The sequence below is a fragment of the Calonectris borealis genome, chromosome 2, assembly GCF_964195595.1.
Source record: "Calonectris borealis chromosome 2, bCalBor7.hap1.2, whole genome shotgun sequence".
Taxonomy (NCBI): domain Eukaryota; kingdom Metazoa; phylum Chordata; class Aves; order Procellariiformes; family Procellariidae; genus Calonectris; species Calonectris borealis.
In genome coordinates this window covers 139,538,068-139,682,246 of record NC_134313.1, presented here as the reverse complement: position 1 = coordinate 139,682,246, position 144,179 = coordinate 139,538,068, and the positions used below count along the sequence as shown (strand labels likewise).

Here is a 144,179-nt window from a genome sequence, read left to right as displayed (position 1 = left end):
AACGTTTCAGCTAAATGCCATCCTTGGTGTTTTGTGGCAATGCTAAGCTTGGATGGGACTACAGTAATTAGGTGTCTTTCCAGCTGTTCTAATAGTAAATTCACCAGGAAGATGTCCTTTTTTCCCCCTGTTTTAGTCCCATGCCCCCAGGTAGCTAGAATGCTGGTGTATCTTTATTGAAAATGTAAAAGGATCAGAATTAATAGATTTAAGAGAAATGGGATGATACTCAGAAAGAAAAGCTAAAGCTGAATATACAGGATGGGAGAGGAATAATTCCAAACTACAGAATTAGAATAGCCTTTAGAGACATTGTTTAGAATAGCCTTTAGAGACATTTGGTGACTTAACATAGGTAGTTCAAATACTAGAAAACATACTGAATATATCAGGCAAGACAGACAGAGTCTTTTCTACCCCAAACTTGAATATTGGTGCCTGTGTTGAATTGATTTCTGAGTCTGTCCCTGAATGATGTACTAGTCACAGGCTTGCTTACATCACTTTTCAAAATTAAGTAGATAACACTGTCTTCTGTCACGGTCTTATTAGAAGCTAGCTAAACTTCCTAATTACTGGAAAGCTGATACTAAATATTACCAAATCAGAAACAGTCTAAATACATACGATTAAGATGTCATCTAATAACTACTATGCTTGCTCTTTGGGTCAGTTGATTATATAATAAGGAGCTTTATTTACAAGCATAGGGTGCTTAGGAAAATGAAGACCATGGTTTCCATCCAGCCTCTTGAAAACTAATATTATGTATATCAGACAAATTTCATAGGCTCAAATCTGGCTGTCTTTAAGGCCAGTCTTCAAGCCAATAGTCCTCACATGGCTTGCTGAAGCAGAATTTCATAGTTTTTATTTGCAACGCAGTTCTCAAAAATGTAGCTAGGTCTTAGGACAACATCAGTGTTTGTGTCTTGTAGGAACACACAGAAACAAGGTTGGGTTCCCCATTTCTGTTTCTTCTTTGATAAACTCAAAACTGGGAGAAGGGGAAGTCCCTGTTAAAACACAAAAGAGTTTTCATAGAGAGAGAGACCTTCAGTATGGAGAAATTAGTTCTTATAATCGGAGAACTGATGTTTAGACAATATCATGTACTATAACCTCTCTTTACTGTTTATGTTAACAAAGCACAGGTATGGTATAGCAAGTATAACTTTGCTTTTTCTTTGTCAAGCCATTGCACTGTGTCTTACATTGAATGTAGAAAGGAAATTATGCAGCTTATACTCATCCAATCTGGCCCAAATAAACATAACATATTCAACACGAGATTTATGCGGAGGACCTGTCTTTCCTATGATGTAAATAACATTAATTTATTTTTCTTTATTCCTTTGGATTTTTTAGTATTTATTTCCCTGATGTTTTGAGACATCTCTGCTGACAGGGAAACTAACCTGTAAGCTTGAATCAGTGATCAAAATGATACTGACATAATATCTTCAAAACATAAACAATAGACATATTTAGTGCTAAAATAAATATACAAACAAACTTACCATCACATACATAAAGCTTTCCCTAGGCTTCAGAGATTTCAAATATAATGTTCAATGGTGATCTACCTTGATCAAGATACAAGGCACCATTTTCTCCCTTTTCAGCCCAGTGTCAATCTAAACTGTATATACTTGCCAACTTGCTATTGCAGGGCTACTTTTGGAGTAAGTGGAACTCCCAGTTATTGTTCTTACTGTCACAATCTGCTTCGAAGGGCTCAGACTCACACATCAGCTTGTCCGTGAGAAGGTTCAGTGCTAGTCCTGCCAGCCCACAGCAAAGGGAAGGTGACAAAATTGTAGTTTAAATCTTTTCCAGATAATCTTCTCCTGCTCCTGCCTAAAAGAAAGGTACTGTTGAGCCCTTAGTGTTACAGCAGTCCAAAGCCCTTTGCTTCCTCTGGGTTATGAGTCCTCACTGGAAGGGCTGGAATCGCCACTCATGCCTGCTGAAGGGTGCCCAGCTAGCTTTGATTTATTTCAAGGCTTTCAAAAAGCATGTTAAAATTCGCCTGCTGAATGTTCAGCTTCTTTTCTTGTTGAAAAGCAGAAGCTGTAATCATAAATAATAGTACCTTAATCTATGAGTGGCCTTACTAACAGTTGCATAGAACACTTAATAATAAAATAACATTTCAAGCTATAAATACTAAATCAAGATGCAAACAGATTGTCTTATACCTCAATATAAATTGCAGATACAATACCACCTAAAATTCAAGCTGAGATTTAAGATGATTCCCAGATACTTAAATTCCAAGACATAATTTAATATGGGTTTAGCTAAAGTACTAATGTTTAATTGCTCCTTACAAGAGCTTTTTCAACAGAAGACTTGATTATGCCTAAACCAGGCCGGAATGATATTAAAATCATGCTGCAGAGCAATATAAATTTGACCTATCACTGATGCAGTTCCATAAAGAATGGAACCATCTTCATAGAGAGCCATTTATTTATATTTTGTGCAAACTTGATAGCTATTGAAAAAGTCTGCAAGGAAATAAGCTCTCAGAAAAAGCAGCTGATATACTGAAAACCTCTGAATTTGGTTAATCAATGTATTTCTTTTGTAATTAGATAACATGAAACTGAGCAACCTTAAATATCTGTTAATATAGATAGTCCCTTTTAACAAAACCCTGTAACATTCGGTTATATTTTGGTATATTCAAGCTGGGGCAAGACAGTAATCACAGTTAGCAAAAAGCAGGGCCTGAGGGAATCTCAGGAGGTCACTGAGTGCCCTCCGCTCCCTTGTAGAGGGAAGCCCTTGTACCTTCATCATTCCCAAGGGGTGAGCATTAACCCACTATCACTGCATCTCCAGGAAACCTGTGTGGACTTCACTGTCCTTACTGGACACTTAGAAAAACCTGTTTAAACTAAGTCTTTCTTGTTGAGATTTAAACCTACCTCTCATCCCATCCTCCCTAAGGATAAATTTTTTTTTTCCCTGAATTAATTTGAAAATTTTCACCATGGTCCCCTTCTCCCCAGGCTTCCCTAGACTGAAGAACTCAATTTTTTCACTCTTTTGTTCCCAACTTCTAACCAGCTTGTCTGAACTCATTTGGACTCCCTCTCGTTTGAATCCTATTATCTGAAACTGTACATGGGTAAAGCTGAAGCTCTGTCTGAAGCTAAAGTTCCAACCATGGTGGAGAGTTCATTTCACATATTTTGCATATCAGGGGCAACTCAACATACAGCCTAGTGTGTTATTTTCCTTTTTTCAACAAAATGATACTGTTGACTAATGCTGGGTTTGTTGTTCCCAAGTCTTTTTCTGAACTGTTACTGAACAAGTTCCTCATCCTCTGTTTGCACGATTGATTATTTTTGCCCAAGGGCAATACCTGGCAGTTGTTTCTGACGAATTTCTTGTGTTTTGCTTTTTCAAGCTGCCTCTCTGTTTGTCAAGATCGCTTTGGTTTCTAAACCTCTACTTCAGTACACTTACTGCTACACATTATGGTATCATGAGCAAAGGTCAAAAGTAAGCTCTGGTCCTTTATCCAGGACATTAATGAAAACACTGACACAATCATAACCAAGACAGACCTTTGAGGAACAAATTCATTACATATCTTCACAACCTTTGACGACTACTCTCTTGGTGTATTTATCACTTAGTTTTACAACCGTTCTCTAGTAATTAAATCAAGACTATGATCTCTTGTCTAAATAATATACAAGACAATGTCAAAAAACCTTACCAAAGTTAACTACTGTCATTCTCTATTTGTGTAGCCCATTACCACAATGGTGAATATAGGAATTATAAAAAAAAAAATTTGAAGATACTGTGAAATATCACAAGTCAAATATTTACAATACGCAATTGTCTCTTTTTCTCCCCCCCCCCACCCTCTGTTGCTGGCTATTTTACAAGGCAATTTCACTTTTCTTTTTTTTTTTTTTAATATTGCTACTGCCCTAAAACTATAAAATTTCTTCTACATCACAACAGGTCAGGAAGAGGCCTAAGGAGGTAGTAGTTTTCCCTGGTTCATGACAGCAACTTTGACTGAACTCAGTGTCTAGGGGAATACACGAGTGGCACAAGTAGGAGATACCAAGTGTACTTAAAACTGTTCTCTAATACTATGCTGTGTACAGCCATTTTGGATTTTCTAGGGCTAGAGGACCTTGCTGAAATACAGGAGAACACAAATTGTCCATAAGAAAACTAATTTATTTAGGTGGCAATACGCTTCCTGAGCCTACTCCCAGTGGCCTTCCAGTCATGAGCAATTAGGATCCTTAGGCTTTCTGGTCATAAAATGAGGACCTTTTTTACATCATGACCCCCACTTGGTCTTGAACATGAATAACTGAGACAGATTCTGCAACCAGAGGCTATTACGTCTTTATGTACACAACCGGCTGCATGTCTCCCAGAGGATGGATGAAGGCATCCATCACCCAGTCAAGCAGTGAGATGGGGACTACAATATACAGCTTTCAAAGACTTCTAGATATAGAGCATCTTTCATTCTCCTCCTCCCATGGAAAAGAGACTGTTTTGCCAGGTATGGAAGGCAATGAAGAGGACAGCATAAGAGAGGTCCTATAAGAATCCACATGCCTCAGAAAGGGACAAAATTCAAGGATACTAACAGAATATGCTTAGGAAGTTCCCCCTTCAGAGAGTGGATAAGACTTGATTTTTTCCACTAGTTGATTAGCATTTTTCAGAGGCTTATTCAGCTCTTCTGCCTCATATCATAGTGAGCTCACAGCTTGAGAGAGAAGTTCCCTTATAGGCAAGAGACTAGACTCAGTTATTTTGACTGCTAGACTGGAGACAAAGTCATGCTTTTGAACTGGTTTCAAAATCCTAACCTAAACATCATGGTATTTCCTCAGGCAACCAGAATCTATTAGTGTTATCAATTATCATGCCACTGTAGCTGTTATCCACAATACTTATTTAGAATTGATGCCACCAGTAAAACGTCCCATTACTAACCATCTGGAACCAAGGTAAGAACCTGAAATCTTAATCAACAGCCATACACAAAAGGGCCCAAATGACACAAGTAATCAGTCCATAGTGGAATTCTGCCTAAGGAGAAGTTTTAGGCTCCAGAAAGTAGAACTTTACACAAGCTTTCCCAGGTGTGGTAGGTTTTTAAAAAAAATTGAATAGCAGATTTTGAAATTACTATTTAACTCTGCTGTGTAATGCTACAGTATAAAAGAAAAAAAAATGGGATGGGCTATATCTCCCAACACAGGAAGTTGTTTAATAACCTTCCAATTTATTATAAATATTAAGAAAAGTATCAAATCAAATGGATTTTTTTTCCCTAGACAGGTATCATTTGGAGGAACATTCTGCAGATAAACAGGCTGTGACTTCTGACCTCAATCCAGCAGCAAATCAGCAAGTCCATAAAGACGAACCTGGACACACCTAGTCTGAGAACAAGATCAAAGTCAGGGCTGGAGAGTTAGTTTCTTAATTAAGGCAATTTGAGTAAAAATAATGAAGGCGGAAGTCACATTTCTGTAAAAGCAATTTGGCAGAAGGGCTAGCCCTCTGCTTTATAGTACTTCAGATGAAAAAGGAAGACGCTATTAGTTGCTTTCTTTGTTAAGTGTTTGAATTAAAACCTTGGTGCCACTCGTTTACTATTTGCCAGTAGCGCTGAGTGAGTAATTCTCTGCCTGTAATTTCTTTGACTAAATTAGCCTCTTTTTCTTCTCATGGAATATCTATCAGCAGATCATGATTTTCTCATTTAAATGTACTCAACAAATATATCTGAATTTTTACCCTGTGAACTGATTGAAAATATTTGAAATTCAAGCTGCATTTCCTATTTTGGATTGGTAAATCAGGTCACACTGTTTGTTCTCTCTGACTGAACAAGTGTGAGAAACACTACTGCCCGTGCACACAGTTGTGTGTTCCCCCTCAAAATCAGTCTTCCATAAATGCTCTTGTGAAACAAAATTTGCATTATTGCTTTTTATAAACCTCTCTGCTAAAAGTAAAATTCAATTGATTGTTCTTTCACCGAGAAGTAAATATGAATGGGTTCTGTGTTACTATGGGCAAAGAGAATTCATTTAAGAGCTTTAATGATTACTTGTGGACATTTTTTATATGATTCATGCCATGCTTGTTTATAGACAAAGAATGAATTAGATAAAAAATGCCCTCAATCCACATAACATCCTTACAAAAGACAAGAAAAGGACCAAAATAAGAAAAAGATAAAAAATAAATATATCCAATATTCAAAGGGGGCAATGCTGAATCGCACAGCAAATTTAGCAAAAGCAGAAAAACAGAAAAATTCAATCCTTCTATTGTGTACCATTTATCAAACACTGCACTTTAACAAGCCAGGAATAAGCTCCAATCTACAGTTTTTGTTTTCTTTCCACAGAGCAACAGGATTCTGGTTAAGGGGGTTCTTTGTGGACCGTAATTGTTATGCTGTTTGCAAATGTTGATATAATTTGGAAGTGTAAAATTATTCTCACATGATGGCTCCATGGATTCAGCTAGTCCACTGTTGAACGGAGAACAAGCAAAAAAAAAAAAAAGAATATTCCCGAATGTGGTCATTTATTTTTACAGGGGTTTAATTATTATAAACATAAGCATGCATTTTCTCTCTAAGTATTTTGATAGTTTGGAGAAACAAATAGATTTTCTGTGAGAGCAATGAGAAGGAAAGGAGTGATTATATGCAGGTAGTGAATAGCATCATGGAAAAACTCATAAATAAATAAAATAAGCACAAACTCACACAGGGCAGCTGTCCTAGTTCCCAGCTTCTTAGATGTCTCTTCCCTACAGGCCCTCTCTTCCTCTTTGTCCCTCCTGACCTAGGTCAGCTCCTTCCCTTACCTTTAAATCAGGCATTGCTTAGCCATCTGACAGAGCAGCCTAACCAAGTCTGTAATTAAGCGCGGGCTAACGCCTGCCTCAGTGGCTTGCCCCAGAGCCTGGGCTCTGGCCCGCCATTGCCCAGGTTGTACGCTGTGTTTCCTGCAGAGCTCTGCCCCCTCGGCCCCCGAGAGGCTGTGGCACACACGCTGGTGTCCTCAGAGGCAGAGGCATGGGCCAGCACTGCAGAGTCGTTCGGTTAATCCATGAGTCTGTGTATAATGAGCATCCCTACATCTCTCCCTTATAGCCTCAGGGGCAGACAGCCACTCCAGTAATTGTGCTAGGCACATAAAACCCATATAGGATATGTACTTTTCAAGATGACAGCCATAAGGAACATTCAGTTTGCTCTACCAAAATGCTGACCTGACATAGAATCCGAAGGTAAAATAGTGTGTCCCCAGGGTATGCATTTCAGCATCTTTCACATTGAATTCCATGGGGCCAAAAAACACTCTAGTAAAGAATTATAGCTTTTAATTCTTTTTTAGGGACAAAATCTGCCTCATCCCTCAGACACTAGCAATCTCTGGCTTGCTGATGCCATTTAGGCTCTGTGCACCTTAAGCCACTCATCTAGGCACAGACCATTGCACGACCTTTGTCTTTCAGTATTTTTATTAAAATCCTTGCTACTTATCTGTTGACACCAATTATATTTCAAAATTGTCCCATTCTGAATCCCAGCTCTGGAAGCATCAACACAGATATCGAACAAAACCCACACCTATTCAACACCAAAGCAATTATCTAAGCTTAAGTACTTAAATGAGTGCTTTCCTAAACCAGGCTCAGAAGAGCATATAGGTTAATAAAAATTTAAAAAAAAACCAAACCCATAATATTTGTTGCAAGTTATCTTAATAGCACAGTTTTTTTCCTAAAGAAAAAGTGAAATCGCAGGTTTCTATCTGCCTGTAGTGGTAAAAAGAATTACCCATGGAAATGCAAATAAAAACACAGAAAGTCACAATGGAAACATTTTTTTTTATATATCAGCATCTCTGGCTTTCACATGTTTTTGCATAATGATAGGGCTAATATAACATAACAAATCCTAAACTGTTTTCACAAGGAGTGGAAAAAAGATGTGTAAAAGTATGCTCTGTCTTGCTTCCTTCTGTTCACAATGTATCTAAATACAACAAATGGTGTTCTTGCTCTTTCTGTCTGTTTCTCAATCTGTTTGGAAAGTAGCCATCATTCTGCAGCCAACCATAATATTTGACACTTCCTGACATCATGAAAGCCACCATCTGTCTATCATTGAAGCCCTGTACTTTTTAAAGACTGCTTGGCCCTGATATCTTTAATGAAGCTTCACTATGAAGCACATATCAGTTTAGATAGAAAACTGGGGACGTCTGACAAAAGGAATCTGTGCAAAATCACATTTTATTTAGATTCAGCCACAAAACAAAAGGAAATATCAAGACCTTCTTGCAAGCAGCAAAGAAAAAGTTTAGAGCTCTTTCAATTAGACCGAGATCCAAATTCATCGTGGAAAGTTTGGAAGGTGAAACTGAATTCAGAAAAAGAGATGAAACTCAAATTAAGCGGAAAGTGTTTTTTCTTCCCTCTCCTAACTACTGTTTTGAAAGATAAATATAGACACGCTTCCAGTGTTTGTAAGAGGTATAGAGTTTGCTGTTCACTGGAAATTATCACAAGATTTCATATTTTGGGATTATAACTACTTTCAAACACCCAAAAATCAGTTTTTCTATGGTTTTGGCTTGTTTTATAAATTTTCAAGACTCTTAAAGACAAAAAGGTAAAAATCTTGGTCTATTTTGTAAATATATCCTAGAAGGAAAGCATAAGCTTTTTTGCCCAAGAAGTATCTTAACAGGGACAGGTATTCCCTGTAATATTTTAAGGCATGTGTTGCTAACATGATTTTTGCACAAAGCAGTGACTCAAGCTGTAAAGGCTTTACTTGGTTCACTTAGAACAGATTTGGATGCAAACCTTTAGAAACCTGACTTGGAAAATCATCACTTTTGAATACCCCATGCTCCATTTCCTTCGTCTACAAATTAATTCAAGTGTCTTCTCATGGCTACAGAGGCAGAGCACTCCTTGCAGCCTTCAAGTCCACTATATTCCTGCCGGCTATAAACCAATTTAAAAATGGAAAGCCAGGACCCTCATCCCCTTTGGCCACCACGTCTCCTTTCCTCCTCCTTTATCAGCCTGCGCCCCTCCACTGGTGACGAGAATGGAGATGAAGCATTTCCTGTGCTTTTCTCAACGCGGCACCGCTAGATGTGGCTGGCCCTTCATCAGACAATTCAGGTCAGGAGAGAGCCCCGTGCACAGGCTGTGCTGTGGGTTGTGCAGGGGCCAAGCATCCTGCGACTCACAACGAACCTCACAGGGTGACAGCGAAGGAGCAGCGTGCATCAGGCCAGGAAGCTGCTTGAGGTCTCAGAAAGAGCTTCTAGAAAAGAGCTGCATCTCACTTCTCACCTCTACTACCTCTGCAAAGCATCGCTGTTAAAGATGCAATTAATGGGCTTGAGGGCATGAAAGGGAAATGCCTTTCTTACTGACAATAGATGGCAATAATAATAATAATAATTTTCACTTAGGTAATTATCTCAGAGCTAGCCATAATAATTCCCGAAGCAAAAATTGAAGTGTGGTCCTGCATTTTGTGGTAAGAACAAATAAGGAGCCGCACGGTCTGAGTCCCTGTCCAAATCCCATCTTCAGTCCTATGCCTCCTACTTTGGGCACCCTCCCACCCTACACCACAGTGCCTGGAAGTTGTCCCCCCATCCCCTATCAATCTTATTCAGTCTGTATTACCTGTCATACCTTACCAAGCCACAGCTGCAGGATTCAGTCTGCAGGACAGTAGCTGTTACGTGTGCCTTCAGAACAGGATTAGGCAATAGGAAATAGGATCCAGGAAATTACTTTTATCAGTTTTGTGTGGAAAGTATAGCCTTTTCAGTATTTGGAGGCCAATTTATGTATGGTATACTGAATGCCCTGAAAACCCCCAAACCTGCAGACACAAGACCATTTGTATCTGAGGCAGGCTTTGCACGAGAGCCTCTCTGTTGCTCGTTCGTAGTACACGGCCACCAGGACTCTCTCTTTCACTCCCTCCCTCTCCTTCTCTTCTTTCCCCATCACCATGACACCTGAATATCTCACAGTCTTTCATTAATTTAGCCAAATAATATTCCTGTGAGGCTGGGAAGTGCCGTTGCCCCCATCTCCTGCTATTATAACTGATGGCAGAGAGACAGCTTGCCCAGCACCGTGTCAACTCTTGGTAGCAGAGCAGGGAGCTGAGTCCAGCTTTCCCAAGTCCTAGGCTAATTGCCCCACCGCTAGTTCTGTTGAGTCTTCCTGTTCACACAAGTCTTCCTCTTTATTGCTTTACCACCATCTTCAAATCTACTGCTTTAAAGAACTATCTTCTATAACTTTAATGATCCATTTTTCCCATAGGCATTTTTATCTTTTCACAGCTTTTTCTGCTACGTATGTTCAGGTCTATAAAAAATGGCAGCTTCTAAAAATAGTCTCTGGTTTGCCACAAAAATATAGAGCAATGGAAGTTGATTTGGTTGATTGGAAGACTTCGCTAAAAGCATAAGTGGAGTTGGTTTAGAGCACAACAGGCAGCAGAGTGATCATGTGTCGTAAACTAAATATCATATGGCACATAGGGACAACCACACAGTGTACAGCAGAGATAGCTTTATACTGCCCAGAATGGTGTTGATGTAATCATGGTACCATTACCTTCAGTTCTATGGAAAGTGCCTCTTCAAGCCCAAAATGACATTCAAGGAACCTCTTCAGGAACTCTTTACATGTAAACCTGAGGACAGGGCCATATACAGCAGCTTGATCCAAATCCTGTACCCAGGGAACTTTCTCCCTATGTGCTGTATGGTGTAGAGCAGACACAAAACACAATCTGGCTTTTTACCTTTCCCTTGTCAAACACGCTTAGGTATGATGTGTAACAGCATTTATCTATCACTGAAATACAAGAGAGAAAAGTAGCAGCCATTTGCAGTGTCTCTTCATGGTAGAAAAAGGAGAAATACAAGATAACAATCTCTAGCTGACATTGCAAAGCAATAACAACATGTCCTTGGCATGTTTTTCTCTCTTTGGGAATGTTACTGGATTCTAAATTAGCAGCAGTGATACCCCCTCAATAACACTAAGTTCAAAACGATCCATACCTTGTCTCATTACTGGGTAAGAGAGAAGGGTGCCATCTACTGCAAATACCAGCATCAGACACTTTAAAAGACCTTCATGGCTCTAGACTAGGTGTAGTGAAGTGCAGGAAAAAAAGGGCAGGTGTGCAATCCTGCAATTCCAAACAAAAAGAGAGAGGGAAAGAGGACCTAGAAGGAACAAAAGTAAATGGGACTATGTAAGCAAGCAAATAAGTCATCCAACTACATACATAATAAGTACTGTCATCCTCTATATGTGCTTCATTCCTATTACTCAGCAAAACAACATTTAGTTGTTTCTAGGTTTTCACTTACAAATCAAAAGTGAGATGTTATTTTATATAGTACTTCCATTTACTATGGAATTAAGATTAATGCATTTAAATATAGGTATTACAACTTTTAGAACAGAAAGCTGCATGGAAAAATGATGCATATTTGTTAAATAAAGAATAAATTATTCGGAGCAGCTGTTCTGGTTTGAAGAATTTTTTTCAATATTGATTACAACCTCTTAGTTTGTTTTGTGTGCCCCAAACCAGAGCAGACTAATCAGTATCAGTCAAAGACTATTTTGTGTGAAAAATTATGAGAACTAACAAAGTTAGTCATGGCCACGAACAGCTAGGATACCTATAACATATATTTTGGTTATGCCCTTGACCACCAAGTTATTCAGATTTATTCTCTCATGCACTCTAACAAAAAAAAAAAAAAGCCAAGCAACCTTTGCTGCAAGTGAGGGTTGAAAGACTGATGTATTCAGCCTTTGCATCTGGAGGCCACTAAAAATTACTGTCAGTCAGTAATGGATGCCATTCTTTCATTTTTAAGGAATTCTGAAGAAAATTCAGAATATAGCTCTGTTGAAATCATGTTGTGTTCCAGCAGTGACAGCAAACCTTCTTGTGTAAAGATCTACGTCCTCAGCCTACTACCAGATGCAGCACAGGACTTTTCTGCTGGCATATTTTTCAGATGACGTGAATAATTATAGAGCTGGATTGGATGGAAAGTCAGGAGATCTGGTTTAAATCCTGCAGCTGCCACCTATTTCTGCATGGCCATGTGCTGAATCCTCAAAATCTCCATGCCTTGCCTTCCTTTCTCTCAGATGGGGATGCTGATATTTCTTCTTCTCTCTTTCTTTGACTATTTTGTTTCCTTAGAGCATAAAACCCTCACGACAAGGACTGTATCATCAATTCAATGCTTGCATCCTTAGTAGGATATGTTACGCACGTTTGTAAGATAGATAATCATGTTCCAGTTCCTAACTCAGCATTACCTATATCATAACAATCTAGGAAATCTTAGCTACTTCTTGACAAGATTAATTTGAATGGACTATGAGAAAAGTTAAAATGACAGCACGGTCACCTTTTAGGTGTGTGTTGTCTTTAATGTCTGTCACTACATCTCTCATTAGGTGCTGAAAAGATCTGTAACATGAAAAGATGCATCTGGCACTATCTTCATTTATACTTAAAGTTTTCAGCTCTAGAGCTCTTTCCTGAAAAACTGTGAATCGGGGGAAGGAAAGTAAAAGAAGAAAGGAAGAAAGGAGGACCTACTGAAAGGTACTTATGCTAATGTCTGTGTTCCTTCTGGAGTTCGTCCAGTCACAAACTATTGCTCTTCAATTCAGTCCTGCAGTTCTACTTCACTGTGGTTAGACCGTGGATCAATTTCTATGCTCTTTTTGTCCATTGTCTGTTTTTCTTCCTTTATCTATGTAATTAAGCATCTGAAAGGCTCTAATCACTCCATAGACTGGACTTAAAAAGTTGTTGACCTGATCCACAAAAGCAGAAATTGTAAGGAAATTCTACAGATAACACAGCTATCTTCATTTTGCCCACACATTCAGTGGGAGCTGGAGATGCTGACAGCCTGGTGCTTCAAATGATGAGGCCCATAAAATGCTCAGTAGTTTGTATTTATGCAACAGAAGTTACATCCTGAGCTAGCTAATCTGCTGTATTCCCTATGGAGACATCCCAGCATCAGCTACGTTTGCTATCTCTATTCCTGTTTAAAGGTGTCAGCCTAAATTCAAGCAGCTGTCAGCTACCTAGTGGGCTTGGCTCTTTTCTAGTAGTTAATTGTGCAGACACCATTGATTGGGGGTATAGGCCACTTGCGCAGTCTCTGCTTTGCAGGAAAACAAAGAGGAAGAAAGAGAGGAAAATAAACCCATTCATTATATATAAGCCAGACATAACGATATAACCTCAAAGCTATTTGTAAAATTAGCCAAGCATACATGCTTAATGTGCAGATTATTTTCCATATCTTGATTGTGTTATGGCCAAGATAGGCAGCAGAAACAGAAATGAGAAGTAAGCAGTTTCTTTTCAAACTTGTTTCTGATTCCAGTTAGTTTATTTTATAAATAATGTTCTGAGGAGACCAAAACCTTTCAGAGAAAATCAGATTCATAAAGTTTGATGGCCAGAAGGGAGCATTAGTCTGACCTCTGTAAATCACAAGCCATTACATTTCATCCAGTTAATCCTGTACCGAGCTCAATAATGTGTGTTAATGTCTGATCATGGCAACCATTCCAGAAAGACATCTAGTCATACTTTCAAAATTGGAAAATGGGTAGCGTACAACATAATTAGCAGAGAGTGAGAAGAAATTTAGGCTTATTCTGAAACTTTCTAAATAGAATTAAGTTCTCATCAAGGTATAAGACGACTGTAGAATTTTTCCCTATTGATGTAGATGTGTGAGACATATTCTCCTTTTCTATGTCACATGTGAAAGACTTCTGTCTGGAGATGAGGGATCCCTCATCCTCTTTGCTGAAGTTGTAACTGGAATATCTTTACAGACTGGCCATTTGGGGTTCTGCTTTCATGTTCTGGCACAGATTTGAGTGAAGACTAAATGCTAAGGCTTAAGGCTCTGGAGTTTTAAGGGTGTTGTTCTGTTAAAGTACAGTGCAAACTTTTCCACATTTATTCTAAAAGGCATACCACAGAAACAAGTTCTTTTTTTTTTCTTTGCCCACTGTAAAATAAGTATGTACAGACATGTATGTGTCTGTGTGCAAACCAAATCCCAACTTAAAATGCTCAGCCTGAAGAATCACATTTCTTGCACTCAGTGTGAAAAGTATAACATACACACTGGACAAAAATTCAACTTTCATCAACAGTGTGACACTGAGAAAGACCTACACTCCCTCAGATTTCAGCAGTGACACACGTGTGACACAAGCAGTGGACGTGACAGCACACATCCAGGCCCTGGCAGATGTGCTCCTGCGAAGCAGTGGCACCCCTTCAAAAGTCACTGGCCCTCTGTGGGATGTCACTCTTCCCTCAGCAGTGACCGGTTAGTCAAACGCACCTGACCTGCTTTGGGGACTTAAATCCAATAATACTGAACTGGATAAGGCAGTGATGTGGATGGCGACTTGATGAATGGTGGTTTTGTTAAATTGATCAAACTCAGCAACAAGATTCATCTAACTCTGCCTCCCCCCACTTTTACCAGTGTTAACTTTACTACCCTTTCTTCTCCAGGGCCCCTGAACATGTGTTGGGTTGTGATGCCTCCAGCAGAGCCTTAACCTGTGTGATTTCCCACGGCCATCATCCACGTGTTTCCCACAGAAAAGCATTTCTGATACAAATTTATCGATATCCAGACATCTAATATCAGAGTATGGTACTCTCTTGCTTCTAGAAAGACGACTTTGGATGTCCACAAAACTTTAATAAACTGAAATTTCCTATCCTTAAAAGCTGACTAAGCCAAAAGAAAAAGGTGAAACAAGCTTAAGTGATCTGAGAATCATATTCCTCTCCTCCACCATCCCAGTTCTTTTTTATTTCTCCGGGAGAGGAATATGGGCATTTGTTTTGGTACACACAGAGTCTTTTTGCAAATCTGACTGATTGCATATTGAGCCTTGTGTGCAACCACTTTGATTTGAAAGAAACTGCATTTTCCAAAATAAAGCAAGGAGAGCTGAGAAGAGAGAGACACAGCTGTATGAATCTCCATGTCCCAGCAGTGGGTGTGGTGGGTTCCCCCCCCTTCAGATACTTGTTTCTTGGCTTTTATGCCTTCAGCAGTTTCCTAATTGTTTCTTTTTAAAAGTAGGGGCAACTTTGGGGGAGTTTCTACCTTATGGTTGCTGACTCTGCCTAGCAACATTTTTAAGGATTTTTTTTTTCTGTCTGGAATTTTGTCTATGAATCATTTCAAAGACCATATTTCTGGCGATACTCGCTATAAGGCAGAATTAGCAAAATTCTGCCTGGTGCAGACAAAAACTGTTTGAACTAGTTTGTGGCATCAGAAAGGACACCCACAAAGAAAGTGTCACTTTTTGTATTCTCTAAACTATTCTTTTAAATCTATAGGCAATTGGCACCTAGGTCTCTTGAGAATGGCATCCCACCTTCGCGGTGGGCACAATGCCATCCTAGCAGATGGGCATGAGTGTTGGCATGCTGAGAATCAGTATGTGCATCACGTTTGAGTACAATAGGTCAGCCTCTCATCCAAGTATGTGGGAACGAGAGTGTCTGTGCTGAGCGTCTGTGCCAATGGTTAAAGGAATATACCATCATTAAGAGCTGAAAGAGAAGATTCATTTTTTTAAATTAAGCCGTGTTTCCTATAGCTACCTGGGAACACCGTTTCTTCTGCAATGTTGTGATTCCTGGATCACTGATAGAAGGTAGAATACATATATGTATACATACACACATATAGCCCAGCTAGGGAGACACCATCTTGTTTCAACAAAGATGTGTTTTTGCCCTATTTGGTCTCCCTGCTGAATAGCTCATCTAGGTACAAAAGCCAGATCCGTAGAAGCCAGCGTATAATTTCAGCTGAATAGATCCCTAAGAGCATTACAGTATTTGGCATGAAATTTGCAATGGAGCCCTTGAAGGGGCTTTCCCATCCTGGAACCAACAGAGGCTAATTTTGATTCAGTAACAAGAAAATGCACCTTGCTGACATAACAGAACGGACTTTTTCAAGCTCTTTTTTCCAATCACATGTGGAAAGTTACTGACGACATTAGGCATGCTCTCTACATTATCTTCTACCAAAATGGTCAAAATGCTTCCCAAGCAGTATGGAGGCTCAGGGCATTTGGACTGAATAGATTGTCTTAACACAACCTCTTTCAGTATAAAATGTGGGTAGCAAGTAAGATTGTCATTGTCAGTCAATGGCTTCTCTAGCAGAGGGCATAAACTAACAGCAAGCCAGCAGCATTTAGTTCTCTAGAGAGATGATGACCACTCAGACTTATTGATGTTCTTTGGCCTTATGCATTTGAAACTACATCACAAGGTGCACTGTAATTCATCAAATTTCTTCCCTATCACTGAATATTCTGATTGTGCTTTAAAATGTCACTCCAATTGGAAAAGCAGAAAGTTTAGCCCAAACTGAATAGTTACTCCTGCTGTCATCAATTTTAAGTAGAGCTATTGAAGAGATTTTTTTACTGGGTGGTGGACAAAAACACCTATTTTTTTACCTCATGTATAATCATGGCATGATATTTTTAAATTACCTTTATGACACAGTTATGAAGAATAATTCTGAAAATTTTTCACTACCATTCTAGTTATTCTTGAGAAAATGAAAGACTGACTATAATGAATAAATGAGCAATTGACATGGAAGAACCAGAGTCATACTTGAAATTATTTGAATTATAAAAATAATAATAATCATCATCAGCTGAAATCAGGCAAATGCAGAGGAAGGACTCAAGTCTATGTCCAACATCTAAGCCACCAGAATTTGAGCTCTATGAATACAGACCTGCTCCCTGGAGGCAGCTCTGTTAATGAAAATTATCAAAATATTTTAGGTTGGGAAGAAGTATATTCTGGATTAAAGCCAATAATAATCAGGTCTCATAACATCATGGCAATTATGTTTTACATAGGTAAATCAGTTGTTCTTATATCGTCAAAAGATTACTGAACTTTAATGGTATGATTTTCAAATCTACCTGTGAGATTTCAGTAGATAATTTAAGTTGTTCTCATCTTACTTCTGAAAATCTCCCCAATATCCTAGCTAGTAGCCTACACCTATAATACAGTTACCAACAATAACTAAGAATGACAAGGAATGACTGGTCCCACCATGTCTGCTCAGAGCAATAGGAAACAGAATTCCTAAGTGGCCTCCCGTATCTCTCATAAGAAAGGAGAGAAGAAAGCATGAGAGACTAGTCACCATTAACCCCTACATTTATTCATCTCTATGGTCTAACAATTTCATTAATAAAAGCTGGAGAGGGATTCACAGGGAACGAGATGTTTCTGAGTACATCATGCCTGCATTTAATGGCACGGAAATAATTATATGAAAGAAGAAGCAGCAATTACATTTTAAAAAAACTTCAGAATTTCAGTTAGTGTTTATAATAATACTCTATATACAACATATGTATATAATTTATAACAATATATAATGATATAATGTAATAATATAGTAATATATTAATATATTAATATAATAAATAATGTATACTACCATATAATAATTATAATGCTAATGCATACTAAATGTTCTGTATTATAACTTGTAAAACTAACAAATTCTTCTTGATTCAAAACCATACTATAACACTGAAACATCAAATCCTTGTTGAGAAGAGAATGTCTTTTTGTGTGTTAATTATGCAGTGGGCAGATTAGCAGAATGAAAATTAATAAGCTTTTACTGTATCATTTACTTAAGTCTTTGTATTTCAGATTTTATTCAAGTGAAGAGCTCCATCTGGCCCTTATAGTTTTAGTAGCGCTAACCATGCAATAATTGTTTCTTCATTTAAAAAAAGAGAAAAAGTAGAGTTAGAAGTACCACTACATTGTATGATATCAGTGGTTTGTCCTTAGTCCTTCAAAAGATGACTGAATCTTAATTCATTTTTAAATAATTAAAATTGTTATTACAATGATTTTTTTTAAAGTATCTGCACTAGTTCAATACACAGCTTGAGTTGTTTTCTTCTCTTTTTTTACTATCTTCCCAATGCCCTTGCAAATAGTTGTTTTGTTACTTACAATAACCCAATAGAGCAAGAGATGACTAGTCCTACCATGTCTGCTTGGGACAGTAAGAAACACGCCTCTATGTGGTCTCCTATGTCTCGAGAAAGGAAAGGAGAGGAAGATAGATTCATATGCCTGGATCTTCACCTTACAAATTATGGCAGAGGCTGGAAAAATGGGAGCAGTTCTGACAATCATTACCTCTTTAGTGCCCACAACAGGATGGTGGAGGAAACATCTTGCTGAGGTGAGAACACTCCTTGCCTTTTTCTCATCTCCTGGGAAAAGAGGTAGGATAGGTAATTTGAGATGTTTCGGATCACAGTTCTCATCTCTGTTCCTCCGCCACTGTTATGCCTGAAACAGACACATTTATAAAACACTTTGAAAACTGTTAGAAAGGCGAATCTTACACCTAAAAGGAAATCATGCAACAGAACTGCTTATTTTACAGGATAACAACGAGGATCCTGGAGCTTCTGAGTCATAAGAACCATTCCCAAAGATGACCATGGCCGTGGTATACTCTCCATAACCAGAAAGAAGAATTCATCCCTGTATCAGTTTTCTATTCATCATCTTATTTTATTATTTTGCAAAGAACCTCTGGATTGAGTGAGCCGGGCCTTTTTTGCTGTCATTGGGAACCAAAAGAAAGATATGAAAATAAAACCATTTTTAAGGTGAGAGTGTAAAACTTGAAATTTAGCAATGATAGATGGGTTTCCTTTATTTTCACAGAGAAAACTCTTATTGCTACTTCATATATTAACCTAAGTTATAGAATCTCTCTTCCACATCTGCTTAGGAAATATGTAAATCAAGTTCCTATGTCAAGGAACATAACAGTCAACTTCAGTTATGTTTACCTTTCTTTGAGAGTTATCTACCCTCCATCGTTCCCTAGAAATGAACACCTTTCCTGCTAGGCAGTCCTCCAAAGATTTGAAACAGTTGGGACAGGGACAAGATAGTAGAATGTATTAACAGAAAATATAACTGACTTCATTAGTAAATTTTTAATTAATATATTTGTGTCTATGGCTAATTTCCTTTTTTTTTTTCCTCAATAAAGGTGATATCATACAACCTTCAGTTAAGCACATGACCACTGCCAATGTTTTTTTGTCATACTAAGTTCTGTAGATGCTAAAATTAATTGCACCCCTGGGCTATCACATTATGCATGAATAGGCATCCAAATGAATGACAGTGTTTGAGAGAGAAAGAAAGAAAGGAGATTTAGATGTATTCCCAATGATTGCTGCCAGTAACATGATAACTGACATGATACCCAGCTACAGGATTTCTAATCAAGGATACCAAAGAGTCGGCATTTTTTGTCTGTCAAGCTTTTCTTACATTTTTCTGCTTCTGAAAGTTCTTCCATGGTAAAAAAGGTTCTCTTTCAAAGTATTTTTCATAAGAGTAGCTGGGCCAGCATCAGAAAAGGTGATCTGAAATTTGAATTTTTTAATCAGAAATGTTATTACAAAAATAGTCATTCATGATTCATCTTATCTGCTGTTCAAGACTGAATTAGTTAAGTCTGTGGAGGATTCCACAATTAAGCATGTCGTGCTGCAAACATCAGACTGATATAGAGATACCTTTATGTAGCTTAAGCCAATCTGGCTCAAACACCAGGTAAACTAGGCAAGGTAAATTAGCATAAACTTATTATGGGCTACACCATTTCCAGCAGCAAGATGAAATATTATTCTAGGGCTTAGCTTCCTAGACCCGAACTGAAATGTAGAGGTAGCTTCAGGTTTAACACCAAGTGATACCCAAGACCACAATAATAAATAAAATGTAGGCATCCCGCTGGCTAAGAGGATGCCCCCTCACCCCCGGAGGGTAAGCCAGAGCACATATGCAGATGCCCAGCACCCTGTATCGTTTCTGAAGACAGGCAGGTGGTTTACAAGGCAGGGGACTATGCTCCTGCAAACTCAGTAGGGAACCAAGACCTGGGTGCAAGGGTATGGCTCAAACTTTCTAAGTTTTATTTCTGAACCTTTCAAGATCAAGAGGCCAGGCCCTGCTGAGTTACAGCAGCCCTTAGAACTGCCCTTCTGGTTAATACGAAATTACAGAGAAGCCTGTCCCTTCTCACAGCACAGTGCATCGTTTTCATCACGTTTCGTTCATTATACATCAATGAAATTCTGTTTCAGCTCCCTCATTAGTCTTTGGGGGGGTTCAGATGTAGATCTTCACCTCCAAAAGGGAGACATGCAGAACAGAAGAGTCCCAAAGGTGCTGGGACCCCCCACAGCAGCTGTGCTTCCCCGCTGAGGGCAGGCAGCCCTTCAGTAGCCGCAGGGCTGGACGAGCAGTCCTGCTCTGCAGGGCAGTGGTGGTCCTCGGTAGTCTCTGATGGTGCCTATCCGAGCAGAAGACCAGGGCCTGCTCTTAGGGTCTGGTCTCATTTGTCTGTTTGTTTATTTACCCAGACCATTGAATGTAACAAGCCATAAACAGTCCAGTGAACACAGATCAAAATCCAGATCTCGCACGCACCGTGCCGGTGTCCTTAATCAATATGCTAAAGATTTGCTGTCCCACTTATCTGTTTTCATTCTGGCCATCAGAGTTAGGCAGTGATGGAAAGTAGACTCTCTGACTCCCTCTTTTGAATTTAGATATCTACATTTTATCAGATGAAGTGGCCTTGTCTGTACAAATGTCATTAACTGTCCCCATTCATTGGGAGCTATGATTTCCATATATGCCAATGATGCAACCTAGCATCCCTGAAAATTCAGTCTGGCTGGTGGGGACTTCTAGATCTGCCTGGCTCCAGGTGCAGGCAAGAGCAATTCTAACTTCCAAGTGCAAGATCATTTAAATGGAAAGAGTGAGGAATGAAAATCCGCTGGGATTTTGTAGTTAATGCTCCTACTTCTGTGAAAGTATCATGGGATTTATTCAAGTGACCAAGTCTGTTTTATTTTATATATATGCTTTGTCTAAAGGAAAATATTCCTTTCTCCAGTACTTTTACAGTATTTTATTTATGTCTTCCTCATAAATACATTAACTTTATGATAAAGACTGGAACACAAAGAAATAATGGTAGCAAACTGAACTATCTGCTGTAGTATAGGTCTGATTTAGACCTCATCTGATCAGTATGTATTAGAAGTAACTCCTCGGAAGTCCAGGAAGTCACATTGGCATAAAACTGCTGGAGTTTCTTTACACGTGAAATTACAGTTTTGGTCCTCTGCCTGGTTTACATAAGTGCTGTGTATTAAGGAGAGGTCAGAAATTTATGAAGTCGGTGACTGCCACGTAAAGAATTGTCAGGGTAAGAACAACCTGACACTGTCTAATAATACAGCTAAAAGTTCCCTGTATCTTAATGTCCTCTTCCTGAGTCCTTTGAAAAGAGTCATATTTTATCAGATCCGATGTAATAAAGTGGAGGCAGAGAGCACGACCCAGGGCTAGAATCTGTTGCTCCTGTTCAGGCTATTGCTAGCACCAGGCACCTCTAACCCCTCAACTGGAGTCCCGAGACCTACGTTAGATGCCTAAACTCTCAGAGCCATTTAGGTGAAAAATTAGGCACCTCCAGAAGATGCTCCCAAAAAATTCATATAGTGGAGAGACGCTTCCTCAGGAGCTGGGATCTCCTATGCCTAGCTAATAGGAAATGCCAATCATGTCTGCAATCCCTTCTCTCCTCTGGATTTTCAATTCCCAGGTCCGGGCTGTGAGCAGACAGACACTCCCTTTCCATGCAGGACCCTCAGCCCCAAATCCTCTCCTGAGGGAAGCTTTAGCAATTGCTCTTTGAGCAGACCTCATTGTTTTATTTCAAAAATAAATCCAAAGGAGGAACCACATGTAATAGCTTAGCGGTTAGAGGCGCTCCCCTAGGAAAGTGAAGAGGGACCATGCCCTCCTCAGCCTGAGGGGGCATCAAATTAGCAGCTCCAGGAGCTGCTCCAGCCACCGAGCCCGAGGGGTGCCTGCTTCCTGCCGCCCCCCTCGATGCCACGCACAGCTGCGCAGCGTGAGGCCGAGGGCAAAGCAAACACAGCTTTTACAGCCAACGCTGAACAGCGGGCTGTTTAATCTGACTGTAACCAGCAAAGTGGTGACTGGCCACAATTTGTGCTACCTTCTTATTCCAACTTCCTCAGGAGGAGAAATTACAATACAACAACATCATAGTCCTACCTGTTATACTGCAGCAAGGATCCCCATAAATATATTTCTTACAGCAACAGTCAAATCTGATTCATCCAGCAGCATTGTGAAGGAAAACATGGAAATATTAACATCTCCAAAACTGACAGATGACATCTGAACAGTAGCACCTAGCTGCTGCTAATCATTGTTACTGTGCCGGTACCATCTTCTGTCTAATATTGACTGTTCTTTTTACTTTTTGCCAAAATTATTTTTGCCCTTCAATGTTCTTAACTTTTGTAAGAGTTCTTTTAAGGTGCATCAGCACCTGACATACTTCTCATACGATGCTTAAATAGAGAGGAAAAATAGTGCCCCACTCTATTGTAAAACAATTGGCATTTTTTTCAGCAATAAACTAAATGAACCAAACTAGCTAGGAAAGCAAACCTCACTGGTTTGTCAATAACAGCATCTAGTGGTTTGCAATTAAATTGATATTAGTACTTTTTTAGAAAAAGGTAGCTATCTCTCAAGATTCCTCATATAATTCTTTTTATTTATGTGCTGTATATCTGAGCACTCCAAAGACCAATCTAACTACATTTCATCACATTCTCTATATTCATTCACTATGCATTATGTCACATCAAAGGTCAGAATAACTTTTTTTGCTACTCAAGAACAGTAGATTCTAATATCAAATATCTGTTCAAAGAAAAAGCAGATAATTAGTGGATAGGATAAGCAGAAGATTTTATCTCCAGAGAATTCACTCCTCACAGATCTCTAATTAAACCAGAAGAAATTGCATGATGTGCATATGCTGTTAAGCGTTAGCACAAGCAAACCTTGAAGAGGGCTGGTACAAAGTGATATAGGATATTTTATTTGCTTGTTTCTCAACACTTCATGCAGACAAGACCTCTACTTTCGCTTCAGCTGCTAATCAGCTTGTCTGGTAACAGGATGTTTTTTTCTTGGCATTATTAGTAATTATTTGCATTGCCTTCGTACTTAGGAGACCTATTTACAAACTGAAGCTATGCTACTCCTGCCAAAAAAGCAGGCTCTGTTTCAGCGAGGTTACAATTTAAGGACCTGTCTATACTGTACATGAGACTACTGCTCATGATCATACCATTTCATTTAAAGTTATTTCAGGTATTTTGTCTTCATTCTGCAGCTAGCTTTCTAAATATTATGGAGACATATCTGAAGCGTATGATAAGAGACAACAGATACATGCCGACATACAGGGGAATACAAGGAAAAAATGGGACAATATTGGTCACTAAGATTGATAGGGGTCAAAGCCCATTCACATCATAATTGTTGTCAGCTGTTTGCTAAGATTTACACCCCCAAAGTTTTTGAGGAGGGAGTGAAAGGAGGTTGATAAAGTAGCTGTGTATGTAGTTACAGGGAGCTTTTCCCCAGCATGAAGAGCAGAGGGAGAGAAAACACAAAGATTGAAGATACAAGAAGTGAATAGTGAAGACCCAGATGTGAATAGGGAGGACATGGAGGGGTGGAGACAGGCTCTGGAGAACCTTAAGGGTGAGGGCAAGCAGTGCAGACCTCACACAACAAGCATGGGAAAAGATGCAGAGAAAGGAGCAATTTGATCATCTGAAGGATTGAAGAAATGAGTTAAGAAAATTATCTTAACAGCATTTTATATTAAGTGAGATCACACTGTGTTGTCAAATTTGGACTAAGACATGCTGTCATTAAAGTCTTAGATGACTAGTGCTTGGTATGCAAGTGTGAGGAGTGGGCAGCATGCAGAGATATTATCTGCTGCTTGTCTAGGACAACTGAACTTTCCTACTGTATGTCATTGTTTGTGGTTATTAAATATCCACAGGAGTTAGATTCACAATGACCTTAAAGTTATATTAAGCCAGTGGATGAAGCTTCTTCTACAGATAGAGAAGAGTGAGATTGGCAGCTCAAAACGATAATTCTTCTCCTCTAAGAGAGCTGATGTGAATCTCCTTTCTACTAATAGACACAACCAAAATCTTTCTAAGCACGTTTTCGAATGACTGTGTTGAGTTCCATTTTTTTATTCAATTTTTTTATGCACTGTCTCTGTTACATCCAGGCTTCCTGTCTCTTCCTGTTCTCTAAAGGTTATGAAGTTAATTTATCAAAGTGGTTTTAAACATGAAGTGGTAATGAATATTTACACACGCTATGTCTCTCTTTGATGAGATAAAATGTGAGGATTTATTAAACAATTTTCCAATTAAAGATAGTCTGCAAAGAACAAAAAATACATCATTGGGCAGAGTACAGCAGGACACGTAGTGATGTTAAAAGCTTGTGAATTTAGGAAGTATTGACCTGCAATAATACACTATCCCTGAAAAACCCAGCACTATTTTTTCAGATACTATTAACTTTTGATATGACTTGCCCTTTCTGTGAGTCTTGGTGGGTTTGTATCCTGTGGTGCAAATTTCTTAGGATGCTTCCAGCTGAACATCTGTTGTAACCTGCGGATGGTTTTTTACAGGAAAATGTCCTTTCTTGCTGATCTAGAAAGTATAGCATGCAACAGAAGGACAAGCAGAAAAATGGTATTACTTTACCTGTGAAATTCTTCGTGTTTGAGAGGAAGGATGTTTTCTTTTGCTGGTGGTCAAGATGTTAAGAGCTGCATACACAGTTTAAATGCAAAACAACTTGTTTCACTGGCCATACAAAATCTGGGAAATGGTATTGTGAAGTCCTACATTATGTCTGGTTTTTAATTGAGCAAAATATTTATGCACACACAAATATATAGGACTCTTGGGTCATTCCACTTCTTATAAGGAAATTTGAGTAATGTCAGTATTCCAGAAAACCAGTGGGCAATTTCACAGAACCACTATTTGCCCAATCTTTTCCTTCTGTTATTCCACATATCCTGAATATGGAGGGTCTGTCATTTCCAGTTTACAGTAACATTCAGCTCAGCTGCTGGTAGGAAGAGGGGAATGGAGAGTCCACGTTCCTCTCTTTGAGCTCCAAATTACGCTCATGTTCAAGAAATTTTTCAACTTACCCAATTATCAGATTTAACCAGCATTAAAGCATTTTTGTACCTATTTAACAGATGGTGAAAAAATAATTTTTCTTTGTCCTTTTTCATATCCAACACTATACTTCTTATTACTGAAAGGGCTGCAATTGCTAGTTCACATTCCTGAGCCATTAAAATAAATCAGGCAAGTACGGTGAAAATTAGTTATTTGTCAAACATCACTAACAAATACATACAGGTCCAAAAAACATCTGTCTATTTTAATTTTTGAAAAAAAAGACACCCAATTACTGATCATGTACAATAAACAGTAAATATAATCAGACTAGTTTCAAATAGTCCAACTTATCTGTAGGCACTTTAAGCAACAAAGCATGTTACCTCATACTGTAGCCTTCTTGCTGATGGGTAAGCTACCGCCCACATATGAAGGCATAAGAATATACATAGCTGAGAAGTTATTAGGCATTGCCAATGTATTGCACATTGCTTCTCTAACTCAACTGTAAAGCAGTATTTTAGTTTTTATACTTTAATATCAATTTCAAGACATGCTGTGTCTTCTCAAAAGATGATATGACATGTCAAAAAGAAGTCAAGATCAACTGTCTTGCAAATGGAGCAAGAATTTTCTTCAGCAAAACGAATACCATCCAATTAGTAGTTTTCTAAAATCTACTGGGTTTTTTTTTTTCCTTTTTTTTCACCTGTCTGTTTTCAGTCAGGAAAGGCAAAATCTCAGTGTCAGCTTCGCACATACTGTTTGAAGCTGATGCAAATGAAACTAGTTATTAGCTTGAGATAAAGGAAATATGTTTTGACAAATAAGGTTTTTTGTCAACTGTGTATAAAACCTTTGACTGATATATATTTACAACTGAGCTTGAGTCTAGGTGCACTTTTCTCCTTAAGCACAGGTGGTAGAGCACAAAATGAGGTTATAATTTTTAAGGGGTAATTTATAGCAGAATGAACAATTGATGTGATTCTACCTTCCAAAATATGAGGGTGATATCAGACATTTAACTTAATCTGGTCAAAAGAATTAAGAAAGATTCTTTCAATTACTCTTGCCAATGAGAAGCCAGTTGTCAGCCTACGTTTGCATTAATGTAGTTACTAGTGCATAGATCCTAGCATGAATTTCTGCATTCAGAAAGTTCATATTGAGCAGGATTGATCCTTGCAGTAGTTTGAATACAAGAAAATATATGTTAAACTGTGATTCAGACTGTATCATTCTAATGTTTCAGACTGAACACGTCCAGCTTGGTGAAATCTCAACTAGGGCTTAGAGCCTGGTACATAGTGATAGAGGTTGCTAGTGTTTTGTATCAGGCAACCCTCTGAAATCTGTTACATGACAGCTTTTCAGCTGTGGGGTAATTTCAGCTTGAATCTATCATTTCAAGTTTCTACAGTATCTTTAAGAGGCAGATGGGCGGCTTCTATTTGAATGATATGTGGGCCTCAAAAGGTTTCACTGCCACTTTCTTTAATAAACTGCCTTTAATACATGAATACACTTACAAAATAATAAATATAAACATTATCTAACATAATTAATGCTAATTAATTAATTAATTAAGTCACAAACAGATAGAATAGTAAAAATGTGATTAATGCAGAGTATACCTACTGGTAAGTACTTTGTAGTTTTTCATAAATATTAAACAAATCAGAATCAACACATTTTAGCAAAAAAAAAATTGGCAAGTAAGTTCGAGAAGGGATTGCCTGCAACTTTACTCACTTCTGGCATTTTGGAAATTATCTCTACTAATTATGTCACAATCTCTCAGGTTCTCCATGGAGATCCTAGCTGGCAGCAGAAAGATAAATATGTACCAGATAATATTAGTCTAAATTAAACCCACTGTCATTGTAATTGAAGGCAATGTGAACATAGGCAAATTCAGCTCCCTGAAATTTAGAGCTATCACCTATTCAAGTCAATGGGTCAGCATTAATTTTAATTTAGGCTTGTATTGCAATAGATAATGAAATTTTTAAAAGCAGCAGAGAAAAAGATTATATGGTTAAAGTTATAAATCCCAACAGGTATATACATCAAGTCCAATCTCACATCATCCCAGCTCCCCCTTCCAACTCTGTCCATGTTGTCTTAGAAGCAGGTACTCACTTTTTGTTACCTCCAGTGCCAATACCCCGGCAACTGGCTGGTCTTTGCACATAATCCCTTCCCAGATGCATCTGCACCCCAGTTCAGGCCAGTCCATAGGAACTGCTGGCATGACACGATCCCAGGAGTTCCTGAACAGAAGCTGACATCCCACAGCACCTTGAAGGAAGTGAACGATAATCTCTTTTCCACCCTCAGGACTACTTTTTGTATTTACAGGCTCCCGTTCAGCTTCACACACACCTTCCACTCTCACTTTAAGAAAAAAAAAAGTAATAATCAGTTCAGTTAACCTTAAATTGATTGTTTGTGAGACCTGATGTTGAAAAAATATTAACAGTCCTAGTCACCACACTGGTTCAGAAAATCCTTCTCATACTTGAAAACAGTACGAGCAGGATCAATTCAAAACTTGGCCCAAACAGAATGGGAAAAATGCTGCTTGGTGAACCTATGCACACAAATGTGTGATTTGCGGAGGAGGGGGTTCATTTCTTAGCCCACAACAAGGATCCTTAGCCAACCTAAAGCTATTCCTGAAGAACAAGAATAAGGCTCCAGTCATCTTGATAGAGCACTATTTTACCCCTGATTTCTAGCTCAGCCACAGACCCCCAGTGGAAGTGTGGAAAAATTCACAGCCCAAACTCTGTCTCAGTAGCCTGGTTTTAGACCAGAGGCTGTGCTTCCTTGCATCTGAAGGAGTAAATCATTTGCAGCCATGCTATAGCTGAAGGAGAGCTGGATTAGATAGACATCCCTCATTTACTTTGCAGAGCAAAATAAATTAGCCAGGATGCAACTTGAAGCTATTGCAGCTGGACTGCTCTTAATTCCTCCTTTAAAGGTAGCTCAATTTTCTCTAAATTGTGCTTTATATTCACAGACATTGCTACAGAGGCTGGTGAAAAACATCAGACCTACTCTCCTACTAACAGCTTATCTCTGTCTGGCTGTTTGCTTTTTTCCAGCATACATGACGCCCATGTGTTTACATTGGTTCAGAGAGGACTGACCCCCAAGCAGCAACAGTGCAGTCAAATCCAATGAGTTCAATGGAAATATTGCTGTTCAGGTCAGTGAATGTAGGGTCAGACTCTCTTATGTTCAAATAAACAATTAACAGGCAAAGAATAAACTGACACATGTTCCTGAAGGCTTCAAGAAGAATGAGAAGGAAGCACCTTTTACAGCTCAATTATCAAAGTTTAAAACCTTAGGACATCTGATTGCAGGACTTTTAAACCTCATTGACCTAGGACATACCTGCACCCTAAGCAATGAGAAATCTTTTAATTGATCATCCCGATTAGACATGAAATGTAGGGTTGAGACAGCTAGGCATTGAGCTCTGCCCAGGCTGAAAATCAGATGTCTAATTTAACTGTTTTTTTTTCCTACTGCATTTTACTTTCATATTCTGTGTTTATCCCTATCTGCCAAAAGTCTTAGCTCCTCTGCACAGTAACAGCTAGATCTTAACATCTGTCATTCCAAACTCAGACAATGCAAAATCAATTTTGCTTCCAATGTTTGCCAAGCCCACAGACTATGTTTGTGTCAGCTTTTTAAGTCATCTGACTTTTTTCCCCATTGCCCTGTTTGCAACAGTGAGGGGCTCAGCATTTTTTTTTTAGGCAGGATTTCTTTTCGTTGTGCTAGTACTCTTTGACGCAGACATCTTCAAATGCTTTACAACTGTGCAGTTGCCTTATTGCATGACAAGGGGGGTTTGTATATTTTCTGTCTATATAGCTACATTTATACATATTATATATAATCCATATAGCATGTGCATGTGTATCCACTTATGCAAAATATTACAAGTATTAGTATACTTTTATATACAGCTAGACATACATAATCTTTCAAGGAAGTTATAGAGCAAGATAAATGTATGGTTGTAAAATATGGGAACACTTCTGAGTCAAAAATCCTGTATATACAAAATTATCATCATTGTCCCTACTCATATCTGGATAAACTATAGCACATAGTAATTTTCTTAAGATCATCAAATCATGAGCTCAGTTGGGAATAGGCGAACCTAACCATGAGATACACTTTATTTTCAGTGCTGTATATTGAGAGACAGAAGGCGTTAGAGAGGGTACTGATATACCAGTGTCAAACAAGTCTGTTTCTTTCTTCCCCTGATTTCCTCATTTTTTGGCAGAAGCACTTTTTTTTTGAACGTTTATATTCCCCTTGTAATATAGTGCTTCAAAACAAGCGTGTTGGAAAGTTAAAGTGCAGGAAGATCAATGAAGCTTTTTAAATGGTTTCTAAAAATGTGATAAATCTTTCTTCTAGTTTCTTCTATAATAAGCACAATGTTTAGCAAAGTAGTTAAAGCAATTTTGGGCTCCTGTAAATCTGACTTAAGCTGTTCTAGCATTAATATGGAGAGGAACATTAAAGAATTAGAAGCATATGTCTTAACAACTTTGACTCTATAGCTGAATTATTCTCAGCCAATAAGCATATTCTAAGGCACTCAAGGTATTTCTTTTTCTGATTAAACCGCAGTTAAGAAAACAGATAGTTAAAACAATTGTAGCCTGTGATTCGTAATCAATGTTTAGTAAGGTAGCATAGAGATTTCTAATGGTAAGTCAGGTACACATAATGCTTTCTTAACAGAATGTTAGTGCACATTTTAAAAAAAAGTGTTATCATAAGTTGGCAGCTAGGGATTCACTGATCTTCTGCATTACCTGCGCTTCACTATGTTAATACCACAGTTTTGCAGCTGTTCCAGCTATCTTTTGGTCGCTGCGTGCACAGATGCTATTAAATATAGTTAAATTAACACTACTTTGCAGTCTATGTCACATGGTCTCCATAACATCAAATCACGTAAGTAGTATGAATTGGTTAACATATTTTATGACTGAGCCACGTTAATGAATATTAAACATATTTTAATAACATAAAAAAAACCACCTCAACATGTTAGATTTAATAGGTAACTGTTGGAAAACTAAAACACTTTTCTGTACTTGAAAACAGAGTCATCTGCTTGTTTGTTACTGTGTGAATATGAATATTCTGATGAAACTGGTGTAGCTGTTGCTTTCTGTTGCTCTCTGTTACTCAGTGTTTTCGGAGCCTGGGAACAGATGGTGCACCACCTGACTCTGCACACTCTAATGTAAGATTCATTGTGCTTCACAGGAAATCAAAGATCAAGCAACATTGCAGAAGGTGAAGCAGCACCTCAGCAACCAGCAACACAGTATGATACAGTCAAGTGGTGGAGCGAGAAAGTAGGGAGAGAGAAGGGGAGAAAGAGAAAGAGAGAAAGAATAGAAGCCGGAAAGACTGAGCTTGGTTTCTGAGGTTTATTTTGCTTTCTTCTTTCTCCTTTTATTTTCTGCTTTTTCTTTTCCTTTTTTTTTTTTTTTTTTTCCTTCCCAGCTCAAGTCTATTCTCTATTCTTTGGGAAATGGATCAGCTGGTTCCAAAGAAGAAACTTCAATCCTTAGGTTGTCAAAAGTTCAGACCTGCCAACCAAAATCTGAATGTTTAGAACAAGAAAGTTCTTTGATTTGTTTGTTTTCTTCAATTTCACTGTAACAAATGCCTGTTTGTAACATTAACGGCTTTACAAATATTTAAAAGTTCTTTCCAAATTTCAGATGGTTTTATAGCTGTAAAGAATTACAGTTATTAGTCACCTGCCTCTCTCCGCTTGCTAGCCACTCAGAGTATGTTACCCATCCTTCCCTTCCTTTGCCCTGACTTTCTCTGCCTGGACAGCACACTTAGGCCTGGGCCACTCCTTTAAGGAAATCCAGAGTTCACAGATATATTGTTACCTGCAAAAAAGCCAATCCTCCCCCCTAGCCCTAGGCTATATAAAACCAGCAGAGGAATTAAGCACTGGTTTGAAGGGCCTTCCTTCAAAACACTTGCCATCCCTAAGTCTTTTGGATGAAAGCTGGGAGTTCTTGTCTTGGGCACCTCCACTGATGTCAAATGATACAATTTCATGTGAAACTGAGTGTCATCCTGACGCACTGTACATACACATATTCAAGAACTAAAAACACCACCTAGCCCAGCTGGCATTTTCAGGTACCCAGTACAGCACCACACATCACTTATAAGAGGCAGGTAACTATCCGAAAGGATCATCCCCTACTTTGTCATTACTCAAATGCAGGAATTTGCATAACTCTATATCCTTAAAATATATGTGCCCTTCGCTGGCATCTAGGCCTGACCTAAACCTAAATGAAATCAATAGGAAAACTGCTTTTTGCTCAATTTGAAGTTCATCAGAACAGTCCTTGCAGTAAAATACCTTAGGGCTGTCTGTTTGAAGTGTGTAAACTTCAAACTGCAGCATAACACATAGCTGAAGACTGTACCATAGCGAAGAAAGTAAGGAAAGGCAGGGATCACTTGAAAGGGATGCCCAGCAGAGGGTACTCAGCAAAGGAAACATGCACTCAGTCCTCAAACCTATTTGTGTGCCCAGTCTGCATCTAGGTATGTAATGCTCAATGAATTCAAAGTGAGGTGGCATATAAATGCCTTCGAGGATCTGGCCAAGAAGACTAGCAGGTCAGCAAAATTATCAAAGGCATCAAGAAATACAAAATAGGTGTTATTATTACAGAACTCTGATGCTATAAAGAAGATCAGATCTAGGCATAAAACTACAGCAACAGGCTGGAGCAGCCATGACTCCACTGCCTCTTTTGCTTATGCTGAGTCCCAAGAAAACCAGGCTTGTACCTGCCACTTAGCAAGAGTTTGGAGCGTATGGGTTGTGACTTCTGGAGGTGAGAGATCCCCAAGAAGTACAAGTCCCAACCCTGTCCTCTTATACATCACAAGCAGCCAGCCTGTGATTTTCCATAGCCTATCTTGTTACTTTCCCCTTTGGTCCTTCTAGCAGGAGAGTCCTGAACTTTGTCAGCTCCCTGCTCCTCATCCTTGGCACAACCAAGGAAGGAGATAAATATTAATTTTGTTTATGAAGGTTTAAGACAGGTCTACCTAAGACTTATGATGTCTGGACACTGGTATGAAGAAGTGCATAGCTAAAGAAAAAAAAATATTGTCCCATAGAGAGGAAATGCATGTGAAGCTCAGTATATTGCAGTACGACACAAACAGAAATTACACTAATCTTCTTAAAGACAGTTTAACATCACGGAAGACAAAGAGCACAGAACAACTCATCATGTGTTGCATCAGTGTTTCACCGTACTGCATGGAGAGGTGATGAGAGGACCAAATCTTATACTCCTCCTATGGCATTCACTTTTGAAACAGCCCAATTGTCCCTACAGATATGCTTTCCAGTTGCATGTATCACCTTTACTGCATACTCCTCTTTCACATTTTTAACAGATCCTGTATTTACAGGAATGATGCATAAAGTAGTGTTTCTCCTCCAGCTATAGCAGTGCAGCACTTGTACAGGATTGAGCACAACTGATGTGCTGTCAGCTTCAGTTCACTGCAGGTAGGTTGTACCTGAGGGGGTTACGATGGTATAGCTAGAGAGATTAGTGTAATTATTCTACTTGTTTTCCGTATATGAATAAGGTGGTACATAGTCCCCTTGGTCAGGCACACAGTGAACAGCTTGGATGATTAAGCCCCAGGATTTATAAAGTATCTGGTAATACAAGGGGATGCAAAGACAGCTGTGCTATCGGTATGCTAATCATAATAAAAAATGTCATTGGTTTCATTGGTTCAAAATGGCCTCTTTACCTCTAAGCATAATAATAATAATGGAAGTTACAAATTTTATTTTTGTTATCAGTTTTTGGATGAAATATTTACATACAAGACAGCTTAAAACAAATGTTTATTTGCAGATGGATTATTGCTCTTTGACATACAGGAACTGAAAAAATATTTTTTTGCTGCAAAGACAGCAGGCTTGACACTCTGCATGTAGAATCAAAAGTATACATTACCTTACTGTAAGCTTTTTTTTCTCTTCCTTTTTTTTTTTACTTCAGGCAATTATAGTATAAGCTTTTCAAGTAATCCTTCACAAATCACTGCCCATGTAGGGCTCTACATTGAAAAGTGATGTAGCTGAAAAAATGATGTTTCTATAAAGAAATAACAGGTGGGAAAAAAAATTTGGAATATACATGGCACAAGGGAAGAGATATGTAAATTTCTTCTGACAAAATCCAAAACAGCTGAAACAGCAAATTCAACAATCATTTCAAACTCCTTCATTTTTATATTCTTACAATGTTTGCTCACTTACATTAATAACATAATTTGTTACTTCTGAAGTCACTGCAGTAACTTAGTTTGACTCTTGTAGCAGAGCATGACATGGAATGAGAGAAAATACTTTAGCTTCAATTTGTCCATGATTTATGAAGAAAAATACTTAACCTCTTACAATAAAAACCTAAGGGTATTAACCAAAGAAGATAGTAAGTTTGGATAGGAAAGACCTAGCTATCAATATGATTGCCATTGTTATTTATACTGTGTTCTAACCTACCCTGCAATTACAATAGACTGTTTTTAAAATTCAGTAAAGATACTTGAATATTTGCCTTCCTTAGATGCCAGAGGCACTTGGTGGAGTGAGAGAGGAATCAGCTCTTCATCAACACGTACCATGATGAGAATAATCTGTACCTCATCTTTTTCCATAGTATTTCAGTTCTCCCCGTTATGTCAAAAGTATGGGACTGTTAAGTCATACTCAGACACACACTACCACAGTCCTGTCTCCCCCTCATCTCTGCCCTGGCCATACTGTTTCACTCCCTCCTTCTCGCCTATGCTGGTGTTTCTGTGATCTGACAGTGCGCTAGTTCACGGAGCTGAGCCAGCAGAAAATCTCTTTCTTTTTAAAGGCTGGGGGAGAGATAGGCAGGCCTGCAGCCTTGGCGTGCTGTACACTGCTGTGAAACAACACCCTGAGCGATGGGTAAATACATGCTCACACCAAAGCTTTTGAGTCTACTTGTGAGTTCCCAGGGACTCATTGTACATGTTAGTGTACAGCCTGCTGCTTCAGTGACAGATATAAAGGGGAATGGGAGGAGCACTTTCAGAAACTCAGAAGTTAAATTTAAAATTTACTTAAATATTTTCATTCTTGGAGGTATTCAAAAGCCGTCTGGACACAATCCTGGGCAACTGGCTCTAGGTGGTCCCACTTAAGCAGGGGGGTTGAACCAAATGACCTCTGGGAGGTCCCTTCCAACCTCAGCCATTCTGATTCTGTGAGAATTACCCATACTCTGATATCGATCTGTTTTCCAAATGTGGTGCTCATAGCACCTTGTTTCATTCCAGCTATACATCTGAGCTCATGCCTATTGGGATGTCTTATGAATCAGTACAAGCTCCTTAACCAGGCTCATTAAAAACCTAGGGATACAGTATCTCAAAGATTGAATCATGGGTTCTGAATCACCTTCCTAGAAGCAATAGAATTTAGAAAGTTACTGTATAAGCCTGCACTGTTGATCACCAACCTCAACTTTCAGAGGAAATTCATTTACTTTTTCCCCTTTTACCAGGAATATATTTATTACCACTGCAAAGCAATGTGCACATATCAGCTTTGAAATTAATACAGAGAGGACTGGGCTTGCCAGGAAAAAGCTGGGCAATTGTCACAAGCAGGGCTATGTATTCAGACCAGAGCAGTCCTTCCGTATCACCTTTCTTTGTACAAATAGTAAAGCTGAAGCACAGGGTTAATAGATTCCACTTTTTAAAAATCTAAACTGTACATTGACAATAAGATAAAAACCCCAATATAACTAAAGTGGTTCTTTCTTGCCACAGGTATATAGTAAATATTTCCTCTAACCTTGGTGCCAGAGAACTGACTTTCTTTGGTTTTACAGTTCTTTCTTAAGGTACCTCTGTATAGGATGAAGCTATCAAACTAATGAAGAATTGACAACAAGAGAATTTCAGAAGTTTTAGTAAGGAATAGTTTCTGGTTCTCCTAATCTAGAAATATTACGTCCTCTCTAGAACAACATTACTAAAACCCAGTATAAGAATGAGTGTATCAAAAAACAGACTTTCTGTATTTCCCAGAGTCTTCAAAAAATGACATTTCTTTGGAATAGGAATGTGAAAATTCATCTCTAAATGGCTTCTCTGGGAAAAAAAAAAAAACCAAACATTATTGGAGTCATGTCTATCTTTTTATCGAATAATTTGCAGGAAGATAGCTTGATCAGCCACAACAATGCCTTCCTTCTCTGGCCACTATTACCTTTTTATTCCCAATGGAGTTAAAAATACTGGAAACTCCTGAATCTTCACATTTCCTTCCCTGTAAAGACTTCCACTTGCCCTCTTCCCTCCCACTATTTTATCTTCTCTGTCCTCCCAACTGTCAACTGGTAACTGCCTTTCTTCCACTTTCCCTGGCCTACCCACCTGTCCTGCATGACTTACACAGATTTCCTATCTTCTTTCATACGTAACTCATCATCCACACCCTATTTGTCTTTCTCAGACAAATATTATCTCACTCCAAATATTTGTCTTTCACTCTATCAAGACCAAATAGCCTTTCTCTATCCTGGCCAAACCCAGACAACAACCACTACTCTCATTCACAGACTGGGTTGAGCTCTGTAGGTGTCCACCCCTGCTTCGTGTCACCATCCAGGTTAGCTCTGCAGTCCACACCAGATCTGCTCCCGTCAGGTTTATCAGGTCCTTGTAGCCATTGCTTCTTCATTCCCAAAACACCAACCAAAGAGAGGACACACAGCTTCAGGAGTGATTTTACATCAGTCCCCCAAGAGATTTGGTGCCACCTAGGCATTATCAGTGAGGACCCTCTGCCTCCTTGGAGGAACCTGTGATCCTGAGCACTCCTGATTGTGATTATTTGTGTTGGTCTTCATATTAAATTGCCAAATGAGTGAAACCTTGTTGCCAAATATAGGTGGGGCATATCCATCATTCATGGCTCACATAGTCTTTATTGCTTGAACCAGGACAGAGGAAGGTGAGGATTTCAGAAGACTGTTCTGTGCATTTTATTTATTTATTTATCCATTCATTTTGCAGATGGTACTGTCTCTCTTCCACATTTTCCCTCCCAGGAAGAAATTACGGTAATTGAATATAGGGGCTGTCTGCCAGCAACAAGCAGACCAATGTTTCAGGAGCCACTGGAATATACCTAATGTAGCTACATATGAATGTATACAGAATGAGACCTCAAAACCAGAAGACAGTAAACGTGGAGGAGTTGCCAGTTTTTCTGACTGGAGATTTCTCAACAGACAGCTTGGAAGCTCTGTCTTTGTGAAGGTGGGGAGAGTGAGGGGCTGAATTTTATCCAAAGAGAATTAATAGCAATCACAATGCCAAAAAAGTAAAGAAATTAATACGCTCACCTCCTTGAGAAACAGGAGCTTCTTCAGGATATATCCAGATGTTAGATTCTTGTTCCAGCTTCTTCTCTTTCTGACATCTCAACAGCTTTTGCAACTTTCTATTAATCAAGAAAAAAATTGTTCGACAAAGAACTTCTGCTTCGTGAACTCCAAGATGTGGCAGTACTACAAGTCTGACTTGTGTTCAGAATTCAGACAGATTGTTTGAGCTATAAGGAATGGATATTGTAACACAAGTTTATAGGTCATGGCAACTTGTTGGTGTTGTTGCTGTTATTTCATAAGTCATTTTCATACTGTCCTTGAAAGTTACAAACAGAAAATACTGACCAAGACGGCATTTTGCTGGGAGCTTTTGTGCTCTGAAAATCACGATTTAAGCCTTGACTTTTCTTGTTATGTTGTCACTCTGTTCTCAGAGCAGAGTGGTGACTTGCCAACTTTTCTTCTTCGAGAATAATGAAGTAAAGCAGCTGAACATCAGAAACAGAGCTCATGATGAGCTTGTCATTTGAGTTTAACAGCAGGGGCCCTGCACTTGGTAATCATTACTACTGCCTAATCTACTGCATGTTTTCTTAGTCAGTAGAGATTAGAGCAATGGTGCTTCAGACATCTATTGGGAATAGAGCTAAAAAGGCATCATGAAAATTATGTGTAAAAATAAGAATGTGTAATATACACATGTTAATGTTTCTTTGCTGAATGTGGTTGGCCTAGTAAAAATGCTGCTTGCTGCTATGCTGGAGTCTCACCTTTGGGAGCTAACTGTAGACTCTAACAACAAAACATAGAGACTGTGGGCTTTTGAGGCTTCTATAAATTTAGAAACTCATTGAGAACACTTGTCCACACAAGGGGAAGTTTTCTAAGTTATGTGCTTGGGATTAGGCTGCGTGATTGCCAACAATGTTAATGGGAGTTATTCTTGCCTCTGAAAATATCAGCCTAACTCTGTAATAAAGTAAGTTCCTCCACTATTGGTTTAAGCACTTCATGCCAAATTTCTGACTTCAGTTACTTATTTGAAATCCAAGGTTGTTTTTTAGATTGGGTTGTAATGAATCAGTGCCTGCAGGCAAGAGAAACAATTGCTCAATAACATTCAAAGACAACCAGCACGTCTAGGACTAATATTGTCTGCTTCTAATACATATTTTTGTACCACTATACTCCACGAATAAACCACCAGTAGGGGACATTGCATGCATTATAAATAGAAAGCCTGGGAAATAACTTCACAGACAAAAAAAGAAGTATCAGCTGAGGGAACTGCCAGATGAATCAATCCAATGGTTAATCAAAGTTAGTTTCTGGCCCTTCTCCTTGGGGCTGGCAGAGCTGTTCAGTGCAATGTACAAGAAGGAGGCTAAAATGACAAATGCCAGCTTTGCATTCCAGAAAGTCCAGTATCTCTTGGGACATTGTGGCTTACCACTGCATTGCAGTGAACCAGACACGGGCCCACCACAGCAATCCAAATGGGCTGTGGGAGGCCGTTTTGCTGCTTTAGAAAATATTCACTAAGATGCAATGGCTCTGACAGACCAGGAAGAAAGGTTTTGAGAGCTAAGTAAGAGTGGGGAGATGCTATATAGGCAATAGTTATATGTCAACATTTATCATCATTCCAAATTGGGGTGACAACTTGAAACAGAACTACTCATACAGTATAGTGCAAAAAAATTTCTTTCATGGTACTAAAGGTGAAGTTATTTACTTCTGGTCATTTCAGCATCAAACTTAATTTCATTATGATACTTCATTATAGCTAGTAGAAGTGAAGCTGGCAGACATTTTTTTTTCTATGAAGCTGTCTGTCTAGTTTGATTATGTCTCACAGAGCCATGTGATACTGTTCCACTCTTTCTGGATTTCCAAAGATGCTGTAAGCAGCTGGGATAAGTGGAATTCCACTTTCCAATATGGACAAGACAATGCTCTAAACCACCCAGGCCATGTAAAAGTGAGTTGTTTGAACTATCATTCCTATAAAGCTAAAACAGAAACTGCCATTTAATATTAAAGAAAATAAATTAATTTGATTTAATTTAACAAAATAACATTTTATTAAGAGTTTATAAAAGTTATCATACCATAATGATATATGTAGTTTTGATTCATTTTCCTCCTGCAAAATAATTACTCTTTGTTTTGTGATATCTGCATTTTTCAACAGAATTAACATGTTAATAGCGTGACTAGATCTAGTTTAAATGCCATAAGCGCTTTGGGTTTGCATGGTGCTGAGCATCTTGGATTTGGTCCAGTAAAGCACATAAGTATATTTAACTTTAAACACAAGAACAATCCAGCATGTATACTGCACCTGCATAGTTCACAATTCACTGTGGTCTCCAGCTGACCCTTTCCCACCACTGGAAACACACTCAGTGGGCCACTACACATCCGGGTCTCCTGAGTATTTACACCAAAGGAACCTGTTGGAGTCACAGATGCTCTGTTATTGCCTGTATATCAGTATTTCTTTACAAAGAAAACAAGGGACCACGCCTGCATCCCATCCCGACATGTAGTCAGAAGTATGTTGACTAAGGCAGATGCTTAGGAAGGAGTACAGTTTGCACCTCAGAGAATGTTCACATCATAGGATAACACATCTACAACGTAAAGAAATCTTACGACCATCTTTAGCATGGCTGTGTGGTAAACTACACTATCATAGGTGTCCTTTTTGATTAGGAGAAGCAATAACGGAGATTGTCCCTGCTGCAGTTTGGCGCATTCTAACAAAGGTCACCCAGGTGCTCTTGCAAAGGCCGGGAGGAAAAAAAAAAGAAGGGAAAAAAGAAAAAAGACAAAAAAACAGGCTGTCCTAGTCATAATGTTACAACCAAAACTCCCAGGTAAGAGCAGCACAGCAGATGCTGTGCCCACCACAGCATAGCAGTGGAAGGGACAGAGATGGGCTTTTAGGCAATGCAGCAGACATACTGCAGCCACTAGTTCCATTGCAGTGCTGGATTGTCACTGGTTTTAAAGTGTTGCTTCACTTCTACTAAGCTTTTGCAGCAGAGACTTATACAAAAAAAGTTCATTTTTCCCAACAAAGTGATTTTCAGTCTTTCTCTGTCTGTATGTGTGTGTGCATATCTATGTGTCCTTTTCATCTCTCTTCACAAACCTAGAAGACCAGATCAAGAAAGGCAGTGAGACTCAGATGAGGAGGCAGAGATGTGTGCACCGAAGAGAAGAAACGGTTAAAGGTGTCGTGTGGATTTTAGATCAGACAGGAGAGATTGTTGTGGTGTTCACAGTCGCTGGGAATGGAAAGAAGGTCCCATATTTATTATGCTGTTCAGCAAAATGTCAATCTGAGAAAATTAGAGAATTGGCAAGAATCAGAGTTAGTAGCAAGTTAGCAATACTAAATTTGTCTGCTGGGAAATTTGCCTTCTGTCAGTTTCCCAACTAAAAACTGTGAAAATGCAAGTTGACTAGATTGAGCAAAGAAATACCAGCATTTCCAAAGGGGGATGTTGCCTTATATCTGCTGATGAAAGACTAGATCTTTGGTCTTCAGTCTTTTTACAGTATGTTATTTATGGTGTTCTCTCATGTCAGTCCTTTTATCTCATCAGGTTTCACATGAATTATTCACTGAAGCTCTGGCTATATGATTTGATTGCTCTTCTAGAATGTATGTTAAATTTAGTTATGCTGCACTTTTCTTAGTGAAGCCTTATTACTGAAACTCACAGTTTAGCAGGATACAATCCCCTCCTCCCACCTTCCAACTGCGGTTTTTGTTGTGGGTTGGTTTTTTTTAACAGAATGCCAACAGCATAGTGCTAGACAGATCCTCCATTTATACTCTGAGGCTGCATTTTCATCTAGGTTTTCACCTCTCAGAAAGGTCTTGAATGTCTTGAACTGTGTTCTATTCAAGTGTATTTCTTGTAGGATGCCAGCTGCTTTCCTGGCATTAGGCATGAACGTCGCTGCTAAATTATGCTCTCTAACACTGTTGCTGACATCTTGAATGCAATCTTTATAACCCTGACCCCCCGACTGAATTGAAAGACATGTTGTGGATTATTCCTGTTCTGGCCCATTCTTTCTCGCTTTCACTTGTATTGTGTTATATAACTGAACTAATTGCTGTGACTCAAAAATGTCACAACTTTGCATGTAGGGGCTTGCTATCTTCCTCCCAGACAAGCGACATCATGAATAATGTTATATCAGCAAGGTTTTGAAATAAGGATGATTTTAAAATATTCTTTCTAACAGTGAAACAAGAAGGTTATTTGGAAGATACCTCTTCTATTGTCTGCTAATGAAAATTTTATATTGGCATATAAACCTTGCGTATCTCTTACTGCCGATCTTATCAGGATTGCAAGCCAAGGTCTGAAAAATCTGCTCTGTGGAATCAGAAAAGGTTTTTTGCATAACCACCCGTTGAAATGAGGGTGGTCAATAAATCTTTTTTGTGTAGATACTGATTTAGTCAAGTGTCCTCACCTCTGAGATTAGCTGTGTTCTGCATACCCAAATTCTCTATGCAGGCGTAGCTCCGAGCTTCCCTTTCTGACCTGAGCGGTGTGGAGACCATGGCTTTTTACAACGCCCTCAGATGGGAGTGACTTGGAAGAGTACAGAATATGACATAGAAAGGAACTGAATGATTCGTGTTAATTGCATAAATGCTTCAACATTTTGATGAGGCTTGAGTGTGAATGTTTAGACTGTCCAAGATTAGCATTATGAAGAAATATATAATGTTCATATCAGGAAAGCCATCTGCAACTAACTTTCTTTTAAATGATTTAATACTACTTTCTTTTGTTTATAATTCCAGTTTAAAATCAAGAACATCTACAACCCCAAGCATCAATGCTCTTCAATATCTAATTTCACAGTTTTCTTAACACATATCTCATGTTATTTATTATAGTCAGTGTCATCCCAACACCTTTGTCTATTCTTGTTACATTTTAAATGGTTTAGCTGGCAAGCCATCAATCATAAATCATGAGACATATTTTAACTTCAAGTAAGATCAGTTTAGAAAGAAAACAAGTCTTGTATGGCCTAATTGGGTACATTACTCACATCTATAAGTGATAAATGCCTGTTCTGGAAAAGAAAACTCTTTTTTTCAGAGTTTTGGTATATATCTATAGACAGAAACAAAATTTTCAGTTTCTTTATGGCCTGGAGCAACATAGTTATTGATAAATCCAGAGCTTTTAATGGGAGAAAGTCTCCTCAGAACTAAGTTTCAGTGTTCAGAAATACATGCATAGTTTCATTAAACACATTTTTTTCCAGTTATATTTCAGTCACTAGGTAAATGGAGGAATGATATAATTTTAGCAATAACTGAATTTCCTCTTCTAGGGACATAAAGAAGCCAGAATCAACATTTTTATTTACTCAGTGTATTTTAAAGCTTCGCCTCCTGTAAGTTATCATATACAGACTGGTTCTTCAATTGTTCTTCTCTAACTTCTGATCCTATACAAAAACAAACATTTTTTTAAAATAAGAACCCATATGTGAATTGATCATGTGTTTTTCTCTGCCTGGTGTTAAAGAACAACATTACAGCAATAACAAACTCACAATAGAAAATTATGAAAAAAAAAAAACATTCAGTTTTATAGTGCAAAGCAAACAAGTATTTGGGAAAGATGGCAATCATTTCTATAATGCAATTTTAATTCAAAAGAAAATAGATAATTTTACTTATTCCATCAGGTCAATTGTACTAGCCACATTAACCAGGTGATGCTCATTTCATTTTACAGGTAATTTATTGCAACTGCAACACTGACTCAGACAGTTCACAAAAATAATTTACCTTAAGTAAACACCATTTGCCACTAATGATGGGGCAAAACAAACTTGCAGAGCATTTATGAACAGTAACATCTCTCTCTTTCAGTACACATTTGCAAACTGATCTCTGTTGTTTGCAGATGAATTAAGCATGGCTTGAAAAATCATTAAAGCCATCTGCTTTGATGAGAAAAAAAACTGCTGTGATCATTTTATTGCACTGACAGAGGCTAGGGACCATTTTACAATATTTTTTAGCATCATTTACCCTAAATTTGACATCCTATCTAAAAAATGAGGAGTATTATCAGTTCTTGTTGTGCCTATTTAGAACTACATTTACAGAGAAAGCAGCTTATACAGGTAACTCAAGGTATTTGTTTTGCTGGTCTCCAGCAGATGGATGCGCCTGTTTTTCAACCATTAAAATCTGTAGTTACAACAAACTAAATGTTTATGGGTTCTGTGGAAAGCTTAATCTTCGCCTGAAACAAGGGGAGCCTAATAAGTATAAAAATATCATTAGTGTTTTAGTTACAAATTAGTTCCCATGGTCCATTTAAAAATAATTTCTTTTTTTTTCCCAGAATGCTCTACAGTTATTCAAAGTGTAATAAACCGGTAGGTTAATATTGCTGGGTTTTTTACTTTCCAAATACATATTTTTGAGACCAAATCCATCTCATTTAGCTAGCAGCAACTTCTGAAAACTTTCAGAATCTCAATACTTCTTTTTTAAAATCCTATTTGAACTCCTGTAATTTCAGCAGATTTTTGTCTCAAGTAGCTTTCAGCAGTATTTCACTGACTGGATTCCACCATGACTGACTCACCTGAAAAACGATACATCATGCACAATTGCAGCATTCCTCCAGCATTAACAACACTGTCCTACTCTGTACTCAGCTTTTGTACAACTAAATCTACTGCATATATGGAAGTTAGTAGAATTTGCTGATGATAAAGCCAAAAGCCTTCTAATATTAAATGAGTCATATTATGGTGCTTTTTTCAATTTCACAAGGAGAGTGGTGGATGCACCACCTAGAAAATGTCACTTATTACATCAGCATCCTAAATAGATACTATGGGCCACATAGGACCAGAGCTAGGAACCAAGGAACAAGAACCAACGGGCAGTTCAAGGCACTAGCTGCTGCCTAGAACCACATAAAGTATTTATAGATGCTAATCATATGCCCTTTTGCTGTAACCACTGTACTCATTCGAGTCTTCTGGCACATAACAGACTCTCCAGTCCTATGATCAATCTAGAAAAAACAGGCCCTGAGTATTCCTTTCTGTGCATCCATCATAGTTACAGGTCCTTTTGGGAGTACATAACCAACACAGCACAACACAGCAACGGGACTGATGGTTTTCAGTTTCTGATGGTGATAACTTCTTTGATCCAGTCTAGAATCACACTTGCTTTTTCATGACCACATCACATCCTCCTGCAGTAGTATTTCTGTGTACAAACCACTGCAAAGCTAGATGATTCAGAAAGAAATTATTAATAAGGAGTCCTCGTTCATGTATATCTGCCTCTCTCACTTATGACTCTCCAATTCTCTTCTCTCCATTCTTAGTTTTTTCTAGATATTCTCCTAACCTCTATTCCTTCTCCAACAACCCTTATTCTTCCTATGGCTTTAGTCACAGAATGATCCTTTCCTCCTTTTCTTTACTTTCCCTCCACTCCACTTTCTTTTTCCCTTTGTTTCCCCCTTGATAATCTCTAAGGAAGTATGCATGTTCCGCTGTTCACCCCCTACTTGCCAGTCCTCTGCCTTTCCCTTATGGTCATACACTTACATGTGTCCTATGGATGTCAACAACCAGGCTCCAAAAATCAGTTAACAGCTTAATAAAAGTTATTGAGTTTTCAGTACTTCTTGGATGCTTAGGTGCTCTCCCTTGAGCCCCTCTGGAGCCATTTCTGGAAAACCTTAGTCTTCATAGAAGGCTGTATAATCAATTGCTATGCTTAATAATAATATTCTTCATTTGGGAATAACAAATCAATGCAATTGCTCCCATTTTGCAGAGAACTTAAGCATGGAGAAATTGATATGATGGCCATCCCTGTAGAGTAGGTCAGGTAAAGATCAGAATGAAAAGACAGGTCTCTGGGCACACAGCACTGTGGCTCGTTCATTTTTCCTAGCTGTCTGTAGTTCATATGACAAATATTTGACAACATATTTGAAGCATACTTTCACCTGATAAACATTAAAGAAAAGTCACCTATCTAAATTCTTTCATACCAAGTTGAAAATATATAATCTAGGGACCAATTCCGCAGTGCATCATTGATAACATCATGCAACCAATGGAGTTAAACTGACAAGGAACACAGCAAAACAACCATACGTGCTCATGTTTCTGGGTTAAGAATTGAGCCCTTGGGCTCATTCATTTCTCATCTTTTCTCAGATGGTTGACCTGTAATTACCATCACTCTACCTTCCTGCCAGAGAAATACATCTGCTGATATACACACAGATCTTTGCAAGGTCCTACAACCACAATCCTAACAGTGCAGAGGGACTAGAAGGAGATCGCTAGGGATTTCTTTGATGCTGTACAATATCACATGAAATGTTTGATGACTGCATAAGAAAAGATTTGACCATCTATCTCAGACATGCAATAGTAGCTGTATCTATGCAGTATCGACTATACAACCACAGCAACTCATTACCTAGCTCTCTAGGTAATACCTATTCCAAGTTAATCTAAGAATAAAACATCATATTTGCATGGGAATATTTTCTCAGTTATTCAACATTGTTTTTAAAGGCAGAGTTGGAAGTTAAATAGTGATATTTTTAAAACAGTAGAATGCATATTGTATGAAACAGTCACATAGCAGAGCTGGGTGAGATAACCCATGTGCAGTATTTTTCTGTCTCTAACGTTATTTATAAGCTTCTGCGATCAAGCTTCTGCACTCCTTGAGTGACAGAATTATGCAGCTGATCCCTGAACATCTTAACCTGACTTTTAAGATCCACTATTTTAATTAGGTGAAGCGCTTTGGATCTGATTGTTTTTATCCTAAAATGTCAGCATTGTTCTCACATTGCATTTTCCTTTTAAAAACTTCTCGGGTTGTGTCATATATATATACACATACACAAAACAACAACACAGGCTTTCAAAATTAACTCTGAGGCAGAATGTTCTCATGCATGGTTGGGAATGGTTTGTATGGGAAAAACCTCATCACTTCAATACTCTTCTACTGTTCAGCTAGAGTCTTTTAAATGAATTTATCCTTCCATTCCCCAAAAAAGCTGCTGAAGAAAAGACGAAAATTGGACTATAACGAAAGCGCTACCACCACCTTACATCAGAAATCAAGATTCATGTGCTTGGAGGAGATAGTAGTTTTTCCCTGTGTACAAGATGCAAAATATAGAATATACAACATATTGTATATAAAGAATTTTTTTATGTATATCAGCTGATCTTATAATTTCTTTTCATCTTTAAACAATTAGCTAATATATTTTCTTTTTTATTGTGCTATCCTGCTTCTGCTAGAATTCTGCTATTCTGTATCCAAGCTTAGAGACAGAGCCAACTTTTTCCAGCTGGTTAAGAGTTTAAGGAGCACTGCCAATACTTACTGATTCACAAAGTCGTGTTACTCATTCTCTCTTTGTCTGTCTTCCACATTTTCTCTACTCTTTTGTCTACTTTTCTGATCAGTATTTTACAAAAGAAGCAGTCTTTTCTTTGTTTGCGTATTTGTTATAGAAAAAATAGTGTTGATGGTTCTGATAATGGCCAGAGTATGATTTGTCTCGAAATATTCCAGATTTGTATTTCAGTAAAAATAAGACACTTTTTTTCCGTCCACCCTCACATCTTCAATGTTCTATACAAACAAGCAACTAAATGAAGGTTTATTTGATTTATTTTGAATAGAAGCCATCTTTATTTCTTAAGAATCACCCAACATTTTCTATCTTCTCATTTCTTTGCTCTTTACTTTTCCCAACACTTAAGCAATTCAGCTTTCCTTGTGTGAATATGCAGGGAGAGTTACAAATAAAAGTTACAAACTAGAAAAAGTTAGAAGCTACAACTGGAGGTTCCACGGTAAAACTCAGTATTTGCAAAGTACATTACATCACTGCTATTTTTAGGGCAGCAGCAGTAAGAAACAGATTCCAGACCCCACTTCACAAAATACTGCGTGAATATACAGTAAAAGAAAGCTTTTACTCCAGAAATCTTATTAACTCAGATCAACCTACTATGGACATCAGCGGAAATAGTCTTTATTAATTTTATTTTCCTCCATGTTGATTTGGGCTTAATCTGTAATTTGCATTATAATGGCTGCAACTCACATATACACCTCCAGAAAATTCAAAAGGCTTTTGTGAGCACTGTTACGACAAAACAAAAAATAAAGCAGCAGAGAATATTTTCCCTATCTGACTTTGGGCAACTAATTTAGGCTTGTGCATTGTCAGTGCTGCTTCTAAAAGCCAAATCAGAACAGCAAAGATAAGAGAATTGCACTACCTGTTGGCTCTGTGGCAAAACCTCAGTTCTGTTCCAGGCCTATAATAAGATACATGAAGTAAGAAGGCGAGAATTACAACTACAGGAGGAATGGAAGTAGAAGAGAATATGACATCTGGACTGGCACGTAGCAGGGATACAGGGCTCAGCACTTCATGGCACGCACCATGAGTACATTCATGACTGAATGGTGGCACCTGCAGCAGCCAAGCAATTCCAGCAGTTACTACTGACTCAGGGATGGGGCATCACCTACTGCAGTCATGAGAAACCACAAATGTACTACTTACTGTTTGAAGCAGCTGCGACAACGAGTGCCTCAGTTCCGCTGGAGCAGATGTTTCACTGCAGCCCAACAGAGCTGGCACCTGATGGTAGGTTGGATGTGGACTTAGAAACAAAGGATTTCCTCATCTTACGGAAAAGCCCAATAGAAGTGAACAGAAATTTTCTGACACACCCTTTGAAAATTACTATAGTTATCCTATTACAGAAAAGAAGGTTTTTTAAAATCTTTACATAATATTTCATGCTCCATTACATTCAAACTTTTTTATATTACATTAAAGTCAATAGAAACCTAATGGTTTCAACACTGCTAAATTCTACAGGAGTTTTCCATATGGAGAACTACTATCGTGTTGATAGTACTATCATTGATCTACGATAAACCTTTAGGAATATTATAGTCATTTGACCATGCCTACATATAAGGCACAAAAACACACACTCTCCTCAGTGCTTTTTTTGTCCAAATTTGAAAAAGTTAACTAGCTAAACATTTCTCTGTGAATTCAAGCCTCTTGGCTTCACCAAAGGCAAGTCCTGCCTGACCAACCTAGTGACCTTCTATGATGGAGTGACTACATCAGAGGGCATGGGAAGGGCTACAGATGTCATCTATCTGGACCTCTGTACAGCCTTTGACATGGTCCCCCACTACATTCTTCTCTTTAAATCGGAGTGGTATGGATTTGATGGGTGGACTGTCCAGTGGGTAAGGAATTGGTTGGATGGACACATCCAGAGGGTAGTGGTCAATGGTTCAATATCCAGATGGAGATCGGTGATGAGTGGTGTCCCTCAGGGGTCCGTACTGGGACCAGTACTGTTTGATATCTTCATCGACCACATAGACAGTGGGATCGAGTGCACTCTCAGCAAGTTTGCAGACAACACCAAGCTGAGTGGTGCGGTTGACACGCCTGAGGGACAGGATGCCATCCAGAGGGACCTGGACAAGCTCGAGAAGTGGGCCCGTGTGAACCTCATGAGGTTCAACAAGGCCAAGTGCAGGGTCCTGCACCTGGGTTGGGGTAACCCCCAGTATCAATACAGGCTGGGGGATGAAGGAATTGAGAGCAGCCCTGCCGAGAAGGACTTGGGGGTACTGGTGAATGAAAAGCCGGACATGAGCCGGCAATGTGCGCTCGCAGCCCAGAAGGCCAACCGTGTCCTGGGCTGCATGAAAAGAAGCGTGGCCAGCAGGTCTGGGGAGGTGATTCTGCCCCTCTACCCTGCTCTGGTGAGACCCCACCTGGAGTACTGCGTCCAGCTCCGGAGCCCTCAACACAAGAAAGACATGGACCTGTTGGAGCGGGTCCAGAAGAGGGCCACTAAAATGATCAGGGGGATGGAACACCTCTCCTATGAAGAACGGCTGAGAGAGTTGGGCTTATTCAGCCTGGAGAAGAGAAGGCTTCGGGGAGTCCTTATTGCAGCCTTTCAGTACTTAAAGGGGGCTTATAAGAAAGACAGGGACAAACTTTTTAGCAGGGCCTGTTGTGACAGGGTAACGGTTTTAAAGTAAAAGAGGGTAGATTCAGACTAGATATACGGAAGAAATTTTTTACAATGAGGGTGGTGAAACACAGGAACAGGTTGCCCAGAGAGGTGGTAGATGCCCCAACCTTGGAAACAGTCAAGGTCAGGTTGGATGGGGCTCTGAGCAACGTGATCTAGTTGAAGATGTCCCTGCCCATGGCGGGGGGTTTGGACTAGATGACCTTTAAAGGTCCCTTTCAATCCAAACTATTCTATGAATTTTTACCTCAGTAAACGATAGAGGCATGAAATTTCTGAGTAAAGAAACAAAAGAAAAAACTCTAAGAACAATTTTCTATCCAATGACTCCAATGATTACAATTAACAGCTTTCACATTTTCATGAGTTTAAGAATTTGACCTTCTTAACAAAGAATCAGAAACTGAGTACTCTTTCTCTTAATCTCTCTCTGAAGCTGAGCTAATTAATTCCTGGATGGCACTGATTTCTTTGCTATTACATGAGTGCAGAATTTGACCTTATAACTTATAAAAACTGGTTTTCAGTGTAACTGCATTGGAGATGTTTTTATACAGTATTAATTGACGCTTATTGGATGCTGAAGGGCTGATCATTTAAAGTTGTGGTATCAGACATGTCTTGCTTGTGGGCCTTTGCGACACGACAGCAAGTACAAAGACTATTAAAATCTCTTTGTGAAAACACAAAAAAATCAATCCTCTTCCACAAGGAGGTGCCCTCCAGCACAATCAATATAAACTGGTACAACAATATCTTATGACACTTGTCAGCTGCTTTAAACCTTTTTGCTCAGTAAAGATCACAAAGTGCTGCTGCCTTTCATCTCTGCTGCATTGTGCCAAATGAAGATGTATTTCTAAATGTGTTGCAGGGGCAAATGCTGCCATCACTTACCCCCCCTGCAAATGGCTTTAAATTCTGCAAGTTTGTGGAGGACTGGATTCAACTTGGATTTCATCCAGTAGCGTTAAAGAAGATGAATTTGTTTACAGCTTTGAGACTTTTCTTTCCTCTACTTTAGTTATATTAGAGGTTCTTGATGGAAATTTTTGTTCTACATTTTGATTGTTGCATGCTAGAGAGCCCAAAATACCAAAGGAATCCGAGTAATGACGATCAACTGGTTCTTTTACCTTTCTTCTATTATTAATCAATGTTATTAGCTCTAATTACAAATCAGCTGTTAGAAACTAACTTCTTGAAGAGCTGTGTGCCTTGATCAAGTGCATATCTATCAACTACTTTAACTTTGTTTTGTCTCGGTGGGGTTGTTGTGTACCTGTCACCACACTTTTAACATATGGCTGTGGAAAACTTCTGCAGTAACTTTCTAGCAATCAAATATTTTTCTCGGATAACTATGAACTCAGGACCTGACAAGTGGAACTATTTGGTTCTTACTGTCTATTATCTAATTCAATCAGTTTTATCTTCTGCTTGAAAATAAGCACCACAAAGACCACAGTGATAAAAAGCTCTAGGTTAACATAATGTTGCTAAGCTTTATACATGGGAAAATACTCCACTAGCCCAGGACAACATACCTACACACACATTTAATAGAAAAAGATACTTGATAGGTTTGTTTAGTGAAAAATTAAACAGTATTCTCCAGCCTTGTGCTGTATTTCTTTATGCAGTGAGACATCAAACACCATGACTGAAACCAAATCCCATAAAATCTTGTCCAAACAAGCCCAGTCAAATCAAAATCCCTTTTACGGAAATTAACCTTCTGTGAGAAGAAAAGAAAACTCAACCAAATAGGCAGCTGCATGACACTAAATTAGTACATTAGCCTTTCAGCCTTAGGAGAACAGAGTTTAAGTTCTGGCATTAGGTGCAAAAGCAAACAAATTTTGAGGTCTCATATGAGCCATGCTCATGCTGTACTTTTGATAGCTCATGTTCAAAGAAAGGTCATTGTGATTTGGATGGATCACATAGCAGATCTTTAGTCCCTGTTTTTATTAACTACTGAATTAATTTATTAAAAGTAAGAGTGAAAACAAAGAACTGTCCTGAATTCCCCTCCTTTATGAATAAAAACAATGCAAATGTGACAGATCCTGATTTGTGAGCCAGGGAATGGTAGTAAAAATGTTACTTATTCAGTATTGCTTCATCATTCCTTCGACTCTACAAAATACCTTAGGGATAGGTAGAATCGTACGAGGACAGAACCACCTCCTACTAAATGCAGAGTATGTCTGATGTGCAAGCATTCTGCTTGATCTTTTCTCTTATTAAGATTACAAAGCCTCCAAAAACATCAACTTGCTTCTATCCTTTTCAGTTGAGTGGAGCTGCCATTATGGGTCCTGGTTAGCAGGAGATGCCTGTCCTGACAGCACTCCTGCAGAAATCAGGGATTGGCCCATATGTCAGATGCCAAGACATCTTGTGGGAATTTCAAATAGGAGTAGGACCAAAACATGAGAGTGGAGTACTTGGCTCCCCAAACTCCTTGCATCACACAGTGGCGTGAAACTGCTGCTCAGCCAAAACACAGCACTGAGCTTTCCACAGACCTGTATCTGTCCCTTCCCATTGAACTCCTGACAGCTATCTTGACCTCCAGTCTAGGAAAGAACTGCAGTCTGGGAAACCACTTCTGCAGAGCTGCTAAATTCCGCAGCAGATGACCAAGGTGGGTTTGGGATTCAGTGCAGGATCTTTGCCTGAATGCACTGCTTCTTATGAGGGTCACATAGCCCCCATCAGAAGAATTCTGTGTGTGGAGAAGTAAGAAAATGCATCCAGCACACAGCCACTGAATTGGATGCAGCTGGATTCAGCTCCAGATCAAATGAATCCTTGTGGGACCTTCCTCACCCATATCTCCATATCTCAATATGTACTTATAAAGCAGGAAATACACTTTCTGATCCCATAATATTGTGAGGAAAAATTGTATAGCACTCAGTGCGGTTAGGAAGCTCATAACTGCTTAGGAATATGGACAACCTCAGGTAATTGCTTATCTGTTTCATGAGGCTGTATCTCCAAGGTACACAGGTGACCTCAATTCAACTGAGGTTGACTGACTTTTAGTGAGGTAACGTCCTCTAAAATAGCTTTGTACCTGGCCAAAAGCTAATCATGTGCTGAAACACATGCTAGGAAAGGAAACATCTTTTTCCACTATCTCTGATCCAAACATATTTTTATACTTCTCTTGTAATCTTTATAACGTATTATTCACAAAATATATACTTAATATTTCTTTTGGGAGCTGCTCCCCAATAATACTTCAGGTGTGAGCAGGACATACTTCAATGAAGAACACTGTTATGACTCTATCAATAGGTAAGAAAAATGTGAGTTAAGTGAGGCTCAGTAAAACTATTCACTTATATAAACTATATATCTTCAATTCCTCTCAAAGGCCATTGCAGGTGGCTTGATATCCCCAAAATTCTGAGACCTGAAATACAATTTTAGTTTTAGATCTTTTAGGTTTTCTTGTTTTAAGAAGAAACCTGCGATCCAAAGGTATTAGACAGGTCTGAAAATTTGCAAGTTGAACATCAAAGTCTGATATAACCAGCCAGTGGCATTAATTCTTAGCTGCCACAGAGTATTTCTATCTGCAGATGTCAAAGCATTTTACAAAGGCAAGAGAATCCTGTTTGTCACAAGGGGTAACAGAAAAATAAGGAGCTTTGCAATAGGGCACCAGCAGTGCTGTAAACACAACCCAGGCTGCCTGGGTCACAAATCAATGACGAACATCCTTCCTCTCAATCTGGCAAACTGAGTAAGGGTTTGAAATGGTACTGTCCATATGTTTCAGCAAGGAACCTGTATGTAATAGTGCATAATATCCTTGTGTAGACTTTATGCTCAAATAGAAGACTCACTTTATGTGAGTCTTTATGCTCAAATATTTCACATGCTAAGACTAAATATTGTAGATACTTGCATTTTGTATTGTTTCTCTGCAACAGTACTCTCTGAAAGGTACGTTAACCTATCTGAATAAGTTGATATGTCTGCCTTAGCTTCCTGAAAAGGGGATTTTCACAATGAAAGAGTGTAAAACATTGAAGAAGAACCCAAGCCAAGTGAAGTACATAGGATAAAAAGAAAAAAGGATTTTTCTCATCTGAAGAGAAGAAACAGCAGATTACAGTGTTCTGGTGGTGACAGAGATACAGAATAAAAATGAGTAATAGCCTGTTACAGCTCAAAAAACACCACAGAGGAAGAAAAACTCTTGGATTTGCATGAAGAAGACAGCAAACAACTGGATGCCACAGCCCAGTTCTTTACTTTTTAACTTCATTTGCATTTGTGCTGATTGGTTTGACCTTGCTCGATTCACACCCTCTATACAAGAATAAATGTATAAAGAAAGGGCAGAGGCAGAATGAATCAGTGTCCTCATAGCAAGTAAACACAAAAAAAACCAATAAGGCATACAAGATTAGCTTCATCCATATGATAATGAGGTAAAGAAGGCATATCTTGGGCCCAGTCCTCTTGAATTCAACAGACTTCGGGGTTCTTGTTTTATCTAAACTGTACAGAAAAATTCATAGCACGACTGTGAAATGCTGGAGGTCTTACCAAGCCATTAAGTGGAGTTCTGTTGCCAGCAAACGTTGACAAAAACTGATGCTTCAGATTGTGTTTGGCCGTTAATCTCTGTCCCTTCACAGTTCAGGCTTCCACCTGCCCAGAGAATGTTCACACATTCAGGAAACCGTACATCACATATGGGTATAAAAAAGGCAGAAAGACATCAAGTCTATAGCCCTTAAGGCAGATTCAGAGAAAGCATTTGAACTGTGTACATTAAAACATTGTGACTAAATATTCTTCTCTCTAACTTCTTTTGATGGAGTCGATTATACTTGCAATGCTAAAGTCTCTGGTACCTGTCGTAATTATTATATTTAACCTTAAACTCACTAATTATTATTCTTTTTCTTGAAGTCTTGTGAAGACATTCTGTTTTACAATTCTCAGGGGAAGCTGAAAATTTTTCTATTGTTATGCAGAAACTTGCAGCAAATATATGGATTATCTTATGGCAGTAACAGGAATCTGTTAAATGTTCTTCCCCTCAGAACTGCTTCTCAGTCTTTTTCTAATTTCCACATCCATTTTGGAACTGGACAAAGGAGAAACAAAAAGTTTCCTATTTTTTACTCTGAATATATTATGTATCGGTGCAGTTCTTCCTCTAGTCTCTTCCTAGAGATCTGACTGTTGTCAGTTTATTTTAAGTCCTCCTTGATCCACTTCCATATCTTTTCTACCTGCCTCACTGAAAGTCAGCCTATGTGCTCCTTTTCCAGGGCAATGAGACTGGCTGCTTCTGAAATATCATACAGTTTTATTAGTAGATTTTATGTACTGGGAAGAATTTACTCCAGCTTTTTTGTCTAATTCTGACAGACTGGAAAAAATGTCTTCTGGAGATCACGCTCAGTTGTATCTTACAGCTTCAGGACGGCAGGATCATTAATGACATCTCTTAATAGAAGCACTTATATATTAATAATGTATACATTAATTACATGGCTATTATATAAAGTGCCTATAGAGTCTATGTACATGAATAGTATCCATGTAGTAAATCACAAAGCTATATGTCAACTGGAATTATCCATGCATTTTTAATTTCCTTTTTCCTGCTCCATTGGGCAACCTCACATTCCAGCACCCTGGAAAACTTAATCTTCCTTTCTTTTCTTTTCTGATAAAGTTTCCCTCCTTTTCCCACAAAATCTGGAGTTTCCTTCCAAAATTAAAACGGACTAAAGATTACAATAGACTAATTTGGTTAAAGCTGAGATCCTTGTTAAAACTAGTTTTCTACATCTAGAAAACCATTCAGAACGTGATAACTGACATCTTAGTAAGCTTTTAGACCCTGAGGTTTTCACATAGGGAAAACACAATTTTAAGTCCTCAAAGCCTACATTCTCAAGGCATTTTTAGAGCTTCCTTCAGCCTTATCATGATAAATTTATAACATGAGGTGGTTATTTCTGAGTCTTTCCACAGAAAATAGTTTATGACCGTACAATATAAAAAAGTTTCAAAAGCCCCATTTTTTGCAGGTGGAAGGTTTCTTCCTCCCTATTGCCATTCTCTCCATTTCCACAGCCACAACACAACTGCAAAAGGTTTGGACAGGCCGACTGCTGAGGAACCTCTAGTTTTCCTCAGAAAACTTGGGCCCAGAGAAACCCGTGACAAGAGACATCCAAAATAATTTTCATTGTTTCAACAAAACAGAGCAAGAAAACAACTTGAGATAGATTCAACCACATCATTAACTCAGCTTCTAGAAGTAGTTTAGGCAAGACAGGAACCATCAACTTCTATCTTATAAATGTCTGAAACCATTGATAACTTATCTTGAAAGAAGAATACACTTTGAATATGTGTGTGAGTGCACAAATATTAGCTAACAAACACATCTGTGCTGCTTCTCTAAGACACTATACCTTGATCTCACTTTCAAATCCTTTGTCAGGACTTGAGACTTTCTATCACAGTCATTAACTTCATAGGCAGACAAATGATGAAGCCTGTGCCATTATTCAAAAATTTCTAAACATTCAAAGAAGAGTTTTCTCTCTTTTTTTTTTCAGCATATGAGGCTCAGAGAAAATAAAAGATGCTTGGGAATGTTGCTATAAAAGCCTTTTTTATTTTGGGGGCAGGAGCTGTAAAACGTACTTCTGCCTTCACAAATAAACAGCATGGAAATAACAAGCAGTTCGGGCATGATAATACATCTCCTTCACATTCATGTCAATAAAAACATTATACCACATTGTTCCATGATCTATTCTATAATTATGGCATAGCAGCAACTGCATTCAGTAAAGACTGGGTTACAGGCTTCAGCTTTAAATCTGAATTTCATCTTTCATCGATAAGAATGACGAAAAAGATTAGGAAGTTTGATAGCTATTAAATTTTTAAAGGGAATCTTATTTTTCCCTCATAAAGCAGGGTCATGCAAAAAAACCACCCCACACCCAAATAAACATTAAAAACCTGAGACATTGGACTGGCTTGCTTTTCTTGGTGTCTATTTTGCTATGTATAGAAGCCCCTCTGGATCCTTTTCTTTAGCAATAATGTTGCTGTCTATGTACTGATTCCCATTTTTTAATCTTATCTATATAGAGGTGCCTTTTTTTAATGTGGTGACTTTAACACATCTGGCTGAACATTCCAGATGGACTTTTTCTTAGCAAATTTGAGACCACTTCATATAGTGCAAAAATCCATTGGCTTGAGTTACTTACACCTCTAGATAGAAGGGGGACCCTGGGTGTGCAGTCCAACAGAAGCTGAACTCATCTGATGCCCCAGAATTAAAGGTCTCTGAGCAAGTCATTCTAAGCTAATTTTTACTTCTCGTGAGTCACAATTTACAACTTGCAGTTGCCAATTTGCAGCAAGACTGAGAGCTATAATCTTCTTTTCTTATGCTTAATGGTCTCAGGATTCTTTCTTTGCTCTTCCCTGCTGGATACAGCCATATGTGACACTCTGTCCTCCTAATGTATGGAACTGCTGTCTGTCCCATTTAGGGCTTGTAGGAGAATTCAGCTCACACTCGCAATGATATTTTAGACTGATACCATTTTGGGACAATGAGTCAGCAGGTCACGCTTTTATGGCTAGATCCTCTTACATAAATTTTCAGAAATACTGACTTCCCATTACAGTTTATGCACAGGGTCATCCCTAAGTAACACAAATCAGCCAAATAAACCAGCCTTTTGTCTTCCAAAAATATTACTAACTGAAGACACCACTTACACAGTATTTCCAGAGCTTTTTCTATTATTTTACACGGGAGATTTGGGTCTCTTGCTGTCTGTGTTTGTCACAGCCATCCCATCATAATCCAAACCATCTTGTCATGAGAAATCTCTTTTGTGGTTCCGCACCTGCTTTCAGAGAGTCAGATGCACTGGTCTGTTGATACAATTGATATAAGTGCATGAAGTCACCTAAGGTTTTAAGCAAGAGTCCAAGTCTGATGAAATTAGGATATGTACTGCTTAACGTTATCTGTTGAGGATGGAACTTAGAGCATTATGGAATATGTTATTGATAGAGTTAGAGGCAATATGAGAAGGGAAAGACATTAATTAGTGTGGTTTTCTCTCTCTCTCCTTATTTTTGGGGGTTATAACTTCTGAGTCTTGCTTCAACGCTATATGTTACTAAATAGCCTTAGCTTGCTATATGCAAAAATGTCACACAGAGAGAAAACATCATGGTGAAATGTTAGGTGTTAAGTGGCAGTTATATAAAATGGGCATTTTACTCACTAATTGGTCAAATTTTTTTCTTGGTTTTTTGTTTGTTTGTTTCTTCTTTTTCAAAAGACATGCAGTTCCCAGTTAAACACAAATGCAGCAATGTTTCTCTTCTCCCTTTAAAAATAACTCCGACCCAAATGTCAGCAGCTTAGTAATCACGTGCAAGTCGACAATAGCTCTTTGTAAAGGGTGTGTTTGTTAGCAAGGAAAACAAATCCTACAGGCAAAGGATTCCAGGTTCAAATTTACAGATTTAGTGTAAAAACACCCAAACTACTTAAGCCAGTTGTGTACATCCTTTTTAGTTCAATCACAGGACCCAAACAAAATGCAGGTTACAGAACACTACCTTGTGCCTCCAGAACTTTGTGCCTTCATTTCAAATAATACTCACTTCCAGGAGATACCAAGTCACCTGTAGCCAAAAGTCCATCCATCCCAGGATAGACCAGCATCAGCATTTAGAAAAAGAGTATGGGAAGAGGGTGATTCTGGCATGTCCTCTGAAGGTCTGACAGTCTCTCTATTCGGGACTTCCTGATTCGGAGGGTTCAACTTCATCATCATAGTTGAGAATCGCTGTTGGCCATTTCTTCCATGAATTTATCTAAGCAATATTTCTTAATTCGTTTAAGACTTGTGCCACCCAAAACAGCTTACGTCAATAAATTTCACAAATTAATGGTTGTGCTGTGTGATAAAGTACTTCCTTAATGTTCTTTAAATGCCTCAACTGCTTTTTTTTCTATTGGTCCCCCAATAAATTCTTGTTGAGACTCAGTACATTTTGATTCCCTATTCTTCTCCAAACAATTCATGATGTTATAGACCTTGATTTTATTCCTTCTCCACTATCTCTCCCAAGTTGAATCCTTTTAAGTTTCTGTTAATACAAAAGCCATTTATAAGCCTTGTTTATTCTTATGATGTCTCTCAGTACCTTTCTAGGTCTCCAATAACCGTAGATGTGAGGATCAGAACTGCAGAAGTGGTCAGAGGGGCAAGAGAAGGTTACATAATGTGCGGAGCTGCTTTCCTGGCACTTAGCTAACATAAAGCATTAATAAGCCAAGTTGAGGTTCAAGGACTGGTTTTGCCACAGCCAAGCTATGTCACTTGCCCAAGGCTAGATCATGATTGTAGAAACTACTCAGTTTAATGGGTTGCACAGTTCCAGGAATTGACCTTTCCTTATGTGGCAGTGCTTCTTCCGTCATTAAGGCTAGATCCACAAAGACACTTTGCGTACTATAAAGCAGAGCATTACAGTGTCTAAAAGATAACTTGTTACTGAGCAGAATATTCCCCTACGTATTAGGAAGAATTAAACACCAAAAAACAAATTCATGAAAGCTTGACTGCTGAGCAGGCATATGCATGCACTGCATAAAGCTAACAGTCCTTTTCTGGGTATAGGCATCTATTCTGGGCTCCAAGGAAACATTTGACTGCCTCAGCTCCTATGAACTCCCTCCTGCAGTGTCACACTGAAACTCTGAAATAATAATACGAAGGTGTTCTTCATTTTATTACTCTGTAGATGCAGATCTAGGTCTTCACTCATTTCGTCTCTCCCACATTTCATTCCTGCAGGAAGCCGAGAAGCCGTGGTCAGCTGACCAGCTTTTGAAAGATTTTGTGGAGGCCCATAGATATCCTAAATACTTATGGCTGGGCTCACAGAGCCTTGTAATATGGAGCAGAGCAGTGGCTGAAATTCCTTTGCAAGTCTAGCCTTTGTAGCTAAATCTGCAATGTACCTGAAATTTGCTAGTCCCGAAAATGGCTGGAAGCTTAGTGCACTCCTTAAGATTTCTAAATGTCCATATGATCTTCATGAACAGCTGGGAAGGCAGCCTGGTCTACAAATCCCAGCCACCTTTGCAGAGACCAATGCTGAGCCACTTGTAGCAGGGACTCCAGCACATACAGTGCCAGTATTGGTCACAGAAGACCACTGTAAGAATTAAAGGGATGTATAGAGCTCCAGCAGAGAGCTTTATACAGAAATGAGTTGGCTACGTCACTAGAATTCAGAACACATGCATTTTTGTTTAATTTCATCTTTTATTATTGATCTCATGCTACGCCCTAGGTCTTGATCATTTGTATATCTTTCTGAAAAATGTAACAAGTAAAAGCGTCCTGTGTATATACCACACTAGAGAGGCATACACATTATTAAAAACAGGCCACAGACTCTGTTAGCCTAAAACTACTTAGCTGACTTCAAGGAAACCAAGCTGATTTACACCAACCCGCAATCTGACCCATTATCCTGTAAGGTATTCTTTCTTTTTTTTTTTTTTTTTAATATAGTGGGACAATAAAATCACTACATTTATAGCCTAGAACACTCTCTGCATATTCCAATATCTTGTTTGCTCTTTTAACAGCTACCAAACACTGTGCAGATGGTTTCACTAAATTGTCAACAGTCACTCCAAAGTCAGTTCTGATATTCCTGTCCTTAGGGATATACTGCTGGGGCCAAACACAACCCTGGTGCAGCTCTGTTAGCCTAACACATTTGGCCCACTGACCACAAAGTGCACTGCCTCCAATTACCTTCTCTCTCTTGCTCTTATCTCAGTTTACTGACTCTGTACTTATCTTAGTCCCTTCCTTATCTAAAACACTGCAATCTTCCAGGTCCCCTAATGCAGCTCATGATTTGACTCCTGTTGTTCTCATCTAATATTATTGTCCTTTTCTGTGTTTTACTTTCTCTCTTCCTTTTCCTGAAGCACTCCCACAAGCACTGGGGTCTTAAAAATCGCTGCTGTTTACAGAGTTTATTACTTTCCATAATTTCTTATGATTCTCCTGCAGCATGTCTTTCAAATAATTATCTCTGTGATTTACTATATTGGTCATATAACCTCCTCCTTCCTGTACTAATCACCTCTGGATTAGCTAGTTAGTAGGGCCAGATTGCCCCCGACAGACTTTTTCCCCATCTCTGTGCCTCACCCAGGCATGCTGGGACCACGCTCTCTGGCTTTCTGCATGCACACAGAGCTCCTCACCAGGTCTTCCAGGGCAGGCTCACCCCAGCCGGCCAGGAGCAGCCTTAACTGCATATTTCAGCAAACGTCTCAAGCTCTGAGGAGCTGGCGTCCCTGCCTCTATTTAGGTCGTGTAGCCATATGCCACTCCCCATGCAAGGCTTTGTCTGAAAGTCACCATAGAGAGCCCTTTGCAGTACATCTAAAACACTCAACTCCCTGTACCTGAGCTTCTATAAAGTGCCACTGAACTAACGAACAAGCACACTGTTCACTAAAATATCATGGGTAAGTGAAGAATTGGTTTAAACTATCTTCAGGTAGATCAGCTGGGTCCTATCACTGAGGGGAGGGGGAAAGAAAACAGTGAAATCACCTCTACTCTTTCCTTTTTAGGGCAGCAGCAAGGAACTGCCATAGCCTGTACTGTGGATTACACAGCAAAAATGCTATTTTGGACCCCAAGTATCTACCTGTTTATCTGGAGTGTAGAAGGAGATACATAGACATTTCTTCTGAAACAAAACAAATCATAGTTACTCATAAACGAACAAAAAAAACCCCAAAACCTAACCAATGGCTGTAATTACCTCTCTACCATGCAACTAAAAAGCATCACCATGGGCAGAAATGCCCACAGAGCTTTGCAAGAGCAAAGACACAGAATTATAGCTTACCAGATCCAAATGCCTGATTGTGACCCTGCCTCAGGGGTACCCTCCTGTAACCTCTATTAACACCAGGAAGCTCATTTCCCAAAAAAACTTCAGGGTATGCTGTGTATTTTTGAGGTCAGTCCAATGAAGGTACATAATAAGGATAATACTGCAGCAGCATTAAAGAGATGATACCTTTCTAGGGTAAACAATGCTATAGTTTTGGAGAACACGATGTATGGATACTTCTTGGGGTTTATTTACCCCTTCTTCTGGTGATGTTTGTTGTGTCATTTTCACACAAAAATAGTTCTTTGGGAAAATGTCAACGAGACTCTTCATAGGCATTTTCAGACTATTACATAAGAAGATGGCACAGATATTTCCTTCCCACAGAATTGGTGTTCCAAGGGGGAAACCAATACTTCAACCTCCTGAAGTAAAAGATGAAGTTAACTTTACCTACCTACACAGTCACGAAAGCTGGGTGGTGAGGTACAGCACTTTGCATTTATGTTTCTTAGGGATCTGACAGACATCCTCTGGGTAACTTTGTAGTTCTGAAATGCTACTGCCCCTAGCTTTCCATCCCCCTGCTCTGCCAGAGCGTACCACTCCTGTAGCAGAAGCAGCAGAAGACAATGCACTGTAGTTCCATCTTCCTTAAGAGAACAAGGAGGACAGGGCTCAGTCATGTATTGCAGATGCTTCAGTTCTCAGCCTGGTATCTTAGCAAAACACAGGGGACTTTGAACTGGAGTTTCTGAGGCATAGGCACCTGCTCCCAGCTGCTACCTTGTTTCCAAGCAGAGTAGCTTCTGATAAAAAAAAGCAAACAAAAAACCCCACACACAACAAAAAAAACCCCAACCAACCAGTGAAGAGAACTGAGAAATTAATCTCCTAGGCTCTTACAGCTAGATCCAAGTGGGGTATTTCAGAGTGATGATTCTTAGGATGTAAGATACCATATTAATTAAGACTCCCAAAGCATCTTTGAAGGAGATTATTTGGAAAAGTCCTCAGTGCTATTAATGTGAGCACTGAACAGGGCTGTTCATGGGTGCTATTACCTGTAGTACATGAACTGAAGCTCATGCTCTTCAAAGGAGAAAGTACAGCCATTAACAATTCAAAGATTTCCTCATAATACCTTTTGCACACATTGATCTATTTTCTGCTGTTAAAAAACAAACAAAAAACCACAACCAAGGCAAAAATATTTACTAGATGATATCGTCCTGTGAAGATGGACTTGCAGCCCAAACCAGTCAGATGTCAAGGGCAATAAAACTCTAAGCACTAATCCCTGGGGAATAGTCCCAGGCACCAGAGAATCCCAAAGATGAAAAGATTCTGAGCAAAGGGCTCTTCACAGGGAATTACTGGAGAAAACGATCCTTAATGTTCCTGTATCCCAATTTTCCCCTAGTTACCACAGCAGCCAACAGTAAGTAAAGCAGGCAGATTTGGTCTGACCAGCATATGAAATTCATGCTTTCAGAGAATATAATGTTAAGATTTGCACCGTAGTTGGTGTGTGGGAAAGTTAGACTGGTGTGACCTTGGAGAGAAAAGGTTTAGGCTCTCTGCCATGGAAAGCCATATCCCTAAAGCAAAATTTGTGTGTTGCCCTAAACCTGTAATCTTAACTCTCCCAAAGGGATTCTCTGGGCAGCAAAAAGACACACAAGCAAACACGCACAAGCTAACTCCATTACAGCTCCTCCTAAAAACAGAGGTGAAGCCTGCGTTTTCCCTCCACTTGTGGCACAGCTCGAAAACAAAACAAAACAAAACCCAACCAACTAAACAAAAACCCAGCACACCCACCCCAGCCCCAAACACCCCACATTCCAATTCAGTAGGGTATTAAAATGCTCTGTGAAAATGTCTAGGTGTTCTTAGTTGGAATCAATCTTTCTCTAAATTTACATAGACCATCCTCTGCCCTTTTGTCAGTCAAATACGATGCTTTGGCAATCTAACTCCCGGCTATAACTTATATACACGTGAGTTGTGCATACTCCTCACTTCTCTTTTTTTTTTTTTTGGTTACATTTTGCAGGAAGCCATTCTAGGCACCAGGAACAGACCATCATCTCCTCTTCCAAAAGAAGAACCTTACTGCAGGGACCTCTCCAGTCCAAATGGTTAGGAATCCAATACACAACAATCTTGCAGAAATCAGCTGCCAGATTTATTATTCTACCTGAAAACCCCAAACAAACAAAAAAAAAAAACCCCAAACAAACAAAAAAGTGGAATAAAAACAGACTTTAAATAAACCTCTTAGGTACATTTTAAAAAGGGTTAATCAGTTCAGTGAAAGACTTTTATATCTTCTGCTGAGAGATCATGTAATGTTGGTCTGATTGCTTGTTTTGTTCAGTGAGTCACTACCATATACAGATATATATATATATTTTTCTTCTTAAATATTACACATTTGATGCATTTTTTTCCTCTTTTTTTTTTTTTCTTTTTTTTTCCTTTTTTGTCCAACCCCTTTCCCAAATACCCACATCCTGCCACAGGCAAGAGGCGCTCCGTGCTGACATTAAAGAACCAAAACCAATCCAAGGACTTTTCATCAAAGCATGTTTCATTTGAACCTTATTTCAATGGAAACCACATTTTTTTAAACAATCTTACTCAACCTTTTCCCTCTCCTTTTTGCTAATTCTGCAATCTTAGACTTCTGATTCTGGGTTGATCACCAAAAATTTAAGTGCCATTGAGACTTAAGGATGACAGAATTAGGTGACACATTAAGGCATATATACACTCCCATAAAATATGTTGTCTTATGGATCTGAGTAAATTAAATACCTGCCCAAATGTTTTTTATGCACCTGTGGTTTCTAGTGACCGCTACTTCTTTACTTTTGATTAATTGCATATTAAAATATTCATAGCTTAACTAGTGTCTTAACTGACAGAGGATGGAAAATTAACCCACCACCTAGGATTGTCTTTGAAATCCATCCATTATGATGAAAATTATTCCTGTTGTTTTATGGTTATGCATTCATTTTCCTCCGCTTCTCGGGAATATAGGAAAATGAGGTACTCCATATAACACCTATTTAAATTTCACTGGGCAAAAAAAGAAATCTGGATTTTACCCCCTCTCCCTCCTTTCAAACTAGGAAATATTATATTTCAGAAAAGGTGCTCATAAATATGTAAAACTTTTGGGTTTTTATCAGGGCTTTTTTTTTTTTGTTTTACATACAGAATAGCGTGTGTGGCTTGTGTTCAAGATTACCCCTCTCAAAAAATAAAACAATTTGAAAAAATAACAACAAAAAAAAAACCCTCAAAATTTAAATTGTCTTCTGAACATATCTGATCACATTTACATTTAGTGTCCAAAACAAGTTGATTGGTAACATCAGTGCCAGCACTACAACGTCATACAGCGACTTCATGATATTCTTTGACAGTTCATCTAAGCCTCTATTCCACCGAAAATTACAAAAGGTTCTGCAGAGCTTTCCTTAGCAAGCTGAAGCTTACTAGTCATTTGTGGATGCGCATAAAAGCTGCTTATAGCACGCTATGGCGTAAGCTATTTTCTAAGCAATAAATGGTTCAAGTCATCTATTTTGTCCTGAAATGCTACCTGTAGTTACAGCATTGCTTATAAATGGTCATAGTAAATTCAGCATCAAAGAGAATATTACAGAAAAAGACAGCAGCAGAAGCATTAGCATTATCTAGTATTTATATATGTTATCAACATAACACAGCAGTAAAAGGTTTAAATGCATATTAATGGGTACCGTGTCTAAAAATTACTAAAGTACCTATTTAGTGTATTGGATATTTTTCTCAAGGAGTGCTTGCTGTGTCTAAACAGCATAATTAGATATGTGACTTAGTACAGTTAATTCCTATTGATTAAATAACTTATTTATGTACCAAAGGAAATGGAAGGATACAAAATGTTTTCTCCCTCCTGATCATGGTCCTGTATTTAATACTGACATGATCATCAGAAAGCCTCCCACATGTAATTACTACCCTCAAATGGATCTTGAAAGGTCTAAGCCATAGCATGGGCCATATATGTATAGCAACGTGGCACCAGATACAGCATGCAGCTCACAGTTTGAAATCAGGGATTTTGCTTGGTCACTGTATTTATGGCCACTCTATCATCAAACAGGACTTTTTTTGAGGCCATACCAAAACAAAAAAGAAAAAAAAAAAAAGGAAAAAAACTCTTGCGATATCTGGTTGTTTTCAGAGGCAAGATGCAAGGTCTGCCACTGCAAGCTTCTAAATTAAATGCTGTGGTATACGCTTTGCTTCTCTTTTATAACTGCAGAAAGACAATTAAGAATGGCAAGAAACAAATGCCCTAGGCATGCTGTGCTGATATCATCATCAAGTGGTTATTTTGCACAATGAGAATTAACTGTACTACGGTTACCCAGAGAAAATGTACAATATCTTATGCTGATATGAAACAAAACAGACATGATATAGCTTTTTTGTACTTAAAACCTGTATGTTCCCTTCCCAAACTTAAGTAAAAAGCAAACCCACCCTTTTCCTCCTGTTACACAGAATAACGTTTAAGTTCCAACCCTCCCCTTCCAAATAAAGTGCGCTGTCCATGGCAGACCATCGGAGTAATGCAACAGGAAAAGCCCCTTTTAGTGTACTATTTAAAAAACAAACTGAAGTCGATTCAGCTTTCCTCTGGGTCTTGTGAAAGAGGAGAAGCCTACGGGAGGGGCGAAACATCCCCTTCACTGTCACTGTTGTTAATAGACATAGCCTTCGTTATAGGGGTGGGTGTTGCAGCAGCCACCGTCCTGCATGTAGACCATGCTCTCATCAAAGTGGGACAGAGGTACAGTGTCCTCCTCATTGATGTGGCGCTCCATGTCAGTCTTCAGTAAGGGGCGCTGGTTGTCTGGAAAAGCCATGGAGAAAAGCGCTTCAGGGTCGCAAACAAACTTGTAGACGTATCTTTCTCCAGCCACCTTAGGACAACAGAAGGGACAAAAAGGTACAGCATAAGACCTTGTGGTTTTGCAACTCCAAGTTCAACAGTGAAGAACTCACCTTCGTTACACAATTAATAATGCAGCAGCAGAACTGGTAAGGCAATGACCTAGCAAAGACAACAGGGATCTGCAGAAGCAGACTGTGCAGAACGCTCTCGGTTTTACCACATGTGATACCCTGTAGGAAGATGGACTAGGTATTCTACTTCCAAACTTTTGTTTGCGATCGTTTCCTATACTTAACCACAAATGGAACTGTTCTTATTGGAAAATGTAAACAAATTGTCACTACAGTGGCAAAATAAAATAAGTCCAACACTCTGTGTGCAAAGTCGAAAAAAGAATCACATTAAATGATAGAGATCTGAATTTCACTTTACGCAGATTGATTCATACTTAAGTATAAAAGCACTTAGTTATAGTGCATGCTGATTGTACAGGGACAACGTAAGCAAATACGTAGGCTAATATGTACTTAGCAATTGCTCATGCAAAGCTGGGACATTTGGATTTGCTTATGGAGGGGCAATTTGTCCAAAGATCCTAGTTTTCCCTTATTCAGAAATAGCACTAAATGTCAGTGCTTCCTCTTCCTAAAAGCTGAAGAATGATAAAAACAATAGAGAATTATTGTCTTATTTAAAAAAAAGAGTCAATATAGTGTCTTCTCAAGCACCTTATTTAAAGAATTACGTTAAAAAATATGAACTATGTTGCATGCTCACAGTTTATTAAAATTATTTTAAAATAAAGATCATATTGTCTGCTTCTTGCAACTCCAGCTAGCACGGCATTGGAACTGAGTGAATGAAGGTGGCAAAAGTGTGGCAAACTTAACTCTCTTCTTATGGGTGCAAAATAGTCTGAAGCACCTCCTTAAATTTTCAGCTTATTTATTTTACAAATAATGTAAAGTGTTGGGAGAGGCTGCATCTGCAGTAGAATTTTTTCACCAAATTAATGTCAGCAAGTTTGACAGACTGAAGGCTGCATTCAGAAATTGGGCATTTGCATAACTTAAAACAAAAGGGGAAAAAATGTGCATACAAACCTTGCAGTAAAGAAACCTGCTATGAATCTACAACCACCATTAGTTTTTAACACACACTGACTGGCCAGATAGGGTGATCCAGGGCAAACCTCAAACACTGCTATGTCAGAAAAATAAGCATCCAAACTAGCTTTTAAAATGTGTGTAAAATACATTCTTGTAGATAATAAAATAGTAGCTTAAGAGGTAGCAAGCTAGCTGTCAGAAGTACTTGTGAACTTTCCATATTAAATGGATGTGTGGGTTAGGCAGCATTATCAGCATTACGGTATTCTCATCCCCACCTTTTCAACTTGTTTCACTCTCTTTGCTACTTATTCTTGCCTCTGTGCTACCTTTGAACTGTGCTGGCGCAATTGCCTATGCAGCTGAGTTATAACCTGCAACGAGGACCTCCTCTGCCTGAAGCATCACCCAGCAAAATCAAGCGTATCTGCTCCTCCCTGACTGAACCCAGTCTCCAGTCCACTTTACAAAGACTCAATGCACAGTTTTGTGACACACAAAAATAGATGAGGCACTGTGCTGCTGAAGTACCATAAGCCAATACTAGCCCAGATTGTTGTCCAAGTTGACTGCTGGATAGTGAAAAAGGAGAGCACTACAACAATCCCATAATCAAAGCAAGAGAACTTGTAACAGGCAACTCCAAACTGAGACTTCACAAAACCTACTGCAAAAGTTGCCCAGTAACTTGAGCCGAGAGCATTGTTTCCATTCATGGAATTGGCAAATGGCAGGTTTAAACATGTTAGTCATCACAGGTCACAAAACTAATGTGAAAAGATATGGAACAAGTTTTACAGCACAAGATGTTCATTATGATCTTTGATCACAGCTGCCAGTTTTGTAGATGCAGCAGAGAGGTCTCTCCGATTGATTTCTCAGTCAATCTACATAGTACTACATAGCAAGATTTAAAAATATACATGTAAATCAGCAAGCCACAGTAGAAGGATGGGTTGAATACTGTCAGCAAGACAAGATAGTTATATATAAATTATTGTTAAATATTTCTCATAGTTCAGCTTATTATAAAATATTAAATTCCACTTAAAAATTGTATTATTACAACACTATTGGTAAAATATTAAAGTATTTGGTATATTAATAGGTATCATTTTTCTCCCCATCTTGCACTTATCAAAGTACCCAAGCGCTGGGCAGCTAATTTAGATCTGCAAAACATTATTCATACCATACTCCACTGTTTGCCTTTCCCAGGTGCCAGGAAGCTCTTTTGGATATTTTTGAATGTCACCTCTTTCCCTATAATCACGACGTGTATTGTGTGAACTAAAACCACAAACATTTTTTACATAGAAAAAAAAATCTTGATGCATATACTGGACCTGGTAGGTGAAAAAACTTAGTATTTGCCTAAATAGATGAAAAACCTACCTAGGCAATGCAGTTACAAGTACTCCTCATAAACTGACTTATGGATTAACATGCAACACTCTGGTGAAATTTGATACAAAATTGGCTACTCACCTTTTGCATGATTCCCTTTTCATAATAATAGCGAAGTGATCGGCTAAGTTTATCATAGTTCATAGCTGGCCTATTTTTCTGAATCCCCCAGCGACGTGCCACCTGCCACAAAAACGGATTAGCATTGATTTGTTAAATGCATTTAACAAGCAGATCTTATAATCAGATACTTTATTTGGGAAAGGAGGAGCGGGAACCCTGCAGGTACAACGAATAAATACAAGACAAAAGGTTGCCGTGACCTGAATTTCCCATCTACTACTATGATTTTTAACTGGACACACAGTCATCCATTAAACTTGAAGCAGACTTACTTATTTGCAAATGTGGTGGAAGGTTGGGGGATTTTTGTTTGTTTTCAATAAAGAAAACCAATGAAAAAATGAAGCCATATAAAGAGATGATGCCCAAAAAATATTTATCGAGTTCCACCAGAAAACATTCATAAAAGATGAAAACTTTTTTTTAGTTTGATACTGTGTATAATTGTACTATTCCTATATTTTTCTTGCTGTCAGAACACTAAGTTATATTAAACACACATGCATACACACTTAGTTCATGAACTAATACAGACAGTATTTGGAATGACAGCGATGTTGAGATTATTAGGAGATACAAGTCAAAAGCCAACTCCCAGTCTTTAATATTACTTCAGCAAAGAAAATGAATTATCAGAGGAGGCAGGGTAATCACTTAGAAGAACTATATGGTAGTATAAAGAATGGGACAGAAATTTCATAGTTGCAGTTGTATAATTTCCCTTAAAAAATAATAATAAAAAGGAACTCGTGAAGCCATAGAGAACAGTATGCCTTCTGCTTGCCTTTACGCTTCCTGTTTTATTGCCAAAGGTAGTTCTGGACAAAGAGACCTTTTGTTTAAAGAGCTTAACTGCTTATTCCCCACCTGAAATTATAATCGGCTGTTGGTGACATTTCAATTACTGGCTGTACAAATGACTATCATGTCACCAGGGGGAAACAAAGTCAGAGCTGATGAACTCTTTAAAGCACATTTTATGAAAATGTTTGAGAGGTACATGAGAGGTACATATGCATACAGCTCTGGAAGAAGGAGAGAGTAGCCAAGCAGCTTCTCTGCAGACTGCTCTACGAAACTTTCCCATAGGTTTCTGGAGCCTTTTGATGCAAACTATAGACGACGTGCAGCACTGAGAATTGAAGGGGACTAAATAACAACAGCAAAATCCATGACTTTGATCTCCATCTGGACAATAATTTTTAAAATTTGTTTTTAAAGCAATGTTTCCTTTCAGTGGTGCAGCTTTTCAGGCTTATGTAAATTATCATGGCTCTGCTAACTTCAGCTATGTTATAGCTGTATTGAAACATACCTCCAATCATGTCAATTTATTCCAGCTGTAGATTTGGCCTAGATGCATAACCTTGATTCGCCTATTCATCTTTGTAACACATGCCTACATCACACTTTGTTTATTCCTGCCAAGTTTTTTTCTGCATTAATCAGAGTCCTAAAAGTCCCCAACATAACAGGCTTGCATAATAAATAAATACACAGCAAAGATAGTGGCTGAGAATATTGTGTGGTATTTTGACATTCCTAAATAAGCAAGCAGGTCCAGAAGTAGTCTTGGTAAGCGAGTTTTCCTGTCCCTGAAATGCATAGCATTTATCAAGTCTTGCTCTGTGGAAGGGATTCAGGCTTCTAGCCTTCCACCCACCTTCCTGCTGAAGGTTACTGTCCCTGTGACAAGGCAGCATAAATGGACCTACACCCAGTTCTCAGCCTCCACAGTTCGCAGTTATCTACTTTCTGAATGAACTATGGTGCTCAAGGAGCTGATACATATTCATTTTTGTTGTCACCCTTTCCACAAGGGCATAAACCTCCAGAAAGGGATGGGATGTCATTGACATCCTAACCTGCCACAGCTGAACCAACAAGCTTTTTGACTTCCCTTCAGTTTACACTTTGCAACCAACAGAAGTGTGCAACTTCCTATAGGCTATTCTTATTTTAATCGACAGTTTCTGTCAGATCCATGACATTCATATGAAAACAACTTAGGCTCCTTTGTACTCCCTAAGAGCACACAGGAGTGAGCAAGTTTCAAGTAGCCTGCCTCCTCCAGATCTCAGATGCAGTGCTGCTCAAAAACACAAAGCAACTGCTACAAAGTCAGACAAGCAGATGATCTGGTTAACTTAAATCAGAATATCCAATTCTTCAGGGAATTACACAGTAAGGAAACCTTCCTGTGCTAATAAAATCTATAAAGTTTTTGCACCATCTGCTGGAAACCATTTTCCAATAAATCTCTTCAATCTTGAAAAACCTTGGACATACCTTAAAGACAAGACAAAACTAAGAGGGTAAAAAATACTGAAACTGGGGGAGGGGGAAAAAATCAGATATCTCATTCACCAAAATCAAGCCAAAGCTTTTCCAAGGATTTCACTCTGTTCTGAGCCAGACCACACAACTAAGAAGTCCATGTAGCCTGCTACAGCCGCAGACTTGCCAGCAAAGTTTTGGTACCAAATCGACTGAGACTGTTCTATGGTTAAATCCCAAGATGCACAATGCCAGGATCTGCTACGGTGACTATTACTAGTGCAGGGAAAGCTCGGACAAACCAGAGCCAGCACACAGGTCCCTGAAGCAACCTGCCCCTCAGTCAGACCATGTCAGGAAGGAAAGGGACATCAGTCCTGTCTCCATGCCCAGCTACTCTATCATCCCCTTAGGGCTGTTGGCAGATGATGTAACTTAAATGCAAGAAAGCTTTCAGATTGCTTATGCCAGCAGACGGATGGCAAACGGCAGAAATAGCTGGTGGAACGTAGAAGCAGCCTTACACCCCCGAAGCTTCCTACTCAGCTCTAACTCAGAGGAGATCCTGATGGAAAATTTGCTGCGGTCTCCTCTATTACCAACCCTGTCCAAGGGGGAAAAAAGTAAACCAGGATGATACTGCTTTTTGACAACCCTAATCAAATCATCCACATCGGTATTACAATAAAATTCAGGCACAACAGATTTTTTAACACTTTCCATGGCTGTTTAGAAAACAGGATAGATTACTTAATGTTACCTAGTCAAAAAAAGTTTACGTAATAAAATGTTCTATTTATTCCTGTTTATCACACAAGTGAACTAAGTCATATTTCAGCAAATGTTCATGCATACAAGTAATTTTTTCTACCCCACGAGTCCTTCATGGTTCAGGGGAGCTGTGCATGTGCAAGAGCATTGGCAAGCCTAGGACCTAAGCGTGCACTGAACAATCTAATGACACAGCTAAGCTGGAAGACTCTGAAGACAACTCTAAAAAGAGGGGTGTTTATATAATTTTGATGGGATTTTACTGCCTAATGTTCTTAACCTCCTCTTTTGCCGTCTGTTAGACTTGGGGTATTTCACTCTACAGCCTAAAAGTTCCAAGTTCCCACAGCTTCACACTGAAGAATATTTGGTGTTGAAAGACTATTCAGGGACAAGTTTTCAAAGGATTTTGGAACACAGGTCTATCCATGAAGTGGTTCTGAAAAATCTGGGCCCCACAATTAACGCCGAGTATTTTGTAACTTTGGTACTTGCATTTTTATTATTCTGTGGGACTAGGAATCAAGTCTACGCTTAACCACACCTCTGTCCTAACCGAAGCACTTCCCTTGCCAGTCCTTTCTGTCACCCTTCTAAAGTCCTACTGAAGCAAAATAAGGAAAATAAGGCCTAAATCCAAACGAGCACTATTAAATTTGCAGGACAGGGCAGTGGATGTCATGGCATGCTGTCTGTCTAACCCACCTCCTCTGGCTCAATCAGCTTGAATTCCATGCCTCGGCCAGTCCACGCTATGAAGTGAGAGTTTGATGGGTCATCAAGAAGAGCTACCAAGAACTGCCACAGCTGAAGTGAGCCTCGTCGTTGATACGTGGGTCCCTCGCGGTACATGCCTGGCTCCTGTTTGACGTCACCTGCGCAGAATAGCAACAACATTAGATGAGCAATACGCAAAAAGCATCATCACTCAATTTGTCAGATAAACCGGCAAAGCAATCATTAGGGTTAATAAAGGGAGGAAAAGAATTCTTACTACCCAGCCACCCACAAATGCAACACTCCCCTGATGGCTGCTAACTGTAAACACTCTTACAATAACATGTTCATATACTAAAAAGTACCTAAATTCAGTCATGATTTATGGAAATCTCCCTAAGCCCTATTCCCATTTACTTCTGATACATGCAAATCTCGCTTGTAAACCATTTTGCAATATCCTCTACCTGAAAGAGCATGAACTATTTTTGTAAGCAACTCTGATGTCTGAAGAACAACTGCATTTGTGTACTATACTTTGCACAGCCCCAGTTTTGGAAATGTAATGTATGCTTCATAAAGCTGCAAAACCCTATTGAGTGAAACTTCTTTTGCATGCAAATGCTTCTAAGGAAAATTTGACAAAGTATTTGACTTGGACTTAAACAGCATGTGCTTTATGTATAGGTATGCAAATCCTGCAGATATGTAAGTTCCTCTCTGGCATATTGGACTTGCATATAAGCACATATTACTTTTACTCATATCTACATATTAGATTAGTATTCCCCCTGAAAAGCAGTAAGTTAATTTTTCTAAAATTTCAAGTCCAGAGGAAGCTTTTAAAAAACAACAATCATAATATTCTGCTAGCTATTCCACAAACTGCCAATGAAAAACCATCCTGCGCCACCCATACTGTGTCTCTGTTGTTTTTAAATCATATTCAAACTGAACAACTCATGCAAACAACAGCTGAAAGGTCTGATGCTGAAGCAGAGAATATTTTTTTCTACACACGATGACAGCAATCCTTGATATGCTGGCAAAACTCCTCATTTCAACTACCAGGACAGCAATACCTTCCAATAAGCAGTGTGACCTGTTTAATACAGAAAGCCAGGACTTTACATTCAGCCACAACATTAGGATGCTCTGATGGCCTTTACAGAACGGCTCCATGTAGTGAAAATAAGAATAATAATATTAAAAAGGGAGCACTTCCTTTTGTAATCAGGAAAGAAAATTGAGTCAATAGCTGTGGAAAACAAATAAATCAACACAAGGCTTTTTGGTTTATGTGAGGTTCAAGTTCCAGTCCTGAAAGGCCTTCTTTTTCAAGGACAGGATTTTTCTTTTAATGATAGCTGAGCAATGTGCAAATAGCAAGTGCAGTATTACAAAGGATCAGATTCTTCGCCTGTGCCGATCTTTGATTTCAAACGAAGCGGCTGAGAATCTAATTCTGAAACATCAAGACTAGTCCTGGGCTTATCCCACTTTTGCTTTAGTGGTCAAAACATGACGACACATCTGCTATTTTTTCCTCAAAATTCATCATGCTACAAGTATAAACACACCTATTTGTATCACAACATCAGTCTTCTAGAGTACAAGGTGTTCTCTCACTGGACAGTGCTAGCAGCAGACTGCTTGCTTTGCAAGCACACATATATTTCCAAACATTTATTTCTTTTACTTTATTTGTATTTATTTTCTGTTTTCATTCCCTTCCCTGTACAAAACCCAAACAAACAAAAAGGATTTTCAAGAAAGACATAGACAAACGCTAGTCCTGAAGAGTCTTAACTTCTTGTAGAGTACAGGGTCTTATCCCATTCCCATAAATGTAAATATGAATTTGCCACTGATACTGAAAACAGATCAGGTCCACAATCATTTTTGGGGAAGAAAAAAACCTGACACGATGTGTTTTAAAAAGGGAAAAAAAAAAACCCATACATTCCAAAGCCAGGGCATAAAGTAGACTTTCAATAAATCACCCTTTCGGTGAACGTGTCAATCCAGTGACAATGCAATACTATATTGAGCAATCTTCAGTTAGGTCTAATATTATTTAAAATTCTCTATTTCTTGCTATTCCTTACCAGCCCTGGAATGCATGTGATACCTCCTTTTGAGGAATGTGTAATTCTTTGGGTTACTTTTATTTTAGAGTCTCCCATTCTTCAGCAAACACACAAATGCTGCTAGACACGCAATAGTCTTGTAATCCATATAAGTGATTCTCAGGGGAAAACAAACGAAATAAAGCAGGAGAAAAACCCCAAGAGTCTTCCAGCTCTACTTTTAGCTATGGTCAGAGAGCTGTTTACAAATTTATTAGAAAGTATCTAATCTTTCCTGTTAAAATAAATAAAGCTGGACATACATACACTAACACAAAGAAGCCACTCTAGTAAATTTAAGTAATTGGTCTCCGAATTACTTCCCAAAGTTGCAGACTAACAGAGTCACTGGCAAGAAATACTGAGTCCATCTACTTTGTCTATAATGAAATAAATCTGAAATCAGCTGAGTTACACCAGGAAACTGATTTTACATCAGAGTAACTGAGGATAATTTGGGCCATTTATTTTAATTGACCTCAGAATCCCTCTTGAAAAAAAATCTGTTGTAATGGGTAATGTTGTGAAAAGATCATTGATTTGTTATCAATCCCACTGAAAAATAAAGCACTAATACAATGTTTAACGTAGTGCAAATACACTGCCACAAACACAGAAATGCCCTATACACTGACTCCCCACTATTCATCACTTCACAGACAACGAGACAAGAAGCTTAATCCTCAGTAACACAAAAGCTGCTGCTTTCTCCATCGTTTTGTTAATTATAAGAACAACTTTCATTAAATCTCAAACAACAAGCGGTATGTGCAATGGAAATCCTCCTATTACTTCTCAACAGTACAGGAACCGAGCTCCTCTGCCACAACTGTGGATACAGCATCTTTCGCTGGCAAAAGTCGAACGACATCTTTTTGAAAAGGAGACTTTGGTTTCAAGAGACAAAGGTCAGCTTTGGTTGGGTGCACCGCAAATGGTGTGTTAAGGAATCCTAAATTGGAACGTTACCGACCTGTTTTGATCAGCAACACAGAAAAGTCCCTCATCTCTTCCTTTTTCATCTCCCCGTACAAGAAAAAGAGAGAGAAATGTGTCATACATACCGTCAAACTTCTCTGGAACAACGCAAGTGTCATCATAAAACTGCCTAGGTCCCTTTTCATACATACAGCCTGTAAGTTAAAAAGAGAGAGGTGTTTATATAACAGATGCATGGAGAAAGAAGAGATCATAGGCTTAACGCCAGAGGGAACACTAAGTCATAGAGGAATCAGATTAATATCCCACATCCTTTACACACCGCCCAATGGCAACATTTTGGCCTCAGTACAGGAGTGTTTAATTAATGTGTGCATTCCCAAAAGACTGTTAATCTCCACCTGCAAAAATGAAAAAGCACCCATTTTTCTCTATGATTTATTCCAAAATGTTTGTCTCATTTCCTGTTTGAACTAGCATGGCTTTGACTTTTAGCCATCGGTTCCTGCGGGTCTTCTCCCTTCGAGACTAAAAAAGCTCTACTCGGTATTTCCTCCCCATATTCACAGAAGTCACCCCCTTGATGTTTCTTCCAATTAACATCATTCTGTTAAATTTAGTCTTTGCTGTTAAAAGACATCCTCTGCAACCCTGTATTCTTTCTAGCACTCTCTTCTGTACACACTCCTAACTTTTCAGTATCATTTTAATGTTTTGCTTAACCAGAACTGTATTGCATGCCAGTATCAGCCTCACCAGTGCTACTTAGCGAGACAAAACATCTCCTCCTCTCCTGCCTCCCTATGACCCTCCTTTTGACTGTGCAAATATTACAGAAGGCCTTTTTGCCATACGGTTGCAATGTTTGGTTGGGCTGGTTTCCCACTGTGAAGCCGAGGAGGAGGCGGTCCATCTCAAAATCATTTTTTCCAATATACTGTTTCCCGGTTCCATAAGCCTGGCCTACCTTCAGCATATTAAAAAAACATTTTGTTTAATGTGCCCAGATTACCAAACAATTCAAATTGCTTTGTGTGACTGCCCTGTCCTACCTGTTATTTACCACTCTGCCTATCTTTGTGCCATAAAGTTATCTATTAACTTTGTTCCGTATCTTTACTGAAAATGTTGAATAGCAACACTCTTGATATCAATTCCTACAGAACTATAATAGAAACAATCCATTCAGAGATGATTGCCCAGTGACAGCCACTTTTAGATCTGTCAGTTGGCCAGGTCTTAATGTATTTAATGTGTACTTTATTGATACAGCTTTGTGCTAACTTCTTAATCAGAATGTAATGCAGTGGCAAATTGAATGCCATAAAAAGTCTAACTATATGATACAAGTATCTTTATCAATCAAACTTTTAATCTCAACAAAGAATAGAATCAGATTTGATATGACCTTTATTCCATAAAATCATGTTGACTGATTTCCAAATACAGAAAACAAATATTTATCAAACATCACTGCTTTTTCTACGTCATTCATAACAATTTTACCACCTCCAAGTACTTATGAGTGCATAGCATGGCTAAGATTGTTTTCCCCCTATCTAACTGTGATTAAAACTCAAATCTGTTGACCTTAGCCCTGCAGCTTCTGGATTTTTCCCTGATGTCTTTCACTCCCTTATCAAACTTCTGTAACTCATATAATTTCATATACCAAGACTGTTATAAATTTCCATCTCCTGCTTGTTAAATACTACCTTTTATTTCTATTTCTGCCTTTATTCCATCCCAGAAGCAGTTGGGCTTTTAGCCAGATTTGTTATCTTTCCAGTTGTGTCTTTTCACTAGTAAATGAAGTCTTACTAGAGGACTTTGATTCATACATCTGTCTGCATTCTCATCAATCTCAAAATCAAATTTCCCTCATGTTTGTGAAATTTGTCCCTTGGAAGAAAAACAAATAAACCCTAAACAAACAACAACAAAAAAATCATATATTGACAAGATACACCAAAGCAGGAGAGTGGAGTGTATAACCTCTCTTTCAGTGGTCATTTTTTCTTAGTTCTGTTGGCGTTCTTATTTTTAATACTTATAAAGTGCTTTTACTCAGAATTATTAATTTTGACAATGAACTAAGCTCTGCCCTACTGAAGTCACTGAGAGTTTTGGTATATATCATATGGCTGTACAATTTGGGCCTAAGGAGCACCAAAATATTACAAAAATTGTAACAAAAGGAAAAGCCAAAAACCTTCACTGAAAACTTTCTGAAGTATAAAATGGATTACTTTACAGTTAACTGAGCCTGTCACACCAATAGCCTGGAAAATACCACTTGACCAGAATGGGTGAAATTTTTAAGCATCTCTTCCTTTGAACTGCTAGAGGCCTTGAAAAGCAGAATGAGTAAATTCATAATAAAATTGCTTCTATCCTGATCAACCTGTGGCACTAGAAGAAGCTACAAAAAAATCAGTGCATCAGAAACTCAAGACTGGGAAGAGAAAGAAAGATGATGTGAGTCTTCCCAGCAGCAGAATTAAACCAGTGAACCCCAAATCCCTCCAGGCTTTTAAATTTTTTACGTTTCTCTCGTACAAAAGCGATACATAATAGAAAACTTAACTTCTGTTCTGTTTGGGTGAGCCAGGAAGCCTTCTTGCCTCATGTAAATGGAATGGCAGCTAGGCACTTCTGAAAGGAGAAGACGACAATGCTAGTCACAAGACTGTCTGGAATTAAAAGTGTGCAGGTTATCAATGAGACAGGCTGCAGGCAGAAGAGCAACAAAAAGGATGCAAGTTGCAGCGAGGGAGTCAACCTGTCAACACACAGTTAGCATTTCAGAGCAGCATGCTCAAGGCATGGCAGAGGAGAAAATCATAATGTGAAGATCATAGATCCCATCTAACATAGGCACCTGAATTCAAACCTTTATTGTAATCAACTTTGCTAAAAGCTGACTCCCATGACAATTACACTTTGGACTATTCACAGACCAAAAATCCACAGTATGAATATTTTAAACCCTGTGCTTGTATGTCTATCTTTGTAACTAATTCGACGTAACATTTTTAATCAATTACACAGAAAAGCCTGCCAATCACACTGGAGACTTATAAACTTTACATTAATACAAGGAATGTCAGAGTGAATTTAGAGTAGGATATTGCTTTTTAGACTCTGGTTAAGGATTTGAAGGGTTAATGAAAATTTCTGCGATTGCTAAGCATTAAACTAGGAATTCCGATGCATCAATTTCACCCTCCACCTGTACACCCCTGACCAAAAAAGAACCCCCCTCAAAAGCAAAAAAAGAAAGTAGTGCGCACATTCTAAGTAATACAGACATCTATTTGCCATTCCCCACCTCTACTCAAATCTGCAAGAATGAGAAAAACCAAACAGAACTAATGAAAATGGTGTTCTTTAAATGTTTTTCTATTTTCTTCCCATGTCTTGCACCGTCCCCAAGTAGCCACATCCTGTGCACAGGGACTCGCAAACAGAAATACACCATAAATGTTTGCCCTTCTAGACCATGTTTAACCCACTTCTTGGATATCAAAAGTCTTGCTTAACAAAGTCTATTTGATCTTGTGATAAACTCCTACCCTAAGCTATGCAATCCATTACCATTAACTTGTAACTCTTTAAGAGATGCAAACAGAGGTCAAAAGAGCAGACATTATTTTTCCAACACTGCCTGCAGACTCTTTCAGACTGTGATTCCAAATTTCACTGTTCACTGACTAGTGATGAGTATCAAAGGTTTGGCAGGGTAAGAAAACGAGGTTTTACACTGACTTCACAAAACAAGTGAAACACAGGGCAGTAATAGTAAGTTTCCTCTAACAGTCCACGGTCTCTCTTGCACATCTGGGCTGAACTCCTCATTACCTCCTCTCTCGATGAAACGCTCAGTGCCTGCCTGCTCAGGCCTCGAGAATCTCTAACGTCTCAGGCAGCTATTCTGAACAACCACAGGAATCAGTGATTCAGTGATCACCCGAGTCAAGTATAGCTCTGTAGACTAGAAGTCAAAGCTACAAGTAGTGGTCCACCTGCAAGGAATCACTCATGTTACCAAATAGATTGAATTTTAAAGAGAACGGAAAAATTTACGTAAAAAAAAGAGGAAGTCGGAGAACTGAAACAGATGCTATTTTCTATTTTAGGTAAAAATTCACTAGTATTGGCAGCAAAACCCTTTTTGACTCATGAACTCCACTCTTGCAAAGCGATACAGCAGAGTATACAGAATAAAGAATTATGCACGCATCCAAGAAGTTGTGTTCTTAGCCAATTTGGGGTTTCATCTCCCATACTCCTAAGTCAATTATAATTAACATCTGGAGTCTTTTTAAGGCGAGCATTGTTTGTACCAACATTACTTAATCTTCTGGTTAGCTTGTGCTTAAACAGTCCACAGAGGACTGAAAAATACAGCAAGGAAGAGTTTATTTCTCGTAAAGTAACTACAGCCTTGTTATCCTAAAGTGCTATCAGTTAATTTATGACTATCAGAGTGGGTCAGACTCTAATCAAATTGTAGAAACATTTCCAAAGTGATTATTCAATCAAATGACTAACATGGTTAATTAGGAGCCATAAACATTGCTCTGAAGTTCATCAAAGTAATGACTTGCCCAGAAAAATTACTGCTAATTAAATTGCCTGCTGCTTTCATTTCTACCTTATCTAATAAAAAGTCCAACCAATGAAATTTAGCATTGCAGTTTTAAATTGTACTAAATGCTTGACTAAGACCCAGAAGTATTTTTACTAGCTAAGCGGAGCTACTTCAAAAGAAAACATTTTAGTGCAGAAATTACAGAGCAATTATATGTTTTCTTCTCCTTAAAGCATTGTTTCAAGACAACAAATAAGACAGAATTAGGCATAAAATACTTCCAGGGCAGGATCCAAGTGTTTGAGGTGACTGATTCTATCACCTTTTAGCAATTTCTAGTCTTTGAAGAAAAATGTGCCTGGATTTAGGACACACAACAAGCTTATTTCAGACTTTTAATGAAGTAATTCACATTGTAAAGTTACATCATCTCAAGAACAGCAGAGTCCCTTTAAAAAAACCCAAAATAACTAAAAATATGGAGACATAAAAAAATTAATTTATCTTTTATTATTAATTTGGAATACCTAGAGGTCATTCTTCATTGATCCTCTTGCTAAAAGCAACATAGCAGTCATCTTAAAACAATGAATATGGCCTTATATCATGTTGGTTTGAAACCATTTTTTCCAAGTAGGTGTTATTTTAAAATCGTGTATAATCTAGGCACTGCAGAAATGCCTTCTCATCTGGGAATGTCACAGAGAAAAATACTGGAAATAAGCTCTGCTGTGCCTTAATCAAAATACATCAAAGCAGAAAAAGCCCAAACAGACTTCCTCAGGACAAGAAAAATCTGCTACTGATTTAGCAGACACAGGTTCTAGGTTTCATTATTGAGTAAGACACTTGAGCGGTCCTTTGGTAAGGAAGTATTTCATATTAATTACCATATCAGAATTTAACAGGTTAGGTTGTCTCAGCCCTGTATAACTCAAAGCAGGTAAGGAATCCTTAAATCCTCTTTTCCAATTGTTTTTCAGATATAAGGACAGGTTTCAGACCCACAATCATAGCCTGCACAGAAACAAACAGAATTTCAGCCCATGTCCCCAGCCAGGCGAGACACAGGGAAGACGAAGCTTCTGCAGGCAACAGGATGAAGTGACTGTCTTCTCCTGAATGAAGCAGAGCAAAGCAGGAACTGGAAACCTGAACCAGGATTTATTCTTCAGCCGTTCCTGTGGTTCTGACCTTACATAGCCTCCCTAACTAAGGACACATTGTTACATTACTCTAACTCTGAATTACTTTTTAGTTCACTTTATCAAAACCATCTGAAGATTGGAGGCCCAGGGCACTGCCCATGTGCATGTGACAAAGCACAGTGCGATACAGAGGTATTGCATCACGTATGTGCATGTGCAGAGAGAGAGATGGTAGACCAAAGCTTAGAAGGTGTGCACAATCTGAAACAGGGTGGGTGAAGAAGTTGAGCTACTGCCTGGCCTTGGTCTCTGCATGGCAGCTCAGGTGAATGGTACAGTGTACTGGTGAGCAGCTGCCTTATGCACCGAGCCTGCTTACAAGTCATAGAATCATGGAATCACAGAATCATTTAGGTTGGAAAAGACCCTTAAGATCATCAAGTCCAACCATAAACCTAACCCTGCAAAGTCCACCACTAAACCATGTCCCTAAGCGCCACGTCTACGTGTCTTTTAAATACCTCCAGGATGGAGACTCAACCACTTCCCTGGGCAGCCTGTTCCGGTGCTTGACAACCCTTTCAGTAAAGAAATTTTTCCTAATATCCAATGTAAACCTCCCCTGGTGCAACTTGAGGCCATCTCCTCTTGTCCTATCGCTTGTTACTTGGGAGAAGAGACCAACACCCACCTCGCTACAACCTCCTTTCAGGAAGTTGTAGAGAGCGTAAGGTCTCCCCTAAGTCTCCTCTTCTCCAGGCTAAACAACCCCAGTTCCCTCAGCCGCTCCTCATAAGACTTGTGCTCCAGGCCCTTCACCAGCTTCGTTGCTCTTCTTTGGACACGTTCCAGCATCTCAATGTGCTTCCTGTAGTGACAGGACCAGAACTGAACACAGTATTCAAGATGCAGCCTCACCAGTGCCGAGTACAATCACTCCCCTACTCCTGCTGGCCACACTATTTCTGATACAAGCCACAATGCTATTGGCCTTCTTGGCCACCTGGGCACACTGCCGGCTCATATTCAGCCGGCTGTTGACCAATACTCCCACGTCCTTTTCCTCCGGGCAGCTTTCCAGCCACTCTTCCCCAAGCCTATAGCGTTGCATGGGGTTGTTGTGACCCAAATGCAGGACCCGGCACTTGGCCTTGTTGAATCTCATACAATTGGCCTCGGCCCATCAATCCAACCACTCAAATTCATCCCAAAGTCACTCGAATTCATCAAACACCTCAACTCATATGTGAAACTTGTCTTCTTCCCTACAGGCATAAAATAAAGTGATGACACTAAAACTGGAACCTTCTTACTGTTTGCTTGCCTACTTCTCTGATTTACATTTTGTTATCAACTAAGTCATATTAAGAACAGAAGCAGTTTCCAGTGGATACAGCCAGTCCTGTAATTTAACTTACACCATATTCTCATCAATTGTCCTTTTGGTCTGAAAAGTAATTACATGGGTTTTGGCTCCTATTTCAGCAATTCAGAGTCGGTATATCTATACAAACAGACTTAAACGTGCTGTGCCACTTGTCTTCCCATAGGCAAGAAATACAGCGCATGTAAATTCCTTCCCTGGGCACAGAAGGGCATGCACAAGCCCCTCGGGTAGCTGGGACCAACCTAGCTCCCAGGTGCCACTCACATACGTCAGCCTTACCCTGTGCTACACACACTGCGAGTATGCCAGTCCTCCCTTCAGTGCCTCGCAGGGCTTCGCCAAGCACTTCCTCGTGCAATGCAAGCATTTCTCTGGTACATGGAGAGGTGGTTGGTGCAGTGAGAGAGATTTTTGCCAAGTGCAGGGACAAAGGTAGCCTTTTTAAAATAAAATGTTTGAGCTAGAACACATCATACTTTTGGCCTCAAACTTTCTAACATCACAATCACACTGCAAGTAACTTTTCTGTTCATGGATTTCCAAGAGCACTGACAAACTGTTTACAAAGGAGCGCTTCATCCACCACTGAAACACATTCAGCCTCATGGTGGAAAGCAGCTGTTTAGCACCACTGAGAAGCTCTGACCAGCTCAGGGGGGAAGAGCAATACTGAAATCACTGGAAAATGGACAGGGCTTTTGAGTTAAGAAAGGCAATTCTTCAAACTAGATCGCAACAAGTGGCTAAGGTGGCACCAGGCATCGCTAAGAAAAATCCTTGATCTGTGTTTTGCAAGGAGAAGTACCAAATGATTCTTTTTGATCATGAAACCTATGATCTTGTAAACCTGCAGAACACATTTAGATTAAAACTCATATGTCTCTCCAAAAAGCGACATTCAGATAGAAATACTAAAACTAATGACAATCTCCCTATACCGGAATTACTGGAGCATATTTCACAACTCAGATGCAGTGGATTAGGTTTTGTTCAACCATCTTTAAAAGCACTATCCCCTCAAAAGCTAAATAATTACAATAGAGTCGTACACATTGGTAAAATCCTGGCAATACAAAAGTCAGCATTATTTTTTCATTAGCAGGTTCAGCATGAAAAATGTAGGTGCACTAAAGTTACAAGGGTGAAAATAGTCACAATCTTCTCTAAAAATCAACCTAAAAATGAAGTATTTTTTTCATTATGCAGTTTAAAAACATTCAGAATGGAAGGTTTTGTTCTTTATTTTGCCTGTCACTAGCCTTCGTACCAGCAATTAGAAAAAAAAAACATATCCAGAAGTATGTGCACTCATAGATACACATACATTCCCTTCTAAAAATAGCGAATTAAAATTTAAGTTTAATTTCTTACATCTCACTTGACAAAAACCTACCGGAGAACTAGCTTTGGCCCCACCAGCTCATGTCTAAGTGGAATTATTACACACATACAGAAAGAAAACCTTAAGCAAACAGCTTCCTTTCCACAACTTTGTTTTTTAGATCTATGACAACATCTAATGCATTTTCTGAGACCAGATGTCAACAGCCTGTCTAGGCGATGTGTAACTTTTTATACAGCAGAACAGGAAAACAAAGGCTCATACATTCAGCTCTGAATTGAAATTCCACATGGAGCTGATCTTTTGAGCATACTTTAAAATCATGTATTTGCTTTTATTAACCTCAGTAACTGTAAAATGTATTTTAAACATCACTTCCCTTTGAATTCAACAAAAGACAGCAGCATTTTCTCTCTCCCTCGTTCCTTTTGTTGGTAATCTTACTGCAAAAATGTCTGTGTTGCTTTTTCTCCCCCGCCCCATCCCCTGCCTGTAAAATCGAAGTTGGACAAACACTGCACGGCTGAAGTGACATATTTGAATGGAATTCAGACCAACCAGTTCCTGTTTATGTTTCTGATTTGAGAATGTAGCCTTCTCATTCACTATACATTAGAAACACACCAAGGCCATAAATGGTGTCAGGTTGCAGGCAGGCAGGGCCAAGGAGCATTAATCATTACTTTAAGGCAACTGGCAAAAGCAGCAGCTGAGGGAACACTACACCCTTCAGCTCCGCATAAATGGACATTCCAGGGTTTGGCGTGTGTGGGTTTTTTTTTTTTTTTTCCCCTTCAGCATCCATTTTATGAATGAAACTTCAGGCTGCACAGAGTCCATTCATATAAAAGCTATGCTCACAGGGCTCAGTCTCTCGGGATCAATCGGTCTTGGGTAAGGCTGATGTGATTGGTTTAAGGCAGGCTTCAGCCTTCCATTACTGATTTAAAATGCAGCCTGTGTCCATTTGACCTGCGTTAATGCACAAAGAGTAAATCCAGACTGCGCTCTCAATCCTCAAATCAAATCATTAGCCAGTGCCACTTACTGTAACTGTAGATTTAGAGGATATTTATCCATTTCTTTGAAAAACAGGGACTGCAGGACAATTTTTCAGATCGTATTGTCTGCTTTGAAAGGAAAAATAGAGGTATGGTCTCCTGCCTATATGCTCACATTAACTTGGTATTCAGGTTTTCCTTTGTTCGTGAAGATAATATTACAAAATCAATTCTATGCTAACTACAGATTTCTTTCAGACAGAATTAGTGAATAGAGGAAATCAGCTAGATGGGAAGCAAGTGAAAAGTTAAAATTCTGCCTTTCATAGCAATCTTCTGAAGTCCCAGTTTCCCAAGTTTCCCCCTCAGATGCTATTATTTTCTACTGTCATCCCATCCAACAGCAGATTTGTGTTTATGTGTTTTAAGAGCAAGTACAAAGTGCAGTGCAGCTTAACTACTGAACAAAATCCACGCTTATTCACTCAAGCAGCAGAGCAAAGACAAGCTCCTGAAACAAGAGGGTGAAATATCTTAAACCACAGAAGTGAGACTCAGGAAAACTGCAAAACCAAAAACTAGGAGGGGTGACTTCTTAAACCTACTGAACTCAAGAGCAAACCCCTATCCCTTGTCCCCTTCTGCCTTTATGCCAGCCAGATTTTCATTTAGAACAGTTGTACTGCCGTGTAAAAGAATTTCTTTAAGGCCATAAGGAGATGCAGTTTTGAGATGCGCGTTCTGAAGCACCATATCCAGGAAAAGGATGGAGTCAGTTCTGTTTCACAGAGCATTTTATGAAACTATGTTCAGATATACTGCAAATATTTGCAGTCTGAGAAAAAAAAAAAAAGGGGGGGGGGGAGGGGAAGAAAAAGAAAACCTAGAGAGAATTTGAGGAAAAGATTAAGCAGCTGGAGGATTTATGAAGTGAGGTCTCATCAATGAGTCACAGACAGACTAAGAGTATACATGCAAACTGCCTACAGAGATTTAGAGGTGGTACGTTAATACCAAGGAATTGTTTAGGATCAGCCAAAGAGGTGTAGCTATGAGCAAGGGAATGGACCTGATCAAAGGGAAAATTTAGGCTTACGATCAAAAAATATTTCTTAACTGTGAAGTCTATTAGTCTGTGAAATAATCTCCCAGGGGAATAACTGTACTAATAATACTTAGCACTCATACAGCGCTTTACATTTTCAAAGCACTGTACAAAAATTAGCCAATATAATTAAAGACAGTAGTAGAAGCATCATGAGTTGTGTCATTTTAAATGCTGCACTGGTCAATACACTAGAGAATATCCTGGAAAAAGCACACCTGCACTGGCTCTGACTGACAGCTAAGATTTCCTTTTTTCCTTCATACTAGCATCTCCAAATGTCTAAACTTTACCTCCAAGAAGTACAATAGAATATCCAACTGTTGTTTAAAAAAGGAAAGGAAAAAAAAAGCCATCTGCAAATAAATATACTTCCAAAAAATAAATTTAATTTTTTTTCCTTGAAATTTTAATTCAACACATTCTCTTATGCTGTTGTGCAACCTCCTAAATTTAAGGACATGTCAGCTGATCTCTAGGGAAGAATGTGCTACTAGGGATCTTTTTCCACGTTAATTTGCACTGATTTGCTTTTCAAAAAACAACTCATCAGGTATTTGAAAGGACTCTTGCTTTTTATTCTGTTCCCAGTCATTAGGTAAATACACATTTATAAATGGATGGTAGAATGCTAACAACATCCTATACCTATGAGAGTAAAATTTGGAGGTTAAGAAGTGTCATAATTACAACTTCCTGGGCAACATTGAAACAACTCCTTTGTTGCAAATGAATTATGATACAGCCTTTTGCCTCGGCAGTTTTGTCTCTTGAGTGCACAGGTCAAAACTGTTTGGGGGAGGGAGAGCCATGCAGTAAACAGCTTTGCAGGTGGAGCCCCTTTTGTTACAGAGGCTGGAAGTTGTGTACTTAATGAGGCAGAACATTTCAAGAAAGGAAAAGATGACTTCAAGATTAATACAGCTGAATGGTCAATTTTAGGCCCCAACAAAGCCCATTCCACCCCAACGAAGTTTGCCAAAGTAGTCACGTCGCTCCTGCCAGATTTTTCATATTATGCATTTCTTATTTTTGCAGTGCTTACACAGGGACCCTAATCTGATGTTCTCGTACTTCCTCGCCTAGAAATACAAAGGAAGTCCCTAGGAGCTAAGCTTTGAACATATGTAATACATAACGTTCTTTAAAAATTATCCAGACCTAACCGGGTACCCAAAATAAGGAGGTATATGCATTTGATGTGTCTCTCTTCCTCCACTCATCTCTCTTAACAAAGGTGCAGTTCCTCATCCATTCTAACATGCCAACACAAGTTATTTATTGCTTGTGAGGCCTCAGGAATTAAAAGAATGAGCAACCCAGAAAGCAAGATATGGAGACTAATAATTCTGTCTGGATAGTTCATTCTTTAAGTGATGTGACTAGTATCTTGGAAGAAAACTTTGGAAGTGACAGGGACAGAATCTAAATTTTCTAAGGTCCATTCAAGCGCATTAATCATGAGGCTACCCTGAAATGTAACTGTGAGACTAGCCCTGCTAATGCCTCTAACCTGTTCAGGAAAGACTGAATCTATCTAGATTTTAACAGATAAATTCCTGGCAATTGGTAATAAGTACATGTAAACAACAATTCCTCCTCTACTTATCTCTTAACACCACTGTGTGACAAATTTCAAAGTTCCCAGTCAAAGACATGGTCACAGAAGACCTTTCCAACCAGAGTAACTATTTCAATCTGGCAAAACAGAATATGAGATTTAAATTTAACAACGATTTAAGATGTCATTTTAAAACTAGACTTTTAATATTAATTGATACATGCATAGCTAGAGTTGTACCTTAGTATATTTGCACATACACTACATTAGGTAAGTAGGATCAAGCCTGCAAAGATCCTGCTTCAAAATAAAGCCCAGAATAGATGAAGCATCTCAAGTTTGGCCTTTTTGTTTAAATAACTGAACACATGAATTGATTTCTAGAAGTGCTAACTGTACAGGAATGCCCACTATTAACCCTTATAAACAAGGTCTTGGGAAGCCTTCTGGGGTATATTCATTATTGATACAAAATCGCAAAGCTCTATATGTCTTTGGCTGCATCTTTGTGCTTAAAGTTGCTAGATATAGCACCAAGTACCAAATACATCTGACTGGCAGCCATGAAAATAAAAAAATCCAAGGCAGAAAATAAGGTCTGATTGACTGAACATGTATGATGCACTGTGACTTCTAGAAGTGTGGATGGATAAGGAAGAGCTTCTACTCTGTTGACATTTTTCTTTTTCCATTATCTCAAGCATTCTGCAGTAGAAATTGCATACCTGCAATTACAATTACAACTAATTGATCTGCCATTTCCCATGTCATAATTAATGTCATGTTTTAATAGAGTTATAATCATTCCATAATAATGCTTTTCACTCACCAGCTTCCCACAAAGTATAAAAGTATAGTGCACAAAAGCAATGAACTTTTATGAGGCTCTTTCAAAAACATCCCAAAAGGAACATCTCAGTGTATTACAATGAACTTTTTAAATACGTTTCTATATTCTTATCTGAGCTGCAATAAAATACCATGTAAAAAAGACTTTTCACCCTGGCATTCCTCCTTGCCCAAACATCCATAGGTGAAAAATGAAATCAATGATTCAGTGACAATACATTATGTTTCCTAAGGGGTTATTTAATGTACTCTTAGCAAGGATGGAAAATTATGGTTTCTAGAGAACAGATGGTAACAAGACAAAATATCAACAGACCACAGTTGTTGACTGCAATTTATGGAGTGTACAGATGTGTCAACTTAAATGCAGTGATTCTGAGGCCAATAAAAGTACTTCCTGATACCAACAGATTAATTTTTCATGACCACTGGTTACACAGCTATTACATTTTTAAAAACTAATTATTCATCTACAAAAGAAACAACAATTTTGCTTGAACGTCATTACTATGAAGTGGAATGTTGTTCTTGCTGGCACAAAAAAAAGGCATGACAGGATTGGATACAAGTTTGCACATCTTCCTTTCAGAATAAAATTTCCTTTTTTTTTCCCATAAAGAATATTCCAAAGAAAGATGAATGCTAGCAGCCAACTCAGATTTAAAGTAGTAGTATGCAATAAGGAGATCCCACTTCCTAGCCAAATATGAAGCATGCTTACAAAAGGGCCTTTTTTCACCCTTTAATTTAGCAGAATGAATAACAGTGCTTGTGAAGGTTGCAAGGGACTGGCAGTGCCTGAAGCTGCAGTCCCCTATTTATTATCCATTGCCACATTAACTATGCAGACAGTCTCTCCCATGCTGCTCCGTAAGACTAAAGATACATGACTGCCAAAGCCACATATCTCAGAACCTTCATCAATGAACGGGTTTAGTTCTACATCTGATCCTTGTAATCTGAACTTATTTTCATCTTGTCTTATATTTCAACTTGGAGAAATATTTCATCCTTGGTCCCCTCTCTGTATAGGCCTAACTCAAATTTACCTAAGGATTGGTTCTTTACTTGTCAAGAGTAAGAAAGGAGAAAGCAGCTCTACTTTCCAAATTCCCCTGTACTAACACAGAGATAAATTCAAAACCAAGCACTTTACAACGATACCACAAAATAGCCCACTAAATAGACAACGTTAAGTTAGCTACAAAAAAGACAATAAAAACAAATTATCCACTGTATAAAACTGGAAGATAGTTTGTCATTGGCTAAACTTTCAAAGGAGACCTCACCTCAGCTGCCATGTAGCCTTTGGGAAATAAACTGCAAAAGCATCTACTCAGAGTAGGAAAGCACTGCAAGTACTGCAGCACCTAGAAGAGAGAGTCAGACTGAAGTCAGTCAGGGCCACCCACTCCCCCTGCCCAACTCAGGGTGCATGTGTATGAAAGCGATGCACCCTCCTCCAGAAGCATGGTAAGGACTCACTGAAATCCCTTCTATTCAACACTGTGGCATACACAAAGCAGGACAGAGGCAGAGACTGAAGAGGAGCTGCAGAAATCACTCACACCAGAACTGAAAAACGTGTTTTGATTGCATTTTCTCAGCTCGGTACTGATCAACTGTTTACCCCACCTAGCCCACTACATGCTATTTTAACCTCAGCTTCTCTCCATACCATGCTTCCAGCTTCCTTCTCCTTGTTACTTGGTACTTATCACTAAATTCCTTTTTTACTTCCCTAATTCTCTCTCTCTTTTCCAAGTACAATATAAATATTACATTTAAATTGTGGCAAACATTTACAATGTTATTCCCTTGATTTATTTTTTTATCCTTTCTACCACTTAACTTTCTATTTTGACCAGAAGCTATTGAGAGCAGGCTCTGCCACCACCTCCTCTGTTTTGTGCTGTCCGTAGAGCAATAAGGCTCCATTCCAGCTGCCCTATAAGCACAATCATAATAAACATTATTAATAGCAACAGCGTATTCTCTACATCAGCAACCTGGCATCACAGATTATGTACCTCCACAAAACACAGCAGTATGCACAAACTGAGAAGCTGACACCAATTTGGCTGATTCTTCTCCCTCATTGGTTTTATAGCTGTATAAACCCCACTTCAGTGGAGTTACTCCTGATTTAAAGTAGTGCAAGCAAGAGGAGAGAGAGTCCTCTATTTCTGGCAGATAAATGAAAGAGCTCGTAAAATGGAGCACACAAATTCAGAGGTCGGAGATGAGATAGTACAGAACAAGACCCCTCTTAAGCAAAGCTCAATTTTGCACCCATGATTTTTTCTTCCCCAGTCTCTTTAACCTGTGCACTGTCTGGATAGAGAGTTCCGGAAAACGAAATCCTTTGCAGAGCAAACAGTGGCAACGGTGGCACGAGATACATTGTACTATGTAGCAATCTTACTACTTCATAAGCTATATCAGACATAAATTACTTCAGGAGACTTAGAAGCCAAAAGAGCAAGTTTCAATTCATATGATCAAAACATCAATAACCCTTGCTTGGACTCATTTATTTACCATGCGGAAGTAAAGGAGAGTCTCACCTACCTGAATCATATGCAAAATCTCTAGGTTCCTGTTTAATCATCAGAGGAGGTGGGAAATTTTGACTGGCTGCACTGCCAACCATAGCATTGTGTTCATACACTGGATCGTGGTACTCCTGCTTAAAACCTTGAGGCGGGAAAGGGATGTTTGGCTCAGACATCTGGCGCTGATATATTGGACGTCCTTCCCTTGGCATTGCAGGCAAAGGTGGGAAAGAATTGCAAGGTTCAGAGAGCTGGCGGCGAAATCTAGGACACAAGGTAGAGAGGTCATGTAAAGGACTTCAGCTACATTCCATTTCCCAAAGATCTTCACAGGTCATGGTTAGTGGCTGTATCACTTTTTCAGTAGCAAACATTTTGCTTATGATAATGCCAAGTGCTCCCACCAGGATCCCTTGTGTTGTAGAACAGTAACAAGCAAAGAAACAAAAAAACCCCACCTATTAATACCAGCTCTAAGACCTGTCCCCACCACCATCCTCTCTGCTTTCAATATCTTCTCTCAACAGAAGAGGCAAACGGGAAACGCACCAGCTTCAAACCTGACATCCTACCACAGTAACATGAAGGAGACTTAGGTAGAGCTCTCTGTTCTTTCACAAGTATTAGCAACATATTGCTTGTACTCTAATTTACTCCTACCATTCTTACTGTTACACGGAAACCATTCTGACCACAACAAACACAAACATTTTGAATAAAGAGTATTGTCTGCCATAATATCTGGAATCATTCCAGGGTAAAAGTCCACGGTTCTGTCCTCTCAGGGATAGCACCGTGGGAGATCTACCTGCAAGGCTGGCACTGCATTCCAGCTCTAATGGGAAGGGAATGTAAGCACCCCAGAAAAAGGAGAGGGTGGAAATTTTTGCTAAGAGAAACAATGCCTAAGAATTCCCCTCCTGCCTTAACTTGTTTCCTTGGTCATTTCTACATGAAAGAAATCATCCATACAAGCCACGCTGCCATTCGCTACTCCCAAATGCATAAAATCTGAGAATTCAGTTTTAAATTAACTTCATTTACATGCAACTCTACTCGAGAACCTATGCTGCTTGTTTCTTCCATAAAACATATCTAGCTAAACTAAAAGGCCTGAATATAATTACTTGGACATCTGCAGGTTCAGAAGCATAGAGAAGAATACAAGGATGCTATTTTCCCACCCCATGCCCCAATGAACTGCACAAAGTCTTCCTGTCATCTCCTGCAGATTACCATAGTAGTGGTAACCACCGCTGTAGTAATATTGTGTCTGCACTAATCCACAGCAGATGCAATGTTCTTGCAACAAACTGCTTACTAGTCCTGTTATCACTCATCATGAGCAAGACAAAACAAACAACCTGTGCCTTTCTCTGCAAGATTTTTACTGTCACACTAAAAAAAAAAAAAAAAAAAAAATCAAGAACTAATCATTCTTCAGCTTCCTGTACTTTGGATCTGAACTGACTTTGGTTCACGCAAGCAAAAGCAGATATCCTCTTGGAGAAAACTGGGTGAGTGAAGAATAATGCAGGGGTTTGATTGCACAGGCAATACAATCCTTCACCATCAACTCATATGTAGTACATGTTTCTGAAACAATTTAAACTCCACTAACATCTGTCATAATACTGCTGTGAACTTGGTCTGACAAATATTTACTGTCATAGCTTAATTACAAATAGTGTGGGAGCTACAGAGACAGAAACTGTTACAATGTAGCAGTGGAGACAAAATTAATTTTTTTAATGATGCTGTAAATATTATATTTTGCAGTAGAAAGAGTACTGCACTGTAACATTGGGTTTTGCAATTCCACCTACACCTGCAGAAAATAAACTTAGAAACTCAAATGTATTATGAAACAGTTAGGCTGACTGGCACTGCATTCATTTCCCTCTTTTCCTTTTTTCATTAGCCAAAAAAAGAAGCAGAAATTATCATTAAGAACTGTCAAGGAGTGAATCAGAAAATTGCAACTTGAAGTTAAAATAAGAAACAGGCTCACTCACAAAGCCTCAAAGGAAGTTAATAATACTTGTTGTACTGGAAGCTTTGTATGGAATCAAGCCATTTGTTTATACAAGTGGATTTGATTCCTGTTGGTACTTGTTAGGACCACTTATCGTTCATATATTCATGCCCTGTATGAAGATGTATGGGCTGTATGTTCTAGATAGTAACGCTATCTTATGCCACCAATGCATGTTCCAAAGAAACATGCCTTGAGTTATAGATTTATATATGAACTCATGTAGGTAGGTCATTTGTTTAAATGACATTTTCTGAATACACTCATTGTAGTAGCATATCACCCTGCAAATCGTGAAGATTTGAATTTCACAAAAATATGAAGTACACATTTGCTTCAAACAACTGGAAGTGAGAAGATTAAAAATAAATAAGAAAATGGGGAAAAATATCTTCCACTACAATTGTACCTTTCTTTAAAAAAGAAGAAAAATGAGATTTTTTGGCCTGAGTCAGCTATTTTGGACTTCACTGGAACACATGATATTCTATCACAGAAGGGAAGTATTAGTGCAAAATGCCCTAAGAACATGAATATCAAAGACGGGGCAGGAAGGGGAATCATGTAAAGAGGCTACAAAGCTTGTGCAGAGCAAGTGTTATGGTATAGAAAAATATGCTAAGGTGTATGCAAATCTTTATAAATACTCACATTAGGGCTGACATACAGCTTCAGTACTCTTTTTACAAGCTGCTTTAAAACAAAAGATTTTTTCATCTGAAATTACTGCGCTCTGCACAGAAGCCATTTAGCTCCTGGAGATTTCAGTCTCCTGACAACTTGACTTTGGTGTATATACAGAAACACATTTATCCACCATCTGTAATCAAAACCACTGCTTGGCTTCACTGGGGGCCTGTGTGGTTAGACCACAGTCCACGGAGGCAGAAAAGACAGTGACTATGGCAGCTGAAGGGACCAATTCAGTGTTTCCTCATCACCAGGAGGGCTTGTAGAGAACCTTGGGTGATATTTAAAACTATCTCAGCAAAGCACAAAACAGCAATATAAACCTTAGCAACCCCCTTCAGAAGTGATCTGCACAAATCCCTGGAGATAATAGCCCTTATTAGAGCAGAAGCATGCAAATCGCACTCCCAACAACTGTGATTTTCTTTTCTTAATTTGCTAAGGTTTAAGCGCTAAGTCGAGTTTCTGAACATATATATCTCTTTACATACAGCTGAAATTTTAAATGCTCAGAGCAATCACACAATACAGCAGGCAAAAACAGGTTCATGCAATAAAGGTTAGAATAAATAGAATTCCACAAACAAGTGTTTGGTCTCAAAAATCAGGGAAATCCACTGAGCATATCTGTTGCAAAACTGAGCTAAGAAAGATAGTCAGTTGTCTGGGGATTTCTAACATATCAAAACAAAACAGGGTGACTTAAGGACAGTTTAAGCTTTAATTCTAGTCTCTAGCTCTTGTGGCTTTTACTCAGACTAATGTTATTTAAGCACAGTTTATGTTGGCATCTTAGTTTGTTTGAAATGCTATATTTCAAAAGGGGTTGAAAAAATGATCTACCCTTCCAAAGAATATTCTGAAGCAGCAACACCATAACATGGTCACTTATCTCTTAGATAGGTGAATTGCTTAGCAAAAGGACGGATATTTACAGCCAGGAACATGCCTGCTAGTGACTTCATTACCTCGCAGGCCTTACTAGACTCAAGTGAATAACAGAATCACAGAATAGCCCAGGTTGGAAGGGACCTTGAAAAACCATCTGGTCCAACCTTTCGTGGGAAAGGAAGCCTGGATGAGATTATCTAGCACCCTGTAATCACCCTCACAAGACAGAAGAAGCAGGTCATTAAAACTCTGTCGCTGCCAATATGAACTCCTACTGAAGTCCATCAAGTTGGGTGCCAGCTTTTCATAAAACGCACATATTTCTGACACTCTGAACGTTGCTGGCTTTCACCTTGGTCCCCAAGCCAAAAGCGAACAGGGCAGGAAGCCAGTGCTACCCTATATAAAACTTGCAACCACTAGTGAAATGCCTTCTGCATGGGTCCCCAGCATGTTTCATGTTTTACCTGTGGTCCATAGGGAAACTGTTGTCTTGAATGGACTGGGATGGAGGGAGATGTGTAGGGAAAACCCGGTCAGGTTTAGGAGTCTGAGCTGAGTTTGGGGAAGCATGGTGCAGCGGTGACACGGGAGTGCTGGATGGCGTCGGTGGGTTGGAGGGCCTCATTCCCACTTGTGGCTTCTGATCATAGGCACTATCAGTAAGGCAAGGGAAAAGAAGGTCAGGTTATTTTCTCTGAAAAAAAAAAAAAAAAAGTAGCATCTACATCCAGAAAAAAAAAAACAAGTGTCACATTTATAAGCTTTTTATTATAGTTACTTATTAACCACTTTGGGGCAGAAGAATTATCTACTTTACATTGCAAAGAGTAAAGAAAAAATCGTGTTAGAGGAAAGTGGTTCAACACAGCATTTTCTTCTCTAGGGAACAGAAATGTATTTTTAAAGGATTCAGTCTTACAGTGACATTCTAACAGGAATTATACAAAATACATAAAAGTAGAAGCACCTGGACTAGAGCACAAAGGGCCGACAGTGCCTGTCAAGACTTTTTTAGAGCTCGCACAAACCACAGTGAGACAGTAAAACAATACAGCTAGAGGGAAGGGATCTGACCCAGAAAAACAATGGTATGTTGGCTTAGCTACCCACACTAGGATGTCAGCAGCCTCTCCCAATGGGGGTTTTTCCCGCCCCCCCCTCTTAAAAATAAAGCGCTGGTCCTGCAAATACATAGATGCTATTTTCAAAGGTGTCCCAAATCAGGAAAGGACTTGAGCGCACTTTGATCATCCCTCTTTCCAAGCAGGAAAAATGCAGGCATTAGGCAAATAGTAAGCACAAACTTATATACTTTCCTGTCAGGTCCCATAGCACCCATCAAATCCATCAATGTATGCATTTGATTTTTGAAATCAAAATCACTCCTCTATGACTCGCAAAGGTGCCAGTCTTTTTTTTTCCCCTTTCATATCCAAAAAGTTAAATGTAAATGCTTTAAGTGCTAACAGTTTTGGCAGTACATTAATGAGAATAAAAACTCACAAGCTAGATGAAAGATTCTAAAATAGACTGAAATGTCAATAAGAAACCCTTCACTGCTGACACTAAAGGAAGGAGTGATACATAAGTGCAAACCAAAAGAAAGTCAATAAAGAATGCAGTGGTATCAAGCCCCTTCACCACCCACAAATAAATAAAGCTTTTATTATCTGTCCCTATAAAAGAAGACGACTTGTTTTTGAATAGGTAACAAAGATGCAGAGCCTAATGAAATACTATTTTAAATTGCAATCACCCACAAATACACACATATAACATCTGCAAAACTTGTCAAATACCTAATGTGTTGCTCAGACCTGCCAATCTCTTGCCTGCTACACAGATCTCTCTCTCTTTCCTAATGTGTGTAATGCATTTTGAAAGTACTTTCAACACAACTCGCAGAAAACAAGACACTCCTTCCTTCTATTTCACACTTGCACCCTGGGTTTTTAAACTCTGGCTATCTCCCATGGAGAAGGAATGGAGAATATGCATTTTGATGAAAAACACTGCTTTAAAATGGTTATATAAGTGTTTGATACAACTGTAAACAACTCCATCAGTGTTCATCAGCTAAATGCATTATCTCATCAGTCTGTTATCTGCTGAAGAGGTAACTTTTATAAGATCTCTATTATGGTTTTATTACTCTTTAGTCAGTCCTCATTTAAATCAGCAGTTCTCACTGCAAACATGCTCCTGATTGCTTTACCTGACATTGTACAGGCACTTTTCCCCATAACTGAACTTGAAGGGTTGCTCTTGACTGCAAGCGGAGCCAAGTTCTGAACATGGGCTATGGGGTTCCTTCTTGATTTTCACAGGGAGACCATGAAAAGCCACTGGAAAGAGAAAGAAAATGTAATTAAAAACCAAGTACAATATTAACAATGAGCTTTCTCAAGTAAGCTAGACACTGCTAATTAAACACATGATTAATTAAACCATTGTAATACTAAAAACAATATAGGAAATAAACATTTCAAATATTTCTTGGGGTGTCAACTGAAAAATAGACACCAGAGATCCTTCGCATTGGCTATTAGCACTTTTATTGTTTAATAGAATGATGGCCAGGATCCCATCTCATTAGCAGGAAAATAACAGCCCACTTATATTTGGCTTAACTACTGTAAATGTTGTCAGAGGCAAAATACTTCCCAGGCACCAAATGTTTTTAAGTAATATTAGTGAGGTAGCTTTTAGCTATAAACGCAACAGTAGTTCACTTCAAAGAGTGCCACACAAATGACTCCAAAATAAATTTCTCATATATCAGCCTCAATTATATGATTAGTAATCTTTTTGTCCCACAGAATGCATGAAAATTTGCAGTGAAACTTATGAAACTGGATGATTACATGTGCCTTTAGTTATAAGTAGCGTCTGAAAAAAATACACAAGAAATGGCTTCAGTAGTTTTTCTCAAAAATACACAAGATAAAATCCTGGCCTCACCAAAGTCAATAGTAAATGTGATATAGACACAAACCGGGGCAAAAAAAAAAATTAATCACACCTTTTTAAAAGGTAAAAAGAACAGAGGAAGTGTGACAGAAATGCATCATTATTTAGAAGCACAAGTTGGTCTGGATTAAGAAAAAGGCCAAAGGAAAAGACAAGGTTAACCAGCATATTAGTTTAAGCCAGCCAACTTTCCTTATTTCCTATCCAACCTTAAGCAAAATTAAAGCAGAAAAAAATTCAAAGTTCACCTGACATAGACAAATCCAAAGTAAGTGGCTAGGAGGACAAAGGACTAAAAGACAGGTATTTAACAGCTTGAAAACACACCCTGCAAGTTTTAAATAAAATGAGGTTGAAAATACATTTTTGGCCTCCGAGAAGCCTAGAGTTCGGAGATCAATTTTATCACCGATTTTTTCTGTTGTCACCAAAACACCGTAGTTTGAACATCACACTCCAGCCTGACACTTGCGCCTCCGTGGAAATCCACGTATGTGGCAGCAGTCCCTGTTAGAGAACCTCAGCACAAAATCAGGCCACTATTATATACCATCAAGTAGCATCTTGCCCCCTCCCTTGCACCTGAACTTAGGAAAGACAATTTGTTACAGACTATATATTTTCTGATACTAATGCACCTGTGTTCACATGTGTTCGGTGGGAAGGTAAAAGAAATGCTGTCCAAGACCTTAGCATCAGAACCAATAAACTGATTTATAGGTATCTGTAAGATCTGGATTCCAGATTTTCACCACGGGTTTTCCCACGGTTGGGCAACAGTCAGACAACTCTCACAAACGGGTCCTCTCGTACCCTATTACATGACAGCTTCTACTACTGCCTTTCAGCTGAGACATCTGCAAGATAGCACTATGTTATTTTGCCACATATTTCACAAAACTCACAAGAATTTCTAAAACTGCTATCCAGCTATTATATTTGGTGGATAATAGTCAATTATCTGGAAAGATTACAAAGGAAAAGCAGAGAGTAAAACAGGTACACAAATACATATGCACAGCACAGTAATTTAAGAAACAGATGAAAAGTGGTGAACATCACAACAACGAAAGAACTCTTTCTGAATAAAACTGTCTGAACTTACACTAAAATAAAAGACCATACGGAGTTCTTGAATAAAGAGTCTCAAATTTAATAATACAGCAAAATGCAACCCCGTCAGCTTTTCACCGTAATCGCAAAGCAGGCTGACATCCAGTAGTTTGTTTCAGGTTTTTGCTAGTGAACTTTTACTGCTGACTCTCCTTGCATGTCTTGGTCACATAATGCACACCACACATTTAATGCGTATGACGGGCCCCACAACTCCAGGACGGTGGCTCCGACACAAAGGCAGGTAATCTCTTTGACTTGAATCAGAGAATTAAAACACAACTGCAACAAGACTCTTTTTTAAAGCCAGTATCACATATTCGCACAAAGACCACATGCTGCTCTATTTTTTTTTTTTTTTATTTTAACTTTGCTACTTCCTCGGAGTTAATCTGTTATGAAAAATTACTTCCCTTATTTATTTTTAAATAACGGGAGTACAGAGACTCCCACACCACAGCCCTGTGCGGAGAACTGGCTGGGTATTTCATCACAGCGCTGAGAGCCTGAACGTCTGCTAACAGGCAGTTTTCCAGCTCACTGGCACAGGCACAAGTGAAAGCAGCACATTCATTTTGTGCAATTTGCTTTACCTTCCCACATGGAGTTGGTGCATGTAAAAGGCTGTTAAGTACTAAATTATTCCTTATCAAATCACCATCATCTGGAGTCATGATCAACACTAATTAAATTACTTTCACTGAACACGGCTCCAGCCTGCTGCCTCGGCTGTGAGGTACATTTTATTTTGCTTAGTGTACAGTCCTAGCAAGGTACAGGGCACAGTGCTAGAAGGCATCTGTGCTGTAGTTTTAATTAAAGTTTACCTCACCTTCCTCCCAGCTTTATAAGCTAGGGTAAAGTGTATCAAATCAAGTAGGTTAACGCCTTCATTTCATTTAGGGAAAGCATTACAGTCCAAAGTGATTTTATATTAGATCTTTATCTTAACTATGGCCAGAAAGATAATGTAGCTGTAAAATTTAAAGCCTTCCTCGGGCAGTCCCCCGACACAGTCACCATGCTAAGCTTTATCTGTAACTCCTCAAGTGTACATTTTTAGAGGCAGAAAGGAAAAAAGATAGCCTGAGAAAAATACTCACTGCATTTTTGGGGGGGCTTTCTTGAAGGCTTCTTGACCTTTCAAACCACATCTTAAGTGTGGCTGAAGATGACAGACTTATTCCAAAAGTAAAATTTCAAATATTCAGAACAGTTCTCGTATCATCACTGAAACCCTCCACCCGTCACTCTTCATTTTAGCGTGACACTCATTTTATAGTGCACCTATTAAAACAGATTTTAAACATACACCATTTCGCTAAGCTGGATTTTATATTATGTTTTCAATCCGTTTTCTTTTGAGGATAGCAAGGTTGCTTATTTATACAATCTAATTTTAGTGCAGCATACCAAGCTACCAACACATCCAAATTAACAGAATGACATTTCAAACAACCAGCTCCTCACCACTTCTTTCTTCTTGATGGCAAATTCATTTTACTTAACCCCAGAACAGAGTCTCAACCCTATTAAAGTAACAGGCACTCTGCCTTAATAACGATCTTATTAAGAAGTAACCAAGGGCCAAGATTTCATCCCGAGTGATTACTTACGGATAACTACCTCCAAACTTGAAAGGCAAATAATCTTACAACGTGTATTTATATGGATGGCTTCAACACCTCATCTCAACTACTGGGGAAAGTCAGGCTTATCGTTATCAGAACGGACTCAATCTGCAGACCCTCTCTGGAGCTCCTCCAAAACCAATGTGCAGATATAAGGACTGCTACCATCTGTAGCAAATTGATTAAGGTATAATACATTACTGTATGCGTATTCTCTGTGCATAAATATGTCTATCTATATCTGCAGAGTAAGAGGGCTTGCATGTTATACATAATGTGCTGTTGTACAGACCTAGATTTTATACAAAACAATAATAATTTCACCACGAAGTAAACTCGCACAGAACATGCAAGAACACAGGGTGAAACCTGCTACCCCTTGTTTTGAAGTGCTGTTCTCCTTTGCTATCTGTCAACAGCCTAATCCCCAAACATTTTGTTCATAATAACACCCAGTTTAAGACCCAAACGAAGAACAATTTTATTAAGAACTCTGAAATTAAAGGAGGAATCAGTTTGTCTTAAAGGAGACTGATTTGTATACTTTCTAGCCTGAGAAACGGGAAATGTACCACCTCTGCACAGATAGAACTGAATCACTTCTTTTGAGAAAGCCCCAGAAATGCACTGCACCAAATATAAAAGCAATGGTTTGAAACATTTTTTAATTCAAAAGATGACTATTCAAGATGAAGAAGAAATGAGCAATATTTTACATGAAATTGCAAGTCATTTCTCCTTTGAGCAAGAAGTTATTTTATAATTTTCAAACTCCAGATTCCTGCCCAGAACACAAAATAAAATCTGGTTTTATTTTCTGAAGAAGAATTCATTTAAACGTATTTTTAAAAGGCTTGAAATATTACTGGTAATTCAATGATGTTGGCTAACAGCAGGCAATCCTGACTCCACTGACCAAAGAGACAAAGATATCTCATTAACAACACTTGTAGGGCAAGAGCATATGGTATAAAATCAACTGACAGGAACAACCTTCCTTGTGCTAGTGAACTCCGTCTAAGTAATCCTACATTCATGTGTATTAAGTTCGAGGACTCTGTGTACCTGCAGAGAAAAGGAAGTAAGCCATGCCCTAAACATTTCTGCTGCATGTTTCTGAACTGCTTTTCACATTTATGCTCTCAAATCACCCTCTAAACCCGGTTGAGTAAACAAACTCATTCATTTTTATGATTGATTGAGGCAAAACTGTTAATATGCAATGTAAGTTTAGAGAGATTTCTTGAACACATTTGAACAGAAGGGACTTGATTTTCTTAACAGTAAGATGAAAAGGTAGAAGATGTAAAAATATTTATCTTAATACCACTACAACTCCAGGTGCTGGACTGATTGAGGCGACCCAAGTTAGTACTTGGTAAAATTTCAAAAGCAAGAAGAGGAGGCCCCTGTACTGATAAAGCCAATACTGTCACACTTTAAATCTATCTCCCAATACACACAGAAATGCAGCAGGCACTTCAGATACATCAGAGTCTCTCCAAGATTCTTTTCCAGTACATTTACCTCTGCCAAGCCCTCCCCTTCCCCCAACATACAAAAATCCATTACTAAAGGGTCTAATCTCAGCTATCAGCACAGAGTGCCTTTTATGGAGCCATTAAACCATTTCTCTTGTTTACAGTGCCTGAAGAAAGATGTGAATTATGTCTGTGACAAAACAGGCGATAACATTTCTAAACTGCTATCAAAATGCAAACTGAAATACACTTAAGGACAGGGACCCTAATTTGTGTTTTTGCAATTTTCCTCGCTCACTATAACTTAACAGCACTCACCTGATGATTCAAACAAATTATTTATGCTGTAAGTACAACAGGTAGGCATTTTAATTAAAAAAAAAAAAAAGATCTACTTTCAATAAACGAACAGTTTATTGAACGGTTCATCAAGGAGTGTAAAGTGCTGGTTACTTCTCAGGTGATAGTAATGACCTAGGTGCTCTTATCAGTACACATTTAAAAAAAAATCAAACATAACATTGTGGGTTCATATGAGGCCTGAAATACTCTATTTCTGTTACTTACCATTTGAATCATACAGTCAGTATAGGTATTTGCATATCAGATGCAATGAGCTACAAACTAAAAACTTTCTGTATGACCTTCTAGGTGGGAATGCCAGGCACTATACATATTTTCTGAAGAGGTTTCAAAAATGTGTATTTAACCTATGGAGCAATAGCCTTCTCCATTCTGGAGGCTGTTTACTGATTATTTATTTCTAGATCACTATGATTTGAGCTACAGACCTTTACAGATAGCTGCACTCTGAATTTCGACAACCATTTAACGGGCAAGTGATTAAAGACAACGGCATGGCAAAGCAGCATGCTCTTTCCATTTCATTCCACTATACATTAAAATGAGAAATTTTACCGGTAATCTTTGGAATGCACAGGGTGAATTAGCTGAAGCAGGTACCAGACCCAACTGACCATTCTTGCATACTCTGGGGGTTACTGCTGCTGCAAGCTGAACGCAGCAAGCAGCCTAGTATACTAACAAAAACTGAAATAAAAACATCATGTTGGAGAGGTGACAGATGAAGATAGGTAGGACGATGGAAAGACAGTAAAGGCTGGTAACTGAGTCTTTCAAGCTAAACTGTTCCCAATGATTTTGAATTAAAGTCTACACATACAGACCACTGCAACAGCTGAAGACAGAAGTGACTGCAAGCATGGATGACTGAGGCAAGATCTGCAATTGTTTTCACCCTAGGCAATCTCTTGCCTAGACAACGGCAAAAAAACCCTTTTGTTTCTGACCACTGCAACAGCTGCAAAGATGAGCAAGACTTGAAGACTGTGAGCTGATTTAAAAGTGGCTGAACAGATTACATCTACAGACTCCACCAAGTTCTTCAACCATTTGATCTATCAAAGTCACCTCTATCAGATCTCAGCTGAGCTCCAGTCAACTGGATTTCATTTAGGTCCTGCTCTCTGCCAGGTATTGGAAGAAGCTGGTGACAAATTGGATATCTGACACACAGATGTGTATCACCACTGTGGTTTCAGAGACTATCCTGGCAGTTTATATAAAAACCGAACATAGGCAAGAGACCTGAGCTTTCACTATCTCACAAATGAAAGCTGCTAGAAAAGGGGGGGAAATCTAAGCAATCCTGTCAAGCAGTTTTTTGAAGATGTGCATGATCTTGGTATTATTCTCCATCTTATGGTTGCATCTAGAAAACTAGAACTTGCTTAAGACTAATTTGGTCCTACAGACAATTGGCCTCCATCTAGTCCCACTGAGTGGTGACCATTCACCTGAAACAGAGTTTGCGTTGGGTGTTTGTGTGTGTGTGCACACAGAGTCAAATGGAAGTAAGCATAACGAATGTGCAAGGATGCCTCTGCAATGATACATTATGTATGGTCAAAATATGTGTAATACCATAATAAAGGGCAGTAAGCATTTTCCTCTTCAAATGCACATATGTAACTGGTGAAAAAATGGGGAAGCAGCATGCAGAAAAGAGGAACGAGATGTAAATGTGTAAAAATGCATTCAACAAAAAGCTAGTTCTTTCCTACGTGGTGGGCTGGCTCTAAGTCCAGGGAAATAAATCTGAGGATAGGCAGTATCACAGCGAATGCTCTGCCACTCCTCATCTCCGTGCTTTTTCCCAGAAAGTGGAACTTCATGACTGGGCAGTACTTGGCAAACCCGTTAGATATGATTCCATCAATTCAGTCTTCGCCTTGGCTTCAGATCAGATCCTTCCAGCCCCTACCAGCTCAATAGATAGAAACAGCATGGGACCTCATTTTTTGGAAGCTAGTTCTGAACGATGAGCCCAAGCACCAGCTTTCAAAGCCAACTGGCAAGAATAGAATACGTGGGCAAGATGGATCTATTTGAGAACCTTGTTTAACAAAAAGAAAATACCAGCTTTGAAGTAATCTGTCACCTTTACTGGAAAATATGCAACTACAAATGCACTTTAATAACAGTTAGAACTCACTCTGCAAAATGAAGCAAATTGCTTATTTTCTCTTCCAGCCTAAAGCATACAATGCTGTGCATGTCAATTAACGGTCTACTTGAATACTGCATTGCACAAATGCTACATAATAGTATAGTCTTCAAAATCCTCAGGGGGTGGGGAGGAATGGGGGGGGAAGGAGGGGGTGAAGAATAAAAGACAGCCCAAAATTGTGGGATTTTGTCCTCAAAGTCTACATGGACTATTCTCAGATGACATAGTATGAGAAGAAAAAAATATTGATTCTGAATTTGAATTAGGAAAAAGTAGCGAGCAGGTGAAGATGAACTGGAATTTATTCCTGTTTACTACTGCAGAGTTTCAAGATGGAAAATAACAGCACATTTTCCTACAACTGGGAAATTCTGGACCTTAAAATCTGCAGTAATGCATCCGTATTAACAAGCATTGTTTGTTAAAATAACTTTCTCTTGCTTTGGAACAAGAGAGGTTTTTTTCTTTCCTTTTTTTTTTTAAAGCAAAAAGCATTACAGATTAATGAGTAAAAGACAAAAAACAAGTATTGATGAAAATCAATTTTAAATTAATTGGATGACCTGTTCATCTCTAGATTATGTTAATTCTATATATCCACCATAATTTTTCCCTATCTTTACTATGATCTGGCACTAACATAAAGCCTTTCAGAATAAAAACTGAGGCCAAAAAAATGGTTGAAGTAGAGAACAGAGATGGGTTCACTGTACCCACAGCATATCAAAGTTGCATCACTATCCCTAAAGCAGGTTTATATGAGGGCACTTGTACACGGGGAAAAGCGACCAATAAAATCATCATTATAATGCAGACATATGCCACTTCCCTACAGCACAGCTTATTTGACTTCTAGAAATGACGCTCCTGCCCCTGTTCAGCAAAGAAATTCTTCTAGATGCTTCTTCACAAATGGAAATAAATGTAATTCTTTAACTGAAAAGTGCTTTTCTAAAGCTTGTGTGCTAAGACACCAAAAATTTTTGCCAGTTTAGCTATTTCTGGGCGGCTAACCCAAGATCCCTCTGCCACAACAGATGCAGCCTTCCCGAGAGGTGGAGGGGTTCCCAGCCAGGGTGGAGGAGGGGGCACAATATTAGAGGTTGTACCCATACAGCTTAATAATTGATTCAGTGCTCTAAATCCCCATTTTTCGTGCGAGATATCCCTCATTTGCTTGTCTGTGCAGTTGTGATTTCTGAAATATTCATTAGAGTTACTGAGGGTACCTGCAGCTTTCTGACGCTCTAAGTGCTGAAGGCACCACTGAGATAATTCAGATATTTGTAGCCACTTGGCTTCTCATTTAAAAGGACCATGCCAGTTGAAAATTGAAGTCTGCAAGTATGTTCAGTATACCAAAATTAAAAAGCCCACCCAAAAGGGTAAGCCACCTGGCTAGAGAAGGCAGGGAGGGAGCTTTCATTAAGTATCAATAAAAGTTAACTTACTCCCTAAACCCAAAGACAGAGCAATTACAAGGCAAACTTTTCAACAGGCTGCCAGTAACCATCTTGTTAGGACACTATAGGTCCTTTGGCCTAAATTAACACTATATTTGGGCAGCTGCTAACTGGCTGAACTGCCACACGGTATTAGAAGACTGTCTCTACTCTTCTACCCCCAAGTAAAGGACTGGGTTGACACAATTTTTGTTCACTGACCCCTCTTCTCCTCCACCCCCACAAGATTTCAGCTTCCAGTTAAGAATTGTCTAGAAGGTATTTTCATGCAGTGGGAGCTGCAGTTTCGTAGCCTCCGAAAGCAGCAGTCTCACAGAAATGCTGTCAGGGGCACTGTTTTATTCTGATTTATGTCGCCTTCATACAGTGCTCTCCTTCCCTTCCAGACAGCTACCTGTCCAGGCGTATGAGACTCGCAATTGCAGACAGACGAGGGGAAAGCGCTGCCAGAGGAGGTCTGCCTCTCAGCAAGTACCTCCAGGGCAAAAGTTAACCTGCTGACAAATAGCACGGACACTGGATAACTCTGAGAAGAATACAAGGAAATTTGCAGAACATTGGTGGGGGGGAGAAAGGGAGGATTAGGCTAGGAGGAGCAAAACGGCTTGCTTTGATGTCTGAGGAGAGTAGGTGAGGCAGGAGGAAGAGCTCTCCCTCTCCCCCTGCCCCCAAAATAAACAGAGGCTTAGGGCTCTCTGGATGAGGAAGCAGTAACCTAATAAAAATTAAACCAGCTGGATTCTGTAGCAATTGATCTAAAACCCGTGGATAGCATAAGATGATTGTAGGGGGGGAAAAATCTAAAGAATTTTTAATCCCTCTATACTGGATCTGCAACTTCCAGGACCCCACAGAGAAACAGGGTTGCTCCTCACCTGCATTAGCTTTCGGTGTTAAAATCCTGGGAAGAGATCAGGGGCATTTGTTGCTACAGTTACTTATAATGTTTGTTGCTCCAAAGGCTCCCAGGCTGGGTGCAAGGAGAGGCAATCCACCTTTAGAGCTCCTGCTAAAGAGGAAGGGCTTAATGTAAAACCAAGCCTGGGAGAAAACTTAAATTGTATTCCTACCTGGGAATTATCAATAAAGTTAAATGCAAAGAGAAGAGCTGGCCACTAAATCAGGGTCTGTATGCTTTTCTGAGGACAGGATTTCCATTTGCAGCAATTTCCAAAATTTAATTTAAATTGTAAGAGGTAATGGCTAAGTACTACGTAACTTCCATTACTAAAATATCCAAGTGAGATAATATCCCAGCATTTTACACACACATACACTTTGCAATTCAGATAAATCTGCAGTTTGAGGGTTTCGGGTCTGGACTTCAATAGGTTTTGTAGAAACAGAATTATGAAGAAAACTTTGGAAATTATAACAAGTATTTCTGCCAAAAGTAACAATAAGCTTTAAAATAAACCATTTTGTATTTTTTGTATTTATTGTTCTAAAGGTATCATTGACTTGATACTTAGGAAAGCATGCCCACAGCAGAAAACAAACAGGAACTGATTCTGCCTCGTTTCCCCTCTTACAGAAAAGTTTCAAGCTACATCAATCTAGTTATTATTTTTCCATTGTTCTTTTCTGACGTATTCATGCAAAGACCTATAGATGAGAAGGCTGCTGATCTTGTACTTGCAGCTCCACAAAATGTGAAAGAAACTGGATTTAATCTGTGGTTCTGCCATTTGTTGTTCATAACCTAAACAACTGGTGTCAGAAGGTTGCTTCAAGTTTGAAGTAGCTCAGTCTTAGGAGCCAATCTTCAGAGATTCATAATCAGTGTGTCAGTTTGCTTCGCTATAAAAATAGGAATATCCTCATAATAAAGGAGCATCATAATGAAAGATTATCCTTAAGGATAATCATGCCTGTCTGTCAGTTCGCTACTCAAGAATATGCAAAGGCAAGAGAAGCCAATAAATAATGAAATGGACTACACAGTGAGCTCTCTCTAGCATGAATTAAACAATTAATTTAAAAGATTATTTACAATTTGCTTTTATTTTAGCAACTCTCAATAATAGACACTAAAAAGAACAAAATTGCATTTTGAGAAGATTTTTAATTTGATTTTGCCTTTAACAATAAAAATATGTATACATTCATAAAACAAGTATACACTAACTCAGGGTAGCTAATGGGATTTTTGTTTACTTCGTCAGAAGAACGAGGCTGTCACCACTCTAAATACATGTGTCCTTCATGCTTCAATGTCAAATTTTCACAAATGCTCACCAGTAAGGCAACTCTAACAGATCTAGTTTATAGTTCATTAAAGCAAGGCTGAAATCTAAATCTTTCACTCACTACCAAAAACCACTGCAAAAACTGCAGTCTCCACTGAAAAAGGTGCAGGCCATTGAAATAAGTCAACAATAAAATTCAGCTCACAAGTTTTATCACTGATTCAACAGGGAAACAAAGAAGCCATTGTCAGAAGTGGTTACATCTGGGAACATAAAGTCAGGACTTAAATAAGTAGCCCGATATTCAAAGACTCTTAGCAAGTACTCTTTCTGGAGCCGGTGGAATTTTGATCACCTGCAACCAGGCTCTGTTCTCAAGCACAGATATTTAAGGCTTCTGCCACTACTTGAAGCATTCTTACTGTATATGAGACTCCCAACTGAATGTACATTATTAATACACACATTTTTTCTGAAGCCAATTGTTCCTGAAGTTGTATGATTAATTTACACGTGCATGCAATCAGTAAGACTGACAATTACATGGCGTGTATATTTCTTGTATGCATGTATGCATATATATACATACATGTACATACAGAATATGTATATATACACACTGAGTATACACTGTATATATACACATACACTTGTATAAATCCAGCTCCCCAATTCTAATCCCAAATGCTTGAAACTTTTCATCTTTACTGCATACTGACAATTTTTTAAGTCTTTTTTGTCTCCATTTATGTTAGTGCTTTGGTCATGTGAAATTTTATTTACGGATGGGTTAATAAGGAAACATTGCACTCGGTTTCAGCATGAAGACAGAGTATTTAAAAAAATTAAACTGTTTATCTTTTTTAGATATATATTAGAAGCAGAAAGGAGACAACATTTGAGCAAAGAGGATCAAATTAGCAAGACTGGGAATTGTTTTTGCACACGTAATTTTTCAAATGTCCTTGATGACGACTCATAATATATAAATTTAAAGACAAAAACCTGGCCAGTCAGTAACCTTCCTATTCAGTGACTGCAGGACTTGGCAGTAAATGTCACTGCTAAAAAATATTTCACTACATTAACTTACTGGCAACAACATTTGCTGAATAAGTTCATAAACAGCCACGGGAAAAAAGACAACCAGAAATAAAGTTGCTAATGATTCACTCTTTTCTAACATGCATAATCCTCAGCTTACAGAACAAATAGATATGTAAGAATAAAGATATCCTTTACCAAGACAGTTCACTTCTCTGTTCACCTCATCAAAGTCAAACTATAATCCAGGAACGGGTAAGAGTAATGTATCGAAGACAAGGAGAACATGAAGAATAAGTGAAAGAAAAAGAGAAGAATCCTTCTCAGGGAAAAGACTGGAGCACGTGCCTTGAAAAAGTGATCAGTTTTCCATTTACCAGTTTAGACTAGGTTTAGATCATTCCTAGAAAAAACACCGACAACTTCTAAAACTCAAAAAAATTAACAAATATCACCATTTATGCATATTTATCAGCTTATAAATGGCTCCACCATAATTACTTCCCACTACTGAAATGCATAGGACCAAACCAAAAGGACACAGAACCTGAAACAAGGGCTTTTTTTCCTGTATGCTTACAGAGGGCTAGCAATATCGGTCCTACATGACATGTATGTGTCACAGACTCTCCAATGCTTAACTGATGTTTTGAGGACTGTCACTCTCTCCTCCCTTTTTTTGCTGCTATACCCTTTGAAAGCTTCACAGCAGTCTGTGGGAGAGGCTGACTTCTGTCTTCAGTTGCTGAGGCAGCAAGCAGAAGAAAAAAGACAAAAAAAAGATACAGACTGTAAATACATTTGACCTAAAGAAACATATGAAATAAATAGAAGTGGATGGACTCAGCTTGCAGACTTCCTCCTTATTTTACACCATCCCAGAGCTTATGGATTTTCAAATCATTATTTAGGCTGCTCTTGGAATACAAAACACATTTTGCAAAAACACTCCATGGAAAGCAGTTTAAGGAGAATAACAGTTTTGTATCAAAATAGAATCATGAAGACCCTTCAATCTGCCTTGTTTGGTTTCTGTGTGAAAATACAGTTGAAACAAATTTCTGCATACTTTTTTTAATACAACTGGAACTGAACAGATGCTTTAATACATATACATACTCCTGATGATATTAACTAAACAACTATCTGTTTTAAAACAGAAATAACTGCAGTGTTAAGAAAATACTTCCATGACTACAAGTTACAATGTGAGGCTCGCCTGTATTTCCACAGATGGGATTTTCACAGAGTCCTTATGGGGAAGGGAGGAGGGGAAGCTTTCTCAGAGAGAAAATAGAAGGTTTTTTCAAAACTGAAAATTCAACATTTTGAATAAAATATGTTTAATGTTTTTGTTTTTATGTAAACAGACCTTAGGAAGTGATCTGACAGCCTTAAGAAATTACCATTTGAAAGAAAAAAGGTCTACATGCTTCATCTTTGATCTACAAGACAGATTTATCACAGGACAGGATGACTGAAGTTTATTCATTAGCTGATAACCTCCACATGCAACCCAAGCCTTTAATCTACAATAAAACAGCAAACGAGGATGGGGCTTTGAGGAAAGGAACTAAGTCAGCTTGGCCAAGCAGGGACATGCCAGTGGAAAGCCAGGGAGGGAGACAGGGGGCCAAAACCCCACAAGAAGAGCCCTGTCCAGCTGCTTGGGCTCCTCCATGCCCCAGAGAGCTGGAGACCACCAGGTTCACAGCGGCCCCGTGCAGTTAAACCACATCTGTATAATGTGGCTGCTGTCTCTGCTGGGATGCTCAGAGGTACCTTTTCGTTAGCAATAAAATTCACATCACGGCGTGCAGGGCACTCTGAAAGGAGGAGCTTCCACTTTAAAAGTTTTAAAAATCAAAAGCTATGTACTCAAGGGGGTCTTGTCATTTGTTTCACAATGCTATTGCCACCATCAGTATTTACACAATCTATGAGCTGCTACCACTACTACAATCCAGGAGAACCTAAAGTCCTTGCACTTTCAAAGCTGGAAATTTAGTATAAAAATACAAGCAGAAAAGCAAATAAACAGAAACTGCTTATTAAAATCAAAGCAAACCTACAAATTCTCTACTACTAAGATCACAAGTTAAAGGCATTACGGTCGACAGTCTGCCTCTTGGTAAAACTTTTTCAAGAATTAAATCTTGCAATTATGGAAAAGGTCGCGACTATGGCAGATTTAAATATTTCCAAAAATCCTCTAGAGGAAGAAGGAGGAAAAAAATCCGTATTAGCACACACTAATGCCTGGTGATGAACCACAAAATAAGCCCACAAAGTTCTCTGAAAGACACCAATTCCTAATTTCTTTTGAATGAGAATTAAAAAAAAAAAAAAAAAAGTAAGTTAACAACTGGTAACAGTTTCAGTTCTGCCTTAAACAAAGGAAACAAGTGCTCAGGGACACAATGAAAGAAGTGAGGCTATCTAAGGCAACTATGAAGGGAGATAAGGTGGTCAGCATCGACTCCTCAAGTCTGACCTCTCCAGCTCTTACAACAGCAATTGCATTGGACTCTTTTTGTAAAATGCTTTTGAGATCTCTAGGTAAGTGATCATTAAGAAAGCTGTGTATCTCACAGCAGAGTGATACATGCATTTCTGTACCTACTTCAAACTGAGAAACAAAGATGTTAAGCAACATGCCCAAGGTCACACAAAGCTAAGGGCAGGAACAAACCACAGAGCCCCGACTCTCACAGCCCTTTAGAAAGAATCCGTCACAGTCAGGCATGCACTAAAATAAATAAGTAAATGTCTCCATATTTGACAACGTCTGACCTATGAAAGGTAGTAGTTTCAAGACAAGTGGCAAGAAACAAAACACAGCTGCAGCAGAAAGCCCTACCAGGGAATAGCTAAGCACCCAGAACAGCTAGCACCACCTTGTAGGATATTTCTCGGACTGCCTGCTGCAGTACCACACTTGCAGAGCTACACTTAAAGAAAAGGTGATTCCAGCCACACAGACTCTAAAAAAAAAAAAAAAAAAAAAAAGAAAATTTGTAAAAAAAAGAAGTGAAAACACGCTGGTGTGTGCAACTTGCCACACACAGAAAACCAAAACGCTACCAATTGCAGTTTCTAGGACACTGTGCACTACCAAGACATGACTACCAGCTGCCTATGTAGTGAATCATCCCATTGAAAAATATTGCCATTTTTTTCAGTCCACTAAGTTTTTTCTAGAAGCTGCAAAATTAAACTATTCTGCATAATAAACAAAAACAAACCCAGGAAACAGATCTCCTTTTGACTTCAGGAGGCCCATCAGAACTTACATTATTCTGGTTTTCTACTTTGTTTTAATTGTGTGGGTTTTTTTCTCCAAAAGACATCAAAATAAGTGAAATTAACTTCTATCAGTTGCTCACCAGCTCTTGCTATACCAAAGCCAACAGGAAATGCTCTTCTAGTTCTGAAATTCGCTTTTGAAATTTAAGTCAAGAAAGAAAAAGAAAATAAAACAAACAGAGCATTTTTCACCTGATAGTGCAAAAAAAAAAATCATGGTTTTGTATGTTGCAAACATGTAAATAAATATTAAAGCTTTTCCTCATTTAAACTGCATTTGGAATACCCTAAGCCATTAGTTAAAATGACAGAAGGATACAGCTACCTGAAGCCTATGTAAAGAATCTCTCTTTAACAGGCTTTTAAAGATTGCAAGCCAGAGCATCTAAAAAGCACATCTCTGAATAATTTAAGGCTCCTGGCATCTACATTGAAAGAGCTCCTTTGCTAAACCTGGAGGAAAAAAAAAACAGAGGTAAGAGAAAGAATAAAGGTCGTGAAAGATCTGCGACAAAATCACTACTAAAAAAGTATTTTTCCTATCTTAAAGTTTAATCAGAAATGGAGGAGCACAGATTTTACAGTCAGCCCTTCCCATTTACTGTCAACAGCTGTGGTCTAACATTAACATTTACCCCTTGGCAGTGTTAAGTTAAGGCTGTGATGGTCAGGGAAATAATACAACAAAATGAAAGAGAAGGTGAAGCACAGCACAAATCCTCATTAGCAGAAATTCAATAACAAATAAAAAGCAAAAAGCTAGACTTTATCATTAATTTTAAATGCATAACCTACATTTTAGGGCAAAAGAAGAAAGAGAAAAAAAAAAACAAACTCTGGAAGAACAGAGCAATGTAAATACATATTATTACAGCAAGACAAAACACGATTATGCTATTAAGACACCAGGCAATCTGGTTTGGTGCAGGGTAATCCCCATTTATAACCAATTGTACCAAGGTCGAATTACAAATCAGCGTCTTGTTGACAATACCAAGTTTTGTCTGCCAACTACATCCTTTAAACATCAGCAAATCCTACCTACTTCCTCTTGTGTCTGTCATAGAAACCATCCAAACAATGGGAGCAAGCAATCTTCACCTCAACAGCTATTGACTTCCAGCAAACTGAACACTTTATTCATTTTTATTCCTAGATTGGAAAGTCCTTGCTGTTCTACAGTATCTGAAAGCCTTGCCACTGATTACAACCAGTTCAGGATCTGGCTCCTCCTCAGTATATGAAAATGGACTTGAAACAATAGGAAACCTTATCTGAGGAAGTTAACACAGGTCACCCTTCTCGACACGTGAATACTGACTTTATACGGACAGAAAAACAGCTTAACTAAGTCTACGAATTAGATAAGAATTTGGAAAAAGTGTCACAAACAGAACGCTAATTTAAAAAAAAAAAGCATTCACCTTTTTGGAGAAACAGATTTTGCATTTTTGCTTTAAACAACTTTTCACGTAATTGCTAAAAGAAAAAGTCATTAGGAAGTCACTTGAATATATAGCAAACAGGTCAGCTGAAGTGTAGAAGCAGATTCAGAATGGGGCAAAACCAACCTGCCTAACACAGAATTTCCAAGTAAATGCCTGTAAAAGTGATTCCTCCCTCTTTTTGTGGAATTTTTATTTCTTACGAGAATGGAAATGGAAGAGTAAGAAAATTATACTATTTAATATGCAATTGCGATATTTTTCCAGTGTAATTGCAAGCCAAAAAAAATCTTTTTGATACACATTTTTCTCCCTTAGAACTCAAAATGTTCAGTCATTGCAGAAAGCAGAAGGTTATAAGAATCTGAACTGCGATTTGTTTTTTAAATTTCATCCAAACAGGCTAATTGTTATCTACTCCTCATTCTGCTCACTCTGAGCTAAACTACAAAAATGTTCTTTGTGATAGGTATTAAAATTAAAAAAATATTTACTAAAAAGGTAATACAAGATGCACAAGATGGGGCTTTGGACGCTGTGACAAAAAAAAAGGTTTGGAAGTGCAGACATTTCTGAGATTATTATGGTAGGAAGGACCTCTTTCCAGAAGACATAATGGAGTAAGAAAATAAACTCAACTTTAAACAGGTACACTGAAGTTTAAAGCATTAAGGGGAAGCCTGACACGCTGGATCCTTAGCTTAGTAGAAATATGTGTAATTCCAGTAATGTCAATAATATCACATGAAGTTATGCTAGCTGTTGATCTCACTCATCATATTCGAAGGCCACACCTAATTATAAATATATATATTATATTTGCTTTTTGAAAACTGATTGAAGTTTAATAGCAACTCATAATTGAAATATTCATGGTCCCAAGCTAGCTTTGAAGTTAAATCCTTAAGTGGATAAAGTGGACTGTATATCTAATCTAAACTAAATGTTTCCCTTAGTTACTCATACCAATACAGTTTCAGTAGTTAAAATCATTATTACAGAACAGAAACGCAAAACCCACAGCACTTTGAGGGGCATTTAATCCTGCTCAGTGCTAGGACACAGCACATGTTCTTGGCAGTATCAGTTCCTCTGCTACCTTCCACATCTTTGCTTCAGGAGTTGACTAACTTGGTGATTTCTAGGCGAGAAAGTCTTAACCACAGCTTTCCAGCACTGCTACTGTTACCGAAGTTTCTTACAACTCCTTTCAATGTTACAAGTTTCAATTTAAGACCACTAATCTACCTCAGTTTTAAAGCCCATTTCTCAAGCAACGAAGCTAGAAATAAAATGTCACTAATTTTGTACCTGGACTGTAACTGTTTCAGTGACTGCAGACTGTAACTGTTTCAGCGGAGCACTTCAGTTTTCTTTACATATTCTGCAGATCACATACACCACCCCCACCCCCCACCATATACATCTCCATAAATGATATCTGTGCAGCAAATTTAAATGAGGTGGCTGACCATGGTTTGGTTGTCCCTGAACTAGAAAGTGGTTGTGACCTTCTTCACTGGTTTACACTTCTGTCCTTCACCATTTTTGGCTCAATTAAGTGTATTAAACACTGAATCTATGAAAGCTTACCCATCCTCTCCCATGTTTAAAAAAAAATAGTAAAAAAAAAAAAAAGCCAAGTGCTCCTGCCAGGCTGCCGCCAGTAACAGGGTGAGCATTGTACAGACTTATAGATTATATATAGTAAGTCATTATAATAGAGTTTGAAGGCAGGTTTGGATCCTAGAGAAAACAGTCACAATTGTGCTACTTCTGCAGCAGTAATTTCCCCATGGCTTTGGTTATGTTGATCTCCGTTCCTGTTTTGCAGAGCCCACAGCTACATATATTATATCCAAGTATATGTCTGAAACTCCATAACCTTTGTCAGAGTAAGTCTCCAGGAAGCTCTCCTGACCTTTACTTAAGATAAAGAAACCAACTGAAATGAAGAAATAAATGTTCCTTTGATAATACTGTGTAAGCTGTGGCTAACAGCATTAATAAAATAGCCATATTAGGAAAATTTCTTTATCATCAAAAGCAGTGACCAGCTTCAATGGAGCTTTTCATTCACAGTTCACAAATTATTTTCCAAGAATCATTGACTTGTTGTATAACAATAATTGTGGGTTAATAGAAGCCCTAACTGAACTTTGTACTCTTACACAAAGGACGTATGCATACGTGACTATATTTGGACACAGCTCCATATGTAGGATAACGTATCTGATTTTCAACTTATAGAATAGTTTTGGCTTTCATATTATAATTTAATTTAAAACAAAACAAAACAAAACAAAACCTCTTTGAAGCCAGCAGAAAAACCACACCTGTTACAAAGGGCATCTTTAAAAGTTTAAAAGTGACCAGATTGCTGGTTGGTATAGGTACAGGAACTTCTAGAGAAAAACAAAAATAAATTGTTGCTGTGCAGATATACTATCAGAGTCAGGGGATGAAAAAAACATTGGGGTTTTTTTTTTTTTTCCTTTTTTCCCCACAAAATGTTGTTAGGAATACTCTTAATAAATTCTTCTTAAAACAGTTTCTAAATAACTGGAAAAAATCCTCTAAAAGATTTATGAGAAAACTCAACAAGTCTGAATTTGGTTTTTGAGTTGAAGACTATTTTAATGCAATTCTTTCTAATTTCTCTAATTTTAATCCTAACATTTCAGCACACGAATGCTGTATTTAACAGCTATCTGGTTTAGTGAACTGCAGTAATTCACTCTGATAGGTTAAATTATTTAAGTTATTTAGCAAAACGAAAAAGCTACCATGCGCTCTGCTGCAGTCAGCAGACACCATTTAGAAGAGACCTCTGATGATGGAGGGAAGCCTTGCATGAGGAAGAAAGATGCATAAAGAAGCTCCAAGAAATCTCTGACTTTGTCAGATAATGTTTCTCATGCCATTTCTTTACTATGCCCCTGCAACCAGCCAAAACCACAGAACAGCAGGTACAGTACAGCGAAGGGGAGCCAGCGTTTAACAGAATAGTAGCACTTTTGCAGTTAAAGGCAAGATTTGATGGGTACAGGCTAAAAAGAAATTACGTTTGGCCACATGTTAAGTAAAGTAGCAAATAATGCAAAGCATCCAGCTTAATATAACCCCTGCTTCCTCCCATTAATTCAAAGGGAAATTTTGTTTGAGCAACAAAACGCCACAAGCTAAGATGACTTAAAAATGCTTCAGCAGTGGCTGTATTTGATTGATTATGTGGATAATTTTATTTATTTATCTATACACAAAACATACTGAGCAGCCCGATTTCTGCTCAGCAGAACTGCCTCCTATGTAGCACAGTATCTGATCTGTACCGGCTCAACACGCTCTTCTCCTCACTCTACAGACAGAGAAACTCCCTGCACCTCCACGACGTCAGTTTTTTCCTTGCTTCCCTGGGCCTAGCGGGTGGGAATTACAGGAGAGGGCCCCCTGCTAAAGGTTATACCTTCAGCCCAAACAACTTCTTTTGGCTGCACATCAAAACGCCACTTGCTTTATCTATTCATCACACTGATGTCACCGACCGGCGAAAGGAGCTACCACATGACCGCAGATGACACAATAAATAACAAACACGAAGACCCAAATATAAATGTACAAATACATACTTTTAAGAAAGTGATGATTCATACTATACTTACAACTTTCAGCCTGATAGTCTGGCACAAACTGCTCGTCATTGTCAGGTACCTGAGCTGAAGAAAGGAAAACAAAAACAAAAAAACAAACAAACAAAAAAAAAAAACACAAAAACAAGGAAAGAATTAAAAGAAGCCATTAAAGCATAAATAAAGACTTGTGCTTAATTTGAAGCACAGCCAAGATTAAAACTCGGACTTTTTTTCTCATTGTTGGGTATGAAAATCAGGCAATCAGGCATATCAGATAAACCCTGGGGTGAAGCTGTGCGGTGCAGTGCGAGTCCACAGCAGCCCCGGTACAGAGCGATGGGGATGGAAGGACGTGAAGGCTGACACTGGCTCTGGCCCTGCACAAGGGTCTGGACCTACCAGGCCACTGGTAAAACCCATCAGTGCTCATTTTCAAAATATCTGCACGGAAAGTCTGCATAAAACCAAATCCTAGTGTTTAACACTTACGCATCTTTAACTCCAAACTACCACACCTTCGGCTTACTTAAAAGCGATTCCAATTTTTCATGGCAGTCAGCCAACACAGTAGGGGTTTTCTGTTATTGTTTTAAATATTCAAAAAGAACTCTTTTACCAGACCACAGAATTCCTGGTTCAATGACAAAATTTCAGACACCGAAAAAAAAGATTTACTTAAAGCAAGAATCATTATTAACATCCATTCACCTTGTGTAAGATCATCTTCGCTTTTAAGAAACTTTCATCACAAACCTGAGCTATAAAATACAATTGTTTCATGGTCTGCTGACACATAATTTTGCGTCTGTGGTACCACAGTTCCTTTTCATTGTATATCTAAGACATTAGCCAATCTCTCATACTGTGTTCTAAACTCATTTAAGCCATTTAAGCTGAAATACCACTGAACGTATATTACAGGTGAATACATTTGAATAACTGCAGAACATTACACTGAGAAGCGGCATCCTCGGAGAACGATTGGTTCCGGGTATATCTCGAGAGAGATCCAGCTTACCGTCTCTGAACTTTATCATCTTGTCCTCAACATACACTAACTAGAATCATCACAGCAAAGCTGCCCAAAATTACCTGTTTGAAAATATTTCAATTTACACACTTCTTGTCTAAACAGAAGAAAATAATTCATATATGTTCTTAATTAAAAGTTAACATATGCCATGATCTGATTACCCAACAAAATTTGAGAGGTAAATACTGGTTATATAATCACTTACTGAAACAAGTGACTATCACATCATTAAATACGTTAAATGATAAAATATAACTTTAATGCCATTCAGAACACTTTCTAAGTTTATGAAGCGTACATCACCCTTTATATATGTGCAATTGCTACTAGTTTTAACAGAATTTGTTTGAATTAAAAATACATGTTTAATTATAATTACTCACAATTATTTTGAATGTGCACTACAGTACTCTCCACGGACCAGAGCTCCACTCCTTACTCAAGAAATATTTCTAACAACTTAACTGAGAGTTTTTTTCCTGGGTAAAGGGTTCAGAATCAGGCTTATTATACCAAAAAAATTATTTGCTGTCAGTTTTAAAATAAATGTTTAAAGTCCTACTGTCTTCATTGCAGCAAATACCCCTTAAGAACAAATGACCTTGGGAAATCTGCAAACACAGATTTGAAAAGAAGTGTGAGTAAGATAAATACACGAAGTGTAATTAGCATTACTCTGAAAAAAAAAGCATAGCTATTGTTGCTTTGTTGTTCTTTTTTTTTTAATAAGCTATCCTTTTAGAAGAAACCAGTACCTCTGAGGACATGTTAGCTCCTCAAAGTTTGAAGCTGTATAAAACACGTATTTTACCAAACCAAATAGTGCCAGTATTTTTGATGCATTAAATTTCTTTCCTCCAGAGAAACCACAGGACTTTTACCAGAAATGAACTCAGGGACAATATGAGCCCAAATACTAACACTCTGCAATTTCTGACATTTCATGCAATTCACTGCACGCGAATGTTAGGCATTTTTCTTACAAAAATGCCAAATATTTGACTGTCACAGAAGAATCCAATTATGAAATCAAGGTATTCTACTTAAAAATCAGCTCCTAAGGATTTCTTACATTTCCAATTGTTTTGGAAGGGTTTGTGAGTACATTCAGAGTTACAGTAATTTTACCAAGTAATTTCTTGTTTACAGAAGACACATCCCACACATTTTTCTTAAGCCAGCTATCATTTTCAAATGCAGCAAGGAGGCTAGTATGACTCTAATTTTTTATACACACACATGCATTTTTTATATATACATATATACACATATATGTTAATTTGTGAATCCGGGATATCTGAAAAAGGCTAAAAGAAAACAAAAACTCTCCTGTTGAAATCGGGAGGCTACATTTAGTGATCGCAGAATTGGGACAGCAATCTTACACAACTTTCTAGAGTGTACTCTGTGCACCGGACTGCTTTACCGATGCTTTATTCTGGTTTTATCAGTTTAACTTGACTTACTCCAGAACAAATCTGTTGTAGAGATATATGTATATATCAGTAAATGAGGTCCTTCTTTTTCCAGCCAGAAGAGTGAGAAAAAATAAAATATATCTGGTTGAACTGTCACAGAAAACCAGTATATTGCTTTAGAGATACTGTCGTTACCCCTGATTTGGTATGGAGAAGAACAGAAAAACAAGAAAAATATACTTCATTCATGGATCCCCAAAATTTATGAAGGCATATTTAACAGAGATCAAGGCGCATCACTTTATCAGTACTGTAGAAATAGGTGGAGACTACGCTGTCAAAATGTATTTTAAATACAATATTGACATAGCCTTAAAAGCCTCTGTAGGAAAAGGAATACAGCAAGTTAAGAAGTGTTTAAAACCCTGCCAAATATAAACAAAACAAATAACATCCAAAATACTCAACCCAGGAACATACATTTCCTACTGGAAGCTAATTTTAGTAGCACCAGTATCTTAGAAACAAGCCCACAAGCCTATACAAAGAAATTAAAAGGATCCACTAACTGTTGGAAATGAAAACTTAAATTATTCCTTTGTTTAATCTGATATTATTTTTAAACTAGCAGAACTGAAAACAGAACTCGCACATGATCATATTGCAGAAATGCAAGCAACTACCATCAGCCCAATACAGACTTCTTCCAGCAGCATCTTGCTGTGAGAGGGCAAATCGTTGGGATACATCATCCCATTACTCACAGGGAAGAGGGCTTTTGTACCTTGAGTTTGGATAATTACAGGCAGACTTTGTAGCAAATTAAACAGACAGGTAAAGACACTTCAGCCTGAATGTCAGAAAGGAAAATGTAACTTGCAGTGTTGCAACTCTCTGCACATATATATACACGTATGCCATTCATTTCCTCTTTTCCTTTATTCACAAATACTGCAATTCAGCAAGGCTGCCATAAAATCTTCATTGGTCTTCTGTTAACGTACTCAATACAAGACACAATGCATAAATCACCAAAACTTTTTTTTTACTTTGCCATTCAGAGGAAAATTGGAAAAGATATCTGAAATGATCATCTAACTGAATGAGAATACTTCCCTGAGCTACTTAATTATGGGGGTTTGAGAAGGCAAGTATATACCAAAAGACTAATAAAAGGTTTTGAAGGATATTAAGCACGTGGCTTTTACTGTTAATAGCAGAAGCAGCTACATTAGTTCATTCCACATTCAGAGCCATCAAGTCTCAAACTTCTGAAGTAGACAACATCTGCAGCATAAGCTATCCAGCTCAGTCTAGATTATTACCAAAAGTTTTCTTTTTATTCTGATTATAGCTATAATGTCTCAAAGAGGATTTGGGAAGCATACAGAAATGTTAATGATGATCTTGACGATGTTATCAGTTTAGATTTTACAGTTTCACTACTTACTGAGTTAAAATCAGTTTGCCAAAAGCAAACATCTACAGCACAAAAATACTTAATACTTGTTTGTAGTTTTTAGAGCTTTAAAAAGCCTTTGAAAAGCTGAACTGACAGCTCATTTTGCAAAGGGAAAGCAATTTGGAAAAAAAAAAAAGCTGAAAACTAGGGCCTGTTAGCTTACTTTCATTGCAAGTAAACAAAAATAAAAAGTCCCCATTAACAAGCATCCAGGACAAAAGGAGTTAATATTTAATTAAAACCAGCTCTATCCACTGTAACAATGACCTGGAGCCAAACAAGGCAGAAGATGTATGAGTCATTCTTTCTGCCAGTGAATGAGACAGCTGATCTCCGAAGCAATTCCTCAAGACAAGCAGTCAGAACTGGAGTTCTGCCTCCATTCACAAAAACACAGTCCAGCATGAACCATGTGGCCCCAACCACAAGCTTTTCATGTCACACCCTTCCAGAAAGCTACAGCAAAGTAAACTTGAACTTTAGGCATAAACACACTGATTTCACTGCTTTGTCTCAAGATGCAGCACAGACCTGCTGAGGAACGTATTTAATAAATGAAAAGTTAAGCGAACTATAAAGGGCTTAAATTTAACTCTTCCTTCTCCCAATCACAAACTGCTTCCAGAAGCTCAGCTGCACTCCAGGCAAAGGTGTTCCTGTTAAAAAACGGAAACCTTCCAGAAAAACAAGAAGCTGCAAACCTCCTCGCTTCACTTAAAACTTTATTTTGGGTAGCAGAACACTTCCTGCGGTACTGTGCTCTCTGACCTCAAGCTTCACTTTTAGAGCTAAGAGCAATCCGTTTTAAAATATCAATGATTTATTCAAAGTGGCAAAAGAAATTGACAGGGAATTATATACGAACAGTAGTATTCTGGCTTCATTTAAAATGAGACTTCAGGCCTCAACAGTAATGAGTCAACTGAGTTTTCTTTGATTCATTGTTACTTCTGAATATCTGAAAAATTGTATAAATTTTAAGTATTCCTGAAAGAGCTGGGTGGGGTGTGTTTTTGTTGTTTTGGGTTTGTTTTTTTTTTTTCCACGGGAACAACTGTTTCTAACAAAGGAGCATTCAGAAGGCAAAACAGTGACAAATTTCAAGATGGTAAAAAAATATTATTTCCCATAAGCACCGGATTTGCTGTCAAAGCAACCCAAAACCCTTTTTACATAAAGTGAGATGCTCTGACTAGTAAACTTAAATGCAGTTCAAAACTAGCTCCAGATCTTAAAATTCTTCCTTATGTGAATAATCCTTAGGAATATGAAGATGGGTTTGTAGAATCTGCTCTTCATTTGCTGCTGTACTAAAAATGAAAAAAAAAAGGTAGCTTAAAAGGAACATTCACATTTAACATTTCGCTATATCCCTCATGGTTTACAAACCCCACTACGCCTTCAAAAATTATTATTTTGAGTAAAAGGCATCTACTTTTCCGGCAAACAAGAAAAACGTTAAAAAGTTTATTACTACACAGACTTTCAGACTTGTAGATTTCTAGTGGCTTTATTTCCTTTGGATTTCTTTTTAAAAGAGCACCCTCCCCCTCACCCCCATTTTGCCTAGTCTAACTTTTCTCCTTTTTTTGTGCACAGATATTTAAGATCAAGAGTTATGAGTATTTGAAAGCCAAATCTGTCAGATCACTAGAACCAAAAAAAAAAAAAAAAAGCTATTCTTTGTATGACAAATTCCAAAATGAAAATCTTTTCACTGCTTTTTAGAGTGTCTGCCCTCATCAGACAGATTTCAGCCATGGAGGTATTAAATTATCATTTCTTGACTATTTTTGCTCCTATAAAAATGTGAATAGTTCTTGAATGTGGCTACATAGCATTTGCCTTACACTGGGTAAATTTTACAACTTTTTGGCAGAAGAAAGGTAGTTAGCCAGAGTAAGCTGCTACACATCTTCACTGATTTAAATGAAGCCACTTTAACTAGACTAATATTTGAAGATCTACTACTTCCTTTAATTAAAAATAATCCTTTGAGAACTAGAAACTACTCATTTTCATACCTCCTCATTTAAGAAATAAACTAGAAGTCAACACTAGCTTAGACATCACCATGATGCTGGTACATCCTTCGTAACAGGAGAACAGAGGGCAGAAACTTATTTCCTAAAGTTCATTCTAAATTTGGGTATTAACTATTTGAGAGAAATAACTTACTTTCAGATACCAAGAACTGGCTTTTAAATACTGATAGCTTGTAGTAGCCATCCACTCAATTTAGCTAAGCTGCAGTAGAGGCATGAACCCGTTACCTGTAGCTATTATTTCAAACCACTTACTGTTCACTTAATCTTTTTGTATTTTTTCAAGTGACCCAAAGAACATTATATTTTATTTTTCAGTTTTACCATCTGAGAAGCGTATTATCTATTGCTCTAGGAAGCAGATCTAGTGCATAAATTCATTATTTGTCTTTGCTTGGTATGCCTTTTACGTATCTTTAACAAGCTCTAGGAGAAACTAGTATCTGAAAGAGTAATTTTAAATAAAAATCTGGGGTTTTGTTAATTTATTATTCCCCCCAATCCAAATGTTTTCATAATGGAAAGGAGACTTTCACTCATTAAGAATTTGTTCTCTCTTCTTTTTATTCCAGAATAAGAAGTAACAGCTACCATGATGAGATTACATTAGATTAATTTTTGAACCATTTTTTTCAAGTCACCGAACAATTGCTATCTGCCAAAACCAATCTGATTCCAAATATACAGAATCAATAAAGTCATTTTATAATATTATCATGACAAAATGTTGCCATCAAGTTATTTAAATATAAAACAAAGCATAATATCTGAATAATATTTGCCTTGGTTAGCAATAGGCAATTTTAACTACTTCCTTTCAAGTTTGAAGGTTGAAACAATTATTAAAGGCTTCCCACTTTCAATTTCTGGCATCAGGAAGCAGTTATAATCTATCTTCTGTCCTGCATAAAAATTGACATGAGGTAACTTTATTCAGGGTAAGTTTTACATCAGAATAATTTAGATCCTTTCCTACATATTTAATACTACACAGAGTAAGAAGCAAAACTCATTCCCATAAAAATCTAGTATGCAGCTAGTGGAATACATTTGTAAGTTTTCTGTAAGTAGTATTCAGCTTGTTAATTATGGAGTAATAAAATATTAAAGAGGTTACTGAATTGTTTACATTTTGGATTAATTCTTTAATACATGTGAACCTCCCACCATTTTCAATGGGAAAAGAATACATTTCTTTTGTGTTTACTTGTTTACCACCAACTTGTCACAGGTGACACTAACTGTAAAAATCTCCAGGCTAAAATATGTGATGTAGTAAGTATAGCTTCACGAAAAGCAAAACAAAAAAATCCACAGCATTTTTGTGTGTCATAAAATGCAACTCACTTTCCTCTCCTAACTAATAAGTAGATTTTGACCTGGTTACTCCCCAGTGGGGATCTGAACTCATGGGAGAAACCTGGTCAGCTGCCACTGCTTTTCTTAAAAAGGGTCAAGATGTTTTAAAATTTCATGGTCATTTCCCTGGCTCCAGAGCATTATGAAAAGAAATATGTAAACATTACTGATGCTGCCAAATTGGCAGACTTCTAGCCTATGAAGGTCCAGAGGAACATAAATGGACACATCTAGCAATGGGTAAACAAGTCTGATTTAAAAATCTGTTTCCTGGCTAAGCTCAAGCTCAATCATGTAGACATTAGAGCTGAGCTACAATATCCTCAAACACTAGTATATTATAAAGACTACTAAAAGTTGTTTTGGGTGGGTTTTTTTAACAAAAATTTGGGATCAAGTTAACAGCTCAATATTTGATTTTCTCATCTTGACTTTTTATTTCAGTTTTAGTTTAGCCTTTAGAAAAGCTGTGCAAAGTTTGCGTTTTATGGAACAGCTAAAACCATGGCATGGCCTGAAACACATAGATTTCTTAAAATATTTCTGGAACACTGAAAAATCTGTAATATTTATTTGTAATATGCTGTGGAAAAATATAATGATAACATTTTTTAGCTTTATTATCCTCTGTTATATGAAAAGGCAACTTTTTTTTTTTGCATTTTTAAATACTTACAGATGATGCTATCTGCTTTTACAAAGGTTCCTCCACCTAGCTGACACAGGACTAGACACTTTTCTCTCTCAAAACCTATCTAAATTTATTAAGTGAAACAGACTCAGCTAAAGAGAAAAAAAGGCTTTCAAACAATTCATTCTAGTCTAAAATAAGCAGTGCCTCCAGAATAAAAATTGCCATTACAGTAATTTATGTACCTACAGAAATGATTAAATCAGTTTTTACATTCCATATTATTTTTCAAATGTACATTATTATCTGCACATGCATTATGAATCTGCCTGTATTTTTCTGACTTATAATCAAAGAAATTTAATCATTTTCAGAAACAAAAACATCCATGCCAGTGAAAAATCAAACTAAAAGTTCTCCTCTCCATCAAAAAATAGTATCTTTTGAGTAGTATTTTAACATACTTCTGGCTTGTTAGAATGAATGAGATGATACAAAATAAGGAGATTCTTACGAATATTACCACAGGGAGACAGTTACAGTTGTATCGGATCATTATACTACAAAAAATGATCTTAGTACAGGACATCCTGTTTTCAATGATTAGGAAAGAACCATATTAATTCATAGAAATATATGCTCTGATCCATTAATTTAAAGAGGACTTTTTGATTATATACAGAATAACCATATGCTAAAAATAATGCTAGGAGAATAAAAATGCCAGCAAAATAAACAATACCCCACAACTTACTTATAGGTTAAGAACTTGACTAACTATATATAAAGCTGTTAAAACAAAATCAGTATGTAGGCAAGCAGTCATCAGCAGTATTTCCCTCTTTCTATGAAAACCAGCAGCAAGCAGTTCACCCCAACATTCCTCCTTTCCCAAAAAAGCATAACATCTATTCTATGAACAACTATGCACAGTCCAGTACATGATAAAAATTAAACCTATGTGAATACTCACATTCATTTAAATCAGGATAAATTTGGAGAGAATATGTTAACTTGCATCAAAATCATGTTTATTTCTGATGCAGAAGTTTACATAAAAATTTCAACTAGAAATATTAAGAACTGACAATGCATAAAAATCTTTATTCTTGAAATAAACAGTATTGTAAATATCCAACAAAAAAAATCAGAAAATATTGCTGAAGAGAACAAATACACTTCAACAAGCAGAAAGCTACCTTGCATTTTGTTAAAGTTCTCTTAATGCAGCAGCTGATTTTTTGTTATTGTTAAATTAATCTCTCAGCAGCTACTCTAAATTCCGATTTCTACATTATTGTTCTTAAACCTTGTCTCTTCAGTAGAATGTGCTCTGCAAGATTATTTGAAATACTTAGAAGCCCAAGCAGGTGTAAAACAGACCGATGCCAGTTTTCTGATCACCCAGTACACAATCTCACAACTACAAATATGAAGACAAAAATAACATGCAAAATATTTAAAGGTTTCTGGAAAAAAAAAAAAAAAAAAGAAATAGTACTTTTTAAGTATTCCATACACACCTAATGTTCTGTGTTGTGAACAAGGTGGAAAGAAGACACTTGCACTTAAATCTTGAAGCATCCCGTCCCGATGAACCCAGAGAAACTAATTTCTGCCATCAGAAAAGTACTCCACCAGAACACCAAATAATTATGTGCTGCTCTAAAGGAAACAGCAAGCCCAGTTCTGGCTGTATGTAGTCTCTCGAGGTACAATAATATAAACCTGATCAATTGCAATTAAAATCTGAACAGAGGCTTAGAACTTGAAGTCTTGGTGCATTAGTTCTTGCCAAAAGCAGATGTGATTGTGAGCTGGAAGCAATTTCTCCTGGTAATTTGTGATGACACTGGGTAGAGCAGCCCCAGAGTCCCCAAAGACAAACTCATCAGAGGCTCTAATGTATGCATGACACATGAGGTGGCTCTTTTAGAGCTCAATTAATTGGGCTGAACATTAAGACAGCAAGTTCAGGACTTTTTTTTTCCCCTCCAGAGTTGTTTTTCCTCTTTTTACAAGCAGTTTTTTCCCTTACCTTCTGCAAGCCATGTCTCTTGTAATTGGCTCAGATCTTGAAAGAGTTCTGCAAAAAGATGAAGACATGGATAAAAGACTTACACCTTTAATCTCTTCAGAAGATTAAAATATGCTCGAAAATATATTTTTCCTGAAGAACAATGTACGTGAATTCTATTTTGGCAGACAAACGTACAGACAAAGTAGGTATTTTCGGGTTGCAACTAATGATTTTTCTACCCCTATTAATAAAAAAAAAGTAATTAATTACTGTATTATTTTATAACCTCTTGAAATAATAACCAGAATCTTAACCATGCTCTACAGTATAAAAGGCTCATTCAGCAATACGTAGCAAAGTTTAAAATTATAATCTTTCTTACAGGTGAACTATTTCTCCTTACACAATTCGGGCCTCCTCCTGCAATATCTACCCCAGATAAAGCTCTCTCGGACTTCAGAGGGTGTTCTGCCTGAGCAATGACTGAGTATTTTTATTAGTAGGGTCGTAACTATGATAAAAAAATTTTGAGGCAAAGATCTGAGATGCTGCAATAGCAAACAGAAATGGAAAACCTTTTGTACTTCCCCTTATCTTTTACTTTGTATGACAAGAGAATCATCACTATTTCCTCTATGTTGTACTCACTATACTCTAAAGTGAAACCTTCTACATGGACTGAGTTTTGCAGCAGCTTATCTTTTTTTGCAATTCACTGAAATCAATTGCTTATAATGGGTGTAAACCAGAGCAGCATTCGGCTTACTTGCAAAGCTCAGAAACTCAGTTATGAAAATTCTGTTTACTAAGACTAAGTAGAATATTTGAACTGACAAATGGTTTATTTTTAATTTACTGTATTTCGAGAGAGACTTCCTCTTTTATGAATGCTGACAGATAACTATTTACATACACTTAAATGACAGAGGCTATTCATTTATCCTGCGGATTGATACCTCATGTTCATGTTGGGAAATCATTTAACTGAAAATCAGAAAGTTTCCTTTTCAATCTACCCTAGAATAAACTTTTCTGAACAAGTAGGGATTTTGAAAAGTGTATCAAAGTCCTCACCCTGATAAGATTTATGTAGGATAAGTTGTAGGCCCCTATATACCTTCCTATATGTCTTACGTACTTACAGGGGTGTAGGCGTAGCATCTATACTGACCTTGTAACCTAAAGAAGTGTTAACAGCTATTGCTAGACTACAGTTCTCAAGCTACAATCATGTGAGTAGTTACTGATGGGACTAAGTTACAAATCTTTGGCCCTCCAAAACTTCGTCCACTCTAGACTTCCTTAACTGAATTTCCCAGGATTTTTAACCCTACCAGTGTTACACAGCAATAGAAACAGGCTACCAGACACCAGGAGCATGACTACTAGCTCTACAGTAAAGCTAGAGTGAAAACCACCAGTCTCCACACTGGCATTCTCGTTCCTGCTACCACCAGTGAACACACACCAGTGAAAAGGATGTTAAAAGATGGGAGGAATAAGGAAAGCCTTGAATCTCAAGAGGCCTGAAGGTGAAAAAGCCAGGTGCCATGTCAGATGCTGCAAAGGCTTGGCCTCAGTGCATGACATCAGTGTACCACATGTGTAGCAGTACCTAAAATGCAACAGGGTAAGTCAAGAAAAGAATATCAACTTTATCAGTTTATTGCTTTTCCCAGTTTGTTTTGCAGTAGTAAATGCAATTTTCTTGTCTTGTTTATTCAGATTGATCTAGATATATTTATCTCCAAAATAAATAAATAAATAGCTCTCAAAAAGCTTCTCTGCATTAGTAAGTAAGGGGGGGGGGGAAACAAGCCCTCACCTTCTGAATCATGAGCCAGGTCTCTGTTAATGAATTTTCTTTTCCTGACATTTGTCGGTCTCTCATTACAGTTTCTCCCACGCGGATTCTATAAACAGGAAAGATCAGTTACTTTAGAAATCTGAGGGTGTTGGTTTTTTGTTTTTTTTTCATTTAATCAAGAATACTCAAAGCCGGCATGACTTCTTTGCATTTTCAAACAGGGAAATGATCGTCTTGCAGCCTCCAATTTCTAGCAAAAGATACTGCTGAGCACCTAACATCCTCCAAAAGATTCCTGTGTCTAAATGCAACACATTTCAATCTATCTATGTAGACATCTATTTGTACAGATACATGTATAATGTGTTCAAGCAGCAACACAATACCAACCATGTATTTTTAGCATCTAAAGTACACAAACCTACACAATAGCACATAAATTCCCTCTGCATAAGCTACGCAGGAGAACCCAGATATGAGATTATAATAGACTGCTTTGTTTCCCTGTGCTACTTATAACATTGTTTGCAAAGTCCTGAATGAAAAAAAAAACAAAAAAGAAAAAAAATGTTAACGTTTGCCTCAACTTCATTCTTCTGAGCGTTGCAGGCAAACACAGCCAGAAACTTTGAATGCAGCTGTTGCTGCTCTTGCCTCTCTCATCCGCTAATCATGTACATGATTTTTTAATCATCCCAAAACTGTCTTTAAAAGAACATGATGCTTTATTGAAATAACTAAGAAGATAGGCTCATCTTCCAGGCAAAGCTCCCAGATGAAGAGTCGCCCCTACAGCGGTAACAAAGCAGATACTCTGGCTGCAAAACTCCCCCACAGAAATAAGTCGGAGTCAAGTTTATAAACACCAACTCTGAACTGATCACTCACATTGGTGACCATGTAAGGCACTTGCTGGTCATAAAATCCATCCATTCTGCAGCTCTTCCACAAGTCTTAGCTCAGTGTTTTATTTACTGGGCATTTGATCTGGAGATTTCCTCGGGATCTGGACTCCAATCAGCCTAGAGGGGAATACAAGATGGCTTTTAGATTTAAAAAAAAAAAAAAAATCATGAATGAACTGCTTGAATTTGCATAGCTAATTAACCTCAGAGAGTCCCATTCATAAAAACAACCCTCCCTTCTCTGCCTTCACCTGGGTTACACGCTTCTGCCAGGAAAACACGGAGCAAAAGCACTTCGAGGCAGCAGCAGAAAGCAAGGCGAGAGGCAGGGTTTTATTTACACTCCCCGCCGTATCCCCCGGGCGATCCGCGCAAGTGGCAGCTCCGACTCTCGCAAACGTGTGCTCAACTCGTAATGGCGAACGGCGGGGCTCGCCGCGCACCTCACGGCAGCGGCGGCAGCGCCCGCCAGCCGCAGCCGCACACACGCACACACACACACACACACGTACACGCACACACCACCACCCCCACATCCCCCCCCCCCAACGCACCGAGCCACCTTTCCCCCCCAGGACGGCTTTTGCAGCCCACCACCACGCAATCCTGCGGGGCGGCGGACAAAGTTGCGGGGAAGACCCACCTGAAGGCCACGCGCGGCGATCGGCTGCAAAAAATTCCCTCCAAATTTAATAAAAACATTAATTATTCCCCGGCACTTCCCCCTTGGAAGCAGCGAGCGCCACTGACAGAGCTCAATCCCGTGGTTTTTCCTCTCCTCCTCCTCCAGGGGCCCCCGAGCCGCGCCGGCGGATCCCCGCCGCCCATTGGCTCCCCGCGCCCCCCGCCGGATCGCCGCCCGCCCGCCCCGGCCCCGGCCCCGGCCCCGGCCCCGCCGCCCCCCGCCCCGGCCCTGCTGCCAACGCGGGGGGCGAGACTCCGCTCTCCCCTCGGCTCCTCCGCCGGGTGGGGGGGGGGGGATCGGAAATGGCAATTCGGATGCGCGGCGGTACCGCCACACGGATCCCGGGATCCTGCTGCGGGCACAACACATCCCCTACACTCCCCGGGTGGCAAGGCAACCCCCTCCCCTCACGTAATTTATTTTAAAAAATAAAAAAAGTTTAGCCTCCCTGACTCCGAAAAGCAAAACAACGCACACGCACGCGCCTTTTCTGATGGCAGAGCAGTCCCGCAAAACTTCGCGGGAGCCCAGAGGTGAGGGAGAGGTGAGCGCGGCGAGAGGCTCACGCCACATCGGCGGAGCCTTTGCACCGCTCTGTCAGGATCTGGTGGCATCCCAGGCTGGTTTGCTTTTTTTTTTTTTTAGCTGAATCATAGAAAGCAATTGTTATTTCTATGATGATGACATAATTTCTAGGTTTTGTGGACAGAATTTGGCAGCATCCAGGCACCGGATCTAGGGTTTTTTTGGTCCAGTGGTGCCAGGACATATCAAGCTCAGGATTTCTGAGGACTTCTCAAAGAAAGTGAGCTTTCTTTGTGTAGAGTGGCTGTTGGAGGGCTCTGTCCAAAAACTCTGCTTTTTCTGAACTGACAAAATGCACCAAAGCAGATTGTGTGGTTTCATATAGCAGCTGTATTTGTCCTCTCTTTGAGCACTGAATTCCAGATATTGCTGGAATCAGGTGGTAAATTTAGGTATTTATGACACTGTCTTGCTGCAAGATATGAAGTTTCAGATTTTTATGATCTGATGCAGTTCAGCAATTAACAGGCAGAGCTCCAAGCTAGCAAGTCCAACTTTGCCCTCAGCCCTTTCTGAGGGTTTTCTTTATAGCTAAGAGTGTAAAGACAACTGAAGAAACCTGCTTTTGCATATATTGCCTGCAGTGGTATTAACAATATTCAAGTTACTTCTTCTGTACTACTTTGTTTTGAAAATTACAGTTGTTTCACTATATTCTAGAGCATATTACTTTCTGCCCTGCCACAACCTGGTTTGGTTTTGGTTTTTTTTTTTTTTCCTCCTTTCTGATCTCACTATTCATACTCAATTGCTACTTGTCCTGTCCAGCTAAGGAAGAGGAAAGCACCATGTTCCCGACACTTCTGTCCTTCCCATACTGCCTTGTCAGGGAAAATGTCCACCACCAGCAGCTTGTTTTCTGTGTCCTTGCTGCTTCGGTTTCCACACACACATCCCAGCACACCTGGAATTACAAGAAAGTAATGATATTCTATATGTTGTATAAATCTATAATCATTTTATTGTGTTCTTGGCCAAGTCTCTGAGTTGCTGCTCCTATAAGCTACTTTTGTAATATAACAGGGGAATAAAACTCAACCAAATTCTCCAGGTATAAATGAAATTTCCTGGATAATGAGGCCATCATTTTCTTATTTATACCTATACCCAGACTAGAGCAGCTCTCGAGCCAGGGTTGATGGCCTTGTGGGAAGGCTCTGGCTACAGAGCTGTCCCTGGGGAGCACGTGGCCACTTTAACCCATGGACCAGCAGAACTGATGAAGCTACTGTCTCCAGTCGTCCATCCCACCCTGCTAACTGGCTCGCCAACCAGCTCCCGAAGTGCCAGAGTTTACTGTATACTCTTTCTAAACCAAAATCCGTGATGGATTGGCTTATCTTTAAACAGTGCACTAAAAATTGCTGGTGTGTCAGTCAGACAAGGTAATTAAACCAGCCCCAAGTGAAGTTTCTGAGGGACCTCACACCCATCAGGTACCGCCTGTGAAATTTGCACTGCAGGATCCCATCTTGCGCTTCCCTGTATCGTAGCCTGCACCTCACAGGCTGCTGGCACAGCACTGTGGCCACCTTTTAGCACATACACCCACATGGTGACAGGTTTGGCACCCCAGTTCACAGAGATGGAGGAGGTCAGCACTCCGCAACAGCCAAGCTCTCCGTGCTCCTGGTTGGGCTGTAACTCCAAGAGAAGCCGTGCATTAAAGGTGTCCTGGCAGGAGATGCACTGCATTGCTTTCTGTTACTCCTCACACCACACGCCTCTTCCTTCCCTCCTCCCCCTATCTGGCCCTTTCACACATGCTGGGGAGGAAAGGAAGAGTAAAGCTATTTTGAAGCCCTCTTTATCCTCCTCTCTGTTCATCCACTGTGCTGAGTGGTACTCGGGGAAACTTCATTAACTATTAAGAGGTAGATGCTTACAGGAAAAAAAAAACAACAAAAAACTACCCACATATCTACTGGCAACCCATTCAATCTGTGTGGTGAAATGCAGTCTTGTACCATCACCAGTCATACCTGTCTTACATGTAAACTGGTGCGGCCACAATAATTATTTTGTAATTTTGCATGTTTGTCCAAAATCCTTGCAACTTTGGTGGTTTTTTTTTGTTTTAATAAAGTTTTTATGTTTTAACTACTATTTTCAGAAAGTAGTACTCTTAAATATCTTTTTTTAAAAAAAATCCTTTTAGAAAACTAAAAAGTAACCTAAAAATCACTTTATTTTTTAGTTGAAAAGACTGCACATTTTTTACCAAATTGAAAATATTCTAAAAAAAATGTGCTGAATTTATTTTACTAGAAAAGATGGCTGAAAAAATTCAGCTTTTCTCATGGTACTGCTTTAGAAGCAAGACACTTGTTTTGTTTTAGAAACAGACGTTCAGTTACACTATAAAGCTTCACTATATATTGAAAATTATATATTTTTTCCATTTCATAATGGCAATATATACTTCACACACTTATCTGAAAGAAGACAATGAAATATATATTTCTTGCTTGTTTTCGCACACTATGGAGCTACAAATAATTGCGGTAACAAAAATAATAGAAGTAAATCCAGACAGACAGAGCAAAGAGAAGATTTGATAAACACCGGTTTCTCCTGGAAAATGTGAGAAGAATTTAACCACATTTTCAAATAAAGAAATAAACCATCATAATCCAGTATGATAAAATCTAAATTCAATATGAAAAAAAAAAAGAATATGAACTGACTTGATAACAAGACAGAGAATTGTACTCAAAAATGCGTTATGCTGAAAAAATAAACCTTTTAGACACCTTCATAAAATTATGCTTACACCAAAGAAAATAATTCAGAAAAAGGACAGTCACAGTTGAAATAATAGGCAAGTACATTTCAAAACAACATTAAGTTAAAAAAACCCCGCTTGTTTTTTTGAAATTGTTTAGCCTAACCATTTCTTCCAGGCATTTCCCCAGTAAATGTGATGTACTTATGGGCCTGATATACAACGAAAGGGATGCCATCAATACAAACAACTGTTGAGCAGCAACTTTTAAAACACAGTGTATAGCAGACTCAATAAAATAACAACTAAGTATGTGACTGACTATAGCAAAACCATGAAAACCTAATGAGATTTCTGTCTGGTAAATTAACCCTTGACCACATTTTAACCTCCTGATGCTGACTCTTTCAGCAGGTTAACAGTGCTTATTTTATCATGATGGTACTGGCATACAACAAAGTAGTATATAATAGCAAAATTAAAAAGGAAAAAACAGAGAAATGAATAGGGCAGATACTTGCCCAACAGCATGCCTTTTTGCAAAGCCTTTGATTCAAATGCAGCATCCAGGACTGAACCTTAAATTAGGAAATAGGAAAGTACCAGTAGGAAGAAAACATATGATGATTATATCCATATGCTAAACTATCAGATGTGGAATTAAAAGTACATCCAAATAAGTATCTTCAAAGAAAGAAGGAAAGAAAACAAAGAAGTAATCTCAGTTTGACTGTTTTTAATGTATGGATTAATAACACATTGCATACATCATTGTAATTTAGAACTAGCATTGCACGAACCTAGAGGCCTCCATAAGTAACTGCATTTAAATGCCCATTTACCTGATAATGCAATGCAAGGCAATTTTCAGTAAACATTTATGTACTAGAAAATTATGCTAGCCAGGAAAACTAAAATTAAGATATTCCACAAACAGTGCCAGAAACCAAAAGCCCAAACAAATTTTTTATTGCAGAAAGGTGAAAAGTAAATTCATTTAATAGTATTTTCAGCCTTCATCATAAATAAGGCTTGACTTAGGGTTGACTATAAAAGCTTTAGAAAGGAGGAGGCCTGGCAACTCTCTTAGAGCACTGGCCCAGTTGTTGGAGCAAAGTAACCTCAGTATTGTTCTGGCTCTGCTGGTAGTATTCTGGATAATGCCTGCACGGGCAACCCCTGCCATCTCCCTGGGGTTTTTTGTGCTTAAAAATCGAGACAATGATACTTTCTTTGCTTGAGAAGTACTGTTGAGAATAATAGAAAGTCTATTACTATTGATTGTGGAGATCCTGGCTGCATCTAGCTCCTTGGATTGTCCTAATCTAGCTCCCTTTGAATCGGTGAAGGGCAAAAATTGTGCTACACATATGTAGTAACTTCAATAACAGTTCCTACAAAACAGGCGTGGATCATCTAGACCTGTGAACTGATGCACAGGAAAGAATGCTCAGCTCTGCACACCATCACAACCAAAGCAGTAAGCAGTCCTCCACCACAAACTACCAGAGAACAAGTTAAATGCTAGTTTGATTGACTCGTATAAATCATCACTATCCCTTATCAACAATGCTTATTTATTGACCAACTGAGCAAATCAAAATAAAATAAAAAAGAACTAACCCAGAACTTAATATAGCAATATATGAGTCACTGGAAGAACAAACCAAGTAAAAACATGTAAATGTAAATTGTAATAGGTTCTTGCAGGGTCAGTGAAGTTCCCAGCTTGCAATTACACTCACAAAATGGCCAGCCATGATTAAGTGATAATGAAGCAGCCTAGAAGTCATTTGGGTATCAGGCCAGTCAAAGAATTTGTGCACAACCCCTAATCTCACAGATGGCTTTAATTTGCATGTCCTCCCTTATGAATGCCAAGAGAGAATCATGCAAACACTTCTGAATCCTTCACATACTTTATGTGAGATTTCTGCCCCACTATAGTTCATAGGGGTTGTAGAAAACCTCAATCTCCTGCATTAATGATGCATTAATAGTCTAAGACAAACATGAAGGAAGGAAAAGGAAGAGAAATGCTTAAAGATTGTGTTTACTAAGTTTGCTGGAAAATCTGTTGTTTAGAAGTTGTTTAGTACACATTAAATGGCTTTAGTCATGATTTAAGCCCTCCTGACAGCCTGAAATCCAGAAGACACAAAAATGGTACAAAGTGCCCTTTCAGAATTACAGACTCTCACTCAAGATCACTATTGGACATGCTCAGAGCTTGAGCACAGATATTAACATAGCAGCAAGAGGTCTGTAGGAAAAAGCAATGCCATTTATTAAACGAGTGGCTGTAATGACAAAAAACCAAACAAGCTTTTGCACCCAAAGAAGGGCCTTAAGTTTATCTGCTCTTTTTTAGTAACTGCAACAACTGGGCTAGTAAAAAATATGACCTCTCTCTACAAATGTTCGTTTACGAATTTTGGCGGTTTGGCAATGATCAGAACTATTACTATTAGCAGGCAATGGCTATATTGATACTACGTCATATTACTGGCATTATCATGCCTGCACTATTAATATGTTAACTATCTGTGATGCTCTCCTCTTTATATCCTAGTCTTCCCATCTGGAGCTATATATACACATGTGAAATCATAAATACCTAGAACCATCAAGACCTAACCATCCGTTTTTGCATACCATCCTTAAACCCAGACATATGAATACAACATCTGAGTATTCCAAGAGAAACTAGAGTCAAAGAAAGAGGACAAAATATAAGCCCAGCTCCAAGCACATAAAACAAGACATTGAAAGGCAGATATAGATTACTTATAGAAAGAAAAAATTAAAAGACAGTGAATAGTATTTCTTAATGCTTGTCTAAATACTAAAGACCTGTCTTAATAGCAGAAAGAAATAATAAAGACCTAAGTAAACCATGGCATTAGTTGAAAAGCACATTTGTTGTAAATGCTGTTTCAAAGACAAACCCTGCCCCAATCTCCAGTTAATTAGGAAGCTGCTTTGCTGGCAAGAGGGTGAGAGGAATGTGTTGCCTTTTGTGTTCAGGTGAGGAATTAATTTCTTGTGTCCATTGGCGATAGGGAGCATTTATGTGTTATGGACTGGCTAACGCAGGGGAAAAGGACTGTTAACTTCTGTGAGGATAATCAGATCATTTACATTACGTTCTCAATTTTGCCATATATAATATGTTCTGTAATTTTTGGTGCTGAGAATGCCAGCCTTGCAGCAGGGCTCTGTTGTGCCTGTGAAGGTGCTGAATAAAGATGCCAGTCTCTGCCCTAGAGAGCATAGGTGTTCATTCATCAAACAGAAATGAAAATGTGTCTTCCTTCCTTTCCCCGAAACTGGTATCCTTGAAAGGCAGAGGTAGCAAAATAGGCAGTAGCAAGTTATGGTTTCTATCTGAGCCAGGCAGAAGCATTTTAAATCAGAGGTTTTAAGGCAGCATTTGAAAGAACACAACGTATGAGGTTCCTGAGCTTTCCATGAGAACTTTTCCCATACAAAGCAGAAAGTAAGTAGCAAATGCAGGGCACTGCAGGCTTTTGTTATTGCTTGTATGGCTATTACAGCTATTAGACAACTACCTAGAGCAGACAATATCAGAGTTAGGATAAACTACATTACAAAGAGCCAAAGGCAGTGTGCTTCTATGAAAAATGATTGAGGAGAGCATGGAAGCTGGGGGAGGATTGCAATACAGACAAGGAGCTAGTCCTTGGTAGCACTACATGGTGTGTGCAGGCAGAGGTGTCAAAAGAGAAAGTGAAGTTCAGAGATAACAAAATTGCAGGTAGGCAGTGACCAGGAAAAGCTAATGTTTTCTTGAAAGTGATGTTTAGATTGAGGACTAAACAACTATTTTAGCCATGTGGTAAATTCCTCATTAGAAAGAAATTCCAGGTGGGAAGAAATCATCTAAAAATGGAGCCTAAAATTATATGTATGGACAGGAGTAGAATGTACAGAAACTACAGGCAGGAGTCCCCCAAAATGAGTTGTGCAAGTCTTCACAGAAATAATAAGTGTCACAGAGGATATACCAACACAATAACATTTGAACCCTTAGAATTATAAAGTGTAACAGGCACAGAACATTTAGAAGCAGGAAGCAATCTTTTCATTCAGTGAATTTAATGCGCTTAAAAACTTTCATTTGCACCTCCCAAAATCTGCTAGCAAGATAGGAGAGCATAATTAGCCCTGTTTTTCAAAAAAGGAAAATTAGGCTCTTGTGAGTATACCAAGGATCAATAAAAGGGACAAATGTTGCATGCTGGGAGGATGTCAGTCATATTCAAGGACTTCATTGCTTCTCTGACCTACCTATATTGGGTCACCAAAGTCAGCTCTGATTTTAGAGGCTTCTTCCATATAGAGTGCACAAGGTTACCATCATTCGCAACTTTGCAATTCATTAGTTTTCAGTTTTTGAAAAAGAGGGGAGAAGGGAAGAACATGCGATCTTTGAATGTTAGGAATCTCATTTTTAGAGTATCATGTTTTAATAAGGCATTCTTTTCTTTAAATTACTGGTTCGTGTTGGATTTTATTTTGCCCTAAAGATTTTTTTTCTGTTTTGAAGAATAAATTATATTTTAAAATCTCCTGCATTCAAACAAAGAAACAAAAAATAGAACTCGAAAGCAGGAGGTGGAATTGAAGCTCCATTATATGCAACAAGGGCCAAACAGGGTAAATATGGTCTAGCCCCACCTGCTACTGCTGCTGTTACAGCTATAGATTCATCATAGGGAAGTAAACAAGATGAGGTGACTGGAGCTTAAAGGAAGCTGCCCAGAAAAGGAGCATCTTGCTCTCTGAAATATCTTGCTATGAATCCACACACTTTTAGGCTTTTCAGGTCTGCACAACCATAGCAGAATTCACCGGTGACTTTCCATTATTGTATATTAAAAACATTGGTTCCATAACTAAAATAGTACATCTTTTGAGAACGGTCTGCTGCTTTAATAAGCAAACAGTGTGTGTAGCATCCACAAAGAGCGAGAAGAATTCTTGTAGCATAGTGACATTTCATGGTCTTATGTTTCTTTCTAATACATTGCAGACTGGAGAAATTACTCTACTGTAAATATGAAAAGTCTTTTTTACATAAGGAATTTCTCATAAGCCATTCTGCTCTATCTATTTCCTTGTGCATATTATTCTACCTATTCTTTTTTATAATAAAAAAAGTGTAACTGAATAGTAGAGCAGAGATTTTGAAGCCAAAGTCTGTACAATCTCCTGTTTTGTTTTAAAGGAGGAGGAGGAGAGTAGAGATTTTAACAAATTTTCCACTGATCTTATTTACTCTTTACTGTAGCTTTTTATTTGGTCTCTGTATTTCTTAGGTTGGCATGGTGTTAAATTGGGTGGTACCTGCTCTACGTACAAGTTTGGAAACACCATAGACCAAGACTTACAAATAACTGAAGCTTTTTGTGAGGGGTTTTCAGAGCGTCTGCAGGAAAAAATGTACTATTGTGAAAACAATCCGCAGAAGCAGCTGCTCTTAAAATGTCATGCATAGACACAGCAAGGGTTGCACAAAGTTTCCACTACTTTTGAAAAAGAGTGTTAAAATAAAATAATAATAATAAGAAAAAAAAAATCAGTTCAACAAATGCCAGTCAGTCTGAATGGAAATTTTCAGTTTGGCAGAATTTCAGAAATGGAATGGCAGAACAGAGGCAGAAGGATTTGACATTTATTTGCTTGTGTTTCGAAATCACATCTTGGTTGAGAAAGAGGGAAGGAGAAGAAATAAACATCTCTAAGAAAAACAGTAATATAAAAGATACAGTTTATGTTTGATAGGACCCAGATTATAAAATTACATTATGCCATTCATATAATGATCCATTTTTTTTCTTAGCTTAAGATTTAAAATACAGTAATCATATTTGGCTTTTGAACATAATAGACTTCACTGGCATTCATTTTTTCAATTTTGGTTTGGGTTCATCTTTATTTATTGTAATTTTGGTTTCAAGTGCTAAGTTTAGCTCTCTTTCAATGTTAATTGCTATGTTTATTTTTCTTTTTAATTTTAGAGGCCTGCAGTACAGTTTGAACTGGAGATTAATTAAATTCCTGGTAAATCACATTCTAACAGGAAATGTTGGAATCCCATTGTGAACAGGGCCAGGCTATATTTAAAAAAAAAAAAACAAAAACCACCATCTTCTCATTCAGTTAGAATCCAGTGCAAATAAGAACAGAAGCTCAGGACAACATAAAAGTCCTCAGATTGTAGATTTGCCTCAGGAAAACCATAAGAATGTAAAACTTCTTATATCTAAGGTTACAATCTCTGAAATCTGGTACTTTATTCAGGATGTTCCTGTAACAAACTCTGTTGACTCTTTCTATTATCATCACTATGCTTTTGATGATGGCCTGAGGAAGAAAGCTGGCTTCTATTCACATCTTACAAAGGAAAGCTTAAATTTACTAAGCACAGTCCCCTGAGTCATTGTAACTTTTTTTTTTCCCCACACACACAGAGAAGATACAAAGGAAAACATACCTGAATTATGGAACTTTCTTGCTTGCTTTCTCTTAATGTTGATTTGTATTATCAACTCTGATTCCTAAATTACATGTTGTAAATGTAATTCATGGCAAAAACATGTATCAAGTGTTTGAGGGCTAGCACTGGACTACAAGCCAAAGAAAAACTTTCCAAGGAGGACTTTCAATCTTTTAAGTTGATACAATGATTTTTTTGCCTCATTCTCTGGACACGATGCCATTCTTTACTGTCAAGTTCTCTTCATAGGGTGTCAAAATATTAATTTCAAAAACTGAAACATACAGGATGAAAGTTATCCTTGCCTCCCAGGGAAGTTCATGTCATCATCATAAAGATGCCATCTTTGGTACAAGTACCTTGGATGACACAGATACAAAGAAGCAGTGATATACACAAAGAAGCACCTAGACGCACAGACACACCTAAAATTATTCAAAAACTAAATATTCCATTCACAGTTCTATCCTTAGGATAGTAAAAATGATGTACTTGACAGATACTGGTCAGTTTGTTAGGACATTCTTGAACAATGCTCAAAAGCTTAAGCAATGAGTAAATTGTTAGAGCCATGCATAATGTAACTCACCTCCAACTATTGACAACAAGGATGCCATGGTTATATACATAAAGTCAAATTAGTTCAAAAAGCCATCAAAAAATTATAACGGTAAAATGACAAAATATCTAAGTATTTTTGGCTGAATCACACAGTAAAAATACAGATGTCCATAAAGTACATATCCATATTCCAGAGTTAAATATTGAATCCAGACCAGCAAAAGCAGAAAAAGAGTAAACTAAGCCTTGAAGCTGAGACCTTGAAAAATGAAAGAAAGCAAAATTAGAATTTTTTTCTCTAAAATAGAAGGTGTCACCTCTTAAAGACAACCAATGTCAGATAAATGATTGTTACAAAAGCAGGGGAAAATACCCTCCCCTTCTCCCCCCCCTCCCCCCCCCATTTAACACCTTCCCACATTTATTCATACAGGAATGTATTAACACCTTTTTATTATTAAATGGAGCTGAAAGTTTCCCATAAAGAACTAGAATAAATATAGCTACAATTAAGATTTCCTGATTTGTACTCTATACATCTTTATAGAATAAAAGAACTAAAAGAAGAAAGACCAACCTTAAAAAACAGGGAAGAAAATTCTGGATGTTCAAAACTGGCAAAAAATTTAAGAGCATTTCTATTTCAAATGTACCATTGAAAATTAAAAAAAAAAAAGGAAAAAAAAAAAGAACAAGGAGACACGCCTTCCATAGATCCTATCATTACAGACATAAAAATACTTTGTTCCCTTAAAAATGTCAGTCAGCAGCCTTATAATACATACCATGAGATTTATTTATTTTGTTAGAATCTGTGAAAGCAGTTTTCCAACTTTTTAAGGCCTGCTTATAAAAACCATAATTAAAAGGACTCTTTTCTCCTTTTTTTCCCCACAATCCCACAAACCTGTAGCATCATGATTCATTATGATGTCATTCAAATTTCAATTTATCACTTACATCATTTATCCCGATCAAAGCATCTTCTCTTACCTTGATCAAAAGCAAGGTGATTCCATTCTCTGCCAAAAGTCTGCATTTGAGTAAGTCAAAAATGCCTTCATCATCCAGAGTAATTATTCTCAAGCCAGATATTGCTAACTAAGCACCAGCTCAATGTCCTCTTTAAAGAAACTTTCACTACACAAACTTTTTACACATACACAAATCAAATGTTTTCTCTTCACCTACTTGATATCTCCTAGGCACTTGAGATCTCCATGTGTTTGTGCTCATTTTCACTGACATGAATATGGAAAGATTTGTCTATACTTAAAGCCCTTTGCACTAGCTGCTTGAAAACACATTTCCTCTCACAGTCTAAAGAGGATCATGAGAGAATCTGTTGAGTCTATAGGAGTAATAATTCTATGCGTATAGTCTCTTTCATAGGGAACTTTGCCTAGATTTGCTTTCTGAACTACGATTTCTGTCTCTTTTCTTAAGTTAAGAAGACTTAACTGAAACTTTGCTTCTCCAAAGAAATCAGAGAATTAAAATTGAATTTCAAAAAAGGCATTTATAAATAAAATTATTACTTAAAGGGGCTATATCAGGATCCTAGAAGATCATTCTGAGTTTAAAAATGGGACTAGAAATCCTCCCCTTCCTCCTTCTGTCTTTTACCAGCACTTACAGGTTTGCCAAGGCATTCTCTTTCCACTGTTCCTTTATTAGGATTATGCACATACAGTCTTATTTCTTCATCCAGAGGAAATAAGAAAAATATGAAAAAAAAGATATGGCAAGTTGAGAAATCAATATGGCTTCCTTTTATTTTCTTTCTTTTTTTATATAAAAAAAAAGTATTTGGAAGCTCACAGAAAGTAGAGAACTTCCCAGATGTTTAAAGATATTTTGTTAATAATTGTTGCAAATTTCCCCAAACTTTATTTTTGTGGTGCTGGCTAGTTTTTCCAGATCTATTCTCCTTATCTCTAGCCTTTTGCGTCTGTAATAGATCACGGAAAGAGGAGTGCTTGGTTTCTTACTATGGGCACCTCCATGATCGGAACCTGTTAGGAGCTGTTGTGAATTGCCTGCAGACCATTTATTTGGCCCTGAATTTTACCAGTTACTGAAAAAAATTGGATAGATTATCTAACTATGATGCTAAACATTGAGAAATGTGTCACTATCTCATTTGCTTTAATAGTTTAACCAGGACTGTTTGGCATCTCTAATCTTGAATTGTCTTACCTGTTGGGTATGGGGCAGCTCCTCAGGATGAACTTGAAATACATTTGAGACCTTGGCTCATACATATCACTTCTTCTATTACTGCTTTAGTCCATTTTTTTTATTAGTTCAATTAGTTCTCTGTATCACTGTATATTGTATACTGTGGAGAACTGGAGGCGATTAAAGCTACTATCATGGCTTTAAAATCATTCCACAGCCATTAAGCAGATATATTTGTTGTTGTTTTTAAATCATCCCTCACAAAATTGTACATTTCCTGTGTGCTGTTTCATATTTGATAATAAACAAACCAGTGGAAAATATTGGATGGATAATTGAGCTGCAGCTCCACTTTTAAAGGTGGTAGATTGGATACTCCATGTAGCAGACATTCTGGTGTTTTCCACATCAAGTTTTTCTAGTTTCACCAGAATTATTTTGCTATACTGGTTCTCAGTTAAATTTATTAGATGAGGCTTTTTTTTTTTCAGCTGAGAAGTTCAGTTTCAGGTATCCCAAAATGTATCACTAATTTGTTTTTCAAGTATTCCTGATTTCCTCCCATTAAAAAAAAACAACCAAACAACAAAGCCCACCACACAAGTCTGAACAAATCAAAACACTTTTGTTTTGACACTTAAAAAGTACTAGGTTTCTTTTAGAAATGTCCTTGACACTTTTTAAAAATGTTTGAAAATAATAGATAGAAATATTTCAAATCATCCTAAGTGATCGGTTTTAAGTTTATAGATATTTTTGATGACTGAATTTAAAAAAAAAATATTTT

General features: G+C 38.3%; 1 protein-coding gene across 3 annotated transcripts; it reads right to left on the bottom strand.

Annotated features, from left to right (window-relative positions):
* Positions 1 to 64,288: 64,288 nt before the first annotated feature.
* Positions 64,289 to 130,309, bottom strand: ETV1 (ETS variant transcription factor 1). 3 transcript variants are annotated; one of them, XM_075143658.1, is made up of 13 exons: positions 130,116 to 130,309; positions 129,246 to 129,333; positions 127,439 to 127,486; positions 117,483 to 117,536; positions 96,864 to 96,993; positions 95,113 to 95,301; positions 91,046 to 91,293; positions 78,075 to 78,142; position 77,412; positions 75,613 to 75,681; positions 72,408 to 72,577; positions 68,613 to 68,714; positions 64,289 to 66,043 (listed from the first exon to the last, which is right to left on the bottom strand). In XM_075143658.1, the coding sequence occupies exons 1-13, from the start codon at positions 130,158 to 130,160 to the stop codon at positions 65,822 to 65,824; spliced, it is 1,434 nt and encodes a 477-aa protein (XP_074999759.1). In that variant the 5' UTR covers positions 130,161 to 130,309; the 3' UTR covers positions 64,289 to 65,821. The 3 variants fall into 3 exon arrangements, with proteins under 3 accessions (XP_074999759.1, XP_074999760.1, XP_074999757.1); XM_075143659.1 differs by lacking the exons at positions 127,439 to 127,486; positions 129,246 to 129,333; positions 130,116 to 130,309 and adding an exon at positions 126,924 to 126,984; XM_075143656.1 differs by lacking the exons at position 77,412; positions 95,113 to 95,301; positions 96,864 to 96,993; ... (2 more) ...; positions 129,246 to 129,333; positions 130,116 to 130,309 and having other exon boundaries at positions 91,046 to 91,179.
* Positions 130,310 to 144,179: the final 13,870 nt, after the last annotated feature.

Coding starts and splice junctions, on each gene's coding strand:
- ETV1 (XM_075143658.1), bottom strand. CDS start 130,160: ATGGATGGATTTTATGACCAGCAAGTGCCTTACATGGTCACCAAT. Junction 117,537..127,438: donor AGAGACATGGCTTGCAGAAG/GTAAGGGAAAAA, acceptor TCCTTTCTTCAG/CTCAGGTACCTGACAATGAC. Junction 95,302..96,863: donor AAGTGCCTGTACAATGTCAG/GTAAAGCAATCA, acceptor CCTTACTGATAG/TGCCTATGATCAGAAGCCAC.